This window comes from Schistocerca americana, chromosome 11 (genome assembly GCF_021461395.2).
Source record: "Schistocerca americana isolate TAMUIC-IGC-003095 chromosome 11, iqSchAmer2.1, whole genome shotgun sequence".
NCBI classification, from domain to species: domain Eukaryota; kingdom Metazoa; phylum Arthropoda; class Insecta; order Orthoptera; family Acrididae; genus Schistocerca; species Schistocerca americana.
In genome coordinates, this window is record NC_060129.1 from 14,862,403 (window position 1) to 15,006,581 (window position 144,179).

Consider the following 144,179-nt stretch of genomic DNA (forward strand, 5'->3'; position numbering starts at 1 on the left):
TGCGGTTCCAGCCAAAGTAAAAATTAACTTACTAAAAACCCTGCCCTGTAGGATTTGATAGTGAGACAGGGCTCCTTTGTAGGTCATTTTCTGTTTTTTTTTTTCCTTAATAATGGTGTCCTCTAAGGAACATGTTTTCCGGTACAAAATTGAACAAAACTACACGTACGGAAAAAAGTTGCCATTTCATTTTCTCCGTAGGACTAATAGTTTCCACGTTGAAGGGAATGGAAAATTACAAATTTTTAAAGATATTGTTCCAATGTTATGAAATTAATGTTTTTTGTTAAATCAAGTGGCCTAAGAGCAAATATAAAATGCGTGCACCATATATAAGCACACCAGAGCCGTATTATAGGATAAATTGCAAGCCGGGGGTGTAACAGGATGGATGCAGGGGGAGAGGGAGCGTTGGAGGGTACTAGAGTAAGGGAGGTGGACAGTCTCTGGTCACGACGCACTTCTCTCCTTCGTACGTCTGGAATCTGAAAATATATCAGGCGATTCCAGGTGCTCTCTTTCTACCCCCAGTATCACAAGAAACACTAACAGGCTGCTTCAGAGTTATAGCGACCCTTCCTCAGTGCATCTTTCGAGTCACTGGTGACGTATTGCTCAGGCACGCGTAGACAGATGGAGAGAAAGAGACAGACGGAGGTGGGGGCTACCTTTCACGAATTGTGTTTATACTTCTTCAGTCTACTGACTGGTTTGATGCGGACCGCCACAAATTCCTCTCCTGAGCCAACCTCTTCATCTCAGAGTAGCACCGGCAACCTACGTTATCAATTATTTGCTGGACGTATTCCAGTCTCTGTCTTCCTCTACAGTTTTCACACTCTGAGGCTCCTTCTAGTAACAAGGAAGTCATCCCCTGAAGTCTTAACAGATGTCCTACGATCCTCTCCCTTCTCCTTATGTCTTTTCCACATATTCCTTTCCTGTCCGATTCGGCACAGAATCTCCTCATCCCTTACCTTGTCAGACCACCTAATTTTCAACATTTTCCTGTAGCACCACATCTCAAATACTCCGAGTGTCTTCTCTTCCGGTTTTCCCACAGTCCGTCTCACTACCACACAATGCTGTGCTCCAAACGTACATTCTCAAAATTTCTTCCTCAAATTAACACCTATGTTTGATACTAGTATATTTCTCTTGGCCAGGAATATCCTTTTCACCAGTCAACATCTGCATTGGAAATTACAAGGAAAGCGTTTCTGAAGAAGAGAAATTTGTTAACACCAGGTATAGATATAAGTGCCAGGAAGTCTTTTCCGAAAGTACTTGTAAGGAGTGTAGTTATGATGGAAGTGAAACATGGACGATAAAGAGTTTAGACAAGAAGAGAATAGAAGCTTTCAAAATTTGGTGCTACAGAAGAATGCTGAAGATTAGATGGGTAGATCACGTAACTAATGAGGAGGTATTGAATATAATTGGGGAGAAAGAGGAATTTATGGTATAACTTGACTAGAAGAAGTGGTCGGTTGGTAGGACACGTTCTGAGGCATCAAGGGATCGTCAATTTAGTATTGGAGGAAAGCGTGGTGGGTAATAAACGTAGGAGATCAATACACTAAGCAGATTCAGAAGGATGTAGGTTGCAGTGGTTACTCGGAGCTGAAGAAGCTTGGACAGGATAGAGTAGCATGGAGAGCTGCAACAAACCAGTCTCAGGACTGAAGACCACAACAACAACTGTCTGCTTTTCATGTTGTCGTTGCTCCGTCCCTCCCTGATTATTGCGCTGGCTACGCAGTAGAACTCCTTCACTTCATCTACTTTGTGACAATCAATCCTGGTGATCAGTTTCTCGCTGTTCTCATTTCTGCTACTTCTCATTACTTTCGTCTTTCTTCGATTTACTCTCAATCCATATTTTGTATTCATTAGACTGTTTATTCCGTTCAGCAGATCATGTAATTGTTATTCACTTTCACACAGGATACCAATGTCATCAGCGAATCGTATCATTGATATCTTTTCACCTTGAATTTTAATCCGACTCCTGAACCTTTTTTTTATTTCCGTCATTACTTCTTTGATGCACAGACTGAACATTATGGGCGAATATTACAGTCCTGTCTTAGACCTGTTTAATGTGAATATTTCGTTCTTGGTCGTCCACTGTTATTATTTCCTCTTGCCTCTTGCACATTTTGTATATTACACGTCTCTCCCTATAGTTCATCCCTACTTTTCTCAGAATTTTGAACATCTTGCACCGTTTTGCATCGTTGAAGGTTTTTTCCAGCTCGACAAATCCCTCGAACCTGTCTTGATTTTCCTTTAGTCTTGCTTTCATTGTCAACCGCAACGTCAGAATTGCCTCTCTCGTGCCTTTACCTTTCCTAAAGCCAAACTGAACGTCATTTAACACATCCCCAATTTTCTTTTCATTTCCTCTGTATATTATTCTTGGCGGGAATTTGGGTGCTTAAGCTGTTAAGCTGTTTGTCCTACAATTTTCGCACTTGTCACCTCTTGCAATCTTCGAAATTGTGTGGATGATATGTTTCGCAAAGTCAGATGACATGTCGCCACACTCATACATCTCTACACGAAAGCGAATAGTCGTTTTCTTGCCACATCCCGCAACGATTTTACAAGTTCTGATCGAATATTATCAGTCCCTTCTGCCTTATTTCATGTTCAGTCCTCCAAAACTCTTTGAAATTCTGATAATAATACTGGATCCCCTACCTCTTCTCATTCGGTTCCTGTTTCTTCTTCTATCATATCAGACGAATCTTCCCCCTTATAGAGGCTTTGAATGTACTCTTTCCACCTATCCGCTCTGTCCTTTGCATAACATTTGAACTCCCATTGCACTATATCTTAATGTTACCACCACTTTTTTTAATTGCACTGGCTGCTTTGACTTGATCTACATACATGAATTACCAGTAAACTAAGAACATAATGAAACGTCCCCTTTTTGAAGAATTGTACAGGACTGTGCTTAAACTTACACACAATATTTTTGGCGCAACGCAATCTGACTATCAAAGATCCCTGCAAAAGAATGGCCCTGAGTAACATTAAAGTATACCTTTCAGAAATCACTTACCTAACAAAAATCTTCATTACTCGAACTACTGCAATACAGCGAGCGCCACTACTGCCAGCTAAATAAAAGATTCAAACTACGGAAGGCACTAACTACTGATAGGGATAGTTAGCAAATGAAAGATATTAATAGAGAACAAACAATGTATTTACCTTAATAGTCATAATATATATAGCAGTTCATGACAAATTACAAAACTCCGCCATCTCTCTCCCCACATCCACCACTGCTGGCGGCTCACCTCCAACTGCGCAACGCTACGCGCTGTTCACATCCAGCTGCCCAACACTACAATGGCAGACAACAATGCAAACTAGCCACAGACTGCACACAGCACAGCCAGTGATTTTCATACAGTAAGAAAACCTAAACAGCCTACTTACAAAGCTGCCCAACACTACAATGGCAGACAACAATGCAAACTAGCCACAGACTGCACACAGCACAGCCAGTGATTTTCATACAGTAAGAAAACCTAAACAGCCTACTTACAAAGTTAGACACAATGGAACAAAATCAGAGACAAACACAGCAAAAGCTTCAAAAGTTAGACACCACACTTGAACAAACACGTGAAGATTTAACTACTGAGTTACATAACATTGAATCAAAATGTCAAAAAGTCTGTAATGACGTAAAAACACAAATCTGTGAGCATTTTCAACCTATTTTTTCGCGGCATGAAAATGCATTACAGAATCACGAAGCAGCCATAAAAGAACTGCAAACTATTGTTCATCAAAATCATGAGACCCTGCAAGCTAAAATTGACTCAGTTGCATCTACCGATTCGGTTACGCAACTTGCAAAAACTCAAGAAAACTTAAAGGACACAGTAGATACTCTGAAAATTGGTTCAGAAAGACACATGGAGGAAATTAGTTCATTATCAGAGAAAGTAGTTGAACTTTCGGATCAGCTAAATAATTTATCGACGAAGGTAGATGATAATCTGAATGACACAAAACCGGTAGTCTTTAATGACACAGAAGAGTGCGAACAAATTAGGAAACTGAAACAAAATCTGAATCAAATTAATACGCAACACCAAAGAGAAATCCGGGAAGTACAAGATCAGCTGACACAGGTAATACAAGAATTACGTATTTCAGAGGACACTCGCGCTCCAGTACGGGAAGAGTGACATAGAAATACGGAACAGCCACAAAATAATAACACAGGGCACTTCGGAAATTATGAAAGAAATTGGCAAGGTACACCGAATTTTGAGATGGAACCGCCGAAACGACGTAACAATGACCGACATGCGACTCGCCGACATGACGATTTTTGACTATAAGCTGTTCATTACTACACGTAAATTCAAAACATTTAAGAATTCTGACAACGACATTCATCCACAAGCATGGCTTCATCAATTCTCTCATTGTATTCCTCCCAACTGGTCATTGGAGCACAGGCAAGAATTTATGTGTGGCTACTTAGAGAATGAACCAGCTGTAAGAATGCGGTCGGTCATTCACGATTGTCACAGTGAAGGAGATTTTTATCATGCCTTCCTCTCTGCATATTGGTCTCAAACTATACAAGACCGAGTAAAACATAGCATCATAATGATGAAACGTTTCGAACAATCTGAATTTTCAAGTCATATGAAATATTTTGAAGACATGTTGCATAAGAATCAGTATCTTTCAAACCCATACAGCCCCTCAGAACTCATCCGCATTTGCTTAATCAAACTGCCTGAACATTTACGACATATTATTTTAGCAGGACGTTGCAAAGACGACATTGAAGCTTTTAGGGACTGTTACAAGAATTGTAAATTGACACTGACAATCGCGGAACGCGAAAACAGGAGTACAACAGTTACAGGTCACATCTGTCACAATTCCGAGATGACAGAAATAATAAATGGACACAACAAGGCTATTCTTACAACGTAAATCGAGACCAAAACAGACACCACCCGTATGACAACCGTTGGCAGAGTAGTAATAATTACAGGAAAAGATCACCTCTCCGCGGTAATGACTATCACAGAGACAATCAGAGAAATAGACAATATGGGAACCAAAATAATTATTATCAAGGGAGACTAGAATAACTTTAGACGCAACGGTCCAGCGCGCAGTTACGACTCAGGGAGAAATTCTCCACCACGTGACCGACAAGAAAGAAACTATGGAATCTACCGACATGACGACACACGATATGATCGTAACGACAGACCGAGATTCAAACAGAGCAGAGCCCTCTCGACAAGGCGAATTTGTAGACGTTAGGTCTCCAAATCCCAATAACGACGCGCGCCAACAAAGAGACAATAGCCAATGACTCATACCGCTGGCAGCCACAAAACGTACTTATGAAACTGACGACGCAGCTGCCGTAGCTAGTAATTACGTAAAAATGGAAGACATTAGGGACATCTTACTCCAGGAACACGACGTAAAACTTAACAACATTGCATATCCTGTGATTCACATTACTGTAAATGACGTAAAATTTACGGCAGTACTTGACTTTGGCAGTCCCATTTCAGTAATTAGTGAAACAGCTTTTAGCAAGTGCAACAAATCGAACGATTGGCCCACACTTCCGTTACGTAAGATTAAATTACAAGGTGCAATCTTTGGAAAAAGTGTAGATGTACGCCAACAAACCAATTTAGAATTCTTTTGCCAGAGCCACAGCTTCTCTATGAACTTTCTTATTGTTCCATTATTGTCGACGGAAATTATATTGGGAGTAGACTTTCTGAATGAATACAAAGCAATCTTAAGCTTTCACGATGCTGAAATAAGTTTAGAGAAAGAAGGTAAGTCAATAGCTTTGAAATTTGAAGATTGGCTCTCAAACCATGACGAGGAAATTAATCGGCCTTACCTTCTGTTAGACAACAGTTCGGACTTTTCTACAGAACTAGACACTAACAATCACTCTGCAAGTACTGACAGGGATGGTATCAACGGCGCATTTGACACTAATAAGTTAATTCAGAATAAAATTCAAACAATTGAGAATTGTAATGACACTGATAGGCAGGACCTTTTTGAGATTTTACAAGAACATTCCACAGTTTTTACTCACAAAACAGGAACAATCAAGGGATTTCAATACCAATTTCGTGTTCGTGAGCATACTAAATTTTGTGTTAGACCATACGTAATTCCAGCACATTATAGGGACCGTGTTAGAACAGAAATACAATCTATGCTTGACGAGGGCATTATTGAGCCTGCAGTAAGCTCATACAACAATCCGTTACATGTTGTTGAGAAGAAAAATGGATCGATCAGGCTTGTCTTAGATTCGAGACAAATCAATACTATCATTATTCCTGAAACAGACAGGCCGCAGACGATGGAAGAACTTCTTCAAAATTTTAATGGTGTAAAAGTGTTGTCTTCCATTGATCTCAGATCCAGCTTTTATCAGATCGAACTTCATCCAGAATGTAGAAAATACACAGCTTTCCTTTGTTTCGGCGTTTATCAGTTTCGGAAACTTCCTTTTGGTTTGAACATTTCTTCGGCGGCATTCATTCGCGCGCTAAATTCCATATTACCTGAGTTCTTAAAACGTCACATCACCTTATATGTGGACGATATTCTAATAGCAGAAGCTTCATGGGAACAACATAATCGCATCCTCAACAGTTTGTTACGTATTTTTGCAGAATCTGGAATTACAGTTAACTTGGAAAAGTCTGAATTCGGTAGGTCAAGGGTGAGGTTTTTGGGACATATTATTTCTTCTGAAGGCATTCAGCCGGATCCTGAAAAGTTAGAAGCAATAAGAGCCATTTCAGTTCCATCCACAAAAAAACAAGTCTGCAGTTTTCTAGGTCTCATAAATTTTTACCGTCGTTTTCTGAATATGCAAATTCTAGTTACACCAAAACTTTGTTCTCTCACTGGAAAAAATACTATTTAGAACTGGGACGAACAAGCACAGTTGGAATTCAATTCTTTGAAAGAATCGCTACTTAACGCGCCAATACTAGCTCATCCAGATCTGTCACAAGATTTCTGCCTTAGCACGGATTCTTCTAAAGTCGGTCTTGGTGCCCATTTATTTCAAGAAGCCACAGAAAATGACACTACTGTTCAGAAAACCATTGCTTTTGCTAACCGAGTGCTAACAAAATCTGAAAAAAATTATTCCGTTACTGAATTAGAAGCTTTAGCTATCGTTTGGGCATTTAACAAGTTCCGTTTCTTTCTTTCTGGTAAGCACGTAAAAGTATACAGTGATCATCGTGCATTACAATTTCTTATGTCTTCAAAATTAAATCATGACAGGTTAAAACGTTGGGCATTGTTTCTGCAAGAATTCCGCTTCACAATAGTCTACATTCCCGGCAAGGTGAACATTGTTGCGGACGCACTGTCACGCGCACCGGCTGAGCTTGAGAAAAGTAACACAGAAGGCAACCTCGAGAAAAATTTCAGTATTCTTTACATTCAGAAAGTCGCCTTTGAAAACTTCATCACCACATCTTTAAAGGACATTGCTCATGAACAAGATAAAGATCCGATTTGGAAAGACATCAAGAGCAAATGGCATGAAAAGACACACACACAGATTCGGCATTACTACCTGGTTAGAAACAACATACTCTTCAAACGCTGCACTGTTGATGACAAGCTATGGGTACTTTGCATTCCTGACGATTTTGTTAATAAGCTCATTTGGTACATTCATTTCAGCTACGCGCGTTTTGGTCCACGAAAATGTTATCATATTCTTCGAATATTTTAACAATATGGAAAAGAGAATTCGAAGAGTCTTGTCTATTTGTAAACTTTGTCAAAAGGCGAAACCATCTACTGTCTCACATTGTGCTCCGTTGTTTCCTGTTATTCCTCCTAAATTAAAAGAATTTGCTGCTGTTGATCTTTTGGGACCGCTGGTCAGAACATCTAATGGATTTTCGTACGTTCTAGTCGCTGTTGAACTTACTTCAAAATTTGTTTCTTTCACTCTGTTACGTAAAGCCACTGGACGGTCTGTATCCAACGCCTTTGTTAAAAATTTCTTACGTGAAGTTGGACACGTTAGTAAAGTAATTTCAGATAACGGACCGCAATTCAGATCTGCTGTTTGGTCACGCATGCTTCGGAATCATAAAATCAAACCTGTTTTTATTTCATTGTATTCACCACATTGTAACCCGTCTGAACGGATTATGAAAGAAATCAATAAGCTTTGCAGACTTTATTGTCACAGAAAGCATCAGCATTGGGACAGACATTTACACTTATTTCAAAATGTGCTGAATGAAATGCCTCATGATTCCACTGCTTTACCACCTACTCTTGTACTAAAGAATGAAGAACCACCGAACAGAATCAGAGAGCTCGTACCTTTCCCGAATACATGTAAACTTCGACACAAAGACATAATTGATTTGGCTCTTAAAAATATAAAATCTGCAGCAGACAAAAGGAGAAAACTACACGGTAAAGCAAATGCAATGAAATTATATATTGGTCAGAAAGTTCTCATTAAAGCTCATTCATTGTCACATAAGAAGAAACACTTGAGTCACAAATTCTTTCTGGTTTACAATGGACCTTACAGAATCCGACGTATACCACATGATAATTGCGTTGAAGTTGAAACTCTGCGTACTAGGAAGAGTAAAGGATTGCACCACATTTCACATGTAAAACCGTTTATTGAAAGATAATCTGCTTTTTAACTTAGTCTTTGCCATAAAATTTTTCACTTTACATTACTAGTATGCTTTGTCAGACTTAGAATCTGTTAACATACAACAATGTTTGAAGTTAAATATCCAGTCTAGAACCTAGGGAACATTTTTAAACAGAAATTACGAATACATTGTTATAGTGAGCAGACGACACAGTGCTGTTATTTGTACATTCTTGCTTGTTAGTTGCACGATTACGTAACGACTATAAGGCTCACATACTTAGAACATTTACCAGTACTGCTAATGAGATTCTAATGCAACATTTTGGTTTACTTGAAAATACATTCTGGATTTAAAGTACTTTCAGTGAGATACCAGATGACATAGTGGTTAGTTTATGTGACAGCTACACGATTTTATCACGACGCTACTAATGAGTGACAATTTACAATGTTGCTTTTGCAGTGTTTCTGTTTTATATCTGCACAGTTTTCTGTTTTGTGTTTTCTGTTTTAGTAGTAACTTTTGTGGTATAGCTACAATGAGACAGCCTTTTCTATAGCACAACAATACGTTACATTATAGTACTTTCTTGATTACGGTCAGGTATGTAATAGCTACGATATCTATACGCAAAGATTTTCACTTTCGTTTATGATGAGGTAAGTACATTGACTTCTGCAGAACTTAGCTTTCGGAGGACGATAACTACGACACTTCCACAGAGATTATCTTACAACAAGACGCACAGTTTAGCGCTACAGTACACGTATTTGAGTGATTAATTTTGTACTTAAAACATTTATTTTTTAAAGATATTTGAAGTACAATAATACAAAGATTTTCCGTAATACATTTCATTCCATTGTTGTAATCTGTAACACCTGAGGGTATAATTACATTAATCCTCAGGGGGGTACACGCCTACTTTGTGTACCATGTGTTTGGCAAGCACAAGGAGCCCTAGCTAATATGGTATTTGCTTATATAACTTTACACATCGGTACCATATTTCTCTAACACATAAATTACACAGCTATCTGATCATTTAACTGAGAAACAAACATTTTTTTTACTACATCAGTGCTAAATGTTTACGTAATTGTACCGTTGGATAACTTAACACTTATGAAACTGTATTTTGTCTGTACTTTGTGAAGTGTTCATATTTTTTCAGAACCATTGTGATACTATGAGAGCTTTGAATGATGTATTTGGTATGAGATCATGATTTTTAAAGTACGTTTGAGGTAGATGACACTATTGAAACGAGCAGAGAATTTTTTTTAGGTTTTGACATTATTGCAGAAAGCTACGACGTTTTTGAGATTTGACTGAGGTGTTATGATGTTATTTTTACGACGACGATGTGTATTATGCTGTTGAGGTATTATGATCAATAAGCTGATGCTATATGAGTTATTTGAGTATGCTATGTATCTGTTATCATGAAATATTGAAGAAGTATCGACGAATAAGGTAAGGAATAATGAGTAGTGGTTAGGGACTCTGGTTTGTGGAAGAGGATGTTGGAAACCGAGAATTGTACTTTAAGTGTTCTGAAATGTATGTAAATGCGTGAGTGTATTACAATGCCGACGAAAAATTTTTTGCACACTGTTACATTCATAGGATTTTGTTTCTACACATTTGTAACATAAATTTTCGACCTGTGAAATTTTCATATGAGACTGTCACTGTAGCGGAAACTGGTGTCGTAAATATTTCCGTAAGAAAGTTAAGTGACCACCTGCACGTAATGCGTCTTGGGCACCCAGCTGGGCGACAGTCGCCTGGAAAAAAACCATTAGTGTGTGCCCCTTTCAGAGGTACAGGTGGAGAAAAAAAAAAGGGAGGCCATTATCCTCGCTATTGACGTTCCTTTGTAGAAAGCATCGCAAAAACGACATGGTCGAACTTGAAAACGTATGATTACACTGTGGAGCTCTTAATTTATGATATTTACTGAAATGCCTAATGAAATGACGAGAAATATTTTTATGTCTATACACCTGATTTTCTACTAACTTATGAAATGCCTCATGAGTACTGAATGATACTCTTATGCTTTACTTTGTACATGGTTGCTTATTTCATTATTATCTGGTTTCCAGCTGTGTTGCAGCATTGCTTTTATAAAATAAAATGCAATTGCTAATGTGAACACTTTCTGTCAACAGATCTATTAAATAATAATTTTGTAATCCACATTCTTCGAAAAAGGAGCTCTTGGAATGGAAAGAACAATAAGAAGGGACTAATAACAGTAACTGCATATATCATTTTCTTTTCATGTACTTGGTAATTTCTTTTGTAGAAATAGTTGTGGTGAACCACTTTAATTACATAGACATTAAGATGCGATTATACATTACCTTTATCTGCATTGTTGTCTTTAGGGTACTATTTTTTCTGCTTGATTGTTTGCTGCACATTGCCTTATATTAGTTGTAATATTGCAATTGCTCTGCTAATTTATGCTGCTTGCTTTGGCATTTGTATTTTTTTATCATTGCTGTTTGTGTTAATTTGCTATGTGCTGCTGCATTGCCTCGTACCTTGGTATATATATCTGAGCTCAGTAGATTTAAGTTAGCTTAAGAGAGGTAGACTATATAAGAAACTAACTATGATGAATTGGAAGAAATGCATTTAGAAGCTATAAGAAAATGGTTTGGCCAAAAAAAAAAAAGTATTTTGAAAGAGGATATGAACCAAAAAAGTCGGGTTTCGGGACAACAGGTTTAGGTAGGATTTTCTTGGAAATAAATGATGAGGTAAGATAATGGAAAATAAATAATGAGGTAAGAAATGTGTGAACATATAAATACAGAAAGCATGCTTGGATAGAATTTTTTTGGTGGAAACAAATATTGAAATAAGAGGAAAGATATATGGAATGAAGTTCTGGGTTGGACTGCAGTACCAAATGTTACACTGAAAACAAACCCTGTCCTTTCCTTTTGTGTTATCTCACTATGTGTTTGTGTACCCTTGTGTATTTCTTTTCTTCCTGTCTTTGTGTACTGTTTCATAGAAATTTTTTTCTGTTCTAGTACTAAGCTACATTCACTATGATGAGGAATACTATTATCCTCAAATATAATTTGCATTAATAATATGTTATATACTTTGTAAAGATGTTTAGACATTATTTATTCTGTTCTGTTTCAATGCTTAGGTGTGAAGTTGATATTTCAAAAGTTATTCTGATCTTTTATGTAGGTACTCATAATTCCCGTAACAATGATATATATGTTCAGTTTTATTCTTTTGTAAAGCCTGTATTACTACAAATGTTATCTGTATTGCTATGTTTTTAATGATGTTTTCTGTATCTTTGTAATTGTATTCTTATGTTATAAAATTGTAATTGTCACCAGTTCATCATATTATTAACTTGAAAGTTACATTTCACTGCACACATTTCTGTTGGTCATAGTATATGGACAATATGTGAGAAGTAGGGACTGTTAGTGTTTGCACGTGTGTTAATAATTCAGCAAGGGACTGGATAACAGCATTGCTGGTTCTAAGGACAATTCCAAAAAAACTTTGTGAGAGCACAAGTGGTGGTTATGGACTTGCTATATTATCTGCAAGACTCTTCAATGGTGATTGTGCACCTGCACAGTCACAACAGATGGCTGCTGGCCATCTCTACAAGGACTACAGTGGGTCTGCATCTTTGATGACCCACCAGTACCATTATCTCTACAAGGACTACAGTGGGTCTACATCTTTGATGATCCATCAATACCATTATTTCTACAAGGACTGCAGTGGGTCTGCACCTCTGGTGGCCCACCAATACCGTAATCTCTACCAGGATTACAGTGGGTCTACTCTGTGATGACCTACGTACCAATATTCTTCAAAACTTGGACTGACTCTGCGGTGGGTTTGCTCTGTTGTGGCCCATTACATGTCTGCATGTCAAGAGTCAGCACTGTCTGTTCGTTGGAAGGACAACACTACTTCTTCAAGACTGCATGGAAAACCACTACTTCCGTGTGCATTTTCTTTTACTGCTCAGACTTTGAGAAAAACACTGCTATTTTACTGTGATGAACGATTAGGACTGTCTTTATGGACTGTGAGAAAGTTTAGCTTTTGACCAACATTGTATCAATAAGTGTGTGCAATTGATCACTGGCTGTGCTGTGTGCAGTCAGTGTCTAGTTTGCATTGTTGTCTGCCATTGTAGTGTTGGGCAGCGGCAGCTGGATGTGAACAGCGCGTAGCGTTGCGCAGTTGGAGGTCAGCCGCCAGCAGTGGTGGATGTAGGGAGAGAGATGGCGGAGTTTTGTAATTTGTCATGAACTGCTATATATATTATGACTATTAAGGTAAATACATTGTTTGTTCTCTATCAATATCTTTCATTTGCTAACTATCCCTATCAGTAGTTGGTGCCTTCCGTAGTTTGAATCTTTTATTTACCTGGCAGTAGTGACGCTCGCTGTATTGCAGTAGTTCGAGTAACCAAGATTTTTGTGAGGTAAGCGATTTGTGAAATGCATAGGTTAATGTTAGTCAGGGCCATTCTTTTGTAGGGATTTCTGAAAGTCAGATTGCGTTGCGCTAAACATATTGTGTGTCAGTTTAAGCACAGTCATGTATAATTGTTCAATGGGGACGTTTCAATAAGTAAATCTTTGCACATTGTTCTACACACTGCTACGGCGGCTTGGGTTGCTTGCGGAGTATGTGTGAAAAGAAAAAACAATGATTCTTAGTCACCCTGCAAGGCAGCTGTAGCGTTCGTCCCACGAAGGTGACATTCTCCATCACAAGCGCTGCTCGATTTTCAGTTTACGGACAAACTGTACGTCCGCAGCACTTCCTGTCCAGCTCTCTTATGCCAACAGACAAAGCCAGTCTGCTGGGCTCGTGTTGATGTCCTGAATTTATTTTTGGTCTATTAAGCGGGTTCTTACTCGGGGCCGTCGTTAAGTGAGCTTGTAGATGGAACACGTTCCTATAAACAATGGCTGAGAGGACTAATTTCTCAGCGTGATGTTGTCAGCGAGCAAGGTATTTGATTGGTGACTGTGGCACCTTGCTGCTGCCTATCATTGGGAGCGTATTGTAAAGCCGTGTAATTTGTTAGTGGTGAATTAATAAATGACCGGAAAGTTACAGCCTGTAACTGCGTTACTAGGGAACTGTGTGAATCTCTTTCATCCAGGAACTGCTGGCACTTGCAGAGTGAGCTCACGGACCGCACATCCACAGTGTTTCGTGCTACGTGGGCGTGAAAATGTCTCATGGAATGATACTGATCGTGTTCAGCTCTACAACAGAAGTCGGCTGCAATCGATCGGTTGACCTGGATTGAAATATCTGTAGTTGCACAACACACACGCGACGTACTTCCGGTGGCCGGAGTGGCCGAGCGGTTCTAGGCGCTACAGTGTGGAACCGCGCGACCGCTACGGCCGCAGGTTCGAATCCTGCCTCGGGCCGCGCGGGATTACCCGAGCCGTCTCAGGCGCTGCAGTCATGGACTGTGCGGCTGGTCCCGGCGGAGGTTCGAGTCCTCCCTCCGGCATGAGTGTGTGTCTTTATCCTTAAGATTAGGTTAAGTAGTGTATGAGCTTAGGGACTGATGACCTTAGCAGTTAAGACCCATAAGATTTCACACACATTTGAATTGTTTTTTTTCCTGCCTCGGGCATGGATGTGTGTGATGTCCTTAGGTTTGTTACGTTTACGTAGTTTTAAGTCTAGGGGACTGATGACCTGAAATGTTAAGTCGCAGAAGTGCTCAGAGCCATTTGAACCATTTTGACGTACTTCCACTGTGAAGGGAGCCGGTTTAAGCCTCTTAGCCTGCTGGCATGTTGGGGGAGCATTTGATAGCCCTCACGCTGTGTAAAGTATTGCAGATAATGAAATACGGGGTGACACAGAAAAACGGGAATATTTCCACAATGCAATAAACTAGAAGTGATTAAGGAAAGAAATTTCATTTATAGTAACTGAAACCTTACAACTTTGCCATTTGCGAAACACTGATGGCATTTATCATTTTTTAAAAAAATTACATCCTTTAGATGGCGTCCTCCTATACGAATACATTCGTGAAATCTGCTGTCGATTCTTCACTGACCGCTGCAACATCTCAGCTGCGATACTGTGAATTGCAACCCGAATTCTCTTTTTAACTCATCCAGGGTTCTTGGTCGAGCCGTGTAGTCTTTGCTCTTGAGGCAGCCCCACAAGAAAAAAAATCACAAACGGATAAATCTGGCGGTCTATGGGCCAGGGAATGTTACCGAATGGTGAGGTCACACGTTTTCCAAACAATTCTCGCACATATGCCATTGATTGCGGTGCGGTGTGTGATGTCGCTCCGTCTTGTTGAAACCAGGCTTCTGAAACGTTTGGAAACTTGTTCAGCGCAGGTGTAACGGAAGTTCGTAACATCTGCACGTAACGATCGGCATTGACAGCTATTGTGTTTCCCTGTTCATCTGCGAAAAAATACGGTCCGATAACCCCACGTGATGAAACACCACACCATACTGTCACTTTACTGGCGTATAAAGGGCGCTCACGAATGTCATTAGTGAGCCATGCGTGGCTAGTGTTTGTGCCATCTATTATTTAATATTCTGTTTTGTTTTTACCGTACTAGCAGCTCGTTTTGTTAATTCAGTTACTGGTGTCACTGAGTTTCTGCCTTGCCTTCCCGTGAGCGGCAGCAGCAGCGCTTATCGGTATATGCCCTGCCGTGTTATCTTTGCTGGACTGCTATTACTTCCCGATCGTCGTGTGTTGTGCAGTGAGTTGGAACGCGCTCTGACACTCTGCGTGGTGTCTGTTCGTTCTATGTCGTGTCTCCCTACCACTTTCGCGCAACGACGCTCTGAGCGTGTTTTTTTAGGGAATTGACTAGTTAGAACCTGGGACCTGTTGCTGGTAAGGAGACGCCAGACCACACATGACATGTAGAGTTCAGAAGAGTTCAGTGAGACTAGCGATGATACAACCAAATACTTAATGATTTCAGCGTCAGCTCCACTGCACTCCCTGTAAAAGAATCTTAATACTAACTAAATTTAGTGGAAGGGGTTCAAGGCTTTCCTATTTTTAGTTAGCTGGCAAAATAACGTCGAAAAAGCAGTTGAGTTTACCATTAGAAATTTTATTCTACTCACAAAACATTGTTTATAAATTGCACTATTGATAAAAGGAAATATTTTAATACAGGATGATAAAAACCAACTGCGTTCAACAAAAATGTGAACGAGTATTCCCTGAATGGGTTTCCAAGTTCTGTAATGGATCGAAGGATGACCTATGCCATATCACATCTACAATCTAGATTTAAATTAAGTTTCATAAAAGGGAAAACTATCAAAATGGTCTACAGTGACCCTCAATTATCTTTAATTACTTATTTAACTTATCGCAAATTACAGTGGCTGATGTGGCTTCTCAATAATTATATAACAAAAAAATCATCACGTTTCAGATTTTAAATTCTAATAGCAAATGTGAATACCATGAGCTTTAATTGACGATCGACATTAGTATTATGCAAAAAGGGAGTGTAACAGATCAGACTTCTGCAGTTCTGAGTGAAACCTTATGCGGCATCGCGTGCGTTCATTACCTTGTCGGTGGTTAGGCAGCGTCGGGGGGCGGCGGGCGGCACAGCTCCACACACCTCGCCGTCTCGGAAGTAACCCAGTCCTAACTTCTCCTTACTACAATTTACCGAAGCTGGTTTAAGAAAAAGGTATCTGGCTGTGTTTTCAACTGACCAATTACGGTCTCAATGTTAACCTTAAGCTCTGCCCACAAAAATTCTGTCTGTCCAATGAGAACCGTTATACTTTTCGTGGTGCGGCAATGTTTTCGACGTTTGCAATGTAACAGAGACGCGTATAGTCTCACACTAAAATTTGCAGCTGGTGTGGCCCTTTTAGTGTTATCGTAAGATCTATACTGTTCTTCTGAGGGGCTCTATCTTTTAACATGGGCTGGCGGTCGGCTGGAGACGTGGGTGTCCGTCCCTTATCGTAGGGCCTCCTAGCTTAACACGGTTCTGCTCTCGGCTTCTGTTCTCGTTGCTCCCCTCGGAACTGCGTATGTTTCATGGTGGGAAGGTATGACATGCATTTAGGCGTTCTTGTATTAGTCTGTGGTATTCCATTTGCTCACTCGTTAATCGTATTACTTTGGTCAATTTAATGTCAGGATTTATTCGGAGCTATGTGACATACTGCCGGATTTGCTATCATGTCAGGGCTTTCATGGAAGGTGTTGGATTTGCCTGACACCTTACAGCGCCAGCAGCGGAGTTCGGACCTGGCAGTCGGACAGTTGGGACGCGGCAGGAGTTGGGTCGGGTCGGAGCGGCTGTGAGGTTCGCATAGCCGTGACTCGCCCGGCCGCTGCCGGCACAGACGGCTAGAGCGGAGACGGTCTTGCTTGATCGTCGGTTGTTCGTTTTACCGGACGACGTGTATTTGGCCGCCGATCGCTTATGGGTTGGCGGTGTGTGTCTCAAACCGTGGTTCGTCCTGGTGATTGCACAGTCACTTGCTTTTAGCACTGGTCGCGTTCTTCGCCCAAGTGTTTGTGAAATCGTGTGTAGCTTGTGATGCCGGCTGCCCAGTTATTTCAGTGCTGTCTCGGTGCGGGTGTGCAGCAGGTGGTCGGTTGGCGCAGTCGCGTCGTAGCACCAATGGGGCACGCAGCGCCAGGGAGGCGCGGATAGCCACCACTTACCCGGCGACTGCCGACACACGTGTTTGCGTGGGGACGGCTTTGGTTGACCGTCGGTCAGTCGCCTTGTCGGACGACGTGTATTTGGCCGCCATTCGCTTATGGGTTGGCTGTGATCCGGTCTGGTTGTTGTTCCACAGTCTCTGGTGTTGGCATCTTCTGAGTTTTGGTGCAACTGTGGAGCGGAACTGATCTTGATCATTGGTCTGTTGACGGTCTGTCGGTTGGGTTGCCGTCGGATTGAGAACGGTTGGCCCGACTGCCTGTCTCACCTAAGCGAGCGTTAGTGTTTGAATTACAGGCCGAAACCCGAACACCTGAGTGCCCTTGGGTGTACTGCCCTACTTTTTTAAATTTGTTCTTGTTGTTTGTACTTGTATGGCTTCTAGCCGATGTTTTTTTAAATTATAGTTGTTTTTCTCTTAAGGCTTTCAGGCTAGTTCGAAGAACTGTGTCACCATTAGGCTTTTGGCATTTTAAAGGTTTTAATGTTGTTGAATTTTAAGTCTTGGGCCTTCAGCCTATTTTGAGTTTGAGCTCTTTGCTCTTAAGGCCTTCACTGTTTCACGTCCTTCAATTTAAAAAAAAATTAATGTTATGGAGTTTTATGTGTTAGGCCTTCAGCCGATTTGAATTTAACTTGTTTGCTTCAGCCTAACTAAAGAACGGTTTTAAGGTAAGGCCTGCCTTTTAAATTTATCATCATGCGTGCATTTTAAGTTATTGACCTTCAGCCGTTTTTACATAAAGGTGGCTTTCAGCCTGTAATTAAGTCCATAAGATTAAAGCTGTGTGTTAAAAAAAATTTTTTGGGGGTTCTTGTAATGTTCAAATGTGCGTGAAATCTTATGGGACTTAACTGCTAAGGTCATCAGTCCCTAAGCTTACACACTACTTAACCTAAATTATCCTAAGGACAAACACACACACACCCATGCCCGAGGGAGGACTCGAACCTCCGCCGGGACCAGCCGCACAGTCCACGACTGCAGCGCCTAAGACCGCTCTGCTAATCCCGCGCGGCGCTCTTGTATTGTTTGATCAAATAATAAAGTTGTAAGTTCGAGTGTAAATGACAGGCCCTTATATTGACCCCTTTCCACAATTTATTGTATCTGTCCTGTCCTGCGGGTTCAGTGGGGCGTCTCAACTAGGATTTGTGTTTGCCCAGTAACGGTAGTTCTGTTTATCCGGGTAGTCTGTGGGATGAAAATGTGCCTCATCTGACATCCACAATTTGTTTAGAATTCATCGTCATTGTTTATTTTCGTTATCATTTGTTCACAGTATCGTAATCGTAACCGGTAATCGATGTCCTTCAATTGTTACACTATCTGTAGTTTGTACAGATGAAATTTCTCCCGGGACATTCCAACCACTGCTGCTTCCTTACGAATGCAACGACGTGGGCACCGTAAGACAGCCTCGTGTACAACACCAACGTTCGCTCGACAGCGCACACTTCTTGGTCGTCGTGTTGGTTTCTTGTCGACGGCAAAGTTATTAATACAACATTTTATCGCGTGTTTCGACGGAGCGGCATCATGACGTCCTAAATTACGAAAACGTCGAAACTCCGTCTGTCCGCAACCAAACTGTCATTGTTTTTATAAAACATTTTTATGGCTAACGCACGCTGTTGCCCATTCCACTGATCCACGGTTACTAAAATGGCGGACTGTTTGCTTGCTGTCAGGAACACGCAGTACTACCACCTGTCCATGGCTGCCACTACTCATTTCAAACATTCCTGTTATTCTATGGTGCGCTGTATATATTGGGCTTAATAATACCAACAACTGAAACTGGAATGATCATGTGCAGCCGGCCGGAGTGGCCGAGCGGTTCTAGGCGCTACAGTCTGGAACCGCGCGACCGCTTCGGTCGCAGGTTCGAATCCTGCCTCGGGCATGGATGTGTGTGATGTTCTTAGGTTAGTTAGGTTTAAGTAGATCTAAGTTCTAGGGTACTGATGACCTCAGAAGTTTAGTCTCATAGCGCTCAGAGCCTTTTTTTTTTTTATCATGTAGATAGTGTTTTGGGAAAATCAGAGTAAAGTCTGCGATTTATTGGCTGAACATTTAAGAAATGTATCAGGTTTACTAAAGAGACTGCTTACGCAATACTTCACCGCCTTCTGGAGCACGTCTGTGGAGTGTCGTGTCCGCATCAGGCAGGATCGACGGAGAAAATTGAAAAAGTCCAAACAAAGGCAGCGGGTTTCGTATTATCACGAAATAAGGGACTGAGAGAGCCACGGATAGACTACACAAACTCGCGTGGCAGTCATTAATACAAAGGCGTTTTTCGCTGCAACAGGAGGTTCTCATTAAATTTCAAATACAAACTTTCTCCTCAGAATGCGAAATCAGGGTCACCTTGGATAATGGGGATGAAATCGTCTTCCAAGACCTTCACGTACCGCTCGGTAGTCACGGTGCCACCGAAGAATATCGCATAGATTATTCCATGACTGGACATTGGACACTACACAGTCACCCGTTGAGGGTGAAGAGACTTCTCGATCGCGAAATGCGTATTCTCAGTCCCCCAAATGCACCAATTTTGGTTGTTGATGAGCCCATCCAAATGGATGTGGGCTTCGTCGCTTAACCAAACCATATTAATTCCCATCATGCCCCGCGCCCAACCGCGCAGTTTGAACGTCCTGACGCAAACCGTTCAGAAGTTGTGACGATTTTATTTCATACAGTTCAGTAAGTGTCACCCTGTAAATACGGGCTCAGTGATGATGTTATTTCGTCTACTGACGTAAGAGTACAGGAGAAAAAGTACTGGCGAGGTGTAGTCAGTCTCTAAACTGAAAATCAGTTTCCCCTGCAGCAGTATAGAACATTTACGTCTCTTCTTGCAGTAGTATTACTAGTAACTCTTATTTGTATTCCATGTATTGCGGTAAACAAACACCCTCGCGCGTGTTGAAGCACTACACCGCCAGGGTCGCCGTAACTGGGTAAAACAGCCTGTAGGCGCTCCTTGGAACTTGGCGGGATAGAGAGAGAGAGTGTGTGTGTGTGTGTGTGTGTGTGTGTGTGTGTGTGTGTGTGTGTGGAATCGCATGCTCGGTCTAAGGACAGAAGTGCCGGACCACAAACTAGCGACCTACCTTCCCTCGTACGTGAAACGTCCTCCCAGTCGCGCATATGGGCAACTGTCATGCGTGTAATGGACCGGCGACAATGAACATTTCTGCTGGGCCGTGACTCGAACCCGAATTCCCCACGGCCGCCCTACTTTTAGGAACGATTGCGTGCGTATGCGGAAGAACTTCTGAACAACAGAGGCGCAACAGTACCGTACGTACTTTCCTTCGCACTTCTACCCATCCCCCACCACCCTCACACATCCACACTGTTGCACCCCAGAACACAACTTATCCCTCAGTGCGGCTCTAGTGCACTTAGGAGTGTTATACGCTTTTTGCACTTGTTCTTAACCCACTTCATTTGAGAATCAACACGAAATTTATACCACTGAAACAGTACACTTAAAAATCCACTATTTTTCCATGCCCTTCTACGCGGAAACTATTACTCCTAAACAAGGAACGAATGGGACATTCTTTTTTAGGAAATTTAATACCTTTTCGTTTTGTACTGACAAACATTTTAGCTACAAGGCACGGTTTTCGAGTAATTCCAGAAAAACATAAAAAGTGATCTTTAAACGAGCAGCCACCTCCACGTTCGGCACACCTTCGCTCAGGGTTATTTTTATGTCACTCATAGCATTCCCTTCTACCAGTGTACAAAATTTACGACTCCACGAATTTTTCCCTTAACTGTCCTTCGTTGCCTGAACTAGGGGACAGTGGGGTAAAACCAAGGACACCTGTAATAATTTTAATTCGCATAAATTGTTACCGCTGATCTGTAACTTTCCGGATGGTTTTTAATAAAGAACTGAAAATTTTCAGAATACTAAAGCAATAGGGGAAAAGTCACCAATAAATGGTCCTAAGAAAAAACAAAATCACACGTCATTAAGAAGTCGATGGCGAAATAGCTGTCTCCTCCCTCAGCAGAGGAACAATGTTCATGGGTCCAGCTACCAGAACATGGAACATGGACGCTGGATGGATTCCTCCCCCCCCCCCCCCCCTCTGTCGCTTTTCAGTCTGACTACAGCCCATTACAAAACGTGAATGTTTCGTCTGGGTCTCCTCAACCTGATGAAGTCGAAGAATCTTCTTTCTTTCAATTTTTTGAGCTCCTTTTGTGTTTCTAATGTCCTTTCAACTTCTTCTTCTTCTCGGCTTGGCCATTTTGGTTCTTCCGCAATAAAAGTTTTCGTTTTCAGTTTTGCTTAACCTCCCTCATTCGTGGGTTTTTCTTCAGCTACTAAATCGTTTTCGTGTGTAGCTGAGGGTAGGTGACCTTTTTTGTGCTTTCTACCCTGTAATGCAAGTGTAGGTTTGATAACGAATTAAAAAAAATAGGAGCGCGGGTAAGCTACTATGATCAGCATACTGAACGCATTCTTGTAGCCAAGACAAACACGAAGCCCACACCTACCACAGTAATACAAATTTATATGCAAACTAGCTCTGCAGATGGTGAAGAGATTGAAGAAATGTATGATGCAATAAAAGAAATTATTCAGATAGTGAAGGGAGACGAAAATTTAAGTTATGGGGGACTGGAAATAGATAGTAGCAAAAGGAAGGAAAGGAAAAGTTCAAAATGGTTCAAATGGCTCTAAGCAGTATGGAACTTAACATCTGAGATCATCAGTCCCCTAAACGTAGAACTACTTAAACCTAACTCACCTAAGGACATCACACACAGCCACGCCCAAGGCAAGAGACGAACCCGCGACCGTAGCAGCAGCGCGGTTCCGGACTGAAGCGTATACAACCGCTCGGCCACAGCGGCTGGCAAAGGAAAAGTAGTAGGTGGATACGGAATGAGGTAAGGAATGAAAGAGAAGCCGCCTGGTACAATTTTGCACAGATCATAGCGTAATGTACATAACACTTGGTTTAAGAATAATGAAACAAGGTTGTATACGTGGAAGAGGCCTGGAGATACTGACAGGTTTCAGATAGATTATATAATGGTGAGATAGAGATTTAGGAACCAGGTTTTAAATTGTAAGACATTTCCAGGGGCAGATGTGGACAATGACGACAATTTATTGGTTATGAACTGGAGACTAAAACTGAAGAAACTGCAAAATGGTGGGAATTTAAGAAGATGGGACCTGGTGTTGTAACGGCGACCGGAACAGTCGCTGGGTTGAAGTGACGGAAAACGAACAACAACACAGTAGGAGAGGACGGACACGACCGATGGAGGACAGAACGAACAACAACAAGAACAGAGTCAAGAAAACCTTACTAGGCAACCACGTCCTCTCTTAAACAAAATACAGAACTAAATACGCTGTCTAATGCGAGACGATATGTCCAGATACGTACTCAAGGTTAGACTGGCTGGCTGAGCTTTTTTTTCTTTTTTTTTCATTTCAATTCCCCCCCGAAGGGGGCTGGCTGTCAGCAGCTTAGTACGCTGCTCTACAGCGTACAGACTTTTTTAAAAAACGGAAGAAGAAAGAAACAAGGAAAACAGGCGATAAAACGGTGATTTAAAGTGTAAAATGGAGGAAAAATGCGGAAAGTTAAAAGCAAAAGGGGGGTTGGCAATATTAATAAAATACACAGGGGTCAGACAAGTAACAGAGTAGGCACACAATTAAAAAACATGGCGACAGTCTGGTTTCTGCTCGCAAGAGATAAAAAATCACACCCAGCGACAGTATGATGGCCGTTCGCAACACTTCCCAAAAGACACAACACGGAACACTCACTGTAGAACACTGCACGAAAATGGCGGCACAAAGATGACACTCCCGAGCCATGGCAGATGGTGGGGGGGGGGCGACCTGGAGGAGGGGGAAAAAACAAAGAGGGAGGAGAGGAAAAAACAAAAAGGGGGGGGGGAACCAATAAGGGAGAGGACTCATAAGGGGCGAGAGGGGCAGGGCAGACGCGAGAGGGAATGAGAAGAGAAATGCAAAAGGACTCGGGGAGAGAAGGGGGCAGAGAGAGGGGAGGTGGCGAAAAGAGGATGGAAGGGGGGAGAGGGAGCCCAGGAAAAGGAAGGAGGAAAGGAGGGGGCTGAGGATCGGAGTTCAGAGGAAGGATTAATGGAGGAGAGAGGGCATCATCTGGGAGGGGGAGTTGATGGAAGCCACCTTGGGAAAGGAGATGAAGGGTGTAGAGGTGGAGGGCAGGGAGAGGAGAGGAGCAACGAGGGGGTGAGGGGGATCAAGGTGGCGGGAGGTGTAGAGGATGCGGATATGTTTGAGGAATAGGAGCTGATGGGGGAAAGGGATGAGGTCATAGAGGATCCACGCGGGGGACGGAAGGCGTATACGGAAGGTGAGGCGGAGTGCATGACGCTCGAGGATCTGTAGGGACTTATAGAATTCGGGGAGGGGGGGGGCAGATATCCAGGCGGGACTGGTATAACAGAGGATGGGACGGATGAAGGATTTGTAGGTGTGGAGGATGGTAGAGGGGTGCAACCCCATGTCCGGCCAGAGAGGAGTTTGAGGAGTCGGAGGCGGTTGTGGGCTTTGGATTGGATGGAGCGGAGATGAGAGATCCAGGTGAGGTGACGGTCAATGGTGAGGCCAAGGTAGGTGAGGGTGGGGGTGAGCTGGCTGAGCTAGAGGCCGGCGCTTAAGTACGCTCTCGGGGGCGCCGCTATTGGCCGCTGGGACCACGAGTTCCACTGTGGCGCCCTCACATTAAAAGCAGGCCAGGAGGCGCGCGCCGCCACACCTTACGGTGCAGAGACCTCTATGGGTCTTCGACGTCCATGACGTCTGGCGGGGATTCAAATTCCGCAGGGCGCAGTACCAGACCTGGATAAAGTAAAAGAACCAGAGGTTGTAGAGAGTATTAATATTAATTTTAATAAACAACAGCCCCAGTTGCACCGTTAACAAAGAATCGCGAAGTGTGTACTGGTGTTCCAGTGCATCACTCGTGGCTGCCGCATCCCGGTCGTGAAGTGGGGCCGAGGCAGTTTCAGATAAGTTTTTACATCCTGACGATAATTTATGGATTTGTAGTTTTAGCTTGACGATGTCTACTATGGACAAACGGTAGGTACTGTTATTCCGAAGAAGGTTGAGTTATCCCGACTGAAACCTAGGTAAATTCTAGGTAAACGTGCAACTGAGGCCGTTGATTATTAAAATTAAAATTAATGGCTCTGAGCACTATGGGACTTAACAGCTGTGGTCATCAGTCCCCTAGAACTTAGAACTACTTAAACCTAACTAACCTAAGGACATCACACACATCCATGCCCGAGGCAGGATTCGAACCTGCGACCGTAGCGGTCACGCGGTTCCAAACTGAAGAGCTTAGAACCGCACGACCACACCGGCCGGCTTCAAAATTAATATTTATACAGTTGCTGACAGGGCCGCGAAATGATGAAGATATTTAAGTTGTAGAGAGTATCAGAGAGAGCATTAACGAACGATTGACAAGAACGTGGGGAGGAAATAAGGTAGAAGAAGAATGGGCAGTTTTTAGAGATGAAATACTGAAGGCAGCAGAGGATCAAGTAGGTAAAAAGACGAGGGCTTGTAGGTGTCCTTGGGTAACAGAGGAGATACTGATTTTAATTAATGAAACGAGAAAATATAAAAATGCAGTAAATGAAGCAGGCAAAAAGTAATACAAACGTCTCAAAAATGAGATCGAGAGGAAGTGCAATATGGCTAAGCAGGGATGCTTAGAGGACAAATGTAAGGATGTAGAAGCATGTATCACAAGGGGTAATAAGGATACCGTCTACAGGAAATTTAGAGAGACATTTGGAGACAAGAGTACCTCTTGCATGAATATCAAGAGCTCAAATGGAAAACCAGTTCAAAGCAAAGAAGGGAAAGCGGAAAGGTGTAAGGAGTACAAGGAGAGTCTATACAAGGCCGATGTACTTAACGGCAATATTATGGAAATGGAAGAGGACGTAGATGAAAATGAAATGGGAGATATGATACTGCGTGAAGAGTTTTACAGACCGCTGAAAGACCTAAGTTGAAAAAAGGCTCCGGGAGTAGACAACATCCCATTATAAGATAGCCTTTGGACAGCCAATCACGACAAAACTCTACCATATGGAGAAATAGATGTATGAGACAGGCGAAATATCCTCAGACTTCAAAAGAATATAATAATTCCCATCCCAAAGAAAGCAGGTGTTAACAGGTGTGAAAATTTCCAAACTATCAGCTTAATAAGTCGCGGCTGCAAAATACTGACATGAATTCATTACAGACCAATAGAAATACTGGTAGAAACCGACCTCGGGGAAGATCAGTTCGGATCCCGTAGAAATGTTGGAACACGTGAGGGAATACCGGCCCTACGCCTTATCTTAGAAAATAGATTAAGGAAAGCCAAACTTACGTTTCATTTGTAGACTTAGGGAAACCTTTTGACAATGATGACTGGAATACTCTCTTTCAAATTCTAAAGGTGGCAGGGGTAAAATACAGGGACAGAAAGGTTATTTACAATTTGTATAGAAACCAGATGGCAGTTACAAGAGTCGAGGGACATGAAAGGGAAGCAGTGGTTGGGAAGGGAGTGAGACAGGGCTGTAGCCTGTCCCCGATGTTATTCAATCTGTATATTGAGCAAGCAGTAAAGGAAACAAAAGAAAATTTCGGAGTAGGAATTAAAATCCATGGAGAAGAAATAAAAACTTAGAGGTTCGCCGATGACACTGTAATTCTGTTAGAGACAGCAAAGGACCTGGAAGAGCAGCTGAACGGAATGGACAGTGTCTTGAAAGGAGGATATAAGATGAACATCAACATAAGCAAACGAGGATAATGGAATGTAGGCGAATTAACTCGGGTGATGCTGAGGAAATGAGATAAGGAAATGAGACACTTAAAGTAGTAAACGAGTTTTGCTATTTGGGAAGAAAAATAACTGATGATGGTCGAAGTAGACAGGATATAAAATGTAGACTGGCAATGACAAGGAAAGCGTTTCTGAAGAAGAGAAATCTGTAAATATCGAGTATAGATTTAAGTGTCAGGAAGTCTTTTCTGAAAGTATTGGTATGGAGTGTAATCTTGTATGGAAGTGAAACATGGACGATAAATACTCGTACTTTAGACAGGAAGAGAATAGAAGCTTTCGTAATGTGGTGCTACAGAAGAATGCTGAAGATTAGTTGGGTAGATCATGTAACTAATGAGGAGGTACTGAACAAAATTGAGGAGAAAAGGAATCTGTGACAGAGCTTGACTAGAAGAAGGGATCGGTTGATAGGACACGTTCTGTGGCATCAAGGGGTCACCAATTTAGTACTGGAGGGTAGCGTGCAGGCTAAAAGTCGTAGAGGGAGAGCAGGGGATAAATACTCTAAACAGATTCAGAAGGATGTAGCTGGCAATAGTTACTCGGAGATGAAGAATCTAGCGCAGGAAACAGTAGGATGGAGAACTGCAACAAACGAGTCTATGGACTGAAGACCACAACAACAACACCCTGTCAATCTTTGGAGGAGGCACTAGCAGCTTTGACGGCGCAGAGAATGAAGATGACGTACCAGAAGTTTCAGAAACGGCAACCAGTACGTCCCATGTTTTTTCAGAACACCCGGGAACAGCGACCCAAATATCTTGAAACTTTAAAAAAAATCTAGTATGAAATTGTTGACTTGAACGAAAAATTTTCGCACTCGTCGGTTAAAGACAAAAGCAGAGAAAACTTAAACACTTCCAAAACATCAAAACTGCAATATATTAACATTCTTTAAAGCCCAAAGCAAAACCGGGTTGGCCGAGTTTTGACCCAGCTGGTGCATCTGGTTTTGCCCCACTGTGAAAAACTGAACAGAACACAGCACTGGGGAACTTAACATTCACATGACATGCATCTTACAAACGTTGAAATACACTGTTACGTGCTGGATGGAAGTAGTTACTCACCTATTCCTTATCCGGTAATGTGTCTCCCCAAAACACTGCTCCAAAATGTGCAAATGTGGGAGAAAAGTGCAGCAAAAACATTAAAAATGTGTTGAAGCAAAATGAACTGCCGTCCACTAATTTCTGTAATTCCCCGAGATGGCTTGTTGAGCCGTATCAGACCAATGGCACCACTCGTCACAGAGATCTGGATGGGCCCGGTTTCATAAATTTACAAATTTGGGTATTATCGGCTGTTCTCTGAGTCTGAGTTACTGTTGGCTACAATAAACGGACTGATGTTATACTAGTTTTCAAAGAGCAGGATCATCCGATTTTTTTAAAAAAAATTGAAGTTCTTACAGAAAACAAGCACATTGCTTCATTTTAGACTTGTATTTTTCCGTTTAAAACTTGCCTAAATCGACTCTCTCTACTCTCTATTGCAGTTTGTTTTTAAAAACAGAGATAAAGAGACTGGAGCCGATGGAGTGTATCGACTGTAATGTTCCTTTCTATGGCAATTATCGATATCTCTTTCGATACTTCAAGATTTTTTTCTTACGGTACTGTTGCCGACTAACGTACTGACACTTTTGTTGTGTACCGTGGCGCTGCTTCCCTCACGAACGGATCGCAGATGTGTGGAGGGGATGGCGGTGGGGGAAGGGGCGGGGAAATGTGATGCTGTTTCCACAAGTAACCCCGACCACACATCGTAAACACGCTACCTACACCTAGATGTAGATGTACGAGGATCGATCAGCAAATTAATCTCCACAGGTTTTTTTTTCTCTAAAGATGATGGTTTTTAAGAGTTAGAACGTGGTGACCACGAATTCTTCTCCTGTGCCAACTTTTGCATCTCAGAAAGCACTTGCATCCTACGTCCTCAATTATTTGTTAGACGTATTCAAATCTCTGTCTTCTTCTACAGTTTGTAATGGTACTTGAATTACGTAACCATTACGGCACCTCAACTGAACCTTCCGATACCAGCAATATTCTACTGTATTTCTGTAAAGTAGTTGACATATTTCTGAGACAACATTAAGATTTGATTTCATTAATGTAGAGGTACCTTGATACATCAATATGTTTATGTTGCAATGATATTATTCTTATGTGTACTCTTTCTTTTGTCACTATGATCTTTGACGTACTCTGATTTTTGGGTGCGTAAGCGATTATTAGTTGTTAGAGAGTCGGATCTTGAGAAACTCAAGTCTTGGACGTCATGTTAGAAAGACGCATAACGTAGTCAGCTTATAAAATGTGAACTTTAACAGTGAAGAAGATGTTTTCAAGTATATTTTGTATTGTGAAGTGATGTTTTGTGTGTTACGAGATGTTGCAACAAAAGCAATAAAAAGGAAGTGTAACTTAAATTCGGAGTGCTGATTATTTTTTTATGTCGCCATTGTGCTAACTTTCAAAGGTTTAATCTTCAAGAATGGTTTGTGAAACACATGTATAAAACTTTTGAATATAGCAGAATAAAACCTACGCCTCTTTGCATCCGAGCTTGGAATCATCACCACCTAGATGTACGACGATTGAGCCATGATTTTACAACGAGACCAGCGTGGGAAACACGAAAAGATGAGTGCCTAGTTTATTCTTTATTACATGAAATGGCTTTATTAACTGTGCTCTAATGACACCTGCCACATAATATGACTGTTGTTGCCCGAAAATGCAGTATTTAGCAGCGTGAGCAACACCACAATCATTATTAAATTTTGACCTTCGTTGTGGTAGGGTTGTTAGGAGTTGTTGTCCTCCACAGCTGGTCTATACCATGGTCGTTATTCCCTACTGTTCTATCGCCCCGTCCCTTCTTCTTCTAAGTGTTTTCCATGTGTTCCTTTCCTCGCCTATTCTTCAGAGAACCTCTTCTTTCGTTACCTTTTCAGTTCACCCAATTATCAACATTCCTCTGTAGCACCAGATCTCAAGTGCAACTATTCTCTTGTGTTCCAGTTTCCCCAAAGTCGACGTCTCGCAACCAGGCAATGCTGTGCTCTAGATGTGTATTCTGAGAAATTTCTTCCTCAAATTAAGACGTATGTTTGACAGTAATAGACTTCCGTCGGACGGGAATGCCCTTTTTGCTATTTATGTCCTCCCTGCTCCGTCCGTCACGGGTTATTTTGCTACCGAGGTAACAGAATTCCGTAACTCACCTACCTCGTCAGCACCAATTCTGATTTTAAGTTTCTCGCTGTTCCCATTTCTGCTACCTCTCGTCTTTCTTCGATTTATTCTCGGTGCATATTTTGTACTCATTAGACTGATCATTCCATTCAGCCGATCATGTAATTCTTCTTCACTTTTACTCAGGATAGCAATCTCATCAGCGAATCTTATCACTGATATCCTTTCACTTTGAATTTTAATTCCACTCCTGAACCTTTGTTTTATTTCTGTCATTGCTTCTTCGATGTACAGATTGAACAGTAGGTGCGAAACACTGCATCCCTGTCTGACATCTTTTTCAAACCGAGCATTTAGTTCTTTTGTACATATTGTATATTACCCCTCTTTCCATATTTTTCTCAGAATTTCGAACATCTTGCACCATTTGACAGTGTCGGACCCAGGTCGACCTGTCCTATGAATGTGTCTTCATTTTTCTTCTGTCTTGCTTCCGTTATCAACCTCTATGTGAGAATTGCCTCTCTGATGCCTTTGCCTTTCCCAGAGCCAAACTGACCATCATCTAAAATATCGTCAATTTTTTTTCATCTCTTATGTATGCTATTCTTGCGGGGAACTTTGGATGCATGGACTGTACGGTAAACCTCGCAGTTGTCGGCTCTTCCGATCTTGGGAATTATGTGGACGATGTTTTCCCGAAAGTATGAGAGCGTTTATCCAATCCCACACATTCTACATGCTAACGTGAATATTCGTTTTGTTGGCACTTCCCTAAATGATTCTAAAAATTCAGATGAAATGTTATCTATCCCTTCTGCCTTATATGATTTTGTGTCTGCCAAAGCTCTCCTAAATTCTGATTCTAATGCTGGATCCGCTCTGGCATTTCTTCCCACTCCAATTTCTTCTTCTGTTACGTCATAAGGCAAGTCCTCTACCTCATAGAGGCCTTCAATATACTCTTTCCATCAATCCGCTACTTCTCCCATGTTTAACAGTGGAATTCCCAATTCACTCTTAATGGTACTATCCTTCGTTTTATTTTCACCGGAGGTTGTTTTTATTTTTCTCTGCATTGAGTCAGTTTTCCGGACTTTCGTTCCTTTTGTGATTTCTCCACATTTCCCATGTAGCCATTTCGCCTTAGCTTCCCTGTCGATGCATTTCTTTCGTTCCTGAGCGACTTGCGTTTCAGTATTCCTCAAAGCACAACAGACACGAATGGATGCAGGTGATCAGACAGGATGCTCACGTACGTGTCACCTGTCACAGTCGTATCTAGACGTATCAAGGAGAGGATCCGATACCACTCCAACTGCACACGCCCCACACCTTTACAGAGCCTCCACCAGCTTGAACAGTCTCCTGCTGACATGCAGGGTACATGCATTCATGAGGATGTCTCCACAGCCGTACCCGTCCATCGGATCGATACAATTTGAAACGAGACTCGTCCGACAAGGTAACATGTTTCCAATCATCAACAGTCCAACGGCGGTGTTGAAGGACCCAGGCGAGGCGTGGCGTAAAGCTTTCTGTCGTGCAGTCGTGCGAAAGCTAATATCGATGACGTTTCGTTGAATGGTTCCTACGCTGACACTTATTAATGGTCCAGCACTGAAATCTGCAGAAATTTGTGGAAGGGTTGCAATTCTGTCGAAATTCCCTTCACTCATCGTTGGTCCTGTTCTTCCAGGCTCTTCTAGCGGCCGCAGCGATGTCGGAGATTTGATATTTTACCGGATTCCTGATATTCACGGTACACTCACTCGTGAAATGATCCTACGGGAAAATCGCCACTTCATCGCTACCTGGGAGATGCTGTGTCCCATAGGTCACGCGCCGACTATAACACCACGTTGAAACTCACTTAGATCTTGATAACCTGCCACTGTAGCTGCAGTAACCGATCTAACAACTGCGCCGGACACTTGTTGTCTTATATAGGTGATGCCGACCGCATGTTTACATATGCCTGTATTTGAATACGCATACTTATACCGGTTTCTTTGGTGATTCAGTGTAAACGAGTACTCCTTTGATGTCTCAGAATGTGTCCCATCAACTGATCATTTTGACCAGGCTGTGCCACAAAGTTCTCGTCTCCCCAGTACTGTTCACTACCTCCCCAGTAGTCATGTGATCGACGCATCTAATCCTCTACGTTCTTCTGTACCACCACATTTCAAAAGCTTCTATTCTCTTTTTATGTAAACTGTGTATCGTCGACGTTTCACTTCCAGACATTGCAATTCTCCAGACAAATACCTTCAGAAAAGACTTCCTAACACTTAAATCTATATTCGATGTTAACGAATTTCTCTTCTTCAGAAACGCTTTTCTTGTCATTGCGAGTGTACATTTGATATCCTCTCTACTTTTGTCTACCCAAATAGCAAAACTCATCTACTACTTGAAGTGTCTCGTTCCCTGATGAAATTCCCTTAGCATCACCTTATTTAATTCGACTAAATTACTTTCCCTTGTTCTGTTTTCACTAGTGGTCATCTTATATCCTCTGTTCGAGACACTGTCCATCCCGTTCAACGGCTCTTCCAACTCCCTTGCTGTTCCTCACGGAATTACAATACCATTGGCAAACTTTTTTTTTTCCCTATCTCCCTGAACTTTAAATCCTACTCCAAATTTTCCTTCGGTTGCCTTTAGTGCTCAGACTGCTTCCTTTCCATGTCCTCGAGTTTTACAGCTGCATCCGGTTTCTGCACAAGGTGTAAAGAGCTCCCTGTATTTTAAATCTGCTAGCTCCGGGATTTCAGAAAGAGTATTCCAGTCAACAGACGCGATGGAGCTATCGATGTAGATGTAGGTGGGTCGAAGCCGCGCAGCACCGTGGACGAATAGTGACGGAGGAAGCGCGAGACTTGGCGTTTCCGGACGCCGGTGGCTCCGTCACGTGATTAGGCGCGGCGCGGCGCGAACAGCCGGTGTCCGGCGAGGCCACGCCCCCGCGAGCAACAGGTGTGCTCCTCCGCAGCCTGCCTGCTTTCCTCTCGCTCCGGAAGCGGCCGCTCGGGTTGCGGGGGCGGCGGGGGCGGGGGCTGCGCCGCCTCGCGGGTCCCGTTACGCCCCCGCATTGCACCTGCTGCCGGAACCGAAACGCGAAGGGGGTGGGGGTGGGGGGGAGGGTGCTAGAAGCAGCCGGCGCACTTCCTACTGTGTCTGGGGCTGCATTCCCACGGCACCGACCGCGGCTCCTCTCTGCCAACTCAACGGCAAACCTGGAAACCTCGGTGCGGTAATGAGCACATTGGACAAAGGATTAAGGCCCCTATTAGACGATGCGCCTCAACCGTACACCTATGCACCAGCGCCCCGAGCGTGCGTATCCGTACCTACACTACTGGCCATTAAAATTGCTACACCACGAAAATGACGTGCTACAGAGGCCAAATTTAACCGACAGCAAGAAGATGCAAATGATATGCAAATGATTAGCTTTTCAGATCATTCACACAAGGTTGGCGCCGGTGGCGACACCTACAACGTGCTGACATCAGGAAAGTTTCCAACCGATTTCTCATACACAAACAGCAGTTGACCGGCGCTGCCTGGTGAAACGATGTTGTGATGCCTCGTGTAAGGATCAGAAATGCGTACCACGACGTTTCCAACTTTGATAAAGGTCGGATTGCAGCCTATCGCGATTGCGGTTTATCGTATGGCGACACTGCTGCTCGCGTTGGTCGATATCCAATGACTGTTAGCAGAATATGGAATCGGTGGGTTCAGGAGGGTAATACGGAATGCCGTGCTGGATCCCAACGGCCTCGTATCACTAGCTGTCGAGATGACAGGCATCTTATCCGCATGGATGTAACGGATCGTGCAGTCACGTCTCGATCCCTGAGTCAACAGATGGGAACGTTTGGAAGACAACAACCATCTGCACGAACAGTTCGACGACGTTTTCAGCAGCATGGGCTATCAGCTCGGAGACCCAGGGTGCAGTTACCCTTGACGTTGCATCACGGACAGGAGCGCCTGCTATGGTGTACTCGATGACCAACCTGGGTGCACAAGAGTTTTCAAATGCCCCCATAAATGAAAGTCAAGAGGGTTGAGGTCAGGAGAGCGTGGAGGCCATGGAATTTGTCCGCCTCTACCAATCCATCGGTCACTGAAACTGTTGTTGAGAAGCGTACGAACACTTCGACTAAAATGTGCAGGAGCTCTATCGTGCATGAACCACATTTTGTGTCATACTTGTAAAGGCACATGTTCTAGCAGCACAGGTAGAGTATCCCGTATGAAATCACGATAACGTGCTCCATTGAGCGTCGGTGGAAGAACATGGGGCCCAATCGAGACATCACCAACAATGCCCGCCCGAATGTTCACAGAAAATCTGTGTTGATGACGTGATTGCACAATTGCGTGCGGATTCTCATCAGCCCACACTTCGTCTGCAACAGTTTTCTTGCCGCACGGGCTTAGCCGAGCAATCTCAGGCGCTGCAGTCATGGACTGTGCACCTGGTCCCGGCGGAGCTTCGAGTCCACCCTCGGGCATGGGTGTGTGAGTTTGTCCTTAGGATTAGGTTAAGTAGTGTGTCAGTTTAGGGACTGATGATCTTAGCAGTTAAGTCCCATAAGTTTTCACAAACATTTGAACATTTTTTGAACAGTTTTCTTAGGTTGGTAGCGAAAGTAGAAGTGAGCTTTCTTTACTACCAGAATTCAAACTTGGCGCCGGTTCCTTGGAGGAGGTGGCGGTCGGGTGGATGAGGTTAGTAAAAGCATCCTTTCTTTCCCACAATTCTTTTAGGTTGGTAGTGAAAGCGCAAGTCAACTATCTTCCCACGATTTTCTTAGGTGTGATGCATTATCATGTTGGAAGTTGAACTTTATTTTATTGGGGATTGGGTTAGGTTACTGGAGCTAGGCCAAGTGTACAATCTTACACCACGTGGTGGATGCACTGTATACATGAGTCATGTTCTGACACGAAGGTGGTGCTCTCTGGTGTCACCGGTGTGAAGTAGACTGTGGACCTCGTGGTGGTGGACACGCTGGCTGCAGCCATCTTGAATAACGGTACTTGCGTCATGATCTGACGTTATGGCATCGTCTTCTAGCGGTGGCGCTGTGTACTAAGTCAGTTGGAATCCAAACCTAGTGGTGAATACACTGGGTCTCGCCATATTGGATTATGTCACAGATGAGAGTGCCCTCTGGTGGTGGCGATGTGTACTAAGTCAGTTGGAGCCCTGACCTTGTGGTTAACACACCAGCGTGGAATTGTTTAAATGACGTGTTATGTCTAAGTTCTTTTCCCACGAATCCTTAGGAGGGGGTGGCAGTCTGGTGACTGGGGTTAGTACAAGTGTCTTTTCTTTCGCGCCATTTTCTTAGCTTAGTAAAGATATGGGAATTGAATTTTGTTTACTGCCAAAATTAAAATTTGGTACCGGTTCGTAGGAAGAGGTGGCGGTCGCGTCATAGGTTAGTGAAGGTAGGCCAGGTGACTTATTTCATGCCATTCTCTTTGCTTTGTAGATCATAAGAAGTCAGCCTCATTCTGCCAACGGCCTTGTCAAAGAGGGCGGAGGAGCGGATAGAGGTTCAGGGCACTCTCTTGTCCTAAGGGTGGGAAATTGCCCCTAAACGCGGAAGAATCAGCAATGATCAACGACATGAGGATGCAGAAGGCAATGGAAACCATTGCATTAAAGACACGTAACGTGTATCCACAGGACATGTGGCCTGTAATTCAAGAAGTGTCATGATGATCTCTCCATTGGCAAAAGATTCCGGAATAGTCCCCCATTCCGATCTCCGGGAGGGGACTGCCAAGGGGGAAGTTACCATGAGAAAAAGATTGAATAATCAACGAAAGGATAACGTTCTACGAGCCGGGGCGTGGAATGTCAAAAGCTTGAACGTGGTAGGGAAACTATAAAATCTGAAAAGGGAAATGAAAAGGCTCAATCTAGATATAGTAGGGGTCAGTGAAGTGAAGTGGAAAGAAGACAAGGAGTATTGGGTAATATCAACAGCAGCAGAAAATGGTATAACAGGTGTAGGATTCGTTATGAATGGGAAGGTAGGGCAGAGGGTGTGTTTCTGTGACCAGTTCAGTGACCGGGTTGTTCTAATCAGAATCGACAGCAGACCAACAGCGACAACGATAGTTCAGGTATACATGCCGACGTCGCAAGCTGAAGATGAACAGATAGAGAAAGTGTATGAGGATATTGAAAGGGTAATGCATTTTGTAAAGGGGGACGAAAATCTAATAGTCATGGGCGACTGGAATGCAATTGTAGGGGAAGGAGTAGAAGGAAAGGTTACAGGAGAATATGGGCTTGGGATGAGGAATGAAAGAGGAGAAAGACTAATTGAGTTCTGTAACAAGTTTCAGCTAGTAATAGCGAATACCCTGTTCAAGAATCACAAGAGGAGGAGGTATACTTGGAAAAGGCCGGGAGATACGGGAAGATTTCAGTTAGATTACATCATGGTCAGACAGACATTCCGAAATCAGATACTGGATTGTAAGGCGTACCCAGGAGCAGATATAGACTCAGATCACAATATAATAGTGATGAAGAGTAGGCTGAAGTTCCTGACATTAGTCAGGAAGAATCAATACGCAAAGAAGTGGGATACGGAAGTACTAAGGAATGACGAGATGCGTTTGAAGTTCTCTAACGCTATAGATACAGCAATAAGGAATAGCGCAGTAGGCAGTACAGTTGAAGAGGAATGGACATCTCTAAAAAGGGCCATCACAGAAGCTGGGAAGGGAAACATAGGTACAAAGAAGGTAGCTGAGAAGAAACCATGGGTAACAGAAGAAATACTTCAGCTGATTAATGAAAGGAGGAAGTACAAACATGTTCCGGGAAAATCAGGAATACAGAAATACAAGTCGCTGAGAAATGAAATAAATAGGAAGTGCAGGGAAGCTAAGACGAAATGGCTGCAGGAAAAATGTGAAGACATCGAAAAAGATATGATTGTCGGAAGGACAGACTCAGCATACAGGAAAGTCAAAACAACCTTTGGTGACATTAAAAGCAACGGTGGTAACATTAAGAGTGCAACTGGAATTCCACTGTTAAATGCAGAGGAGAGAGCAGATAGGTGGAAAGAATACATTGAAAGCCTCTATGAGGGTGAAGATTTGTCTGATGTGATAGAAGAAGAAACAGGAGTCAATTTAGAAGAGATAGGGGATCCAGTATTAGAACCGGAATTTAAAAGAGCTTTGGAGGACTTACGGTCAAATAAGGCAGAAGGGATAGATAACATTCCATCAGAATTTCTAAAATCATTGGGGGAAGTGGCAACAAAACGACTATTCACGTAGGTGCGTAGAATATATGAGTCTGGCGACATACCATCTGACTTTCGGAAAAGCATCATCCACACAATTCCGAAGACGGCAAGAGCTGACAAGTGCGATAATTATCGCACAATCAGCTCAACAGCTCATGCAACGAAGCTGCTTACTAGAATCATATACAGAAGAATGGAAAGGAAAATTGAGAATGCGCTAGGTGACGATCAGTTTGGCTTTAGGAAATGTAAAGGGACGAGAGAGGCAATTCTGACGTTACGGCTAATAATGGAAGCAAGGCTAAAGAAAAATCAAGACACTTTCATAGGATTTGTCGACCTGGAAAAAGCGTTCGACAATATAAAATGGTGCAAGCTGTTCGAGATTCTGAAAAAAGTAGGGGTCATATACAATACGAACAACAACCAAGAGGGAATAATAAGAGTGGACGATCAAGAACGAAGTGCTCGTATTAAGAAGGGTGTAAGACAAGGCTGTAGCCTATCGCCCCTACTCTTCAATCTGTACATCGAGGAAGCAATGATGGAACTAAAAGAAAGGTTCAGGAGTGGTATTAAAATACAAGGTGAAAGGATATCAATGATACGATTCGCTAATGACATTGCTGAGTGAAAGTGAAGAAGAATTAAACGATCTGCTGAACGGAATGAACAGTCTAATGAGTACACAGTATGGTTTTAGAGTAAATCGGAGAAGGACGAAGGTAATGTGAAGTAGTAGAAATGAGAACAGCGAGAAACGTAACATCAGGATTGATGGTCACGAAGTCAATGAAGTTAAGGAATTCTGCTATCTAGGCAGTAAAATAACCAATGACGGACGGAGCAAGGAGGACATCAAAAGCAGACTCGCTATGGCAAAAAAGGCATTTCTGGCCAAGAGAAGTCTGCTAATATCAAATACCGGCCTTAATTTGAGGAAGAAATTTCTGAGGATGTACGTCTGCAGTACAGCATTGTATGGTAGTGAAACATGGACTGTGGGAAAACCGGAGCAGAAGAGAATCGAAGCATTTGAGATGTGGTGCTACAGACGAATGTTGAAAATTAGGTGGACTGATAAGGTAAGGAATGAAGAGGTTTTGCTCAGAATCGGAGAGGAAAGGAATTTGTGGAAAACACTGATAAGGAGAAGAGACAGGATAATGGGACATCTGCTAAGACATGAGGGAATGACTTCCATGGTACTAGAGGGAGCTGTAGAGGGCAAAAACTGTAGAGGAAGACAGAGATTGGAATACATCAAGCAAATAATTGAGGACGTCGGTTGCAAGTGCTACTCTCAGATGAAGAGGTTAGCACAGGAAAGGAATTCGTGGCGGGCCGGATCAGACCAGTCGGTAGACTGATGACCAAAAAAGTAGAGATAAGAGTGGTGTGGTGCATTATCCTGTTGGAATTCAAAAATGGCTCTGAGCACTATGGGACTTAACATCTGAGGTCATCAGTCCCCTAGAACTTAGAACTATTTAAACCTAACTAACCTAAGGACATCACACACATCCATTCCCAAGGCAGCATTCGAACCTGCGACCGTAGCGGTCGTGCGGTTCCAGACTGTAGCACCTAGAACCGCTCGGCCACCCCAGCCAGCTATAAAGTAATTCCAACTTGGCGCCAGTCTGTAGGAGGAAGTAGCGGTCGGGTGACTTAGTGGAGATAGCCCAACTGACCTTCTTCCTGCGATTTTCTTGATGCATTATCATATTGGAATTTGAACTTCCTGCCATTTCCTGGGGGAAGTGGAGCTTGGCACTTTCCGGTCAAAATTCAAACTTTCCGCCAAAATCCGCCTTAGCACATACCTTCCAACAACATTCTGGTCCAGCAGTCCAGGGGTTTATGAAAGGAATGTGCTAAGGTCTGATGAGGGTGGATCCAGAAAACAAAGTCGATAGTTGCCAGCCGAAGGTGGAATGAGTATAACATCTTTGAGTAGGAGGATCTGTGATGGTAAAGAGTGCCAGGTGCGTGCAGTAAAAAACTTGGGAGTCGCAGCTAGGTTCCCGGAGGAAGCAGACGTTTGGTGGTGGCTTTAACGTAGGATTCGCGCTACGCATTTTTAGTTTGCACACTGAGCAAACTTTAGCACGTTAATGGGAGAAGCTATATAATGATTTCAAAATGGGTTTTGTTAGATAATGTTCAGAGTTAGGGTTTGTACGTCCAAGGTTTGACGCAGTAAGCGTTTTGTAAAAATTTTTTGTAAGAGTGATTCATGCTACTGAAATGTTGGAAATGGTAGTTTTTGTATATGACTTAAATTTTTAACAATACAGGGTGTTACAAAAAGGTACGGCCAAACTTTCAGGAAACATTCCTCACACACAAAGAAAGAAAATATGTTACGTGGACATGTGTCCGGAAACGCTTACTTTCCATGTTAGAGCTCATTTTATTACTTCTCTTCATATCACATTAATCCTGGAATGGAAACACACAGCAACAGAACGTGCCAGCGTGACTTCAAACACTTTGGTACAGGAAATGTCCAAAATGTCCTCCGTTAGCGAGGATACATGCATCCACCCTCCGTCGCGTGGAATCCCTGATGCGCTGATGCAGCCCTGGAGAATGGCGTATTGTATAACAGCTGTCCACAATACGAGCACGAAGTATCTAGATTTGGCACCGGGGTTGCGTAGACAAGAGTTTTCAAATGCCCCCGTAAATGAAAGTCAAGAGGGTTGAGGTCAGGAGAGCGTGGAGGCCATGGAATTTGTCCGCCTCTACCAATCCATCGGTCACCGAATCTGTTGTTGAGAAGCGTACGAACACTTCGACTAAAATGTGCAGGAGCTCTATCGTGCATGAACCACATATTGTGTCGTAAAGGCACACGTTCTAGCAGCACAGGTAGAGTATCCCGTATGAAATCATGATAACGTGCTCCATTGAGCGTAGGTGGAAGAACATGGGGCCCAATCGAGACATCACCAACAATGCCCGCCCAAACGTTCACAGAAAATCTGTGTTGATGACGTGATTGCACAATTGCGTGCGGATTCTCGTCAGCCCACACATGTTGATTGTGAAAATTTACAATTTGATCACGTCGGAATGAAGCCTCATCCCTAAAGAGAACATTTGCACTGAAATGAGGAATTGACACATTGTTGGATGAACCATTCGCAGAAGTGTACCCGTGGAGGCCAATCAGCTGCTGATAGTGCCCGCACACACTGTACATGGTACGGAAACAACTGGTTCTCCCGTAGCACTCTCCATACAGTGACGTGGTCAACGTTACCTTGCACAGCAACAACTTCTCTGACGCTGACATTAGGGTTATCGTCAACTGCACGAAGAATTGCCTCGTCCATTGCAGGTGTCCTCGTCGTTCTAGGTCTTCCCCAGTCACGAGTCATAGGCTGGAATGTTCCGTGCTCCCTAAGACGCCGATCAGTTGCTTCGAACACTTTCCTTTCGGGACACCTTCGTTCTGGAAATCTGTCTCGATACAAACGTACCGCGCCACGGCTATTGCCCCGTGCTAATCCATACATCAAATGGGCATCTGCCAACTCCGCATTTGTAAACATTGCACTGACTGCAAAACCACGTTCGTGGTGAACACTAACCTGTTGATGCTACGTACTGATGTGCTTGATGCTAGTACTGTAGAGCAATGAGTCGCATGTCAACACAGGCACCGAAGCCAACATTACATTCCTTCAATTGGGCCAACTGGCGGTGAATCGAGGAAGTACAGTACATACTGACGAAACTAAAATGAGCTCTAACATGGAAATTAAGCGTTTCCGGACACATGTCCACATAACATATTTTCTTTATTTGTGTGTGAGGAATGTTTCCTGAAAGTTTCACCGTACCTTTGACAGGGCACGGCCCATATGCTATCCCATCCTTTCCTAATCCGAGCTTGTGCTCCGTCCCTAATGACACTGTTGTCGATTGGGCGTTGAACACTAATCTCTTCCTCCTGCTCCCGCAAACATATATGCTGTCCATGTTTTTAAAAAAGTCAGTAAATCACACAGTGTTACGTTATCATAAAAATCTCCAATTCTAATTCCCTGGCTAAATTAATTACTATGCTTCGATATCTCGGCAAATGCGCTAGTTCGGTACCTTTTGAATTCTTCTGAATGTATTTACAATATATCTCTCGATTAACGAAAAATAATATAAGAAAATTATTATCATTACACAGCACTGCCTAAACACATGTTACTGCATCAGAAGATTCAGCTCAATTTCTTCTCTCTCTCTCTCTCTCTCTCTCTCTCTGACAGCACTCCACTCACAATCAAAGGTTCCACTAACCAAGACCACCTACAATAAATCAGACCTTAAGGCAGATATCGATAGTTGACAATATGGCGGCAATCGTGGGGGAAACAAACCAGCGTGCTTGTGTTTTCATAACGCGTGTGTGTAACATTGTATACGTGACGTTCGAGAGAAGCGAAAGCATTTATTACTAGCTGTTATTTATACTATATGCTGTGAATGTCGTCAAAAGTGCTACGCTAGTATTTATTTTCTATATTCTGTAGTAAGTTCCGCATAATTTAAAGTGTAAACTGTTCTTGCGATGGGTCATAGCTGTTGTGTACCAGGATGTAAATCCAATTACGGCAAAACATACGATACCTCAACATTTAAGTTTCCCAAGGAGACAGCATTGAGGAACAAATGGATTAAACTAATTCATAGAGATAATTTTGAAGTGAACGATAAAACTGTGGTGTGCATTAAGCATTTTGAACCTAAGTTTGTGGTTAGGGAAGACATTTTTCCTGTGGAACATAGTGAACCAATACGTGTGCCCCGAAAAATACCAAGACTAACAAATGATGCAATTCCAACCATATTTCCTAATCAACCTTCTTATCACACAGTGACAGTTCCTAAGCAAAGGAAGAATCCTGAAGATCGTGTTCAACAGCTACTGGAACGTGATGAATGTAGTTTCAGTAAGTGGTGCGAAAATGACAATATACCTGACTTTCAGCATTTTAAAAGCGAAGTGCAGAAAAGGAATGTTTGTCCATTTACAATTTTAGTAAAGGATGACTACGCATGTTTCATTAAATTAAAGGATGATTCAGTCAGTGATGTGCCATTAGCTTCAGTGTGCTTCAAGGTATCAAGTTCCTTGGAAGTAAAAGTGTTTCACAAAAATGTGTGTTTGCCTACAGAAACCTTGAAATGGATACTACAGTCTGGGGAGGAAGAGAACTTGAAATGTGACAAGTGGACGAAATTTGATAATCTGGTGAGTCACCTAAATGGTTTCACAGATAACTCTAGTGGCACCATTGACAAGATTATAATTTTAGTCAATGTTCTCAAACAAGCACTAAAAGCTGGTAGTGATTTTGACGCTGAAATAGCACCTAAAATAGAATTTGTTTTGGATCAATTACAACTAGCAATAACAAAGCAAAGTAGATATTCTCCTGAGCTTTTGATATGGGCAGCATCCATTTGCTTTTCATTTCTTGGTGCCTACCATCACATGAGAAAAACAAATGTATTAACATTACCTCATCCTGTCTATTTAAGGCAGTTTCTATGCAGAATGGGTCCAAATAAACCTTGTATTGGTCCATCACAGGTAGCGTTTTTGAGGGGAAAAAATAAATTTCTTCAGGGAAGTGATAAAGTAATTTCAGTGATGCTAGATGAAGTTTATGTTAATTCAAAATTCTCTTATAAGGCTGGAAAGATACTTGGTGTTGCTGAGAATGATTCAGATACTACAACAGCAGGTACAATGCAGGTTTTCATGGCATCATCTTTACATTCTGATTATAAAGAAGTGATAGCTCCTTTCCTGTAAGAAATGTTACTTCTGATACTCTACTGAAAATGACAATTGATGTATTAAAGTTAATGCATGAGCTGCAGTATGATGTTATATGCCTGGTAACAGATAACCATAGCACTAATAGAAAAATGTATCAGCTTATGTGTGGTGGCACTTTACAGCCGTGTATTACAAATCCAGTAGCTCCATCCAAATTTCTCTTTCTTCTGTTTGACAATGTGCACTTGCTTAAGTGTATCAGAAATAACTGATTGAATGCAAAAAATGAATCCTTCATAATGCCAAATATTGAGGATACATTTGCTTTCATCAATACCTTTCTACACAGTGATGAAGGGAATGCTGCATGTGAATATACTGTCAGTGAAGCAAAGTTTTCAGATTTGAGGAACCTGTTTCATTCTGAGAAAAATAAACTGTTGAAACTTGCCCCAAAGCTAGTGAGAAAGGCAGTATATCCAACTTCTATTGAGAGACAGAATGTTATCCTTGCTCTCAGTGTTTTTGATTCTAAGAATGTGGCAGCACTAGAAATTTTGAAAAGTCAGGGGATTGAGATTTCTGATGGCACTATTCAGTTTTTGAAATTAATCAGTAAATGGTGGACAGTTTCTAATGTACAGCATCCCATGAAGGGAAAATACACATCAGATGATAATTCTAGCCCAATCACTGGACCTACTGACTCCAAACTTGTGTTTCTTGAAAATTTGAAAACATTTCTTGATATCTGGCATGCATTGCCTACTCATGGAAAATTAACCAATGAAACATATACTGCTTTGTCTCACACACTTGCAGCAACAGTTCAGTTATGCAGATACATTTTTAACACTTACAACTGGTCCTATATTCTTACAGCAAAATTACAAACTGATGCTTTGGAAGCAAGATTTGGAGCTTATAGAAGGCTAAGTGGCTGCACATATAATGTTTCAGTTGAGCAAATCTTGGAATCTGAGAGGAAACTGAAAGTAATAAGTCTACTAAAGCTCAGATCTACTAAACATGGTGAATTTACATTAAATGATTTTGCAGCAAAAGTAAATTACAGCATAAAAAACCAAAAGTATGAAAATTTAGATAAATTAGAACCTGCTCTAGAGGAACTAGCAAACATTCCCATGATGGATGAAGAAAGTCTTGGTTTGTATTGCTAGCTACACCAGCAAAACAGTGCTTGAGAAGCTGCAAAAAGGTGGAAAATGTTCAGGCTGTGAAGAAATGTTGCAGGCACAGGATGAAATTTTCTTGCAGTGTGAAACCAAAGAACTCCTTTCCTATTTCAAGCAACTGAATCGTAGGGGATTGAAGTGTCCTTCTTCTATAATGATTTCCTTGTGTCTTAATATATGTAAACTTTTTCAAGTTCTGATTAGCAGCACATATGAACCAGAATTCCTAAAACTTGAAAATCAGAGAGATGCAGTACTTGCCATAGGAACTGAATTGTGTGAAAATGCCATTAGTAATCTCAGTGATGTGTGCAAATGTGGCATTCCTTTAAAGACAATAATCAAGAAAAGTATTAAAGGGCTTTCAAATATTTTTGTTAATAATTACACAAAACTGTTGAATGAAAAGAGTGTTTCAAAGGAAATTGCTTGAACACTAGTCAAACAAAAAAGAGGAACTCATGAAGACATTGCAGCAAAAATAACAAACCGCAAAGTAGCCAAGCTGAGCAGCAAATAAATCCAACAGGTACTCAAAATCAAACACTTCTAACATATTACGTAATGACAGTGACTAGAATTAACTGCATATTGTTTAATACAATTTTGTGCTTTAGTTACACGCTTCATTTATTATTGCTATGTAGCTTCTATTGTGCTAATTATTATTAGTGTCCAAATATGCCATTTACATGTGTTCTGTAGTAGTTTTTTGGATTTTATTTTGAGTTGCATCTCATAATTTTACTTCGTCATAGTTCTTATTACGTAATTTGTAGCTTTAGTGACAACTTTTTATTTGAGTTTGAAGATAGAAAAATACATAACAATACATTTCTTATGCAATTTAGAATCTACTTTCCATTTATGAAGTTTGTAAATTATTCGTATTAGGATAGCGCTGAAATACTTGGCCTAAGACGGCCGCCATCTTGGTTTCTGTGTTGTGGTCTGATGTGTTGTAGCTGGTCTTGCACTAACAGTCTGTCGCAGCGCAACCTCTTTGGCTTAGATGTTGCCCATTGTTATTCATATGCTACTGAAGCTTTACTTTTCCGCATTACATCCAAAATTAAAGCAATAAACTGAAATTTTGCAAGATTGCGGTTTACTTTGCCACAGAACATTATAAACTGGAGATAGTAAAGTAGGAACAATGTAAAAAATACAGAACGCAGACAACTGCATCATACATAATAGTACACAAAAATGTTCTTCATTTTTCTCCTATTTAACGAATTTCTACGCAGTTTCAGACAACTTGATAATGTTATCAGTATGGGGTGTGACTACCTCTGACACCAATATAGGCTTAAAAATGACGGGGCTTGCTGTTAATGATGTCATCAGTCTCATGTTGAGGCAATAAAGTCCGTTCTTCCTGTAGAGCTGCTCACAGTCTCTTTGAAAAAAAAAAAAAAATCGGTAAATCACACAGTGTTACGTCATCATAAGAAATCACCAATTTCTGAATCCCTGGCTAAATTAATTACTTCGCTTCGATGTCTCTATGTCTTGGAGAGTAGTTGGTGGATGCTGACGTGATGTAAGCCGTCTCCTCAGTCCATCCCAAACATGCTCTACGGGATTCACATCGGCAGGGCGAGCAGGCCACGCCATGCGTGCAACGTTTTCAGTTTCCAAGAAAACATCAACAATCCGTGCTCTGTGAGGTAGAACACTACCTTCCGTCGGTACGACGTCTGGGTCCACATCACCTCGCAACAACCGCAAATGAGGCTCCAAGACCTCGTCACGGTACCTGACAGCACTTAAGCCTCGCCGATTATCCTGCAAAATTTCATGAAGAGGAGGTCGAGTGGTCAACATAATCCCTGCCCCTACCATTAGGGATCCTCCTCAATATCAGTCTCTTTCCATAATGTTTGCGCTCTGAAATGGTGTTTCACGTTACCCCCAAACACGAATCCGTCGAGAATCACTCTCCATACCAAATCGGCATTCATGTGTGATAACAACATTGGCCCACTGTTGGATCGCCCAGGTGGCATGTTGACTACTCGAATCTAGACGATCGCTTCTGTGAAGACTCCTGAGAGGTAGACATACAGTAGGTCCCCGACGGTAAGGACCAATCTGTCGAAGCTCCCTGTACACTGTTTGCCTCGATACAACACGTCCAGTGGACGCTGCGAGCTCACACGACAGTTGGCGTGTAGTGCTGGGACGCCAGTGTCGTGCCCTTACTGCCAAATAACGGCCTTCTCTTCTGAAATACGTGGTTGTCCCCGCCTGGTCTTTGGGATACAGTATCGATAAACCCTCAACACATCCGACAAGCAACATAATGATTGACGTTAAGCCATCGGGCCACATCATCTTGCCACTGTTCTGGCTTCCATTCCTCCTCTGGCCCCCCACCGGAGAGAGGCGTCTTCTCAATGCCGTACTGCACAGCCTCTTACCGTGTACACAGCCACTGTCGATGTGGGACTACCCGGCAAACACTGCATCGTTTCATAGGTGCCCTGACGTCATTGTTGGCATAGTCGTCAGTTGACCGGCATGCCATCTTCCGTGCAGAATAAGATAGTACCGTCAACTGGTTGACAGTTTGTATGATTATACCGCGAATTAGATGCAGGACGGGGAAATAGTGGTTTGTTGCTTTCATTTTGGACACAAGTGTATTACCGAAATTATTTATTTTATTTATTTTTTTATTGATTTATTTAACCTGGCAAGATTAGGGCCATCAGGCCCCCTCTTACATCTAACCAGGCAGTCTACTTATTTTTCATTCATATGATTTAGTAGGCATGTTAAACTACATCTAGTACAAAAAGTGAAACAAACAATTAGAAAGGTACACCTGGAAAAATACATACATATAGAGTTTATATTCGTAGATCATAAGTACTGTTATAATTAGACATTATTGAAGAGACGGATTTTAGATAGGAGTGCTGGCAGCAGGGAGTATGAGGGAGACTCATGGTGAAGGGAGGAGAAGAATAGAGAGACATGATGAAATATAATTAAGGAAATATAAAGGAAGAGAAGATTGCGTTGCTAATAGAGATAGATGAAGAGGAAGGCATCTCAGGAGCAAGATGATTTGACAGATGAGAGGACTGGCCTTGTACATTAATTTTGTGGAGAACTTTATGAGGATGATAGTAGGAAATGCTTCAACTTCTTCTTAAAAGCAGAGAGATTGAATTTTGCGCAAGGTAAGGGGCAGTTTGTTCCAGAGGCGGACAGCGGCAACTGAGAACGAGTTTGCAAAAGTTTTTGTTTTGTAAGTGGGCACAGTTAGGATACCAAATTAGAGTGACCTCGTGTTTCGATTATGATGGCATGACAGGTTTTAAATCTCTGAAGCAAGGTACTGGGGTGCTTGCGTGACGAGGAGTCGGTGAAGTAGACACAGAGTGCGGTAGTCACGCAGTTTGTCCGGCCGCAGCTACCCTAGCTGGGAGCATGAAGCACTCACTAACACGATCGTAACGGCGAATGTTGCAGGCGAAACGCACACAGGCATTCGTGGTTAGTTCTGACCGTCGTTTGTTTTCACTACTCGTGTCTTGTTGAATTACATCACAATAGTGGAGGTTCGGCAGAACGATTGCTTGCACGAGCTGGCGTTTCAAGTCCTGTGGAAATATGTTCCGAAACTTTTTGAGAGCATAGAGACAAGCAGACGTCTTTCGGCACACTGCGACTGTATTCTCCACCCAGTTGAGATGCTCATCCAAAGTTACACCCAAGTTCTTCACCGTTTTCTGATATGGTATTGGAGTACCGTCGAGCAGCATAGGAGGTAGCCGTTCGCGGAAATCTGAACTTATTAATAGCCCATCAGAAATTAATAAGATTACTTGCATCTTTTTTGCATTTAGTTTAAGCCCCAGGTTTTTCGCCCATGTCACTACTGAAGACAGATCATCATTCATGTGAGCGATTGCAGTGTTTACATCTTCAAGTCCGACGCTTAGGTAGAGCTGGAGGTCGTCGGCATACAAATGATATTTACAGGAGGATAGAACCGACGAAATATCGTTGACATATAAAGAAAACAAAAGTGGTCCTAAGACTGATCCTTGTGGCACTCCTGAGGAAACATGTTTCCAGAAAGATTTTTCATTTACGCAGACAACACATTGCTGTCTGTCTTTTAAGTAGCTTTCAAACCATCTCATTGCACTATCAGAGAAATTAAGCTGTTGCATTTTTCTGAGCAATATGTCAAAGTTAACAGTCTCAAAAGCTTTGCTGAAGTCCAGTAGCGTCAATATTGTTGCCTTTTGATTGTCGATGGCATATTTCAGGTCATCAGTTACTTTAATTAGAGCAGTGTTTGTGCTGTGATGTTTACGGAAACCGGATTGAAATTTGTCATATAGGCTGAATTCATGCAAGTGTTCAGTGATTTGGTCATGAACGATATATTCAAGTGCTTTGGAAACAGCAGTCAGTATGCTAATTGGTCGGTAATCACTAGACAGTTGCGGGTTTTCGATCTTAGGGATGGGTCGAATTATGCTTCTTACGATTTTCTGTATAAAACAATATCCTTACAACACGAAATAATACTGTTACACGTGACTTGGTAGTGCGGCACTGTCGTCAGGATAAACAGGAAGCGTTTACAGAGAGCCCTGCAGCCGCGAGGCGAAACCGCGTGAGCGGCACGCGCTGGCAGCCCTCAGCCGCACGCGCGCACGCGCTCGCACGCGGCCGCCCCTCTCCCCACGCGCCGCTCACTCAACCGAGTGCGGAGCGAGTGGCACTTGTGCCGCGTGCCTGCCCACGTTCATTAGATTTTTCTTGTTACGTTTTAATGCACAGTGTAGGAAGATTTTGTGAGGCTATCGAGTGGGTTCTATAACGAATCAGATTTGTCGAACGACGCCCCATATGGTTATATAGCGCGAGAAGGGCCTGGCGAGCGGGCGCCTTATCTTACTGGAGCAGAGGGAGAGAGTGGGGATTCGTCAGCCACTCTAGGCACCAAGAAGCGAATCTTTTACTATTCATGTTTTCTGGTTAAATATCAACATACAGCTCCAATTGTGCCGTTCACGTTACTTGCACTGACAACTTGTTAGTAATACACTACTGGCCATTAAAATTGCTACATCACGAAGATGACGTGCTACAACGCGAAATTTAACCGACAGGAAGAAGATGCTATGCCATGCAAATGATTAGCTTTTCAGAGCATTCACACAAGGTTGGCGCCGGTGGCGACACCTAGAACGGGTTTGACATGAGGAAAGTTTCCAACCGATTTCTCATACGCAAACAGCAGTTGACTGGCGTTGCCTGGTGAAACGTTGTTGTGATGCCTCGTGTAAGGAGGAGAAATGCGTACCATCACGTTTCCGACTTTGATAAAGGTCGGATTGTAGCCTATCGCGATTGCGGTTTATAGTATCGCGACATTGCTGCTCGCGTTGGTCGAGCTCCAATGACTGTTGAAACACGTCCCCTTAGAAAAATTAGTGAATTACTGTGCTGGTAAACCTCTTGCATTATTTGATTTTCAAACAGCTGAGCAGAACTCAACGTACTCTGACATTTCGCTCTTTACCTATTCTGATCAACATTACACTGACACACACTAGCGCAACGTAATCCGATTTTCAATAATCCCTACAAAAGAATGGCCCTGACTAACCTTAACCTATACCTTTCACAAATCACTTACCTCACAAAAATCTTCGTTACTCGAACTACTGCAGTACAGCGAGCGCCACTACTGCCAGCTAAATAAAAGGTTCAAACTACTGAAGGCACTAACTACAGATAGGCATAGTTAGCAAATGAAAGATTTTGATAGAGAACAAACAATGTATTTACCTTAATAGTGTTCAAAAGTGATTATATATATATATATATATATATATATATATATATATATATATATATATCTCAGTTCATGACATCCAATCTTACAAATTTACTGTCTCTGTCCATATCATCCGCTCTCAAAACTCCGCCATCTCACTCCCCACATCCACCACTGCTGGCGGCACACCTCCAACTGCACAACGCTACGCGCTGTTAACAGCCAACTGCCCAACACTACAATGGCGAGTATTACAAGAATGCCGACCAGCCAGAGACTGCACACAGCACAGCCAGTGATTTTCATACGTGGCGTTACCAATACAAAAACCTAAACAGCCTACTTACACTGTTAGCAGAATATGGAATCGGTGGGTTCAGGAGGGTATTACGCAACGCCGTGCTGGATCCCAACGGCCTCGCATCACTAGCAGTCGACATGACAGGCGTCTTATCCGCATGGCTGTAACGGATCGTGCAGCCACGTCTCGATCCCTGAGTCAACAGATGGGAACGCTTGCAAGACAACAACCATCTGCACGAACAGTTCGACGACGTTTGCAGGAGCATGGACTATTAGCTTGGAGACCATGGCTGCGGTTACCCTTGACTCTGCATTACACATAGGAGCGCCTGCGATGGTGTACTCGACGACGAACCTGGGTGCACGAATGGCAAAACCTCATTTTTTCATATGAATACAAGTTCTGTTTACAGCATCATGATGGTCGCATCCGTGTTTGGCGACATCGCTGTGAACTCAAATTGGAATCGTGTATTCGTCATCGCCATACTGGCGTATCACCCGGCGTGATGGTTTGGGGTGTCATTGGTTACGCGTCTCGGTCACCTCTTGTTCGCATTGACAGCAATTTGAACAGTGGACGTTACATTTCAGATGTGTTGCGACCCGTGGCTCTGCCCTTCATTCGATCCCTGCGAAACACTACATTTCAGCAGGATAATGCACGACCGCATGTTGCAGGTCCTGTACGGGCCTTTCTGGATACAGAAAATGTTCGACTGCTGCCCTGGCCAGCACATTCTCCATATCTCTCACCAATTGAAAACGTCTGGTTAATGGTGGCCGAGCAACTGGTTCGTTACAATACGCCAGTCATTTCTCTTGATGAACTGTGGTATCGTGTTGAAGCTGCATGGACAGCTGTACCTGTACACGCCATCCAAGCTCTGTTTGACTCAATGCCCAGGCGTATCAAGGCCGTTACTACGGCCAGAGGTGGTTGTTCTGGGTACTAATTTCTCAGGATCTATGCACCCAAATTGCGTGAAAATGTAATCACATGTCAGTTCTAGTATAATACATTTGTCCCATGAATACCCATTTATCATCTGCATTTCTTCTTGGTGTAGCAATTTTAATGGACAGTAGTGTAATTACAGTATCACTCAGTTCTTCAAATTGAAGTTACTGTCAGTTCTGACTGACGGGTAGGGTGGCCAATCACAAGTAATATCCGAGAGAACAGGCGCCAAACTGTTAAGATGTCTCACTACTAGTCTGCGACCAATTTTCGAAGTGGCAATATTCTAACCAGTGTGTGAAGTGTTAACATGCGTATAGACTTAATCGGTTGTAAAAGTTATGTCGGGAAACGTATTTGTGCGTTCTTATGTGGATTCTAGGACTGTGTGAAATATTTTGCGACATTTAATGATTAATCTCGTTAATGATAGGCTGTCTCTAGAAATCATTTTACTAATTTTGCGATGGAACAAATGAAACAAAATTAGTTGACTTCCTCCCATTTTACGATTATCATTATGCAGTGTTTATTGCACAACCGTTAGAATTAGATGCAGAGGGAACTAATTGGGGCTACCTCTACGAGACCCGAGGTAAGTTGACTGCAAGATTATTGGGGGGACGTACTGGACTTTCATGTTATGTAAATCACACGTAGCATCACTGTGCGTCTCTGTGTACGTATTTTGACAGACAACATTTCGAACATCCATTCCCCCGTTTGCTGTGACAGTGTCATAACACGAAGCGCGACGAGCGAGCGGTGTGGCACGGGGCTTGTCACACGTGTGTTGCGACGCTTGCAGAAGACAGAAAATAAGGTACGTGTCGTTACATCTTCCTCGGACGATGAAACTTTCCTGGCGTTAGTCAACTTAATCAACGTTAATCAACAGACGAGTAACATGCATTGTTGGGCACTGCATGTTATTGACGTTGGGGGTGCCTCACTGACGGGAGAATATTGTAATGAATGCCTTGTGAAGCCGCAGTACATTTCTATTGCGGTATCATTTCGGAAAATATAACGCACCTGTTCTCGAGATTTAATTTTAAAGAAACATATTTTGAAAATTTATCTAGTTTTAATTAAAAAAAAAACAACAAGTTTTGAAAAGTTATCAAGTTCTTAACACTAAAATGTCATCCTATAATTATAATGGAATAATGTCTTTTCGTTATGTTTTTAAATTAAATACAGCACTGATGTGGACAATGGCTGCGTCATATTCTCTTTGCCGCGCGGAATTAGCCGAGCGGTTTGAGGCGCTGCAGTCATGGACTGTGCGGCTGCTCCCGGCGGAGGTTCGAGTCCTCCCTCGGGCATGGCTGTGTTTGTTTGTCCTTAGGATAATTTAGGTTAAGTAGTGTGTAAGCTTAGGGACTGATAACCTTAGCAGTTAAGTCCCATAAGATTTCACACACACAGATATTCTCTTTGCCTCCTTTGCAGGCACGCGTGCGAGTGAATAGTTAGGTGTGTACCAGCGGCAACACGAGACAGCTCTGGATAGCGTCGAACCGAACACCAAAATGTATCTCGTATTTACTGAAGACTGAAAAGGGGTCCCGGTTTGCTTCCAGCGCTAAAAACAGTTTAGGTATGTTAGCTACATTTCTTAGCAGCAATATACGCCGTAAAGAGCACCAAACGTAAACTGGCAAGCGACTACATTTTTCACTAAAAACTTTTCAAAATACGCGCGATGCTGTACTTTACTTCAAGTATCACAATAGCTAAGGACAATAATGAAAAGAAAACCAGTTCATTTTCAAGCTGTGATGCGTGACTACACCTTTTTTTTTATAAATAATTTAAAAGCCAAGATCACTTACATATATTGTTTACTGGATAACCGGTATCAACACACTAAAGGTGCCATCGTCGAATCTGAATGCAGCTTAACATTTATAAAACATTTGGATATAACGACACATGAGGCAGACCAGCTGATATAAAATCATTGTCACAAGAAATAAAAAACGACTGCTCTCATGGTCATTTGTTTTCCATCAGATATGTAAAACCGAAGTCACAAGATAAAAAATTATTTGGTACATGACCTCTGCAGCGTGCTTCTGACCGTTGTTAGTCGAGCAGCGGTCATCTACCAAATAGTTTTATCTTGTGACTTCATATCTGATGGAGAAGAGTGACCATCAGAGCAGTTTTTTTTTTATTTCTTGTGACAATGATTTTATATCAGCTGGTCTGCCTCATGCATCGTTATACCGAAATAGTTTATAATGTTAATCTAGATTTAGATCCGAGGATGGCACCTTTAGTGTGTTGAAACCGGTTGTCCTGTATGTGGTGTCACCGCCATACACGACACTTGCTGGGTGGTAGCCTTTAAATCGGCCGCGGTCCGTTAGTATACGTCGGACCCGCGCGTCGCCACTATCAGTGATTGCAGACCGAGCGCCGCCACACAGCAGGTCTAGTCTAGAGAGACTCCCTAACACCCGCACCAGTTGTACAGCCGACTTTGCTAGCGATGGTTCACTGAGAAAATACGCTCTCATTTGCAGAGACGACAGTTTAGCATAGCCTTCAGCGACGTCATTTGCTACGACCTAGCAAGGCGCCATATTCAAGAATAAGAATGAATTCTGAACAAATAATATTGTGAATCATGTATCGTCAAGAGCGACGTTCATCATTAATGGATTAAAGTTAAGTAGCAAACTAATCACGTCCGCTTTCTGAATTCTAATTCCTTGTCATGTTCCAGACCTCACGTCAGTATAGTCCTTCCCTCCTCACGCCAGCCTGCGTGAGCTAAAACGCGTGCATTTCGGCCTCCTCTAGTAACACGGTGTTGGCTCTTCAGCCAACACAACACTGTAAACAGTATTTAAGCCATCTTGGCTTTTGAATTATTTCTACAACAGAGTGATCGCCCCACTACGCACTGTGTCTTCACTACAAGACATATTTTTTTTGCTTTTTCCTTTCTGAATACATTCCTCAAAATCGAATGAGAAAGTCTGTGTAGCGTAGAACACGCATGAATTCCGAGACGGTGGTTTTTATTTCTTTATGCCAACAGTAAAAGCCTTACTGAGATACTAGCTACACAGACGGGTGTAGCTTTGCTTCGCGTACGTAATACAAGCTTCTTAGCAAATGGACGACTTGCAATTTGACTCTCTGTTTATCGTACGATGCGAGTTGCGTGGAGCAACCATCATTCTGTGTCGCGCTGGACCACACGACAGACGTACGTATCGATGTCATGTTCTGTCGTCATCCCAAACTGAACCAGTCAGGTCGCTTCCGTTAGCTTTCAATGCACTCCGCCGGTGCGGATTGCTTCTGCGTATCGTATTGCCTCAGTATGAACCCCGCCTGTGGGAGAAGCATTTACACACAACGACAGAGGCAGATATGGCCCGGCCATACGAAATATTGTGCACACTTGGCGGGCAACACCAGCAACATCCCGACGATACGTCGGCAACCACCTGTATCGGGCAGTTCTGTCTGCAGTACTGCCCGAAGTACGGTAATATTGACCCGTATCGCAGCCAAATTGCAGCAATATTACCGGCAACACTACTGCGACCATACATTGCCGTAAAACATGGGTCGTATAACAGCATCTTGATAGAGGCTAGCGAGATCCAGGGCTGTACATCTCTTGTCGCGTCAGACAAGGAAATATTGGAAACCCTTCGCGGGCCCCCTCCCCCTTCACCCCTTTATATAACTTCAAGCTGAATTTCAACTCGTGGATTTGAACTGGCATTAACACTACGGGTGCAGTAAAAAATCGCGGTGGGTTTTAGCATAGTAAGTCTCACTTTTCTCAGTTAAGTACTGCCTCCCTTGGGGAACCAGTCCGCAACAAGACGGAGACGCCCGAAGTTCTCCTCGGAAGCCTTCGGCCCGCCGCTGAGACAGTTGAATGTCGCCAGCCAGCGAGTGTGGCCTTGCCAAGGTCGCGTGACGTCATAAGCGCCGCAGCTGCACCTCTGTGCTGTATTACGGCATCGCATTGTTCCCGCCCGGCATTCTTCACTGTCAAAGAGTCCACGTGAGTTAACTCAACAGCGGGATGCAAGCGCTTAGCGCAGACTTTTCAAAATAACAACTCTATATGTTGGCCCGTCCGCAAAAATGTAGAATGACAACGTAAGGAAACACATCCTCACGGGGTGTCGCGTGACTGTGGCTTATACATCAGATATAATATATATATTAATAAATGGCCGTATCTTACTTCCCTGTCTCAGAAAAGGCCTTCACTAACTTACCCCCTGGATATTGTTTATACTCACACAATTTTAAAGTCCTTGTCTGAACACCAATCTCCTAAACGCAGTTCTAAAACGAACTCTGATAGTATCACTTTTGAAGAGTGGAAGATATTGGAGCACTATTAAGTAAAAAGTTATTCTGAGCATTTTTGGCACTGGCTATAACAGCGAAATCTAACGATCCCGTCTCAGTCCTATGTGAACACTACTTAAAAAATCGCTTGATACGACTTCACTTATTGTGACTTGTAGTGTAAAACGAAGTGTTTTTAATTACATTTTCGGAGAAATATATCGGCTATAGCGTCCAACATTTCTTTTTTGTTTGTTACGTATTTGGAGAATACTAACAGTAATCTAATGCTTATTTCCAAATGCTTGTTTTCTGCTGCTAGTTGGAATCAAATCAGGGGTTAAGTCGTATGCATCTTCAAATGTAAAATGCGTACGCACATGTTAAATGCAAAAAAGCAATGGTAACTGATTACCCGTAACAGGACAAAATGCGTTACTATATTACATTTTAAAGTTATACCAACTGGTTATAAAACTAAGCTCTGATTGTAGAAAACTAGAAAATGAAATTCTAGTGTGTGTGTTATTTTTTCAAAGTACAGAAGTGGCGTAGTAGTGTATTGGTTACTGATATTTTGTGGTTACGTGCGTTAGATATTCTCAGCGGTATTAGGTACAGCGAATCACATTTGAACAACATTTTTAAGAGAAACATTGGACAAAGTGTGGGCTTTAATGTAATTTACGGAACGTATAGAATACCGCCTTTTCATTCCGCTACTGTGGATTAAGTTTTGTAATACAGTAAGTGTGTCATTAATGACTACTGTACTATATAGCACAGAAAAGTACCGTAAGTCTCAGACGTGCTCAGTATTTTATCTCATTCATTATCCAAGGCTATGTTCGACATTATTGAACAGTTCTCATTCTTGCCACTCCTTCCTTCACTTATCAAAGGTTCTTACATTTTCCTGTGGGATTTTATTGCTCTACATACTGCATAAACATAACAAAAATCTTTCTTCTGTGGCCCTCCAAAAAACACTGTATTGTAAATGCAGCGCGTGTACTATATTCCTCCTACTTTTTGAAGTGTTGTCCCTCCGGTAGCCAAAAATTTACAGATAAGAAATTTGTATAAATAAAAAACAAAGCAAAACCGGGGACGTGCGACTATCGTCTATAAGAACCGTAAACCGTCGGTCCCCTCGACTTCGTTGTAACAAGGATCCGCAGTATTTCCATTTATAGTGTTGCTCCGTTGTAGGCGGACGTGTAACTTTTGCTTCATATATTTTTCATGAGGTCATGCTGGAAAGTAATGCGAATTTTTTGTGTGAATACTTTTAAAGGTTTCTAAATAAAACAAATAAGAAAAAGAAAAAGAAAAAAAAACAGCAAATAAAATTTTTTCCTCATTCAAAATATACTCCAACTCCTCAGAAACCATAATTTTCTGTTTAAAACTGTTTCTTAAAGCTTTCCTCCGAGCTTACAGACTCTAACGAAAAATATTTCGCGGAACTAATATCCCTTATTTCAATAAATAAGTGTGTGATCTACCATGAAAATATAACTCCAACTGAATACGTCCCCACCACAAAGTAACAGACAGTAATAAAATTAATGCTTTAATTCTGATTATACATTCGATCTCCCAATAAAATTCTACACCAAACTCAGACTGGTAATTTAATTAACTGACAAGTCTACGTAGTGGATCATCGGTTAGAGGTGTGGGGAGGGGGCGGGGGAGGGGAGCAGAAAAATTTTAGCATTCCTCGTTAATTTAATCCTGTATTGTAAGATGTTGCCATTTGCCAACAAACCGAAAAATTTACTTGCAGTGTTACGGAAGCCACTCGTACATGTCAGATGTTGCCGTCTGGCTATACAGAGAGTTTGGCTGCATCGAGCAAGACTGTCTTTAGCGTCATAACGTTGGCATACGTAGCTGAAAATCACCAATCGTTGCTGACTGTCGAGTGTTCGTAAACGTACGCGAAGGTAGCTGAAAGAGTGAATTACGTCTGCCACTTAGAACACATCTAGTTAGATTTTCATACTATCTAAAATGATGCCCAACGATAGTACAGATTACAGTTCCGTGTCTGTGTAAGCAAACGATTAACAATTAAGTCAATATATTCCGTTCCATGCCATACGGCAGCAATCCTAAAACAATGAATAAATCAAAATGGGAACAAACCTAAAGTACTGAATAAATCTAAATTAATCATAATTTCTATGTTCAACCTGTTACACAATATTACGGTATGTTGTTAATCTTTACTTCTGGGCCGTCCGATTACAACTGAATGAAACACAATTTTTAGCCACACCCATTTCGCCTTTATTCTTTGCAAGGTAACATCAGTCGCATGGAATATGAACATAGTTTTGTTTATACTATTCCATTTACATCTACACCTACATAGATACTCCGCTAGCCACCGTACGGTGCGTGGCGGAGAGTATCCTGTACACTACTAGTAATTTCCTTTCCTGATCCACTCGCAAATAGTGAGGGGAAAACGACCATCTACACTCCTGGAAATGGAAAAAAGAACACATTGACACCGGTGTGTCAGACCCACCATACTTGCTCCGGACACTGCGAGAGGGCTGTACAAGCAATGATCACACGCACGGCACAGCGGACACACCAGGAACCGCGGTGTTGGCCGTCGAATGGCGCTAGCTGCGCAGCATTTGTGCACCGCCGCCGTCAGTGTCAGCCAGTTTGCCGTGGCATACGGAGCTCCATCGCAGTCTTTAACACTGGTAGTATGCCGCGACAGCGTGGACGTGAACCGTATGTGCAGTTGACGGACTTTGAGCGAGGGCGTATAGTGGGCATGCGGGAGGCCGGGTGGACGTACCGCCGAATTGCTCAACACGTGGGGCGTGAGGTCTCCACAGTACATCGATGTTGTCGCCAGTGGTCGGCGGAAGGTGCACGTGCCCGTCGACCTGGGACCGGACCGCAGCGACGCACGGATGCACGCCAAGACCGTAGGATCCTACGCAGTGCCGTAGGGGACCGCACCGCCACTTCCCAGCAAATTAGGGACACTGTTGCTCCTGGGGTATCGGGGAGGACCATTCGCAACCGTCTCCATGAAGCTGGGCTACGGTCCCGCACACCGTTAGGCCGTCTTCCGCTCACGCCCCAACATCGCGCAGCCTGCCTCCAGTGGTGTCGCGACATGCGTGAATGGAGGGACGAATGGAGACGTGTCGTCTTCAGCGATGAGAGTCGCTTCTGCCTTGGTGCCAATGATGGTCGTATGCGTGTTTGGCGCCGTGCAGGTGAGCGCCACAATCAGGACTGCATACGACCGAGGCACACATGACCAACACCCGGCATCATGGTGTGGGGAGCGATCTCCTACACTGGCCGTACACCACTGGTGATCGTCGAGGGGACACTGAATAGTGCACGGTACATCCAAACCGTCATCGAACCCATCGTTCTACCATTCCTAGACCGGCAAGGGAACTTGCTGTTCCAACAGGACAATGCACGTCCGCATGTATCCCGTGCCACCCAACGTGCTCTAGAAGGTGTAAGTCAACTACCCTGGCCAGCAAGATCTCCGGATCTGTCCCCCATTGAGCGTGTTTGGGACTGGATGAAGCGTCGTCTCACGCGGTCTGCACGTCCAGCACGAACGCTGGTCCAACTGAGGCGCCAGGTGGAAATGGCATGGCAAGCCGTTCCACAGGACTACATCCAGCATCCCTACGATCGTCTCCATGGGAGAATAGCAGCCTGCATTGCTGCGAAAGGTGGATATACACTGTACTAGTGCCGACATTGTGCATGCTCTGTTGCCTATGTCTATGTGCCTGTGGTTCTGTCAGTGTGATCATGTGATGTATCTGACCCCCTTCCTGGGACAATGAATTCACGGTGTTCTTATTTCAATTTCCAGGAGTGTATATGCCTCCGTCTGAGCCCAAAATTGTCGCACCTCATCTTCGTGGTCCTTAAGCGCAGTGTACGCTGGCGCCAGTAGAATCTTTCGGCAGTCAGCTTCGAATGCCGTTTCTCTAAATTTTCTCAGTCGTGTTCCACGAAAAGAACGTCGCCTTCTCTCCAGGGATTCCCATTTGAGCTCTCGAAGCACCTCCGCAACACTTACGTGTTGTTAAAACCTTGCGGTAACAAATGTCGCAGCCCGCCTCTGAATTGCTTCGACTTCTTCCTTCAGTCCAATCTGGTACAGATCCCAAACACTCGAGCGGTACTCAAGAATGGGTCGCAGCAGCGTCGTACACGCGGTCTCCTTACAGAGGAAGAATTCTATCCTAAAATTCTCCCAAGAAACCGAAGTCGACCATTTGCCTTCGCTACCACAGTTCTCAAATGCTCATTCCACATCATATCGCTTTGCAGCGTTACGCCCAGACACTTAAACCCCTTGTTTGTGTCAAGCAGGACACTAGTAACATTGTAGCCGAACATTACAGGTTTGATCTCCCTACCCATTCTCATCAACTTAAATTTTTTCACATTTAGGGCTAGCTGCCATTCTTCACACCTACAGGGGGTTTCGTCTAAACCGTCTTGTGTTTTCCAACAGTCACTCAACTTCGATACCTTTTCGTACACCACGGCATCATCAGCAAACAAACGCATATTGCTGCCCACCGTGTCTGCCAAATCATTTATGTATATAGCGGTCCTGACCATTCCGTTGTCTCTGATGAACACTCGCCATCGAGGACAACATACCGAGTTCTGTTATTTAGGAGGTCTTCGAGCCACTCACATATCTGCGAACTTACTCCATACGCCCCTACCTTCGTTAACAGCCTGAAATGCGGCACCGTGTCAGATGCTTTCCCGAAATCTAAAAATGTGGAATCTGCGTGTTGCCCTCAATTCATGTGAGAAAAGGGCCAGCTGAGGTTCGCACGGACGATGTTTTCTACAACCGTGCTGATTCGTGCACATACGCTTCTCAGTCTCAAGAAACTTTACTATATCCGAACTGAGAATATGTTCAAGGATTCTGCAGCAAACAGGATATTGGTATGTAGTTTTGCGGGTCTGTTGTTTTACCTTCTTTACATGCTGTAGTTGTTGTGGCGTAACAAGACAGCTACGCCACACTGAAGTAGCCGAAAGGCACGCGTAATCTCACGTAGGCTAGATAGAGGTCTGAAACAGGATACGTAATAAATGGTAACAAGAAAAGTACGTAACTGCTTTAATACTTAACTTTTAATCCTTCATGTGAATACAGCATTCCTTGATGATCTTACAATGGTTAATGGCGCCTTGCTACGTCGTAGCCATTGACTTAGCTGAAGGCTATTCTAACTGTCTGTCGGCAAATGAGAGAAAGGCTTCGTCAGTGTAGTCGCTAGCAAAGTCGTCGTACAACTGGGGCGAGTGCTAGTCCGTATCTCGAGACCTGCCTTGTGGTGGCGCTCGGTCTGCGATCACACAGTGGCGACACGCGGGTCCGACATGTACTAAATGGACCGCGGCTGATTTGAAGCTACCACCTAGCAAGTGTGGTGTCTGGCGGTGACACCACATTCCTCCCCCGCAAGTCGGCGAACGGTCGTGTTATAAGGCTTCCGCCCGCCGTGGGGAGGACCCCATGTTGACGTATGCGATGAGGTGGGGAGCCTAACAACAGGCGAGGCTGTGCCACCTGCACCCAGCCATTCGGTCCGAGGGGAGCTAGGAAACGCCTGAAAACCTAGTCCAGGGTGCACGTCAACATGCGGCGTATGCGCCCGTAAAGAGACAGGAGGGGCCGAAGGGTCGACCTCCATTGCGTCGGGGTATCCGACGCGCGAAGACGCCATGTGGTCCGGAGCGGGCAAGAGTACCATGGCGGAGGACAGCTGGTCACGGGATGCGATCGGCGGCGCGTGACCCAGGGAGGCGCTTGGCAGCTGCAGCGAAGCGTCGAATGCGGGCGGCGACAGCGGGAGAACAGGCGGCGGCGGCGGCGGCGGCTGCGGCGGCGCGTCGCCATGGGGCAGAATGGAAGGCATCGTCGGTAACACCTGGGGATGAGGCGAGCCAGTAGATGGGTCCCCAGGGCGCTGACCGGACGGCACCGTCGCTGAAAGCAGACGGGGAGCGGCAGAACCCGTGCGACGACAGAGGCGCAGCTGATTGAGATGCCGACGCACCTCACCAGAGGCCCCCAAAACCAAATACATCGCGCGGCCGAGGCAGCGAAGAATGCGCCCTGTGAGCCAACGCCGTGAACCTCGAAAGTGGCGATAGAATACAACGTCCCCTGGAGCAAAAGCAGAAGTCTGCCGCTGCACAGGAACCTGATGCGGCGGGTGCAGCAAAGACATCAAGGTTCGATGAGGACGACCGTGGAGCAACTCAGCCGGCGAGCGACCATCTCGGGGCTGAGAGCGATACGAGGACAAAAAGAGCAATAACGCGTCCTCCCGAGAATGCGACTCTTTCAACTTCAACATCTGTGACTTGAAAGTCCGGGCCAATCGTTCAGCGGCACCGTTTGACTGAGGCGAAAACGGCGCGGATGTCAGATGTTGAATACCATTGGCCTGGCAGAATGACTGAAATTCTGCGGACATGAATTGTGGGCCATTGTCGGAAACAATAGTCTGCGGAAGACCTTCAATGCAAAAGATAGCAGACAACGCTTGGATGGTGGCAGATGACATCGTGGAAGACATCCGGACAACAAAAGGAAAATTACTGAAGGCATCTACCAGAACCAACCATCGAGCATTCCAGAATGGACCAGCAAAATCGATGTGCAAGCGTTGCCAAGGGGAAGTGGCTTTTGGCCATGCAAAGAGCTGAAAGAGAAGAGGCATTGCGCACATTCAATCACACCTTGTGATCCCAAATCGTGAAATGTTCTTGCGACCTCACCACGCAATGCGTGGGGAACATTGCGCGCTCTGAAAAGTTTCGGTTGCGCGTTGACTTGCCGTTCCAAATGTGCTTCATAGTTCTTAGCACAACCTAAGCCCGGTGCAATAATGTCTGCAAAGTCTTCACACAGACGAGAAACACTGTCTGAAGGCACAGTCTGATTCACTGATAGGACCTGATTTAAAATAGACATGTTAAACAACTGAAATAAATCTAAACCAAACAAGTTCACTGCAGTAGAAGAACAAAGAATGTAAAATGACAAGTTTTGTTTGTCCCTTGTATGTTGCAAGAAGAGTGCACTGTCCTAACACAGGGATCTGCTGTCCTGAATATGTAGTGAGCTTAACAGTTGTGGCACGCAACGGAGGTTTGCCCAGTTGTTTGTACGTGTCGTGATTGAGCAATGAAACTGCAGCTCCGGTATCGAGCTGGAATGGTATGACCTTGCCATTAAAGTCCAAATCTACAAAAAGTTTATTGTCCTGCTGACGACAAGAGCGACTGTCTTGTGCAATTTGAACAGACACTGGTACAGAATCACTTGTTAATTGACGTGATTTCCTGCGACGTCGACGCACACTTTTTGCGGGACGAACACAGTCACTGTTAGAGAAAGTGGCACTGGGCGGAGTGGAATTAACTACACGAATGTCCATGGGTGAAGGTCCACGAGCCTGAGTGTCCTTGGTTCGATTCCGGCACGAAGCAAAGGGCCTGGAATGATTAAGAGTGTCTGATCTGAGCTTTTTCTGGCAAACACTTTGAACATGTCCTTTCTTATGACAGAAAAAGCAAATAGCTTGGCGTGACGGGCAATTGTCACGCGAATGTCTAGTAGCACACCGCGGGCATGATTTCACTGTATTTGTATGCTGGCGCGGCACAACTGGCTTAGAGCGTGGCGGCAGCTGCGCGGACGTGCGCGAGGGCAGTTTACCGGGCCGCGCAGTGCGCCCGGCGGGCCGGTTAATGTTACACACGGCCGGGCCGGCGAAGTTTCAAAAGATTCCTGAGCAAAGTCAAGCGTGTCTTGTCTATCGAATATGTCTAGCGCTTGCTGAAGGGAGGGATTAACTAGTTTCAAAATTTGCTCCCGTATACGAACATCAGAAACGTTCTGTGCAATTGCATCACGTACCATTGTATCTGAATATGGGAGTCCACATTCACACTCAAAAGCACAATCCCTTGTAAGGCCTTGCAATGTTGCAACCCACTCCCTATTAGTCTGACCGGCCGAACGTTTTGTACGAAAGAAAGTATACCTTTTTGCAACGACATTAACTGTTTCCTTGAAATAGGCGTCCAATGCTGACAAAAGTTCTTCGTAGGACAGAGTTGCTACATCGCGTCGGGGAAACAATTTCACTATCACACGGTAGGTGGACACACCGACACAGGATAATAAGTGAGGCTGCCCCTCATTACCTTGAATTTTGTAGGCGGCGAGATGAAATCCAAACTGGCGTCACCACTCAGTCCATGTCTCTTGGGTTGGGTCAAACTTGCGAAACGGCGCCTGCCGCATCGTGTTGCGTGGCACGTTGACCCTGGTCGAGCTGTCGAAGGGCATCCAATAACGCCTGCATCTGCTGATTCTGCAAGCGATAAAATCTGGACAGCACATCGGGAGATTGTGGCGAAGCCATGACACAAGTAAATCAATTAGAAAGAACAAGACCCTTTCCATTGCCTCGTCGACAACTTTTGTGGCGTAACAAGACAGCTACGCCACACTGAAGTAGCCGAAAGGCACGCGTAATCTCACATAGGCTAGATAGAGGTCTGAAACAGGATACGTAATAAATGGTAACAAGAAAAGTACGTAGCTGCTTTAATACTTAACTTTTAATCCTTCATGTGAATACAGCATTCCTTGATGATACAAGTGAGACTCTATCTTAAAATGGTTAATGGCGCCTTGCTAGGTCGTAGCCATTGACTTAGTTGAAGGCTATTCTAACTGTCTCTCGGCAAATGAGAGAAAGGCTTCGTCAGTGTAGTCGCTAGCAAAGTCGTCGTACAACTGGGGCGAGTGCTAGTCCGTATCTCGAGACCTGCCTTGTGGTGGCGCTCGGTCTGCGATCACACAGTGGCGACACGCGGGTCCGACATGTACTAAATGGACCGCGGCCGATTTGAAGCTACCACCTAGCAAGTGTGGTGTCTGGCGGCGACACCACAGTAGTCACCTGCACTGTTAAACAGTTCTGGTGGTTAGCTTTCCTATGATGCAGTAATAATTTAAAATTCTACTTACATATTCCGTCGATGGTGTTCTGCATGTTGTGTTTTTGTCCCATTTTTGACGTTGTTCTTTTTCTTATAATTGCCATTTAGAAATTTATTTTTCAGTTTTCATAGAGAGAGGATGTGTATTTGTTTTCATGTGGCTGCATGTGCAAGTGAAACTATTTTTATCTTATCATTTCTTTTACTGCGTATAGCAGAGTCGGTATTGACGCGTGCTTCCTTATTTATCACATGTTTTCAGCAATGGCTTTCTGGATGTGGAAGTTTTCCTGCATTTGTATAAAGTATTTGTCATAGCTCTTTATTCTGATTATTTTCATATGTTGCTCCATGCTTGTACGATGGTGGGTGTGGCGTTTTAACTGCTCTGCAAATGTGCAGTAATTTGTTTCGTATTTCTAACACCAAATGTGTTGTTTGTACTATGTTTTAAGATTCTTGCATGTCCTGCTTATCTATACTGGGTCACAACTTTGACATTCAAGCTTGTATACTACTGTTCACTGGAATTTGTCGCTCTCGGTTGTTGACTGCCTTAAGTTCGATTTGAGAGGTTGTGCAGTTTCGTGTGCTATTTGGATACCATGCTTCTTTAGTATTATTGCCATCTATGTCTTAATTTATGGCCATAATGTATCATATCATAATTAATACCATAATGTATAATGTGCTTCTTTTCTCTGTGGTGTTGTCATTCTGTATGTGTGTCGAGTGTGTTTGTGAGTTTGCACTTGTGAGTTTTCTTGGATTCTCGAAATGTTGAGTATGTTTGTTTTATATTTGTGTTGTTTTTCCCTTTTGACTGAGTCTCTATACTGCATGTCTATCATTCCCGTTGTTCCCAGCTATTTACATCGAAAGGGTACAGCACCGCCCGACATTGGAAATAGGTACAACATTCTTCGCTGTTCTTGTCAGAACAACATATTTTTTGTAATAATAACTCAGTTTCACTTAATACAGCGAAGCTGGATACCAGTGTAGGAAAGAAGGACAATTTATTTATTTAATTGATCACATGTGTACTCCCACAAAATAAATTCCTACATCCAGTTTGGTGAGATCTGTGAAATGAATAAATGTATGGTCGTCTGCTAACAGCACATAGTGAATGTCCAATATGTGATCATCTTCGAGACGATCCTTTGGTGGAACCAAAGAGATGAAATTTACCGGAGCTTTGAGCGCCTGAAATGTGGCTGACCAATACAGTAGCATGGTCTTCCCCCACTTCGGCGGAGGTGCGAGATGACCTGAAGAACGGCCATGTTTTCAGCACTCTGCCGCTGGATCTTGTGTTGGTAAGACCTGTCTTAGGTGTGCTCCGTAAAGACAAGAGAGTGGAGACATGGTATGCATGTGAAATACTTAAAGAGTAGTTTGGAATAATTATTTCTCTATTTCAGGAACTTTTGAGGGGAGAATTAAATGTCAGGCAGGTAATATTAATGGGATCGTAGTAATCTTCGGAAGTGGGCAACGGTCACAATGAAACCACGTGTAGCAATAAGTTGAAATACTTCCGAGTGCTTAAGTTAAGCTGTATTACTGGCGTGTGTAGTATAAGTTGGAAATATTTAAGAAATGGCATGTGCAGGACTTGAAATTAGAGATGAGTACTGCCACGTGGTGAGTACTGTGTGAGTCTCAATCTGTGTGTCAAAATGGTTCAAATGGCTCTGAGCACTATGGGACTTAGCATCTATGGTCATCAGTCCCCTAGAACGTAGAACTACTTAAACCTAACCAACCTAATGACATCACACAACACCCAGTGTGACCCCGCCGGGAATCGAACCCGGGAATCCGGGCGTGGGAAGCGAGAACGCTACCGCACGACCACGAGCTGCGAACCAATCTGTATATGAGACAAAGGATAAAGTGAAGTACTCCTCCATGGTATCAGTTGAGGACTCGCGTGTGTGATGAATATGTTCTTAATATTACTTTGCGTGTTATGTTTCCATGTGACGCTTGATTCAAACTATAACACTCTGAGAGAGAAGCAAGGTGAGTCAGCCGTCTATCCAGCAACGCCACTTGGGTTGCATTGCACAGGAAGACGTGTATAATCCTCCAGAGTTCATAGTAGGAAAGAAAAGTTACGAAGTGGGGCAGTGTCATGTGAAACTGGGATGAATACTAATTGAAGTGGGGAAGCTGAAAGTGATGTGACTATAACGTTGTGACTACTCCTTGTGTTGTATTCCATGTTGCCAGTGTGGTGTATTCCATGTAATTTAAGTATGTGTGGTTTGCATGAGAGAGTAGCAAGATAGGTACAGAGGCAGTGGGTTATGCATGTTCCTTTCGTACCGCTCGGTCTGGAGGAAATTTTCGATGATGGGTGTGAGAGTCGAAGTGTGAGATATAGCAAAAGATCCACCATCCTATCCAGAAAGTGCACTGTAGTGTTAGATAATTACGAGACCATAAGATAGAGAATCACCAATGTGAAGCCATGCCCTCTGGGCCGAGTTTCTCATGTGTAATTGTTGTAGAAAATGTAATGGTGTGTTTAGGTTTATCGGAATAAAAAAGATAGTGAAAAGAAAAAGATTGGTGGCCTTTTCCTTCGAATACTATGTTGCCATGACACCCAGAATTTATAATGTGTGCGCCACTCATATTCAGTGCGATGGCCACGTGTTGATCAAAGCCGTTGGGTAAGAAAGAAAATGCGGTATTGCCAGTGCGTAGTGAACAGTCAGAGTTCTGTAAATTACTAATAGTCAGATGTGCGTTATCCGTTTCCGTTGCGTAATATTCAAACAGGAGAATAATTTGTAACTTAATTGTGAGTACTAGAGTTCATGTTACTCGATAAATAAGATTGAGCCCACTCGCTTGGCAGACCACTCATCTGGCAGGTCTGACTGCTTGATGTCACAGTATGAGCAAGGCGTGTGGGTGCCTCTCAACATGATTGGACTCATTTTTTTCATACTTTCTCTTGATTAGTAGAATCGTCTTTAATCTGTACGTCTTAGTGCCACAAGCTTCTGGTCGTGAAGATGACTAGATGTGAAACGTATTATTGCGTCTGTGGTCATCGGTGTTCTGAAAATGTTAAATGTGTGTTTGCCACTGTCCGTTGTTATTGTTATGTCAGGAAAATTTATTTGATCTTTTTATTTTTCAAGTATGAATTTTATGTTCTGATGTGCTTCGTTTATTGCAGAGTGAAGTTCATCTATTTTTTTCATTTGGCACATCTATCAGACAAATACTGCCATCCACGAAAGTCTAGCAATATATGATTTTAAATCTTTTATCAGTGATTTTCGTTTCAAATATCTGATTTTCTAAATGACTGATAAAAATGTTGGCTAATATTTCTGACATTGGGGATACCGTGTGTAGTCCATTACCTTACAGAAAATATTTATTCTCAAAAATGAAAGTAGTTTTGATCCGTTATCAATCTGAGCATATTTGTTATCTCTGTTATCGCTTTTGTAGTGAGGTCACTGTAGGATATGAGATTTTGTTATATGATTTATATTCTTTCTGTGATAGGTATGGAGACGTACATGTTTTCCGAAATCAGTGATACTATTTCTCCTGTGTTTATCACATATCTGTTGTTCCTTGTTTTATAGTGCTTGTGATTAGCTTTTGGAGTGTGTGGGGATGTGTTATGTTGGGGCTTTCCTAAAGTTAACAACGGATCTCATTAGTGTATGGTTTTTATGTATCTTTGATTGGGTGCAGATTGTCGCTGCTTGTGGGTTCTTCTGTGTTATGTAGCATTTCTCTTTATCGATGAATGCATGTATAATGTTTTTCAGTGTTCGTTTCAGGTTTACCTGAAATCACATAGTTTGGTCCGATATAAGTTATCGCATAGTGTCGGCATTTATGTATTCTTTGGTTCTAGAGATGTATTGTTCTGTGTCCACAAGTACTGTTACATTTCCATTGTCTGCTCTTGTTATTACAGTGTTATTGTTTATTAAATTTTGTTTCAAGTTTTCACGGTGGCTATTATTGTGTGGTTGTTCTTAATTTCCTTCTCCCAATTCTATTCAGTACCTAGTCATTAGTTACGTGATCTACCCATCTAAACTTCTGGATTCTTCTGTAGCACCACATTTCAGAAGCTTCAATTCTGATTTTATGTAAACTGTTTATCGTCCATGTTTCACTTCATGCATGACTACACTACATAAAAACACTTTCAGAAAACACTTCCTGACTCTTAAATCGATACTCGATATTCACTAATTTCTCTTCATCAGAAACGTTTTTCTTGCCATTGGAAGTCTACATTTTATATCCTCTCAACTACGACCACCAAATAACAACACTCATCTACTACTTTAAGTGTCTCGTTTCCTAATCTATTTACCTCGGTATCACCTGATTTAATTCAACTTCATTGCATTTGTCTTGTTTTGGTTTTGTTGATGCTCGGCTTATATCGTCCTTTCAAGACACTGTCCATTCCGTTCAACTGCTCTTCCAAGTCTTTTGCTATCCCTAATACAATTACAATGTCATTGGCAAACTTCAAAGTATTTATTTCTTCTCCATGGATCTTAATTCCTACTCGAAATTTTTCTTTGTTTTCCCGTACTGCTTGTTTAATATACAGTTTAAATAACATCGGGGTTAGCCTAGAAGCCTGTCTCACTCCCTTCTAAACCACTCCTTCCCTTTCATGCCTCTCGACTCTTATAACTGCCATCTGGTTTCTGTACAAACTGTAAATAGGTATTCGCTCTCTTTATCTTACCCCTCCACCTTTAGAATTTGAAAGAATTCCAGTCAACATTGTCAAAAGATTTCTCTACGTAGGTTTGCCTTTCCTTAATCTACCTTCTATGTGAAGTCGTAGGGTCAGTATTGCCTCGCGTGTTCCATCATTTCTACGGGATCCAAGCTGATCTTCCCTAAGGTCGGCTTCTACCAGTTTTTCCATCCTCCTGCAAAAAATTCGTATTAGTATTTTGTATTTTTGCGTTATAAAACAGATAGTTCGGTAATTTTCACATCTATCAGCACCTGCTTTCTTTGGAATTGTAATTATTATATTCTTCTTGAGCTCTGAGGTTGTTTCCTCTGTCTCGTTGTTCTTGCTTACCAGATTGAAGAGTTTGGTCGTGGCTGGCTCTCCCAAGGCAAGCAGTAATTGTAACAGAATGTTGTCTACCCCTAGGGCGTTGTTTCTACTATAACACCACGTATAAACACACTTAAATCTTGATAACCTGCCATTGCAGCAGCAGTAACCGAAATAATAACTGCGACAGACACCTGTTGCCTTATATAGTCGTTGCCGACCGCAGCGCCGTGTTCTGCCTGTTTGCATATCTATTTGAATACGCATGCGCATACCAATTTATGTGGCGCATCAGATATATGTGAAAATTATGCGCTTTAAATATGACGAGGCATACCTGTTTTATACGTAGGTTGGAATTTAAATAGTGGCAACTATTTATTCACAACCGATACAAAAGAGTTACATGTTTGCACCTTTTATTGTCCTTGAGAGTAGTCACCAGCGTTGTGTAGAATGTGTTGCCAGCGATGTGGAAGGCTTAGCATACCGTTAGCAGAGCCTGTTGTGTTGATGTTGCGAATGAAGCGGTCCACTACCTGCCGAATATATGCAACAGTTCTGAAGCAAATGCCACGAAGTGGTTCCTTCATCTCCTGAATCAAATCAAAGTCACAAGGACTTAAGTCCGGGGAGTATGGTGGGTGGTACAGTACATCCCAGTCCCATCGACCGAACAGAGCAGCCGCAGCTTGCGCTGTATGCGCCCGCGCACTGTCGTGCAAAATGATGCGTGGGTTGCGTAGGAAGTGTCGCCGCTTCTTTGGCAAAGCTGGTCTGATGCTCCAAAAACGAACAGAAATACTGTGCATTGACGGTCAGCCATGGAGAAACACTGCTCTGTTCGGTCGATGGGACTGGGATGTACTGTACCGTCCACCATACTCCGCGGATTTAAGTCCTTGTGACTTTGATTTGATTCCGAAAATGAAGGAACCACTTCGTGCCATTCGCTTCAGAACTGTTCGCACTATCAAAAGAACAGGCTCTGCTAACGGTGTACTACGCCTTCCACATCGCTGGCAACGGGTTCTACACAACGCTGGTGACTACTCTCAAGGACAATAACAGGTGCAAACATGTAACTCTTTTGTATCGGTTGTGAATAAATAGTTGCCACTATTTAAGTTCCAACCCACAGTGGCATCGTCAAATGCTGAACGCAAAATCAGCGCCAGCATCGTCATAGGTACATAAATTACAGTTTATACAAGAGCTGCGCGACCGCTACGGTCGCAGGTTCGAATCCTGCCTCGGGCATGGATGTGTGTGATGTCCTTAGGTTAGTTAGGTTTAAGTAGTTCTAAGTTCTAGGGGACTTATGACCACAGATGTTGAGTCCCATAGTGCTCAGAGCCATTTTTGAACCATACAAGAGCTGTGGTTCAAAACAACCGGACGTACAGAGCAAGCTCGCCAGATGTCTCTACTGTAGCTGTACACATATTCTTCAAAGATAATTGTACGATGTAAAAAGAGGAAAACAATTAATAAAATCTGTAGTGCAAAAAAGAGGAAAACAATCAATAAAATCTGTAGTGGACATATAAGCTGTAAAAGTCATTACAGTAATATAATGCAATAAAATAAAACACGACAAAAGCTACATTCTTAAGAAGGAAAAAGTTAAATGACGTAAATTCTGATACGCTCAAGTGGTAGCGTTCTCGCTTCCTGCGCAAGGGCTCCCGGGTTCGATACCCGGCGGGGTCAGGCATTTTCCCTGCCTCGAGATGACTGGGTGTTGTTGCGTCGTCTTCATCACCATCATTCACCCTCATTACGGTCGGAGGGAGGCAATGGAAAACCACCTCCGCTAGCACCTTGCCTAGTCGGCGGTGAGGGTCTCCCGCATCGAGCCCTACGCTCCTCGGAGTATGGGACCTCACCATCAATGGAGTGGGTGGAGGGGAGGAGGGGGGATGACTGCTTAAGCGGTTCTGTGTGCACTTTAATCAACCTGATCTCGTCTTTATGGTTGCTACAGTAGCATTTTCTAGCGCCCATGATCAAGGGGTAGCTTATTTGGCTGGTAAACAAAACGTCCTCGATCCCAGGTTCGAACCTAGCTACCGCTTAAGTTTTGAATAAAAATCGTCAGCAGTGGCAGTCGATGACTTCTGGCATAAGAAGTCACCCAGTGGCCTTGCGAATGTGGGGGGAGGGGCAGACAGAGCTTCAGGGCACTCTCTTGCCCTTGGGCTGGAAAACTGCCCCTAAAAGGGAGAAGAATCAGCAGTGGTCAACGGCACACGGATCCAGATGGCCATGGAAACCACTGCATTAGAGATACGTAATGTGTAGCCATAGGGCATGTGACATGTAATTCAACAAGTTCATGAAGTTCTCTCCATTGCCAAAAGATTCCGGACGAGTCCCCCATCTCTGGAAGGGGATTGCCAAGAGGGAGATGACCACAAGAAAAATATCCAATGAAGAATGAGAGAGTGGTGTTCTATGACTCGGGACGTGAAATGTCAGAAGTTTGAACGTGGCAGGGAAGCTAGAAAATCTGAAAAGATGCTTAATTAGATACAGTGGGGACCAGTGTAGTCAAACGGAAAGAACACAAAGATTTTTGGTCAGACAAGTGTAGGGTAATATCAACAGCAGCAGAAAATGGTATAACCTACGAAGGATTTGTTAGGAATACGAGGATAGGGCAGAGAGCGAGTTACTGTGAATAGTCATCAGAATCAACAGCAAACCAACACAGACAACAGCAGTTCAGGTATATATGCAGATGTCGCGAGGAGAAGGTGAAAAGACAGAGAAAACATACGATGATACTGAATGGATATTTCAGTACTTACAGAGAGATGAAAATCTGGTAGTCATGAGGGACTGGGACGCAGTTCCAGGGGAGGAAATACAAGAAAATCTTACAGGGGAATATGTGCTTCCTAGAAGGAACCAGAGAGCAGAAACACTATTTGAGTTCTTCAGTAAATGTCAGTTAGTAATAGCGTAGTATTCAGTTTAGTTAAACAGGAATTTACATTTCTAAGAAGGGCAATCGTAGGAGTCAGAAAGAGAACCACGGGCAGATAGAAGGTAACTGCGAAGAAACCATGGGTAACAGAAGGAATACTTCAGCTGACCGGCCGGCCGGGGTGGCCGAGTGGTTCTAGGCGCTACAGTCTGGAACCGTGCGACCACTACGGTCGCAGGTTCGAATCCTGCCTCGGGCATGGATGTGTGTGATGTCCTTAGGTTAGTTAGGTTTAAGTAGTTCTAAGTTCTAGGGGACTGATGACCTCAGAAGTTAAGTCCCATAGTGCTCAGAGCCATTTGAACCCTTTCAACTTCGGCTGATCAACAATAGATGGAAACACAAAAATGTTCAGGGAAATTCTGGCATACGGAAACACAGGTCACTTAAGAACGAAATAAACAGTAACTGCAGGGAAGCTGAAGTGACATGGCTTCATGAAAAATGTGAGGAAATTGAAAAAGATGAGACTGCCGGCAGGACTGACTCAGCATGTACAAAAGTCGAAACAACCTTCGGTGAAACTAAAAGCAAGAGCGGCAATATTAAGAGTGCAATGGGAATACAACTGTTAAATGCAGAGAAGAGGCCGGATAGATGCAAAAAGTACATTGGAGGCCTCTGTGAGGACGAACACCTGTCTGATGACGTGATAGAAGTGGAAGCAGGAGTCGATATGGCAGAGATAGGGGATCCAGTATCAGAAAAATAATTTAAAAGAGCTTTGGAAGACTTAACATCAAAGAAGGCGATAGAGGTAGATGACATTAAACAGACTTTTTAAGTAATTGGGGGAAAATGGCAAAAAACCGAATATTCACGTCGGTGTTAGAATGTATGTGCCTGGCGACACACCATCAAATTTTCAGAAAAACATTATCCACTCAATTCCGAAGGTAGCAACAGCCGACAACTTCAAGAATTGTCGCACAATCAGTTTAACAGCTCGTGCGTCAAAGTTGGTGGCAAGAATAATATACAGAAGAATGGAAATGAAAATTGTGAATGTGTTAGTCGACGGTCAGATGGGCTTTAGGAAAGGTAAAGGCAGCAGAGAGGCATTTCTCACGTTGAGGCTGATAATGGAAGCAAGACTGAAGAAAAGTGAAGACCCGTTCAGAAGCAAATGCACGTGCAGAAGGTTTGTCGACCTGGAAGAACCGTTCGACAGTTTAATGCATTGCAAGAAGTTTTAAATTCTAAGAAAAATAGAGTTAAGCTGTCGGGAAAGACTGGTAATGTACAATTTGTACAAAAACGAAGAGCGAACAATAAGAGTGGAAAACCAACAACGAAGTACTCAGTTTAAAAAGGGTGTAGGTCATGGATTGGGTTGGGATGATTTGGGGGGAAGAGGTCACCGGGGTTATCGGATTAGGGAAGGAAGTCAGCAGTGCCCTGTCAAAGGACCCATCCCGGCATTTGCCTGAAGCGATTTAGGGCAATGACGGAAAACCGAAATCAGGATGCTCGGACGCGGGATTGAACCGTCGTCCTCCCGAATGCAAGTCCAATGTGTGAACCACTGTGCCACCTCGCTCGGTGGTGTAGGACATGGAGGTAGCCTTTCGGACCTATTTCACAATCTGCAAGTCGAAGAAGCAATGATGGAAATAAAAGTGAGATTTAAGACTGGGATTAAAATTCAGGGTGAAAGGATATCAATGATCAGATTCGTGGACGCCGCTTCTATCCTCTCTGAAAGCGTAGAAGAATTGCAAGATATGTTGAATGGAATTGTGTAATGAGTACAGAATATGGAGTGAGAGTAAATCGAAGAATGGCGAAAGCAGTAAAAAGTATCAGAAAAGAGAGCAGCGAGAAACTAAACATCAGGATTGGTGATAACGAAGTAGATGAAGTTAAGAAATTCTGCTACCTAAGCAACAAAATAACCCATGACAGATGGAACAAGGATTACATAAAAAGCAGACTAGCATTGGTGAAAAGGACATTCCTGGCCAAGAGAAGTCTACAAGTATCAAACGTAGGCCTTAATATGAGGAAGAAATTTCTGAGGATGTACGTCTGGAGCACAGCATCGCAAGTAGTGAAATATGGACTGTGAGAAATCCAGAACAGAAGAGAATCGGAGCGTTTGAGATGTGGTGCTACAGAAGAATGTTGAAAATTAGGTGGACTGATAACTAACGAATGAGGAAGTTCTTCAGAGAATCTGTGAGGAAAGAAACATATGGAAAACACAGACAAGAAGAAGAAGCACGATAGGACATCTACTAAGACATCAGGGACTGACTTCCATGGTACTAGAGGGAAAAAAACTGTAGATGAAGACAGAGATTGGAATATATTCAGTAAATGAGGATATAGGATGGAGCTTGTACTCTGAGATTAAAAGATTGGCACACGAGAGTAATTTGTGGTGGGCCACATCAAAGTATACAGAAGACTTTCTTTCTCTTTCTGAGCATTAATCCCAACTTTGTGGAGTCTGCTGTTATGGTTAACTGGAATTGGCGTGTTAATTTTTAAGGGATGGCCCGATGCCCTTTCTGTCGCCACCCCGTACCCCCTGGGACAGAATTTGTGTACCCCAACTGTCTGCGTATAGTGTAATCCATGGAATAGTGCGAGTGTGTTCAGATGTCTGCGAGCCGTGTAACTGAGGCAGAACATGGAGACCAGCCCGGTATTCACCTAACAGGATGTGGAAAACTGCCTAAAAACCACATGCAGGCTGGACGGCACTCCAGCCCTCGTCGTTAGTCCGCTGGACGGATTCGATCCGGGCTGGCGCGCCTACCCGAGTCGAGGAAGCAGCGCTACCGTGGCGGGTCAAAGTGTACAGAAGACTGACGGCTCAAAAAAAAAAAAAAAAAAGCAGTGTGATAGGTTGAAAGGGGTTCATAGTATATTCCTAGAGCCATTATCTAAAGGTGGTTCTTTGTAAGGAGGCTTTGTCACGATAGCTTGCGTCTATTGTTAAGCGTCTCTCAGGTCGGTTTCTTGAGCATCTCCATGCCACTTCAGCATGGGTCAGGCAATCCTCTGACCATTCATGTTGTCCTACTCTGTAGATGTCCAACATCCTCTTCTAGACATATTTGTGAGGGTGCCACACAACTAAACACTATTTTAGACCAGATTGCATGAATGATGCACAAATAGTTTCCTCTCCAAACAGACTGGATTTCCCCACTACGCACTTGAGCGAAGCAGGCTCTGAGCACTTCTTACTAACAGTAGTATTGAGCAAAGCTTTTGGAGTGTCCCCTAGGGTGCTAAATAAAAATGTGCAGTATCTGGTCTGGTTAGATATCTTGGACGATTGCGGCTCTTCTACTGTGAGAAAATGCTCTACTCAGGTATGGGAAAGCTGAATGCAGCAGCCACCGAAAGGAAAATGTTGTTTTTGTCTGAGGTCGTTTCACGGATGAGCGCGTGAAATACATCTGCGTAAACGGCATACGTTCTGTAACAGTTGCATTATCATTCAAATCCTTCTTTTGGTTGGTTGGTTGCTTTGGGGGAGAGGGCCAAACAGCGACGTTAACTGTCCCATCGGATTAGGGAAAGATGAGGAAGGAAATCTGCTGTACCTTTTCAAAGGGACTATCCCAGCATTTCCAGGTAGGCTGGGCAATGTGGCCAGACACATCTAAAATGAATAATAAGAATCATATGAAATGCAATCAGATTTTCTAAGGCTGACGTTTGTTTGTCTCATCCTAAACTGTTTCACCCAACCCTTGCACATCGTGTTCTCCTCTTTTCTCCAGTGGCTGTGGTACTATGGTAGATCATTCCTCTCAGCAAGCTGAAATGCCAAGGGGCGTAATTCAGTAGCTAATATGCCGTAATATCTTCATTCCACGTAAAAAATACCTTTAAACGATTCTTCCTCTTGGTTGAATACACACCTGATTTCCTAGAACCTTCTTGTCTTCTGTAGCTTCACGACTTTTTTTTTTAACAACTCTTCTTTTAAGTGTTTCTTGAAACACTGAACAGTTGGGCTGCTGTAGCAAACGGTATCTCCTCTATCCTTCCAGCACCCAGTGCCTTTTGCATGGCTTGCGAATCCCATGATTGTTGCAGCGTTTAGTTACAGTGTCACTCAGGATAACTTCAGCCAATCTAAAAAAAAAAAAAGGATTTTTCCAATATCTAATGCTCTGGGCAAATATAGATTGCACCAGAAGAAAATCAGGTGTTAATAAGAAGTGAGAGCAGTGTTAGCTCAGTACTGCAGGTTTCTCTTGAAATACCAAGATATTTGAATCGACCGGTCACAGTTCAACTTAAACGACTTTCGCCAGAAGCTCTGTTCACATCCAAAGCGATTAAAGAATAATCACAGGCCTAAGAACTTGTAGCAAGTTGGGAACTCAACTGAAATACTAACAAGAAACCACAGAGGTAATAAAACTGTCATTTTTAGTACAAAATAATGAAAGTAGGTGGAGCAGCAGACATTTGAACTAAAAGTGGCAAGTGGTACAATTGTACCCTGACTGGTAAAAAGTGACCCCGATTGACTGTAATTGGGGAACATAGCTTTTCACCAAGTTGTTAGTTGATGAAATACTCTTGTCTTATTATCACTTCCACTGACGTGATACAAAAGGTAAATCGCAGTAAGAAATTTACGTTGCGGCAAAGTGACTAATTGGCCACAAAGTACTTCAGTGCAGAGATATCCTCACGAGATACTGGCAGACAAAAGCAAAGAAGTGTTTTTGAATTATTTCAAATGTTCGTCACTATGCCGTAGCACTCCCCATGACAATTACAGGAAGTGCCCTCTTCACCTGGTTTGGCCACTATAGCCGGCCGGTGTGGCCGAGCGGTTCTAGGCGGTTCAGTCCGCTACGGTCGCAAGTTCGAATCCTGCCTCGGGCATGGGTGTCTGTGATGTCCTTACGTTAGTTAGGTTTAAGTAGTTCTAAGTTCTAGGCGACTGGCGACCTCAGAAGTTAAGTCCCATTGTGCTCAGAGCCATTTTTTTTGTTTTTTTTTTTTTTTTTTTTTTTGCCACTATAGCTGTGCTTACCATATTTGTATGAACTGACCCAATCCAATAGCTATAACTCACTGATACAGTAATTAAAGGGCACTACTTGTTTTCGTGTTGTAAAGTGTGCTATTTTTCACTTGTAAACATTTAAGGGAGCCGGAAAATACACTCCTGGAAATTGAAATAAGAACACCGTGAATTCATTGTCCCAGGAAGGGGAAACTTTATTGACACATTCCTGGGGTCAGATACATCACATGATCACACTGACAGAACCACAGGCACATAGACACAGGCAACAGAGCATGCACAATGTCGGCACTAGTACAGTGTATATCCACCTTTCGCAGCAATGCAGGCTGCTATTCTCCCATGGAGACGATCGTAGAGATGCTGGATGTAGTCCTGTGGAACGGCTTGCCATGCCATTTCCACCTGCCGCCTCAGTTGGACCAGCGTTCGTGCTGGACGTGCAGACCGCGTGAGACGACGCTACATCCAGTCCCAAACATGCTCAATGGGGGACAGATCCGGAGATCTTGCTGGCCAGGGTAGTTGACTTACACCTTCTAGAGCACGTTGGGTGGCACGGGATACATGCGGACGTGCATTGTCCTGTTGGAACAGCAAGTTCACTTGCCGGTCTAGGAATGGTAGAACGATGGGTTCGATGACGGTTTGGATGTACCGTGCACTATTCAGTGTCCCCTCGACGATCACCAGTGGTGTACGGCCAGTGTAGGAGATCGCTCCCCACACCATGATGCCGGGTGTTGGCCCTGTGTGCCTCGGTCGTATGCAGTCCTGATTGTGGCGCTCACCTGCACGGCGCCAAACACGCATACGACCATCATTGGCACCAAGGCAGAAGCGACTCTCATCGCTGAAGACGACACGTCTCCATTCGTCCCTCCATTCACGCCTGTCGCGACACCACTGGAGGTGGGCTGCACGATGTTGGGGCGTGAGCGGAAGACGGCCTAACGGTGTGCGGGACCGTAGCCCAGCTTCATGGAGACGGTTGCGAATGGTCCTCGCCGATACCCCAGGAGCAACAGTGTCCCTAATTTGCTGGGAAGTGGCGGTGCGGTCCCCTACGGCACTGCGTAGGATCCTACGGTCTTGGCGTGCATCCGTGCGTCGCTGCGGTCCGGTCCCAGGTCGACGGGCACGTGCACCTTCCGCTGACCACTGGCGACAACATCGATGTACTGTGGAGACCTCACGCCCCACGTGTTGAGCAATTCGGCGGTACGTCCACCCGGCCTCCCGCATGCCCACTATACGCTCTCGCTCAAAGTCCGTCAACTGCACATACGGTTCACGTCCACGCTGTCGCGGCATGCTACCAGTGTTGAAGACTGCGATGGAGCTCCGAGCTCCGTATGCCACGGCAAACTGGCTGACACTGACGGCGGCGGTGCACAAATGCTGCGCAGCTAGCGCCATTCGATGGCCAACACCGCGGTTCCTGGTGTGTCCGCTGTGCCGTGCGTGTGATCATTGCTTGTACAGCCCTCTCGCAGTGTCCGGAGCAAGTATGGTGGGTCTGACACACCGGTGTCAATGTGTTCTTTTTTCCATTTCCAGGAGTGTATTTGCACCTCGCTGACAACTCACCAAGATCTGACTGAATATCTGGGTAGCTTTTCCAAGACAGTACCTCATTACAGGTAACTGCGTCATGTGCTAAAAGTGAGCAGCAAGCACACCCAAAGTCACTTCTGTCGATCGTTCTCCATCCGAGACGCCATGGTACCCGGGTGGTCCCTGCCCAGTAATCCTCAGTCTACCCGCAACCTTCACTCGATACTCGCTACGATCGCACTGAGTTTTCGGAAGTGAAGAAGTAGGGCACCTACGTGACTGCCTCGATGGTGATGGTGATGATGTTTGGTTTGTGGGGCGCTCAACTGCGCGGTCATCTTTACACACTGCAATCTAGCCACTTTCACGAACGATAATGAAATGATGAGGACAACACAAACACCCAGTCCCTGGGCAGAGAAAATCCCCAACCCAGCCGGGAATCGAACGCGGGACCCCGTGATCCAGAGGCAGCAACGCTAGCCACTAGGCCCCGAGCTGCGGACTGACTACTCAGTTTGTATATTTTGCTTATTTTTTTCATATTTCCACACAACTTCTTCCTGTTTTCTCGATTGCTCTGTGTTCAGTTTTCAAGGCCTATCCACTGTGCCAACTTATAACTAAATCTGAGAGGGGTGCGATGGGGAGATTCCCTTGTTAGGCTTCCTGGAGCCTTCGGTACCACCTCAGTAGATGCACTGTGTGTGGTGCTCGGGATATGGCCCATAGATATCACGATCAGATACAGAGCTGCAAGGTACTGCTTAAAGATGGGCAGACTAGATAAGGCACACACAATAACTGGTGTGCCCATAGAGACGATACATGGCAAGGTGATTGGGATGTAAGTGGTAAGGGACATAGACTGCACGACTTTCTCCCTGACATAAGGGAGCGGTTGAGAATGAGACGTGTCGATCCCAGCCGCGGTATGGTGCATTTGTTAACCGGACACGGACCTTATCCCACGCACTTAAACCGCGTGAGTCTGAGGCAGACACCTACATGCACATATGGGGAAGAAGGTTCTCCAGAACACACTGTCTTTTCCTGCGGGCAATACGCGAACAATAGACATACACTACACTTAGACTAATATATATATATATATATATATATATATATATATATAGAGAGAGAGAGAGAGAGAGAGAGAGAGAGAGAGAGAGAGACGAAGAACAATGGGCACAATTAAACGTAATGACGAACAGAATTTCAAAAACAACACACGAAGAGTACACCACGCGGACACGACATAACAGACGTGCCTATGTGGAGCGTAACAGCAATCTCCAGAGGATGGACAGCGATACCCACAGTGACAGCGAAAATAGTGACAATGAGGAGGAACAGGAGGGGGAAGACGAGATGTGACAGTTAACAAGCATAAGGTGCTGGCGATCTAGCCAAGAAATCACCAAATGCTGTACACGGATGTGCACGTAAAGTTAATACATAGAATTAGTAATAAATAGGTTTAGCAATACTATTTCTCTACTGATAACAATTTCTGTGTGTGTGTGTGTGTGTGTGTGTGTGTGTGTGTGTGTGTGAGCCGGCCGGAGTGGCCGAGCGGTTCAGTCTGGTACCGCGCAATTGCTATGGTCGCAGGTTCGAATCCTGCCTCGGGCATGGATGTGTGTTATGTCCTTAGGTAAGTTAGGTTGAAGTAGTACTAAGTTCTAGGCGACTGATGACCTCAGATGTTAAGTCCCATAGTGCTCAGAGCCATTTTAACCTTTTTTTTCTGTCTGTGTGTGAGCAGCGGTCAAAACAGCTCGAAGAAACCATTGTCGGATATTCACCGTCAGTCACAATCGGTGATAGTACTAAAATAATCTCTCCTCTATCCTATCATCTTTTTATATTCTTCTTAAAAAAAAAACAACAAAATTATATTTATATTTCAACCTTAAATTATTGTTATTTTGAAAAGTGTTATTCTTTTTAAACGTTGTAGTCAAAAGAAAAGAAAACTTCAAAAAGATGAAAAACAATAACTGTAATATGTAAGACCTGTTTTAAAACATCGGTCTATAATTTGGCAATAAATAAATAGATAAATAAAAGAATTCCAAGTTTTTTGTCGTTCTGTTCGATATGCCTCATTACATTTTAGCTGGGAATATGTTCTCAGACCGTACAACAAGTGGCTGTTGAAGATACTGAACGGTCCTTTTATGGATCGCTTGTGATGTCGATCTTGCAGACGGGTGTGAACTGTGCTCTTCGCGAAAGACTGTGCACGATTTCTCCGTTGAGCGATGTACAGTATGTCATGGCTAACTGATCAGTCGATGTCGAACTGTTTGCACAGTTAAGTAGACTACTAGGCAGTGCTAGAGCTGCTGTGTAGAGAGTACGTGCTTTGGGACACAGCTGGAGTACACACCGACGCTACGTGTACAGGAGTGACTGCACATGGGCGTACGACGTATCACGGTGGAGCGTGACATACCTATGAAACGGCCCGTTACATTATCTCACGAGACACGGCTACGAACTACGTGTTTCGATGACGTCAGTCGGCAGGCAAGGCGCCGGTGCGATAGGACCGCGACGAGGCGGAGGTGCACGAAGCGCGCTTCGGAAACTCTCGGCCCGCTGCCGTGACAATTGAAGCGTCTCTAGCCGAGGCGGCCTTGTCAAGGTCTGGTGACGTCACGAGCTGCACCTGCGTCGCTGCCGCCGCATTGTCCCCAACCCAGGGCAGCGAACACGTGCGGCTCAACTCGGCGTTCGACGCGAGCGTCTGGTGCGGACTCCACAGACGCCAGTGAGTTTGTACACGACAGGGCACTTTACCGACTCGTTCCAGAAACGCGCTCGCGGAAATGCGATTTTTCAGGGGGTTTATATCTCGCTTTCTACTGACCACGGAGATACAAGATCGTTTTGGCTAGCCTTCGGCACAGCGACCATTTACATACCTACCGCAAGAACAGGCTTTCTCTAGGTATCCCAGAGTACAGTGTCAATATTTAAACATTGCACGCTTCCCCGATCCCACGCGAATCGAGCAAGATGATTAGACCTTTTGCATCAGGTGTGGTCTAGGGTGAACATAAGGCGGTTTATAAAAGCACCACTTCTTCAAGGGCGGTTCCTGGGATACTCCTCAAAAATCATGATTTTGGGTACAAAAAGTTCTGAAGATGATGTTCTCGTGGAGCCTTGAAACTTTTTTGATATTATTCATTATCAGTTACCGACAATCAGACGTTCAAAACTACCGTACAATGCGCTTAAAGTATGCACGTAATAGCCAGTGTGAGACGCAAATGTAGTTTTAACGGACGCAGTGAACACATGGCAGAGGTTTTAGGGTCATCGCAAGGTTTCTGACGTCACCAAACTGTGCTTTTAGTCGTCATTGTCTCACCAATTATATTTCATGACGGATTGTCTCTGTGTAACGCACAATGCACGTCTATACGGATATGCCCAAAGTGGTACTACAGTGACGAGTCTGAAAATAACTTAAAATGACTGCCAAAAATCATATAAGACTGGTGAGACTGTAAAGTCAGCAAAGTGTTTCTAATAACATTTTTTCTATTTTAAGATACAAATCATAAGTTGGGCATTTTCAACGAACGTTGAAAGTAGCCACAAAAAATTGTGAAGCAAACAATTTTGTGTTAACCTTATATTATGCGCACTTGTTTATTGTTTATATGTGTCAGTGTTTATAAATGTATCAAAGCGTCAAAATATATGAGGAAAAGTACCGTCACAGTTGTATCTTGAGAGTGTCTTTTCTGTCTCACACGACTGGTTTCGGCGGCACCTAACAGCCATCCTCAGACCCCACCACTGCCGAAAGAGAATTAGATTTCCTTGTCGCATTTACTGTTGAGTCCTTGTTACCAGTACTCGTGGGCTAGCTTTCCTCAGCAGTCTCACCGCGACACCGTCTTGTCTCCATTTGCAACACGGTGCAGCTATTCTCAAGATACAGCTGTGGCGCTACTTTTTCTCATTTATATCATCAGCTGAACTTCCTCGACCATGCAATAGAATGGTAATACTTAAAGTGTTAAAACTTTACTGACCTGTATCATTCGATTTATATGAGCACCACCAGCGGAAAATTGGTCCTTTCGAAGCACTAAGAAGGTGAACATGTTCCTCTTTAAAAGACTGACGGAAAAACGGGGAACCAATTACCACAATCGTCAGTCCACCTTCCTCGCCAAGAATTTAGCCGTGCGGCCGTATTCGTGCTCTTTTAATGGAGATGTTCTAAATCCTTTTAGCATTCTTTCATTTTAGTTGAACCTTCATATTTAGCATTTCCCTCTCACCACCACCGTCTGTACAACGTCCCTCTCCTGCTGTCTCCTTCTCCGACTCATTATATCCCCCTCCCACTGTCTCCTCTCTCACACTCACCTTTTGTCTTTCTTACCACTTGCCACTGTCTCCAACATACCTCGGCAACTCAAAACTTCTGGGAATCAACCTATTTTCCCCTATACCCACGTGTTTAAAATTTCGACCGAAACTGCGCCCTCCCATATAGCGATTGTGGATCGTCGAGACCCCACAACACTATGTATTGTCTCTACTCATCGCGTTTTTATTCCCATTGTCTCCTATCTCTTTTGCTCTCACAGGCACTGTCTCTTCCCCACATCACTGGCTCTCTGCTACTACATTTCATCACAAAAAAGCACGAAGCTGTTCGCATGTTTATCCCACGGTCATCTCATGCAGCAGCTATTGTGCATCAGGACTATTGGTTTTTCTGTCTTAAGTTTACTGCAATTCTTCTTCTTTTCCTGTTACTTTTTCCTGTTTCTCTACTGGCTGCCACTGCTATATCGGTATTTGTCCAATGTTAGTGACAGTTGGTGGCCGCTTGCCATTTCCTAAAGCCACCAAACGTCCCGGTAGTAAATCTGCATACATCATCTGATGGCACCAACTGTAAATCTTTGTTCAAATGTGGCAATGATTTCTATGTGTTTGTGTAATGTGTACCTAAGGTGAGAAGTGGTGCCAGCCCGGTATTAATCTAGATGGATGTGGGAAACCGACTAAAAAACACTTCCAGCTCACCGGCGGTAGTCGTTAATCTGCAAGGCGGATTCGACCTGGAGCTAAATCAACTCCCTATGTCCCCGGAATCGGCGCGTTTGTGCACTTTTCTTTCGTTATAGGCGCTACCCCCCCCCCCCCCCCCCCCCCCCCCGTGGGTTTGAGGGACAGAGTGGGCAGGGGTCGGAACTCAAGGCCAGACCATGCTGTCCCCGCGGCCCTAACCACCGAGATTGAGTTTGGGAATGAAGGAAGGGTAAATACAGGGAACTGAAATTTTTTTTATTTTCGTTTCTTAAATTTGTGTGTGTATTTATTCAGCTATTTTTATTTGTTTTATTTTTGTTTTACGGTGAAAAGCAAATCGAGTCCAGTAAGAAAGGAAAAGAGTAAGAAATAAACAAAGAACGCCTTTCCAGGGGGGTGAGGAATGCTGCTGTGCTCAGCGATCCCTGCCGCATCGCGCATCCGGCACTGTACCTGTCGGCCCGTCTTCACAGAAAGGTTTATCACTTCTCCACGCTGTGGTTCTGCACGTTCCGAAGCTTCAGTTCGTGGACGTGTGTAGTCTCCCACGTGGGAGGCTAAAGCCGCATGGATGGCCGCGGAAAGCACTGTCTAGATGATTGTAATAGAACTGTTGATACTTAGGATTGTGAACAATTTTGACATGCCTCTCTTGCAAGTAACGCCAGAAGTCCAAGTCGTCATTGGTAACGTTCAAAAAAGGTAACGAACCTTGTGTCCTCTGATCCATGTGATAGCATTGGCTTTCGTATCTGAGTAATAGGAATTGTCTGGGAAAATGAGGGTCTATATGTGCCGGAGAAAGTAGGCCAGGGTTTGTTGAACCGGGAGCCAGATGCCACCCACATCTGCAGAGCAAAGATAACGTGCATCCGTGTCCGGCATTCCGCAGGTGGTGCAACTGGCTGAATCTGCCATGTTGATCCAATCAATTCTCGATTGTTTCACCTGTTTGCAATTGGCTGTTACGTATCACATGAACTGAACATCAGTGCTCGGGATTAGCCGAGCGGTCTATTGGCGCTGCAGTCATGGACTGTGCGGCTGGTCCCGGCGGAGGTTCGAGTCCTCCCTCGGGCATGGGTGTGAGTGTTTATCCTTAGGATAATTTAGGTTTTTTTTTGTCATCTGTCTGCTGACTGGTTTGATGCGGCGCGCCACGAATTCCTTTCCTGTGCTAACCTCTTCATCTCAGAGTAGCACTTGCAACCTACGTCCTCAATTATTTGCTTGACGTATTCCAATCTCTGTCTTCCTCTACAGTTTTTGCCCTCTACAGCTCCCTCTAGTACCATGGAAGTCATTCCCTCATGTCTTAGCAGATGTCCTATCATCCTGTCCCTTCTCCTTATCAGTGTTTTCCACATATTGCTTTCCTCTCCGATTCTGTGTAGAACCTCCTCATTCCTTACCTTATCAGTCCACCTAATTTTCAACATTCGTCTATAGCACCACATCTCAAATGCTTCGATTCTCTTCTGTTCCGGTTTTCCCACAGTCCATGTTTCACTACCATACATTGCTGTACTCCAGAGGTACATCCTCAGAAATTTCTTCCTCAAATTAAGGCCGGTATTTGATATTAGTAGACTTCTCTTGGCCAGAAATGCCTTTTTTGCCATAGCGAGTCTGCTTTTGATGTCCTCCTTGCTCCGTCCGTCATTGGTTACTTTACTGCTAGGTAGCAGAATTCCTTCACTTCATTGACTTCGTGACCATCAATCCTGATAAGTTTCTCGCTGTTCTCATTTCTACCACTTCTCATTACCTTCGTCTTTAGGTTAAGTAGTGTGTAAGCTTAGGGTTCAAATGGCTCTGAGCACTATGGGACTTAACTTCTGAGGTCATCACTCCCGTAGAACTTAGAACTACTTAAACCTAACTAACCTACAGACATCACCCACATCCATGCCCGAGGCAGGATTCGAACCTGCGACCGTAGCGGTGGCGCGGTTCCAGACTGTAGCGCCAGAACCGCTCAGCCATAAGCTTAGGGACTGATGACCTAAGCAGTTAAGTCACATAACATTTCACACACTTTTTTTTTAACATCAGTGTCCATCTGGACCATCCTTATCGCTTTGCACACGACCTTGCATCGAATGTGTGGGTGTTTTGACCCTAAGCCAGTCGGGTGTCGATCCCTTTAGACGACTCGATAAATGTCCCGCGCTGTTATATGACTCATTACTGAGACAGTGAGGTGAACATAGCTAAATTCGACGTAAAACTGGTTTGGATGGTACGAAGAGGGAGTGACGTTTCGTCTCATGAACGGGGGTGCGAGAAAAGATGGCTGAAATGAGTCTAGGAGCAGCCCATCAGGCGTTGTGGGCAAGTCCCCCAGAGCTTTAGTTGTGTTCAGGAAGAGAGCTGCTGCCTTGTCGTGTTCATGAACGCGCTCGCGTCCCCCTCGGTTAGGGGGGAGGGCGAGGGATGCGTAATTGTCCTCGAATAGCATGCCACTGATGGTGAAAGATCCGAAGGCTGTTAAAAAACGTCGTGCTGGCATAGCTAAGATCTGACATGAGAAGCTGAGTAGGTGTTGACAAAATATGTTCGGTGAATGACGTCCATGACTCGCAACCCTTGGTCGATGATGAGAGCCGCGACGTGTCGCAGAAGGCACTGATATTTAAGGGTCGCTCTGCGACATACGTCCCATTGTCAGAATGGGGCGACATACCCCGCATGGAGTCCTGCATCTACTTTCATAGCGACCGGCTTTTCGATATTAAAGACCCTACCATAAGCTACATCGTAAGTCTACAGGGTCGTCCATTCATAGTGACCGGACCAAATATCTCACGAAATAAGCGTCAAACGAAAAAACTACAAAGAACGAAACTCGTCTAGCTTGAAGGGGGAAACCAGATGGCGCTATGGTTGGCCCGCTAGATGGCGCTGCCATAGATCAAACGGATATCAACTGCGTTTTTTGAAAAAGGAACCCGCATTTTTATTACATATTTGTGTAATACGTAAAGAAATATGAATGTTTTAGTTGGACCACTTTTTTCGCTTTGTGATGGATGGCGCTGCATTAGTCACAAACGTATAAGTACGTGATATCACGTAACATTCCTCCAGTACGGACGGTATTTGCCTCGTGATACATTACCTGCGTTAAAATGGACCGTTTACCAATTGCGGAAAAGGTCGATATCGTTTTCATGAATAGCTATTGCGATCAAAATGCCCAGCGGGCGTGTGCTACGTATCCTGCTCGGTATCCTGGACGACATCATCCAAGTGTCCGAACCATTCGCCGGATAGTTACGTTATTTAAGGAAACAGGAAGTGTTCAGCCACATGTGAAACGCCAACCACAACATCCAACAAATAATGATGCCCAAGTAAGTGTTTTAGCTGCTGTCGCGGCTAATCCGCACATCAGTAGCTGACAAATTGCGCAAGAATCGGGAATCTCAAAAACGTCGGTGTTGAGAATGCTACATCAACATCGACTGTACCCGCACCATATTTCTATGCACCAGGAATTGCATGGTGACGACTTTGAACGTCGTGTACAGTTCTGCCACTGGGCACAAGAGAAATTACGGGACAATGACAGATTTTTTGCACGCGTTCTATTTAGCGACGAAGCGTCATTCACCAACAGCGGTAACGTAAACCGGCGTAATATGCACTATTGGGCAACGGAAAATCCACGATGGCTCCGACAAGTGGAACATCAGTGACCTTGGTGGGTTAATGTATAGTGCGGCAGTATGGGAGGACGGATAATTGGCCTCCAATTTATCGATGGCAATCTAAATGGTGCATGCGGATTTCCTACGTAATGTTGTACCGATGTTACCACTAGGTGTTTGACTGCATGACAGAATGACGATGTACTTCCAACATGATGAATGTCCGGCACATAGCTCGTATGCGGTTGAAGCGGTATTGAATACCATATTTCATGACAGGTGGATTGGTCGTCGCACGTTCACCGCATCTGCCGTCCCCGGATTTCTTTCTGTGGGGAAAGTTGAAGGATATTTGCTATCGTGATCCACCGACAACGCCTGACAACATGCGTCAGCGCATTGTCAATGCATGTGCGAACATTACGGAAGGCGAACTACTCGCTGTTGGAGGAATGTCGTTACACGTATTGCCAAATGCACTGAGGTTGACGGACATCATTTTGGGCATTTATTGCATTAATGTGGTATTTACAGGTAAGCACGCTGTAACAGCATGCGTTGTCAGAAATGGTAAGTTCACAAAGGTATATGTATCACATTGAAACAACCGAAATAAAATGTTCAAACGTACCTACATTCTGTATTTTAATTTAAAAAACCTACCTGTTACCTACTGTTCGTCTAAAATTGTGAGCCATTTGTTTGTGACTATTACAGTGCCATCTGTCACAAAGCAAAAAAAGTGGTGCAGCTAAAATATTCATCTTTCTTTACGTACTACAAGAATATGTAATAAAAAATGGGGGTTCCTATCTAAAAAAGCGCAGTTGATATCCTTTTGACCTATGGCAGCGCCATCTAGCGGGCCAACCATAGCGCCACCTGGTTTCCTCCTTCAAGCTAGACAAGTTTCGTTCTTTGTAGTTTTTTTGTTTGAGGCTTATTTTGTGAGATATTTGGCCCAGTCACGATCAATGGACCACCCTGTATGTCCAGTTGAGTGTATTAGAGTCATCGTCCCCATTTCAGAACACAGCCACCAGAACATCGGTGTACGCTGGACACTGAAATGTAACTCCATGGAACACCAAGTTCGTAATCTTTTGTAAAGGGCGCATTACAGAGGTTCGAGTGCCAGTGCATACAGGACTGTCGATAACGGGCATTCCTGCAGTGCCAAATGTGAGATGGGAATAGTGTGCATGATGTGGCTGTTGATCAGGAGTTTGGGGGTCGCCGTTCGAAGGAGGCGTATGGCCATAGTAATGAAGGGCTGTACCCAATGTTCAGAAGAGTATGCATCAAGTAAGTATAGTCGACCCGGCCGAAAGCCTGGCTAAAGTCCATGGATGCCAGAGCCCCTGATAATCAGTCAGTCTACACCAGGGCTATCACATCACGATATCTACACAAAACAGCCTGGATACTATTTTGTCCTCCTGATGACACTTGGACATGTTAAATGATGCTAGACTGTGATGGAGTCGTGCTGCCAAGAGGTGGCTGAATATTTTCGTGTAGTAATTGAGAAGTGTTAAGGGACAATAATCGTGAATCCGTGCTCTCCCTTTCGGCTTCAGGATAGGGACGATCGTCCCTACACCGAAGTTAGCGGGAATTGATGTCTCTGGGGACAGCACGCCTGACAGATGTATCGCCAATACGATGCGAGTAAATACTGGAATGTTCGATAGAACCCCAAAGGGAGTTTGTCCAGCCTCGGTGATCTATGTGTCTCGCCTTTACTGATGGCGTCAAGCTCCATCTTCTCAGTAACATCCATCATCAAGGAGTGAGCCATGGTGGGAGTTAACATACCATAGATCTGCTGTGTGGCCTCCATCACCATCAGATGGTCTGGCCCCGTTTACTGTGGTCTCTGGAGGGGGGGGGGGGGGGGTGCATTGAAATGTAATCACGTAAGACGTTGTAATAGAAGTCGAGTGACCACTAGGTCCAATCGGTGGCGCCACGACTATATGCAATCGTAGTACACCAGGTGATAGGTTTGGTGCAAGCAATCCACCACTTCTGTGTTCTGGGATATGCTCCTATGCAGTGGATGAATCAGTGCCAGGCATCTACAATGGCGAGATTGCAGTCGGCGGAAGTCAGATGAGCATTGTTAAGCTTTCAGGGGCTTCAGCTTTGCCACACCTACTGGTGGCAGAGGCTGACAGCTCTTGTGTACGGAATATGGTCCACAGAGACAGTTGGCCAGCGATCTGCATCTTGCAACACGCCTGTAAGCATATCAGTGACATACACAAATCAAAAAATGTTTTGCATCATCCCAGTTCCCAGATCTCCTGAACATTGACTGTGGATACTGTATCACAGACACAGTCCCTTTGACTGTTTAGAGATGTCAGTAAAGCTGCCCAAAGATGTAAACAACCATGCATATGCAGCGCCTATTGGACGGAGGGGACACGGCAGCCAATCAGTTCCAGTCATCCCACCAGGAAGGAGGTACACAGCTCGTGTCGTCTGTAGTTCAACCGTGCATCCGTGGAAGCCCGAGAAGATTTCATCAGCAGTATACAGCAGGAAAGCCTACATTCACAAGCTGCATGATGTGCAACTTCACTCCTGACATCCATGGCGAGGTCCATCTTGGTAACCACCACACCGTGCAGCGCGGTACAGATGGCCCCAACAACATGACGAATGGACCACTCAGGACTGGCATCGTGTTCTCTTCAGCGATGAGTGTCGCATTTGCCTTCAACCAGACAATCATCGGAGACGTGTTTGGAGGCAATCCGGTCGGGCTGAACGACTTGGACACATTGTCCAGCGACTGCAGCAAGGTGGAGGTTCCCTGCTGTTTCTAGGTGGCATTATGTGGGGCCAACGTACACCACTGGCTGTACGATACGTGAATGGCATCTTCCGAATGGTAGTGCAACCATATTGGCAGCCGGCCGGTGTGGCCGTGCGGTTAAAGGCGCTTCAGTCTGGAACCGCGTGACCGCTACGGTCGCAGGTTCGAATCCTGCCTCGGGCATGGATGTGTGTGATGTCCTTAGGTTAGTTAGGTTTAATTAGTTCTAAGTTCTAGGCGACTGATGACCTCAGAAGTTAAGTCGCATAGTGCTCAGAGCCATTTGAACCATTTGAACCATATTGGCATTCGACTTCATGGACGACAAATCGCGCCCCCATTGTGCACATCTTGTGAATGACTTCCTTCAGGATAACGACTTCGCTCGACTATGGTGTTCTCCTGACATGAACCCTGTCGACAATGCCTGGGATGGATTGAAAAGGGCTGTTATTGGACGATGTGACCCACCAACCACTCTGAGGGTTCTGAGGCGAATGGTTGTTGAGGAGTGGGATAATCTGGACCATCAGTGCCTTGATGAACCCGTGGATAGTATGCCACGACGAATACAGGCAGGCATCAATGCAAGAGGGCGTGCTACTGATGTTTATGTTGATCTCTATTCCAATTTTCTGTACAGGTTCCAGAACGTTCGGAACTAAGGTGATGCCGGCCGGAGTGGCCGAGCGGTTCTAGGCGCTACAATCTGGAACCGCGCGACCGATACTGTCGCAGGTTCGAATCCTGCTTCAGACATGGGTGTGTGTGATGTCCTTAGGTTAGTTAGGCTTAAGTAGTTCTAAGTTCCAGGGGACTGATGACCTCAGACGTAAAGTCCCATAGTGCTCAGAGCATATTTGAACCATTTGAGCTGAGGTGATGCAAGACATGTTTTGTTTGTATATCCTGTCTATGCGGCTGGATGAATGGTTCATGTAATGGGTGAACCTGGGAGGATCTCCTGTTAGGTGGTCCACAAGTACGTCCCAAGTACGCACCTGTCTGAGGTGCCAAACGAGAGCCCCTAGGTCAGCACACAGAGAGTATCGTCGGAGCTGGTCCTCTGGCGCTAGGACACAATTAAAATAGCTGTTAAGAACGACCTCAGCATGTCTGCCTTGAAAAAGAGAAGCAACTTCCTCTGTAAGAAATTGCGTGAAGTCTCAGCAGCGTGATGAACGAGATGGAGCACACACTTTGTTAAGTCGCATTCCTCCGGTGATGGGGATGTAGAACTCACCATCATTCCGCAGTCCCTTGGTGGGGGCTATGTCAACACTGGTGCCAGTGGGTCAATTATGGGACATAAATCTATTATAACCATATACGTCAGTGAAGTCTCCTATGCTGGCCTCTAGGAGGAACGCTAAAATGACGTCAGGTACATTTAACTTGTCCTGTAACACCTGTAACTTGGTACATGTACATATGTTGTGGACATTGATAGTCGCTATTTTATATAGACGAATTCCATTACCTCTGTGAAAGGTCGCTGTCAGCTAGTAGGATGTGAAGGCGTCGCATGAGGTGTGTGCAACCACTGCTTCCTACTATTGCAGTAGTTGTCCCTGTGTAGCTATCGACAGCCTGGCCCACGAGGTACAGGCAGGCAATGGTTGTGCAGAAATATCATCTGTGATGGTTTACTGCAGAGCCAGAGTCGACTCTAGCAGGGGGTCAGCTGCAAATCAGTTTGTAGGGTGGAGACGTGGCTAGCAGTATTGTGTCCAGGCACACAGAGAATTATGTAGCCCCAGCTCACGCATTGGTCTGGGCGGCAGCATGACGTCCGTCGTCCACAGGTTGATGTTCAGAAGAGACTGTCATCAGAGGGTGTCCGACGTCACTTCTTATGGTTCCAAGGCGCAGTTGCTTATGGACTCAGGATGCAGATGCAGATGGTGGGTTGCCATCGCATCTCCGTCTGAAAGGAAAGCAGAGGTCAGCACAATCTTTGCATCAAAATGTGGAGCCACCAAAGACAGATGTTGAATACCGTCCGGCTGTCACTCTGTTTCCGGCACATCGTTCAAATCTGTCTCTGGTGCATTGTCAGGACGTGATGTCTCACTAGAGACAGCCTGTCCTCCGTCAGGTGAAGTTGCTGGACTCACTGCCCAGAGTAATTGAGGGTCAGGGCCGCAGCTGCATGATCCTGCGACTGGTCGCCCAGTGGGGGTTGCATGAGGCACCGTTACCTAACGTGGTCTTCCTGGCCACATCTGGAACACACGTGTGGCTGTATGCCATGCGTTATTATTTCTAGGTGGTCACCAATGTTGATATGTGTTTATATAGCTCAACCTTAACAATCCTGAGTCCATTAAGGACCGGATATGTTGTGAACATATTCCATTTCTCGGGTATGTTGTCAAGCACTTTCCCATATGGTTGTAAGGCAGCAATGACAATGTGAGGTGGCACTTCAAAGGGTTAATGACTAGCAGAGAGCATAATCGGAGGCCCATGTGATCGACGGCGACCACTGCCATGTTTCTATCGGTCTGTTTGAACTTGAGGCTGCTGGCATCTCTGGACACTGTTATGACAGGCAGTGTCGCTGGTCATTTTGACATATATGACGCTACTGCTGATAGAAAGGTAGAAGGCTATTACGTCCATGGGATCGAGGTCAACTTCATTGCGAAGGAAGCACTCAGTTCAAACGCCGTGGGTCATGCGTAGTCTGACTGAAAACCGAACTCGATCTTGGATTTCGAGACACGTCAGCCATAGCGAATCTATCAACGATTGTAGCACTATGTGGCGGTAAAGATATAAACAGACTGTGTGCACTTGTGTACACAGCAGATGGGACGCAAGCAAGACGTCCTCGCCGCTACCCTGCCGATGGCGCGCTGTATGCTGTCTGGGCAGGTTTTAAACATACTGCGGTTAAAGGCTGTTTTCCACCAGACACGTTTCTCTTCTATTTGTAAAGCATCTGCTGTGGTCATACTGAAAAAACGGTCCACATAATGTGTTTTTACATTTTGGTATTTAAAGATGTAGAATGTAATTTGAAAAATATATTACTGCCTTGAGCTGCTGGTAAAATTCTTTAATTACACAACCAGTTTGAGCCATCTGACCATCATCAGTTCACAAAAGAATTCACAGCACCATGTTATGCGAAATATAAAATCATTATCGTCATGTGATAAAACCACACATTATACACTGTTACCATATCGCAATATAAATTACATCATCGATTTATGAAAGCTGTATAGGTAGTATACTTCTTCATAAGTACGCCACTTATCAAGTTTCATAGACTGGTTCAAAATGACTCTGAGCACTATGGGACTCAACAACTGAGGTCATCAGTCCCCTAGACTTAGAACTACTTAAACCTAACTAACCTAAGGACATCACACACATCCTCGTAGACTGGCAATGTAATTTACACTATATGTTAACAGTTTATAAAAATTGTGATCATATACGAGTGAACGACGGAATACAAAATTGTGCTTATGTTTCTGAAATAAAGGGGTAGTGCGACGTCCAGATCATATAAGAGTAAACACAGGTCACAGAAAACTGTAAGTAATTACTTATTTACAAAAAAAAAAAAAAAAAAATAAATAAATAAAATAAAATATAAAATAAAAAAAGCGACGTGAACTGCTTGATAATCTAAAATTAACAAAACCCTATCGTTGTAAATCTCGCTGAAGATGTCTTAGAGCAAGAAAGAAGCGAAACGCGCTTGGGAAAATTGAGCTGTAGCAAGAAAAGGCGGTTTTATTTAAAAAAAAAAAAAAACTATTCTGTGTTTGCTATGGAAGATGGCCACGCAAACAAAGTTGTGAGTACACGACCTATCACAGCTTTTTTGATCGACGACCTAATTTATATTACAATATGGTAACAGTGTGTAATGCATTGTTTTATCACCTGATAATGATTTTATATTTCCCATAGCATGGTCCTGTGAACACTTTTATGAGCTGGATGGTGGTTAGACGACTGAAACTGGTTGTGGAAATAAAGAATTTTACCAGCAGATCAAGGTTGTAATATGACATTTTTCAAATGTATAGGAGCTGTGGGGCACAACCTCGTGAAAGTAGAATTTAACTGCTGTGTGGTTATCTTTTGTGTATGTATTGTTGAAACGACTGCTTTTTCATTCATTCATTTTTCGTAGTTTTCGTCTTTTATAAATCTGCTTTTTCCTACATGGCTACCGCGTTTTTTTACTTAATATCACATTCGCAAAACTTCGCAACAGGAATAGTGTTGTGGTAGAGCACTTTCCCGCGAAAGGCAAAGGTCCCGAGTTCGAGTCTCGGTCCGGCACATAGTTTTAATGTGCCAGGAAGTTTCATATCAGCACACACTCCGCTGTAGAGTGAAAATTTCATTCTAGAAACATCCCCCCAGGCTGTGGCTCAGCCATGTCTCCGCAATATCCTTTGTTTCAGGAGTGCTAGTTCTGCAAGGTTCGCAGGAGAGCTTCTGTAAAGTTTGGAAGGTAGGAGACGAGGTACTGGCAGAAGTAAAGCTGTGAGTACCGCGCATGAGTCGTGCTTGGGTGGCTCAGTGGTAGAGCACTTGCCCGCGAAAGGCAAAGGTCCCGAGTTCGAGGCTCGGTCCGGCACACAGTTTTAATCTCCCAGGAAGTTTCATATCAGCGCACACTCCGCTGTAGAGTGAAAATCTCATTCTAGGAATAGTGCTGTAGTTTATTCATCTCAATTGAATATCTAACACACCTTTTCTACAGATACAAACACGCAGACACAAGGTGCGTACACACACACACACACAAAACCAAACAAAATGGCTTTCGCAGGTTGACAGTACTCACAGCCAGTTGAAAAGCGAATGGATAAACAGAAACAGAGTGCTAAGAGCGCAACACTTGAAACCGCTATTACTCTTGTGAAGTTTTACGAAAGTGAGGTGAAATAAAGAAAACTCAATGCAGCGTAAGTAAAAGCATGTTCAAACAAGACAACGAAGTGCGAAAAGTGAATACGCAACAAAGTTATGTCGATCTTAATCTTCGCTAACAACAAAGGAAAAAGCTGTTGACTTCACAATACATAAAAGTTGTCAAAAAGCATAGAGAATTTTATGAAAACGTGCACGGTATGGGAATACTGCTTTTAAGTAGAAACACCAAAATGTTCCATCGTGATGTTCTTTGACGGAGATAAAGAGTTAATTGTTCAAATGAAGATATATTTTTAGCAGCCGCTCCAGTTTGCTTAAGAGACGCTGACCTGTGGGCGCTGCATATAGGACACACACTAGTAGGTGAGTAAGGACAGTTCACGGATAACAAAGGACGCCGCCCGATCTCTATGACATCACTGATCACGTCATCGTAGAGTAAGAGGGTTTCTATACACCCCTCTCCCCTCTGTGACGAACGCGAAGTTAATATTTTGGAGGGAAATTCAGAATGTTGATAGAAAATTCAAGAAATAGCCCAACTGCACTAGTGTGTTTCATATGGGAGTAGAGCTATGGGGTCCTGCCCACTCGTCGCTTATAGGATGCCTGAAGGATGCTGCGTTCTCGAAAAGCTACTCAAAAGTTCAAGCAAATAAGATTAATAGTTTTTATTTCAATGAAGCAGATTGACAATACTTAACTTGCTATTTATAAGATCATGTCGCAAGCGATGGGGGACATGGAAACAGCCAGTGTCTTTCTCTGTATACTATGACCATACCGTATCGCAGTGCCGGACTACTACTGTGCCGGTCCATCACTGTGCTGGCAGGGACGGTGCTCGTATTCTCTGCTCGTAGAGGCCGCTGCTGTCGTGGTGACGTCATAGCCAGCCGGCTATCGGCTGACGTCGTCTCACAGACTTCCCTGCTCTTGCGTTCTCCATCGCCGTGGCGGCGCTTTTTGTTTCGCCGGAACAAGGGCTGCAGTCGTGAGAACAAATTGGTGGAAATTCAACGTCGTGCTCTGTCATGCTGACTTAAAATATGAGCACCAGCCTAACTACGACGTCAGGATCGAAGACGTCTCACCTACAGTGCAATATAGCGACAGGGATAAGCAGCACATCTCCATGCTGTCAGGTTATTTATACAACTCTGTGCAATTGTGGTATACTGGTCCAGATCTGGAATACTGGCTCTGGTTCTATGACGTCACAAACCTGCACAGACATGTTGAGCTAGATATAACATGGGGAATTCCAGCCCACAGTTCAAGTATTGAAACACGTCCTATGAAGTCATATTTCACTTTCCAGAATATTGGCCCTACGATGTGTGACACAAAGGGTGTCTGTGGCAAGTCCCCCCCCTGTAACATGTTTCGCCTGCCTAGTATTCACTCAGAGATGTACGGTTACTGCTTCCCCTAACTCTATGTATGATTCTTTCCACTCCATATCTGTAACACCACAGTGGGAGCGAAAGACTTTCGCTCGGAGATGTGTGGCTAGTTATAGAATCCCTGCATACTGCTCCTGCTAACTCCAATATTCCTCTAACTCACTCTGGGTCGCGGCAGTGACGGTTCTGCGCACACAGACGACTCACTCACACACACTTTTGATTCAGCTACCTTATACAAGTGGAAGACAGCACTGCAGCCACACCAATTCTAAGTTTATTTTCACATTTACTATAATTAAAACAACTGCAGAGAGTAGGACAGTAACAACCATCATTGTTTAAAGTCATGTGTTGGCAGAAGAGCCAACACCGTGTTACAACTGGAGGCCGAAATGCACGCGTTTTAGCTCACGCAGGCTGGCGTGAGGAAGGAATGACTATACTGACGTGAGGTCTGGAACATGACAAGGAATTAGAATTCAGAAAGCGGACATAATTAGTTCGATACTTAACTTCAATTAATTAATGATAAACGTCGCTCTTGACGGTATATGATTCACAATATTATCTGTTCACAATACATTCTCATACATAGCAACTGAATATGGCGCCTTGCTAGGTCGTAGCAAATGACGTAGCTGAAGGCTATGCCAACTGTCGCCTCTGCAAATGAGAACGTAAGTAGACAGTGAACCATCGCTAGCAAAGTCGGCTGTACAACTGGGGCGAGTGCTAGGAAGTCTCTATAGACCTGCCGTGTGGCGGTGCTCGGTCTGCAATCACTGATAGTGGCGACACGCGGGTCCGGCGTATACTAACGGACCGCGGCCGATTAAAGGGCTACCACCTAGGAAGTGTGGTGTCTGGCGGTGACATCACATAATGAAACATACGTCAGGTCAGGGATAAGTCGCGTTTACTCAGTCGCAAGTACATGATCGAAAAGTCTGTCTATAGCCGCCAAGAGCTGTATCAGCGTAAACCACTACCGACGTCAAATGACTAACTGTGCCACATAACACATGAGAGCTCTGAGGTAAAATGACAAGAAACGAGAGAACACCTGTACATTAACTCAAATGAAAGGTAAGGGGTAACAGCAGTGTGAAGGAGAGGAATGAGGGGACTAAGAAGCGATGGAGAGTTTCTCCAGCCAAGTCCTACCAGTAGAGAATTGTGCTGGAATGCTTCCTATTCATGAGCACTGGAAAATTGTCCCAGCCAAGTATACTGAATATGGAATGTGTCGGGATGAATACTTTTGAGGAACACTAGAGAGTCGCTCAAGCCAAGGCGACTGAATACGGAATGTATCGGGATGATTATTATGAGGAGCTCTGCAGAGTTAACCCAACCAAGTCTACTCAGTACGGAGTTTTGCTGGGATGGTTCCTATTCATGAGCACTGGAAAATTGTCCCAGCCAAGTATACTCAATATGGAATGTGTCAGGATGAATACTATTGAGGAACACTAGAGAGTCGCTCAAGCCAAGGCGACTGAATACGGAATGTATCGGGATGATTATTATGAGGAGCTCTGCAGAGTTAACCCAACCAAGTCTACTCAGTACGGAGTTTTGCTGGGATGGTTCCTATTCATGAGCACTGGAAAATTGTCCCAGGCTAGTATACTGAATATGGAATGTGTCGGGTTGAATACTATTGAGGAACACTAGAGAGTCGCTCAAGCCAAGGCGACTGAATACGGAATGTATCGGGATGATTATTATGAGGAGTTCTGCAGAGTTAACCCAGACAAGTCTACTCAGTACGGAGTTTTGCTGGGATGGTTCCTATTCATGAGCACTGGAAAATTGTCCCAGCCAAATGTACTCAGTAGGGAATGTGTAGCGATGATTACTGTTGAGGAGTACCGGACAATTGCTCCTGCCAACTCTACTCAGTAGGGAATGAGCCAAGATGTTTACTACTGAAAAGCACTGGAGATCTGCTCCAGCCAATTATTCTCCATAGGAGAGGTGAGGGAATGCTGGGACTGAGAAGCACTGGATAATTTCCTCAGCCAAGTCTGCTGAGTGAGGAATGTGTCAGCATGGTTACGACTGGGAAGCACTAGAGAATCGCTATAGGCAAGTGACCTCAGTAGGGAACGAGAGTAGAATGCTGGGATTGAGAAGCAGTGGAATAGCTTTCCCAGCCAAGGAATTTGCCACGATAGTTGGCATTGGGAAGCATCAGACAATCGCTACAGCCAAGTCCAATCAGTATGGAATGAGAGAGGTTTGCTGGGACTCAGTAGCACTGGAGAGTGGCCCGAGCCAAGTCTATTCAGTAGGCAGTGTGCTGGGGTGGTTACTACTGAGAAGCACTGGAGAGTTGTTTCGGCACCGGAGAGTTGCCACAGCCAAGTCTACTCAGCAGGGAACGAGGTAGGACTGTTGGGGCAGCTAGTGAGTAGCACCAATAGCCCATAACCCACATCTGCATACTTCCTGGATGGAAAATGAAAATCAAGAGTTACGCTTTCGTCCCTCTGATGATGAACGGCTGTGAGCTTTCTCTCAAGCCAAGAGAAGAAAAATCGGGTACTATGCTTGTAAATAGCATCACCTAAATGTGAAGGCAGCAGCGGTAGTAACGTAGGTAATTACCTCACAGCCATCGAACACACACACGGTACTTATATGTAACATCGATATTCGAGCATGAAACAGGCTTATCCTCATCGACGTCTGGAACAGGACGTCTGCGTTGAGAAGTAAATATGGAGGCCCCACAGGATAAAGATGTAGAATGAAAGTAAACTTTGTTTTATTTCGTAAGCTGTAAGAGTTTCCACGTAACAAGATTCGGAGGCACGCCTTCATATATAAATAATTAAGAGAGGATGGTTAGAAACTTCATGAGGCTCCGAGCAGACGAGGTGGTTCTCCGCAAGAAGGTAGCAACAACGTCACAAGACTGTGGCGAAACTGGCTGTTGTGTGATGTCCTTAGGTTAGGTTAGGTTTAAGTAGTTCTAAGTTCTAGGGGACTGATGACCGTAGATGTTAAGTCCCATAGTGCTCAGAGCCATTTTAACCATTTGAACTGTGGCGAACAGCTGAAAGACTTCCAGGAGATCGGCGCTGGTTTAGGGAGTGGCAGCTGACGCTGGACGTAAATAAACGTAACGTGTTGCGCACACGTAGGAGAGGGGGTACCACGGCTGTGTGGCCACACTTTAGCCGACGAATCTCTGGAAACCGTGAGTAGCGTAAAATTCCTGTGTGTAACCGTCCGGAGTGGCCTCAAGAGGAATGACCACGTTGAGCCGTGGTAAAAATTTCTGTTTTGCAGAGCGCGCCATAGCGCGTAGTGTGAAGCAGTCGCCCTCCGTTTCTGGCGGTGGCGCCGCTGAGGCAGTCGCAGCTTTGGTGTCTCCCTCTGGTGGGAAAGGGCAGAGGTTGCCCGTTCACGTGCATTTAAGGGGCGCTACGAGCTCGCTAGGAGGCGAGTTGGTCAGTTGGTCAGCCTGGTCAGTGTGGGGTCTGTCGTCTGTCTGTCGTCCGGAGTGCTAGCATGTGTTAGGCCGCCAGTCTGCTAGAGTTTGTTCAGGCAATGGTCATTGCCGGTTGGATCGATGGGCTGTGTAACGCCACTTCCTCGGACGAGAAATAAAAAAAAAAAAAAAAAATAATTTGCTCCCCCCAAGTCCCAAATTCACAGAAAAGTGAATAAGCGAACGAAGTTCCATTTATCACTTTTATTAGGACGATAACAAGTAATTAAATCAGCAATCTATGACTTGACAATTTAGCAATCTGCGAAAGAAAGATTAAATTTCAGTAAAATTAAAATCAAAATCATAATAAATCGCAAAATTTGCATAAATTAACATTTGCAAAGTAGAACCAACGATCCCAAAGAATAGTGAGTAATGACTAAGTATAATTCAGTGCATTCTCACTACGTTACGAGAGTTAGCCGAAGCAGGTCATATATTTGAATGCTCGTACGTGAAGGCGCGCTTAGGTTGTTTTTGAGATTGAATAATTGCGATCTATTATGACGCAGTAATACGGTCTTCTGACTTCAAATATCACGGCATTAGAATTCGGAGGACTTTTACCTGCTAGAAAGAAGTGAACTTTTAACTAGATAATTGAACTTAACATTACTTAGACAGTGATTTAGGCAACGAACACTGATAGACAATTTTCATTCATAATAGCCAGTGGTTTATGGAACTTCAGTGATAGGTCCGAATCATATAATTTAAATCCCTCCAACACCTGGGAAAGTTTTCTTCTCAATGCTCGGTTAGGAAGTGACTGATATTGTGCAATAAAACACCCTCTCGTGCCAAGTCGTGCATTTGTGATTTAAAATTCTATCAAATTATTGACATGAAACTCCCAAGTAATAATTACGTGCAGAGATAATATTTGACTATAGCGCTCGGCGCTTGTGTAGAATCTTTGACTCAAATAACAAGCCCACTGTTAACGATTTCTTAGATACTTGGAATTACGACCAGCTTGTAGGGAATTTGTTGTGGATGTGACTGTATTGGTTTTATCATTAATATTTCATCATTAGTCAGTTGAACATCGATTACGAACGATTAATTACGATTCTTGGTGAAGTAAATATCTCACGCACGTCGACATTTCGATTCAGCACTGTTATTTTGTGTAACGTCGTCTTAGTAACTTGATAAGGATCTCAACACTCTACCGACTGTCGCCAAGTTTTAGCCGAGGCCAAGTACAAATCAAACCAAATCATCAAGAAGAAGAGGAGTTATAGTTGGTCGGTGGCGCACTGACAAGGGAACCTCCCCATCGCACCCCACTCAGATTTAATTACAAGTTGGCACAGTGGATAGGCCTTGAAAAACTGAACACAGATCAATCAAGAAAACAGGAAGAAGTTGTGTGGAACTATGAAAAAAATAAGCAAAATATACAAACTGAGTAGTCCATGCGCAACATAGGCAGCATCAAGGGCACTGCAAGCTGTAGAGCGCCGTGGTCCCGTGGTTAGCGTGAGCATCTGCGAAACGAAAGGTCTTTGGTTCAAGCTTCCCTCGAGTGAAAAATTTTTTATTTTCAGACTATTATCAAAGTTAAGGCACTCAAACATAATCAACTTCGCTCTCCAAAATTCCAGGACATGTTCCGATTTGCTTGGACACATGCAGGATTTGACGGTCTACACACGGTAAAATTTGAAAACGTTAGAAATATATGTTTTGACAGAGCACAGGGAAACCTAAATCGGCAAGCTAGAATAATTTTTTTACCCATTCGCCAAGTGTACAGGTTAGGTGGGTCGACAACATATTCCTGTCAGGTGACGCACATGCCGTCACCAGTGTCGTATAGAATATATCAGACGTGTTGTCCTGTGGAGGAATCGGTTGGCGTATGACCTTGCGAGCAAATGTTTTCGGTGCCCACTGGAGAGGCACGTCCTTTCGTCTGCTAATCGCACGGTTTTGCGGTGCGGTGGCAAAACACAGACACTAAACTTATTACAGTGAACAGAGACGTCAATGAACGAACGGACGGATCATAAATTTGCGAGAATATAGAAAGTAAAATTTTCACCCGATGGAAGATTCGAACCAAGGACCTCTTCCTCCAGAGCTGCTCACGCTAACCACGGGACCACGGCGTTACTGACCTGATAATATCCTTAATGGTGCTTATGTTGCGCATGGACTACTCAGTTTGTATATTTTGCTTATTTTTTCCGTAGTTCCACACAACTTCTTCCTGTTTTCTCGATTGATCTGTGTTCAGTTTTTCAAGGCCTATCCACTGTGCCAACTTATAACTAAACCTGAGGGGGGTGCGATGGGGAGGTTCCCTTGTGAGACACGAGACGACTTGTCCGCCTGGACCGTCGGCGCACGTGAGGTCGCCACGTGAGTCCAGTGGGCGGCGCCGTATAGCGAGGGGTAGTGGCTTCGCGGCCGACACGAGAGCAGCAGGAGTCAAACCACGACATGGGTTTGGCCGGTGCGAGCTGCGACGCCGTGAGTCGGGAGATCGGCGCGCCTTCCTGCGTCCGTTGGAGCCGTTGGCAGCGGACGGTTCGGGAGAGCGTTTTGGGAGTGGTGCGCCAGGTCTTCACCAGACATGGCAGTTTATTGGAATTTAAGCGATTGGTGATATGTTGTTTCATTTCACTTGCTAATTTATACTTGTGTTCTTGGTCAGTCTCTCGTCCCCAGCTTGCTCGTCTGTCTTTCGTCCGCATTTGTTAGGCAGTTAGTGTCTGTCTGTCGGTCTGCCGTACGTTAATAGCTCCCTCTGTCATGTTTGTCGGATTCGGTGTATTAACGAATTTATAGAATTAAGGTGTATGGGCCGAATTCCTGAAATATGTTTTTATCTTGCCAATCATCTTGCGAGGCGGTATATGCATAATGTAGAGCATGTTGTACGTTTTATGTAAGTCTAAATTTCATGGGTTTTATTTAAATAGTCGTTTTTATAAAGTTGCCACCATTGCAGCGTAAGAGTCCTTTTAAAAAACAAATTGCACTTTCGGTGGCAAATAATTTGTTAGTGTCAGTGTTTGTACCATGTCCATCCCTCTTACGGGGTGCATAGTTAATGTGTTTGTGTGAGTTGTTAAAATTTTTAGTTTAAAGTAATGTGGTGTGTTGCAGATTTTCACCAATGTACTCTTTCGGAGGTTGTGAGCGGCCATGACTACGGCCGTGTTGAAAGGGAGCGGCAAGCTTCTCAGCTGTCAATATTAGTCTTTCTGCCTCTAAATAAAATTGTGACTTGATATTTGGAGCCGGCCGGAGTGGCTGAGCGGTTGTAGGCGCTTCAGTCCGGAACGGCGCTGCTGCTGCGGTCGCAGGTTGAAATCCTGCCTCGGGCATGGATGTGTGTGATGTCCTTAGGTTAGTTAGGTTTAAGTGGTACTAAGTCTAGGGGACTGATGACCTCAGATGTTCAGTCCCGTAGTGCTTAGAGCCATTTGAACCTTTTTTTTTTTTTTTTGAACTGTCGCTGCTTGCGGCATATTTTCTCTGCTTATTTCTGTTGCCGTTTTTTCTCAGCAGACATCATGTTATCTGCAACTGTGCTAGCGGCTGTTGGTAAACAAATGCTGAAAGGTGGACTTCGTATTTCAGCGTTATACACTCGGGATTGCGGTAGTGTGGAATGCAGTTACGGTGTGTACAGGAAAAGGTGTTTACTTACGGAAAGGCAAATGGCAACAGGCGGCGGGCAGCGAGGTTGTATCAGGAAATCTATCCCCGCCTACAACAGCCACAGCATTCGATGTCTGCGACAGTGTTTCGCCGTTTGTCTGAGACGGGGTCACTTCAGGAAGCAGGAAATCGTGAACGACGTACCCTAAATGTTTCGACACCGGCCTTGGAGGAAAATGCGATTAACGCTGAGGAAGGCGACCGCCGTGTCAGTCCCACGCAGCTGGCCCGCCAGACCAGGGTAAGCCAGACGTCCGTGTGCAACGTTCTCCTGCCTTATCCCTTACACTGAGTGCGGAGCTACTACCGACAGACCTTCGACATCGGGAGCTTTGTCACTGGTTTCTTCACCAGGCAACCAAAATTCCGGGACTTATGTGATCCATCCTATTCAGAGATTAGACCAATTATACTCAGAGTGGTATCTTCAGCTTTCATAACAGACATCTGTGGGGTAGTTAGCAGAAGACCCATGGTATGGTGACAGCGAATCGCGCCGGCCTCGGTGGCCTGGCGGTTCTAGGCGCTTCAGTCAGGAACCGCGCTGCTGCTACGGTCGCAGATTCCACTCCTGCCTTGAACATGCATGTGTGTGATGTACTCAGGTCACGTAGGTTTAAGTAGTTCTAAGTTCTAGGGGACTGGTGACCTCAGGTGTTAAGTTCCATAGTGCTCGGAGCCATTTGAACCATTTTTTGGCAGCGAATCATCAGCATCAGTGCAGCCGGAATGTGTGGGTCGGGTTGTGGGTACGACCGTAATTTGTGTCTGTGGTGTGCGTACTGTAAGACCTTCGGTACACACACCGTCAGATTATTTGACTTGTCGCTCTAACGAAGTAGGCGAGTGTCAACAATATGTCTCGTGGTCTTATCGTGGCGTGTTTATCTTCTGCCGTTAGGTCAGACGATAGAAATGCCACTTGCACGCTTAGAGTAGCAGATTGACGGTGACCAACTTTAAGCAGAACTTGATTATATATGACGGTAGTATCTGTTCCCGAAAGAACAGTTACTGTGGATGACCATGCAGCTTTGCTAGAAATGAAATGATAATTAAATAGACACCCTAGCTGCAAACAGGCGTTGATGTACTTCATTGGGGACGTGTTGAAAATGTGTGCCCCGACCGGGACTCGAACCCGGGATCTCCTGCTTACATGGCAGACGCTCTATCCATCTGAGCCACCGCGGGCACAGAGGATAGTGCGTCTGCAGGGACTTATCCCTTGCACGCTCCCCGTGAGATCCACACTCCCAACATGTCCACACCACTACATTCGTAGTGCGCCTAATAGATGCTTGCCCGTCATACTCATTACTCGTGGTAGGTTAATCTAGCAAGTCCCGTACGAGTTCGGACATAGCGTGTGCGTTCGCACAAGAAGGTCAATGGCCGGGAAGCCATATTTTAACTATATTTGCAGCTAGGGTGTCTATTTAATTATCATTTCATTTCTAGCAAAGCTGCATGGTCATCCACGGTAACTGTTCTTTCGGGAACAGATACTACCGTCATATATAGTTAAAATATGGCTTCCCGGCCATTGACCTTCTTGTGCGAACGCACACGCTATGTCCGAACTCGTACGGGACTTGGTAGATTAACCTACCACGAGTAATGAGTATGATGGGCAAGCATCTATTAGGCGCACTACGAATGTAGTGGTGTGGACATGTTGGGAGTGTGGATCTCACGGGGAGTGTGCAAGGGATAAGTCCCTGCAGACGCACTATCCTCTGTGCCCGCGGTGGCTCAGATGTAAGCAGGAGATCCCGGGTTCGAGTCCTGGTCGGGGCACACATTTTCAACACGTCCCCAATGAAGTACATCAACGCCTGTTTGCAGCTAGGGTGTCTATTTAATTATCATTTCAGAACTTGATTACTTTTCACACACATTTATTAAAATAATAAAAAGCAAAGATAGTACGTAACTTGATTCTGGATGCTGCTTACAATTGACAATCTGAAGTTCCCTTGGTCTTGGTACGTTAATCTTATTCTCACATATCTCTGATACTTGGCAAAGTGTCTATTCATTTGTCTTCATGGCTATGTACAGGAATATGACAATCTTATTAGGTGCAGACTGAAACTTGACTACAGACTAATGGAGACTGACTAATCGGAGGTCTGTACACTCGTTATAATACGTCGCGCGTTCAGGTATCACTGCGCGAGTGTGATGTGCGAGGAGAAAAGGTTCTACGTTAGCAGCAATCTCATTGGCTGCGTTACATATTAATACGCGGATCGGCGGAAGCAGAATTTGGTCCGTATCTAAGGCAGTGCCATCTCGTAGTGCGGAGACGGACGATCACTGCGCCTGCGCTGTTGTGCTTAGCGGGGCGCGCTCTAGTGGGAAAGTTGTGTACGCGCTGACTACGCAGAACTATGTACACAACAGGGACCAATCTTCCTTCGCTTAACAGGCTGGAACTATCGCCGTTCCTTCAGGGTGACTTTGGTTCCCCTTGTGGAAGAAGTACCATTGATGATTCGAAGGGTTACGTGGCTGCTACGTGATGGTGCTCCAGCCCACTTCGCCGTTAACGTCCGGACGCATCTCAATCGTGTCTTCCCTGGTCGATGGATCCGACAAGGGGTTCCAGTTGCATGGCCTGCTCGTGCGATTTCTGACTATGGAGCCATCTCAAAAGTATGGAGTATCAGAACCCATTGCAGATGTGGAGACACTGCCTTTGGCACTGTTCGGATGCAGCCTGGCCGATGTGAACGTGTGAGACAGAACATGCAGCGGCGCCTACACGCATCCGCTGAGACACACGAAAACCATTTTCAGCACATTTTGTAACTGTGGCTGCATGGGTACAGCGCATATTAGCCCTCAGTAACAATGTATGGTTGAATAAACCGTCTCTAACATGGAAACCACGCATTTCCGGACGTAAGTTCATTACACATTTTTTGTTCCGTATCATCTCATCAATCAACCCCTACATTTTGTACACAATGGGAAAAATCACCCTCTATATTAAGTTATGCATTAATAACCATGTTATACAACTAAAAAATTTTGAACGTGAAAAATCTGACGAAAGAGATACAGTCTCCCCTATTGCAGTCTCTCCTCCCGTACAGATTTTGCCCTCTACAGCTCCACTATGGCCGTGGAACTTATTCCTTGATGTCTTAAGCATGCCCCATCGTCCCGTCCCTTCTCCTTGTCAGTGTTCTCCGTATTTCCCTTTCTTCGCCGCTTCTGCGGAGAACCTGCTCATTGCTCATCAGTCGACATAATTTCCAACACCCGTCCACAGCACAACATCTCAAAGGTTCCGAGTCTCTTCAGTCCAAGCTTCACTGCAACACAACGTTGAGCTCCTCAGAAATTTTCTCGTCTTCGTTCTGCATACGTCTCCGTGAAATGCCGACTACGTCGCAGTCAGAGAAATTAGAGATCGTCGGAGGTTTACCAGCAGTCAGTTTCGCCACGCGCCACTCGCCAGTAGATGAGTTTGTAGGACGCAAAGTTTCCTCCTCCACACACAGTAGGGTGTCCTGCGGGGAATACGTGTCTCTGCAGAGAAAATACAGAAAGGCAAAAGATATACTTTGTCAGTTACAAATGCTTTAGAACCCATGACCGTGTATTCAGTATAAATAAGAAAAACTGCAAACTGCCACTTTTTTGGATTACTTGTCTATTCAGTTAACAGGTTTCTTCAACCTCTGCAGGCTCGTGTTCAGATTTCTGCACACGGAAGTGCTGTATTACTGGCTCTGTGACACCAAGATACAGGTGACCTCTTAGATTTTCTTGGTTTGATTGGTTCATAGCACACAATTAATGAAAATATACATGCGGATTAGTCCGGCAGTCTTTCAGAACCTCCCTACTGAGCAAGCTCGACTCCGACCAGGACGGGACTGCACTGATCAAGTCGTATCTCTAACACCATTTATTGAAGCAGCGTAACAAATGAAGTAGCATATGACACAGTTTGGACGTATGGAGTGGTTTATAAATTATTGCTGCTTTTCCCATGCAAAAGGATAGCAAAACTAATTGACACATTTACTGTAACTACAGAAAAAGACACTGGCTGCACGAAAGCATTGAATAATCGCTTGCCACAGGCACCCGTGTTTCTTCCTCTCTTATTTAATTTGTATACGGGGTGGTCCATTGATCATGACCGCGCCAAATATCTCACTAAATAAGTGTCAAACGAAATAACTACAAAGAACGAACCTCGTCTAGCTTGAAGGGGGAAACCAGATGGCGCTAGATGGCGTTGCCATAGGTCAAATGGATATCAACTGCGTTTTTTAAAAATAGGAACCCACATTTTTATTACATATTCGTGTACTACGTAAAGAAATATGAATGTTTTAGTTGGACCACTGTTTTCGCTTTGTGATAGATGGTGCTGTAATAGTCACAAACATATGGCTCACAATTTTAGACGAAGACTTGGTAACAAGTAGGTTTTTTAAATTAAAATACAGAATGTAGGTACGTTTGAACATTTTATTTCGGTTGTTCCAAAGTGTTACATGTACCTTTGTCAACTTATCATTTCTGAGAACGCATGCTGTTACAGCGTGATTACCTGTAAATATCACATTAATGCAATAAACGCTCAAAATGATGACCGTCAACCTCAGTGCATTTGGCAATACGTGTAACGACATTCCTGTCAACAGCGAGTAGTTCGCCTTCCGTAATGTTCGCACCCCCATTGACAATGCGCTGACGCATGTTGTCAGGCGTTGTCGGTGGATCACAATAGCAAATATCCTTCAGCTTTACCCACAGAAAGAAATCCGGGGACGTCAGATCCGGTGAACGTGCAGTCCATGGTATGGTGCTTCGACGACCAATCCACCTGTCACGAAATATGCTATTCAATACCGCTTCAACCGCACGCGAGCTATGTGCCGGACATCCATGGTGTTGGATGTGCATCCCCATTCTGTCACGCAGTGAAACATCTTGTACTAACATCGGTAGAACATTATGTAGGAAATCAACATACATTGCACTATTTAGATTGCCATCGATAAAGTGGGGGCCAATTATCCTTCCTCCCATAATGAACCACCATACATTAACCCGCCAAGGTCGCTGATGTTCCACTTGTCGCAGCCATCGCCAACAGTGCATATGATGCCGGTTTACGTTACCGCTGTCGGTGAATGACGCTAAGTAGAACGCGTGCAAAAAATCTGTCATCGTCCCGTAATTTCTCTTGTGCCCAGTGGAGGAACTGTACACGACGTTCAAAGTCGTCGCCATGCAATTCCTGGTGCATAGAAATATGGTACGGGTGCAAGTGATGTTGATGTAGCATTCTCAACACCGACGCTTTTGAGATTCCCGATTCTCGCGCAATTTGTCTGCTACTGATGTGCGGATTAGCCGCGACAGCAGCTGAAACACTTACTTGGGCATCATCATTTGTTGCAGGTCGTGGTTGACGTTTCACATGTGGCTGAACACTTCCTGTTTCCTTAAATAACATAACTATCCGGCGAACGGTCCGGACACTTGGATGATGTCGTCCAGGATACCGAGCAGCATACATAGCACACGCCCGTTGGGCATTTTGATCACAATAGCCATACATCAACACGATATCGACCTTCTCCGCAATCGGTAAATGGTCCATTTTAACATGGGTAATGAATGTATCTCGAAGCAAATACCGTCCGCACTGGCGGAATGTTACGTGATACCGCGTAGTCATACGTTTGTGACTATTACAGCGAGCGCCATCTACCACAAAGCGAAAAAAGTGGTCCAACTGAAACATTCATATTTCTTTAAGTACTACACGAATATTTAATAAAAAATAGGGGTTCCTATTTTAAAAGACGCAGTTGATATCCGTTTGACCTATGGCAGCGCCATCTAGCGGGCCAACCACAGCGCCATCTGGTTTCCTCCTTCAAGCTAGATGAGTTTCGTTCTTTGTAGTTTTTTCGTTTGATGTTTATTTCGTGATATACTCGTCCCGGTCACTATCAATGGACCACGCTGTATACCTGATATCCCTCCAACACAGTCTAGAAAGTTTGTGTGTGCAGAGGACTGGGCAATAGCTACACAAAACTTTTGAAGGGACTAAAGAAGTCATAACTTCCGATCTTAAGCCACTGTTTCCGAAAATGTTGGTTACAATCAAACTCAAATGAAATATAATTTTCATGGTTTCATCTGTCCAACAGATTGAGACCCATGAAGGCAACAAACTTGATCATAATATGCGTGCAAAATACCTTGGTGTCACCTTAGATGGGAGACTTTGTTTTAAGGAGCACTTGATGCGAACATCTGCTGAGCTCAAACCCAGAAACAGCACGCACCATCAACTGTGCGGCTCTGGTTGGGGATCGTCAGCAGACGCTCTCCGGCCACGAGCACTCGGTTTGGCGCACTCAGCACCAGAGTTCTGTGCGCTGCGCCTGTCCGGCTTCACAGTCACGCATAAAAGAGATACACAGAGTGATCAAAAGTATCCGGCCAGTTGGCTGAAAGTGACTCACAGGTTCGTGGCGCACTCCATTGGTAATAGTGGAATTCATTTGGTGTTGGTCCACCCTTTGTCTTGATGACAGCTTCCACTCTCGCAGGCATACGTTCAACCAGGTGCTGGAAGGTTTCTCGGGGAACGGCAGCCCATTCCCCACGGAGTGCTGCACTGGGGGGAGGTAGGGATGTCGTTCGGTGAGGGCTGGCACGAAGTCGGCGTTCGAAAACATCTCAAAAGGTGTTCTTTAGGCTTCAGGTCAGGACTCTGTGCAGGCAGTCCATTACAGGGATGTTACTGTCGTGTAACCACTCCGCCACAGGCCGTGCATTACGAACAAGTGCTCGATCATGTTGAAAGATGCAATCCCCATCCCCCAATTGCTCTTGAACGGTTGGATGCAAGAAGGTGCTTAAAATATGGATGTAGGCGTGTGCTGTGATAGTGCCACGCAAAGCAACAACGGGTGCAAACCATCTCCATGAAAAACACGAGCATCGACTGAACTCGTCTGACAGTGTCCATCCACCGCTCTGGAGTCTCAAGATGACTCTATGAAAGAGTCGAAACCGGTCATTCACTCCAATAAAAAAATTGTGATCAAGACTGTTTTAGATTTTAATTTTAAAAAACACGACCACACCATAACACCACCACCTCATAATTTTACTGTTGGCACTACACACGCTGGCAGATGATGTACACCGACGGTTCGCCATACCCACACCCTGCCATTGGATCGCCACATTATGTACCGTGATTCGTCTCTCGACACAACGTTTTTTCACTGTTCAGTGGTTCAGTATTTACACTCTTTACACCAAGCGAGGCATAGTTTGGTATTTGTCGGCTTACGAGCAGCCGCTGGAACATGAAATCCAAAGTTCTGTCACCTCCCGCCTAACTGCCATAGTACTTGCAGTGGATCCTGATGCAGTTTGGAATTCCTGTGTGATGGTCTGGATAGATGTCTGCCTATTACTCATTACGGCCTTCTTCAACTGTCGGCGGTCTCTGTCAATCAACAGACGAGGTCCCTTCATGTTTCCAGTTCACTATCACATCGGAAACAGTGGACCTATGGATGTTTATGAGTGTGTAAATGTCGCTACAGACGAATGACACAAGTGGCACCCAATCACCTGACCACTTTCGAAGTCCGCGAGTTCTGCGGGGAGCCCCATTCTCCTGTCTCACGTTGTTTAATGACTACTGAGGTCGCTGATATGGAGTCCCTGGCAGTACGTGGCAGCACAAAGCACCTAATACGAAAAACATATGTTTTTGGGGGTGTTCGGATACTTTTGATCACATATTGTAGACGTACAGTTTCACATTTTTAGTGGGTCAATAATCACTACTCCCATGTACTGGCTACCTATAACGAGCGTCCGCAGCTCATGGTCTCGCGGTAGCGTCCTCGCTTCCCGAGCACGGGGTCCCGGGATCGATTCCGACGGGGTCAGGGATTTTCACCTGCCTCCAGATGACTGGGTGATTTTGTGGTCCTCATCATTTCATCATCAGTCATGCAAGTGGAATGTTGGACTGAGAAACGGTCGGGAATTTGTACGGGCGCTGATCACCGCGCAGTTGAACGCCCCGCAATCCGAACGATCATCACCATCGTCACCTATAAAGAGCCACACTCCACCTCCTGATATGAGACGGAAGAGCGCGCTACTGCGTGAATACCAGAAGATCGCTAATAACACCGACCTTCCAATAGTGGACGGCGTATCCCCTGCGGAGCGAAAAAGACTGAGGTCAAGACACCCCACTCTCATCACAGCCACAACCCTCATGTAAACTGAATTCAACACCATCGATGAATGGAAGCGTTGCTGACCACAAAACTGCTCCGCGCAATGCCTGAGGCAGTCGTGCACGCAGAGGAAACACCCTGGACATGACCAACCTCGGGCTGTCTGGACTGCGTTGAACCGCAACCGAACGGGCCGTCGACGATGTGCAGACACTCTCTACAAGTGGGGCGAGTCTCTATTGTTTTGTGTGACTGTGGTGCGGAGCGGCAGACAGCTGCTCGTGTTGTGTCGACATGTCCGGCAGGTGCCTACAAGGGTCCTTTCAAAGATTTCCTCACTGCGACGAATGATGCTATAAAATACATAAAAGACCTTCATATCCATATCTAGCTGTTGTCACCTGTGTTGTTTTATACTGGAGAGTTGTGCTTAAATGTTAACGTGTAAGACTTCTGGATTCTTTGTGTAAGTATTGTCATGCGGTAAGTAAATAAATATAGTTAAAAAAGATTCCATTGTGTTTGACTATTGACCATTATGACAACAGCTTTATAAACATTGTCACGTCAAATCAGCCAGCATCCAGCATGTTCTGTACAACTGCCGCATATCAGAAAGAGATTCGCTCAAACATATGACATATGTCGCTCTGAGACAATTATCTGTATTGTTCTGCATGTTACAGAATCTGTGTGTGGGCCAATACTTTGATTTGAAGTAGTATCAAAATGAATGTTGTAAGATAGTGTACCTATGATTGCCGAAAAAAATGGTTCAAATGGCTCTGAACACTATGGGGCTTAAAAACTGAGGTCATCAGTCCCCCAGAACTTAGAACTACACAACTGGCCGTAAAAAATGCTACACCAAGAAGAACTGCAGATGATACACGGGTATTCTATAGACAAATATATTATACTACAACTGACATGTGATTACATTTTCACGCAATTTGGGTGCATAGATCTTGAGAAATCTGTACCCAGAACAACCACCTCTGGCCGTAATAACGGCCTTCATACGCCTGGGCATTGAGTCAAACACAGCTTGGATGGCGGGTACAGGCACAGCTGCCCATGCAGCTTCAGCACGATACCACAGTTCATCAACAGTAGTGACTGCCGTATTGTGACGAGCCAGTTGCTCGGCCACCATTGACCAGACGTTTTCAGTTCCTGAGAGATCTGAAGAATGTGCTGGCCGGGGCAGTAGTTGAACATTTTCTGTATCCAGAAAGGCCCCTACAGGACCTGCAACATGCGGTCGTGCATTATCATGCTGAAATGTAGGGTTTCGCAGGGATCCAATGAAAGGTAGAGCCACGGGTGTTAACACATCTGAAACGTACACGTCCACTGTTCAAAGTCTCGTCAATGCGAACAAGAGGTGACCGAAACGTGTAACCAGTGGCACCCCATACCATCACGCCGGGTGATACGCCAGTATGGCAATGACGAATACACATTTCCAATGTGCGTTCACCGCGATGTCGCCAAACACGGATGCGACCATCATGATGCTGTAAACAGAACCTGGATTCATCCGAAAAAATGAGGTTTTGCCATTCGTGCACCCAGGTTCGTCGTCGAGCACACCATCGCAGGCGCTCCTGTCTGTGATGCAGCGTCTAACCGCAGCCACGGTCTCCGAGCTGGTAGTCCGTGCTGCTGCAGACGTCGTCGAACTGTTCATGCAGATGATTGTCGTCTTGCAAATGTCCCCATCTGTTGACTCAAGGATCGAGACGGGGCTACACGATCCGTTACAGCCGTGCGGATAAGATGCCTGGCATCTCGACTGCTAGTGATACGAGGCCGTTGGGATCCAGCACGGCGTTCCGCATTACCCTCCTGAACCCACCGATTCCATATTCTGCTAACAGTCATTGGATCTCGACCGACGCGGGCAGCAGTGTCGCGATACGATAAACCGCAATCGCGATAGGTTGCAATCCGACCTTTATCAAAGTCGGAAACACGAGGCATCACAACAACGTTTCACCAGGCAACCCCGGTCAACTGCTGTTTGTGTATGAGAAATCGCTTGGAAACTTTCCTGATGCAGCACGTTGTAGGTGTCGCCACCGGCGCCAACCTTGTGTGAATGCTCTGAAAAGCTAATCATTTGCATATCACAGCATCTTCTTCCTGTCGGTTAAATTTCACGTCATCTTCGTGGCGTAGCAATTTTAATGGCCAGTAGTGTACTTAAACCTAGCTAACCTAAGGACATCACACACATCCGCAGGATTCGAACCTGCGGCCGCAGCAGCAGCGCGATTTCGATCTCAAGCACCTGGAATCGCTCGTCCACTGCCGCCGGCTCTGGTTGCCGACTTATGGATTATAACTCATGAGCCACATTAAATTCAAGTCCTGTAGAAAGCGTGAAGAACCACATTTCGCACCTCGGATCCCTGCGAGACGTGGAGGAAGAGCGCCAGTGAGGTTGTGGAAGATAGTGGCAGGGATGTGGAGCGACGCCGACTCCACTGCAGTGGACAGCTGCTCTAGGGTTCTCGGTTGAGGGTGCGTAGAGCGAAGAGCCACAGAATCTCGACTGGGTTTAATTCTGGGGACCTGGTGGACGGAGGCGTGCGGTAAACTCGTACTGGCGCTCCCAGAACCACGCACGTACACTGCACGTAGATGTCAAACAAAGACTGCATGTAGCGGCGGACGTGGTCCCCAGGGCTAGATGTGTTCTTGTCGTGGTCCATCGCGCCTACCACAACGACGAGATTACGCAGAAAACGCTTCGAAAACATCCTGCACACAAAAATGCTCCCTCCTTTTGGACGTTTCGCACCGTACACGCCAACGGCTACCTGTCCGATGATGGAGCATAAAACGGCCTACGTCTGAAAACCCGACCTGTCGCTACTCAGTGGGCGTGCAGTTGCACTGGTTGCATGCAAATCCCACCCTTCGTCGCTGATGAGAAGCATTGAACGTGGGTGCGTGACCCAGTCGCTGCTGCAAAGCCCCACACGCAGCAGCAGTCACAGAACACCCATTGAGGAGATGCTGCTAGCAGCTCCGTGGTTCATTCGGGAGGTCTATTCCGCCGTGCACATCCCCGCACCGATTCTTAACCCTATGGTGCACCATACCTGTGCTGCTGCTGGTTTTGTGAACCACCATTTTGCCGCGTGCACAGTGCAAGGTTCACGCGGCTCCCCCCCCCCCCCCCCCCCGCCGCTCCCCCCCCTCCCCCCCCCCCCCCCCCCCGCACCGAACACCCCGTCGGAGGTGGTCCCATAGCAACTTTTTTTGTTGATGTGTGTGAAATTTTATGGAACAACTGCTAAGGTCATCAGTCCCTAAACTTACACAGTACTTAACCTACATTATCCTAAGGACAATCACACACAGCCATGATCGATGGAGGAATCGAACATCCGCCGGGACCACCCGCACAGTCCATAGCAACTTACCACGAACGTGCACAGTTTACTTTCATGTACGGCACTTCAGAAATGCTTTCCCCTTGGCCTGAAAGCCAATGGCCATGCTGTTTAGGACGCCAGAGTGGTTGTTGCACGTTGACGTCGGACATAGGCAGTGGTGACATTAATGCGACTGGACTGCATATTTAATGCACATTGCCTCATCGTGATATCTCATATTTTTGAGTGAATGTAACATCCAACAGTTACCTTAGCATTTACTCGATGCTGGTAGACATATCATGGCAAACTGTATGTAGTGAGTGGTTGTAATTAAACTACAGCCACTCACATAGCTCCACTGTGCGCTGTAATCGTCGTATGCCAGCGACACTTGGTAAATATTCTAAAGCATTACTGTGGAACCAATTTACACTGGAAAAAATATTAGTGCGAGTTTTCGTCAGCAGGTGCAGATGTAGCGTTGCATAAGGAGGAAAGACATACGGTTACTATACGAATAGTTGAAATGGCTCTGAACACTATGGGACTTAACTTCTGAGGTCATCAGTCCCCTAGAACTTAGAACTACTTAAACGTGACTAACCTAAGGATATCACACACATTCATGCCCGAGGCACGATTCGAACCTGCGTCCGTAGCGGTCGTGCAGTTCCAGACTGTAGCGCCTAGAACCGCTCGGCCACCCCGGCCGGCATACTATACGAATGCTTGGTCTCTGTTCTTTCTTACATGTGCGAGAGAACAGACACCCTGTGTTCATATAATTGATTCACCTAGATGGGCATGGAGCCATCTCCTTCGGTGTGGATGCACAAGTACATTCGACCACCTGCCTGGATCTCAGAGCAGGGAGCATGCAGGAGATAGATAGGGTGGTGCTCCGTGGGATTAACGGAGCTGTGTCCCGGATGGCCAAGTGGTTAACACACCTGCCTACTAAGCAGAAGATCCCGGGTTCGAGGCCTGTTCCCATACACATTTTCAGTCGTCGCCGCTGATTTCGAGTAATGTGGAGACGCACATAAAATAATTAATCACTTCCCTTTCCTTTCGATTCTGCCCGCTTCCCCCGCTCCCCGCCACCCTAACACTTTCTGTTTACATATAACCTATGGGTATGTTTCCATATGCATTGCAGAAGTTATAGGACAAACAAGTGAGAAAGACATACTGTTGATTTTATTGCTGACTGCAGCTGACACAGTTTGTTCTTTATGAGCACCAGACACGTCGACGAGATAACGTAGAGCGCCATATTTCCAAGTGGTGGCCAAAAATTAAACTAATTTTCTTTTCCGGTGTAAATCGGTTTCGCATTAATGTACTTGAATATCTGTCAAGATTCGCTGCCGTACGAGATTGCAATCCAAACTGTACCTCTGCGAATAGCGCTGCACTTTAATTAAAACTGGCTGCTACCCGTGCTTGTACTCACGTACAAGGAGCTATTTTTCATGATAACTAATGCTGGATAAGTGTGTCACTGCAGGTGCAACACGTCCACTGCCATCAGTATCCGCCTGATCACGTGAGCACTGACCCCCCCCCACTCCCCCCCACTCCCCCCCACTCCCCCCCACTCATCAACAACTACCAAACGCAAAACAATGCGGCGATACGCGCAGAAGCACGCATCTGTGCATTCTGCTGCTACAGTACCTACATATTGGGCAATGTGTACATCTTGCAGCAAATTTATAGTTTTTAATATAGGTCAGCAAGATGTATGAGACAGGCGAGATACCCTCAGACATCAAGAAGAATATAATAATTCCAATCCCAAAGAAAGCAGGTGTTGACAGATGTGAAAATTACCGAACTATCAGTTTAATAAGTCACAGCTGCAAAATACTAACACCAATTCTTTACAGACGAATGGAAAGACTGGTACAAACCGACCTCGGGGAAGAATAGTTTGGGTTCTGTACAAATATTGGAAAACGTGAGGCAATACTCACCTTACGACGTATCTTAGAAGAAAGATTAAGGCAATCCTACTTTACTAGCATTTGTAGACTTAGAGAAAGATTTTAACAATGTTGACTCGAATACTCTCTTTCAAATTCTAAAGGAGGCAGAGGTAAAATACAGGGAGCGAAAGGCTATTTACAATTTGTACAGAAACCAGATGGCGGTTATAAGAGTCGAGGGGCACGAAAGGGAAGCAGTGGGTGGGAAGGGCGTGAGACAGGGTTGTAGCCTCTCCCCAATGTTATTCAATCTGTATACTGCGCAAGCAGTAACGGGAACAAAAGAAAAGTTCGGAGTGGGTATTAAAATCCATGGAAAAGAAATAAAAACTTTGAGGTTCGCCGATGACATTGTAATTCTGTCAGAGACAGCAAAGGACTTGGAAGAGCTGTTGAACGGAATGAACAGTGTCTTGAAAGGAGGATATAAGATGAACATCAACAAAAGCAAAACTAGGATAATGGAATGTAGTCGAATTAAGTCGGGTGATGCTGAGGGAATTAGATTAGGAAATGAGACACTTAAAGTAGTAAAGGAGTTTTGCTATTTGGGGAGCAAAGTAACTGATGATGGTCGAAGTAGAGAGGATACAAAATGTAGACTGACAATGGCAAGGAAAGCGTTTCTGAAGAAGAGAAATTTGTTAACATCGATTATAGATATGTCAGGAAGTCTTTTCTGAAAGTATGTGTCTGGAGTGTAGCCATGTATGGAAGGGAAACATGGACGATAAATAGTTTGGACATGAAGAGAATAGAAGCTTTCGAAACGTGGTGCTACAGAAGAATGCTGAAGATTGGATGGGCAGATCACATAATTAATGAGGAGGTGTTGAATAGGATTGGGGAGAGGAGACGTTTGTGGCACAACTTGACCAGAAGAAGGGATCGGTTGGTAGGTGATGTTCTGAGCCATCAAGGGATCACAAATTTAGCATTGGAGGGCAGCGTGGAGAGTAAAAATCGTAGAGGGAGACCAAGAGATGAATACACTAAGCAGATTCAGAAGGATGTAGGTTGCAGTAAGTACTGGGAGATGAAGAAGCTTGCACAGGTTAGAGTAGCATGGAGAGCTGCATCAAACCAGCCTCAGGACTGAAGACCACAACAACAACAACAACAATATGGGTTATCTCCAGTAATGTAGAAAGAGATATTGCATTCCCACTTGACCTACACTGATGACCCAAAGAAACTGGTACACCTGCCTAATATCGAGTAACTCAATAATGTTCTCGTCTGGTGAGTTCGGTGGCCAGCGGAAGTGTTTAGACTCAGAAGAGTGCTCCTGTAGCCACTCTGTACCAATTTCGGAAGTGTGGAGTGTCGCATAGTCCTGCTGGAATTGGCCAAGTGCGTCGGAATCCGCAATGGATATGAATGGATGGTGGTGATCAGAGAGGACAGGATTTTTACGTACGTATCACCTATAACAGTCGCATCCAGACGTATCAGGGGTTCCATATCACTCCGACTGCGCACCACCCACACCATTACAGAGCCGGTACTAGCTTCAACAGTCCCGTGATGGCATGCAGAGGACGTCCTTGAATTCATGAGGTTCTCTGCATACCAGTACACGTCCATCGACTCAATATGAAACGAGACTCGTCCGACCGGGCAATGTGTTTCCAGTCATCAACAAATGTCGGCGTTGACGGGCCCATGCTAGGCGTAAAGCTTTGTGTTCTTCGGCTCCGAAAGCCCATATCGACGATGTTGAATGGTTCGTACGCTGACACTTGTAGATGGAGCAGCTTTGAAATCTGCAGCAGTTTACGGAAGGGTTCCACTTCTGTTACGCTGAACGATTCTCTTCAGTCATTGTTGGTCCCGTTCATGCAGGATCTTGATCCGGCCGCAGCGATGTCGGAGATTTGTTGGTCTGTCGGATTCCTCATATTCACGGTACATTCGTGAAATGGTCGTATGGGAAAATATCTATTTCGTTGCTATCCCGGAGATGCTGTGTTCCAACGCTCGTGCGCCAGCTATAACACCATGTTGAAACTCGTACGTCCTGACAGCCTGGCGTTGGAGCAGCAGTAACCGACCTGACGACTGCGCCGGACACTTGTCTCGTATAGGCAGCGCCGTATTCTGCCTGTTTACATCTGTCTGTGACCGAATATGCGTGCCGAGACCCGTTTCTTTGGCTCTTCTTTGTGTTTGGAGTGAAATTTTTTTGTTTCCTTTTCTTTTTTTTTCTTTTTCTTTTTTTCTTTTTTAATCGAAATCGATTCGGCGGTTTAGCCGTGAAAACATAAGTCGTAGTTGCTTCGGCGTTGACTATATTGGCATGGAATCGTAGTGAATGGTGAGCAACCTCTAGACAGTTGAAGCTGACACCACCAGAATTCGTATTACACTACCGGCCATTAAAATTGCTACACGAAGAAGAAATGCAGATGATAAACGGGTATTCATTCGACAAATATATTATAGTAGAACTGACATGTGATTACATTTTCACGCAATTTGGATGCATACATCCTCAGAAATCAGTACCCAGAACAACCACCTCTGGCCGTAATAACGGCCTTGATACGCCTGGGCATTGAGTCAAACAGAGCTTGGATGGTGTGTACTGGTACAGCTGCCCGTGCAGCTTCAACACGATACCACAGTTCATCAAGAGTAGTGACAGGACTATTGTCACGAAACCGTTGCTCGGCCTCCATTGACCAGACGTTTTCAATTGCTGAGAGATCTGGAGAATGTGCTGGCCAGGGCAGCAGTCGAACATTTTCTGTGTCCACAAATGCCCGTACAGGACCTGCACCATGCGGTCGTGCATTATCCTGCTGAAATGTAGGGTTTCGCAGGGATCGAATGAAGTGTAGATCCACGGGTCGTAACATATCTGAAATGTAACGTCGACTGTTAAAAGTGACGTCAATGCGAACAAGAGGTGACCGAGACGTGTAACCAATGGCACCCCATACCATCACGCCGGGTGATACGCCAGTATGGCGATGGCGAATACACGCTTCCAATGTGCGTTCACCGCGATGTCGGCAACAAGGATGCGATGATGATGATGCTGTAAACAGAACCTGGATTCATGCGAAAAAATTACGATCTGCCATTCTTGCAGCTAGGTTCGTCGTCGAGTAAACTATCGCAGGCGCTCCTATGCGTGATGCAGCGTCAAAGGTAAGCGCAACCACGGTCTCCGAGCTGATAGTCCGTGCTGCTGCAAACGTCGTCGAACTGTTCGTGCAGATGGTTGTTGTCTTGCAAACGTCCCCATCCGTTGCCTCAGGGATCGAGACGTGGCTGCACGATCCGTTACAGCCATGCGTATAAGATGGCTGTCATCTCGACTGCTAGTGATACGAGGCCGTTGGGATCCAGCACGGCGTTCCTTATTAGACTCCCGAACCCACCGACTCCATGTTCTGCTAACACTCATTGGATCTCGACCAACGCGAGCAGCAATGTCGCAATACGATAAACCGCAATCGCCATAGGCTACAATCCGACCTTTATCAAAGTCGGAAACATGATGGTACGCATTTCTCCTCCTTTCGCGGGGCACCACAACAACGGTTCACCAGGCAACGCTGGTCAACTGCTGTTTGTGCATGAGAAATCGCTTGGAAACTTTCCCGACCTGAGTATGTTGTAGGTGTCGCCACGGGCGCCAACCTTGTGTGAATGCTCTGAAAGGCTAATCATTTGTGTATCACAGCATCTTCTTCCTGTTGGTTAAATTTCGCGTCTGTAGCACGTCATCTTCGTGGTGTAGCAATTTTAATGGCCAGTAGTGTACGATAGAATTCGCAGTTTCAAGAGTGATGGCATCTATACACGAAATTTTATCTATCTTCTTGCCAGAAAGCGACTATCCAACATCAGGCTACCAAAACGAATACGTAACTCTTATCTGCCCCACATGGAGCTGAGCCCGGAATGGTTGGAAAACGAGACTGCGCAACACATTTAAAGGATTACTTTTGGGAAACGCGCTGGTTGCCTCCCATTGGCTCAAAGCCGCCTACGAGCTTCCTCTGCGGTGGCGCCAAAGCGTGGTGCGCTGCGACCTGGCCGGCGCTTCACACCCTCCCGTGGCACCGAGCGAGGCGGCGCGGGGCTCAGCAAGCCGGGATGGCGTTCGGAAGGACGGCGGTTCAAACCCGCGTCCCGCCATCCCGATTTGGGGTTGCCGTGATTTCCCTAAATCGCCCCAGGCAAATGCCGGGATGGCTCCATTGACAGGGCACGGCCGGCTTCCCTCCCCGTCCTTCCCTAATGCGATGGGTCCGACGGCCTCGCTGTCTGGTGTCCTTCCCCAAGCCAACCAACTGGCAGCGTGACGCGACATGCGGGAAAAAAGGCCACAGCTCAGAAGTTAATGGCCGGCCGCGGTGGTCTAGCGGTTCTAGGCGCTTCAGTCCGGAACCGCGCGACTGCTACGATCGCAGGTTCGAATCCTGCCTCGGGCATGGATGTGTGTGATGTCCTTAGGTTAGTTAGGTTTAAGTAGTTCTAAGTTCTAGGGGACTGATGACCTCCGAAGTTAAGTCCCATAGTGCTCAGAGCCATTTGAACCATTTTTGATTGGGCAGGTCAGTCCAGAAGCTCGATGTTATTCTCTAGGACGCCAAGTTTATGTACGGACAGATGTATGACAGGTTGCGTTATTGTGCTGGAATTTACCGACGTTCATGTTTGAGTCGCCAAAAACGTTTGCAAAACAGGGCAGTAATGCAGATTCTAGGAAGCCTGAGTCCTTTGTGGAATCCTTGCGGCCATCACATGCGATCATTTCTCCTCCTGCAGCGCTCACGCAGGCCCAGATCGAGGCGCCCACTCCACCGCGTTTTACGGTCGTCACCACACACCCCGTGCTCTCGTATTAGTCGCCCTTCCAGCGACTGATGTAGGTCACACCCGGTGCCCCAAAAACCTGAAATATGAACAAATTATATCATGGGTTAATAAATTAAAACATTTTGTTTTCAATCTAGGCAACGGCCTTGCCGCAATGGCTACCGTGACATCACCGGAGTTAAGCGCTGTCGGGCGTGGTCGGCACTTGGATGGGTGACCATCTAGACCGCCATGCTCTGTTGCCATTTTTCGGGGTGCACTCAGCCTCGTGATGCCAGTTGAGGAGCTACTCGACCGAATAGTAGCGGCTCTGGTCAAGAGTACCATCATAACGGCCGCGAGAGCGGTGTGCTGACCCTCTGAGGATGACACGGCGGTCGGATGGTCCCGATGGGCCACTTGTGGCCTGCAGAAGGAGTGTGTGATTTTTTTTTTTCCCCATCGACATGAGTACGTGTTGTTAGCGCATCGAGTTGAGGAAGCTAGCTGAATGTTTGCTTTGTCAGACCAGAAATCTCGTTCGTTGACCGTTTGGTGTAGTAGAACCCACCAATACCGTGCCTATCTATTTTTGTCAGAGAGGCCTGCTTCTTCCTGTCCCTACAGCCTTTTAGGCCAGCTTCTTCAAGTCGTCTAAGAGTGGAGCGAGCAGATATTGATTTCTTAATGCTTTCAAACGTCTCAGCAAGAGACCTAAAGAGATTTTTTACCTATTTTTTTCCGGCTCCCTCGCTATCATTCGCTCCTCGCGGCCTGTTGTGATCCGCTGGCGCCCGGTTCAGGACGTATTAACACGGTCATAACGAATCGCTGAGTAGCATATTGTACAAATCGGCGTGAACATTTCATAGTTTTCGAGGTCTCCACCTGCGATTTCCCTCGCTGATGCAGAGGTTTTATCTGAGCTCTTGGTTGTAAACTAAGTTAGTTTCTTTCCAGAATGAGATTTTCACTCTGCAGCGGAGTGTGCGCTGATATGAAACTTGCTGGCAGATTAAAACTGTGTGCTGGACCGAGATTCGAAGGCAAAGGTCCCGAGTTCGAGTCTCGGTCCGGCACACAGTTTTAATCTGCCAGGAAGTTTCATATTAGCGCACACTCCGCTGCAGAGTGGAAATCTCATTCTGGAAACATCCCCCAGGCTGTGGCTAAGCCACGTCTCCGCAATAATATTATATCAGGAGTGCTAGTTCTGCAAGGTTCGCAGAAGAGCTTCTGTAAAGTTTGGAAGGTAGGAGACGAGGTACTGGCATAAGTTCGGTCCTCTTGGGCACAATGCAGCGCTATCACCGATGTCACAGATCTCAACAGCAAAACAGCTCTAGATTAGTGGCGTGTGTCCACAACGAGCGAATGCAGCAAACTGGTTAGTGCGCAGAAAAACATTCGAATGGCAAATTTTATTACGCCAGATATTCTATTGGTGGCTTTAAAGTCGATCATTATTTTTGGCCTTTTGCAATGGCGACATACTAGTTTTTAAACCAAAGGGTTTATTCACTGTCATGTGTATCGGACACGTACAAAATGTGTAGACTGCTCAGTACTTTTGGCCAAGTGTGTACAAAGGCAAAAATTACGAAAGAAGTAGCGCTGCACACACGAATGGACGTGACGGGCAGTGCGGCCTGAGGCGGCAGGGACCGAGCCTCTCCGTGCAGCGCCGGTGCGAGCAGGCAGATAGGAAACGCAGCCAGCCGCCGCTTTCCCAGGGTTTCCCGCCGCCGGCGGCAGACATCTGGCGCCTGTGACGTCACCACTCCCTCCCGCCCCTTCGGTATCCCCCCTCCATAGCGCCACAGAGCCATTGCCGGCACTCATCTCGTTACGGCGGGCATGAAACCCGATACCTGTGTGAGCCAGGATGTGCGTGCGTGCGTGCGTGCGTATGCCGCTCATATGCGTGCGCAGAGACACGCATCGGAACCTGGCGCAGCCTCCGACGTCCCCGGCCGGCTGTTATAGCGGGACCACCTCCGGGTGCGACAAAAGCACACTGCTCCTCCGTTCTTCGCAGTACCGCCGATCCAGCGTTGCGACACTCGCTAAATACAGTCTGTAACCCTACCACTACCATTGTACGCAACTGGCCATGAAAACTGCTACACCAAGAACAGATTCAGATGATAAACGGGTATTCATTCGACAAATATATTATACTAGAACTGACATGTGATTACATTTTCATGCATTTTGGGTGCATAGATCCTGAGAAATCAGTACCCAGAACAACCACCTCTGGCCGTAATAACGGCCTTGATACGCCTGGGCATTGAGTCAAACAGAGCTTGGGTGGCGCGAACAGGTACAGCTGCCCATGCAGCTTCATCATGATACCACAGTTCATCAAGAGTACTGATTGGCGTATTGTGACGAGCCAGTTGCTCGGCCGCCAATGACCAGACTTTTTCAGTTGCTGAGAGATCTTCAGAATGTGCTGGCCAGGGCAGCAGTCGAACATTTTCTGTATCCAGAAAGGCCCCTACAGGACCTGCAACATGCGGTCGTGCATTATCCTGCTGAAATGTAGGGTTTCGCAGGGATCGAATGAAGGGTAGTGCCGCGGGTCGTAACACATCTGAAATGTAACGTCCGCTGTTCAAAGTGCCGTCAATGCGAACAAGAGGTGACCGAGACGTGTAACCAGTGACACCCCATACATCACGCCGCGTGATACGCCAGTATGGCGATGACAAATACACTCTTTCAATGTGCGTTCACCGTGATGTCGCCAGACACGGATGCGACCATCATGATTCTGCAAACAGAACCTGGATTCATCCGAAAAAATGATGTTTTGCCATTCGTGCAGCCAGGTTCATCGTCGAGTACACCATCGCAAGCGTTCCTGTGTGTGATGCAGCGTCAAGGGTAACCACAGCCACGGTCTCCGAGCTGATAGTCCGTGCCACTTTAAACGTCGTCGAACTGTTGGTGCAGACGGTTGTTGTCTTGCTAAACGTCCCCACCTGTTGACTCAGGGTTCGAGACGTGGCTGCACGATCCGTTACAGCCGTGCGTATAAGATGCCTGTCATGTCGACTGCTGGTGATACGACGCCGTTGGGATCCAGCACGGCGTTCCGTATTACCCTGCTGAACCCACCGATTCCATATTCTCCTAATAGTCATGGGACCTCGACCAACGCGAGCAGCAATGTCGCGATACGATAAACCGCAATCGGGATAGGCTACAATCCGACGTTTATCAAAGTCGGAAACGTGATGGTACGCATTTCTCCTCCTTACACGAGGCATCACAACGACGTTTCACGAGTCAACGCCGGTCAACTGCTGTTTGTGTGTGAGAAATCGGTTGGAAACTTTCCTCATGTCAGCACGTTGTAGGTGGCTTCCCGGCGCCAACCTTTTGTGAATTCTCTGAAAGCTAATCATTTACATATCACAGCATCTTTTTCCTGTCGGTTACATTTCGCATTTGTAGCACGTCGTCTTCGTGGTGTAGCAATTTTAATGGCCAGTAGTATAATTTAGTGTGCTTTTACCTAAATGACAAAAAACCCTGTCTCTATGTTTACTAAAATTTGGTTTAGTTTCCAAATAAAGTACACTATGGGAGGATAGTCCTGTTTATATCAAAAGCTGATCAATGGCGTTACCCTTTCTACAGGATTTGTCCGTGTGCTGTGTCTAATGGACAAGTAAATCAGACTAGTTACTTCTTTTCCTTAGATCCTACCCAGCTGTTAGATAGAAATAGAAATGCAATATGAATAGTATTATATTGAAGCTAACAGATCTCAGTTCCAAGTTCATTTAGTGGTTCAGAACATGAGCTAATGGTCACTAGCCTATCCACGCAATGAAACGGTGAAGTATTGGAAAAGCAGAAGTGTGTGATCTGGCTACTTTCTTGCTATTGTTTGAGTTGCTTCTGCATTTAATATTCTTCCGCGTAAACAATGTTGCGTTACACACCTATACATTACGATTTTAAAAGAAAAAGGAAACTAAGAAAAAATTTGACCACGGGAGACCTTTAGAAATGCACTTTTCATAATTCACAAACTTAAATACTAAAATTCTTAGATACTAAAGTACACACATTTTATACTGAACATTTCACTTCAAGAAAATCTCATTCTTACTGGAATTTTCTTTCAAAAGCTATTGTTCTTTGACAAAATCTGTATAGTCATTTAACAGATTCTAGTAACTTGGCTTCACTCTGATTGAATTTTTCGGAACCAAACTTTTGGTGTAACATTTTGCAGTAGTTAAGAAAACACAAAAACAATTTAAATGGTGCCTCTTTATATCAACTTGGCACTTCATAAGTCTGTAAAACAGGATACTCGGATTAATCAAACACCAGGAAGGAACCCTATGTAGGTGTATGATTAGGATGAAATAACAGGGTGAACCAGTTTCTTTAAAGTTCAACAATGATTATTAAAACACATTTTAAGTTAATGGTTCATGCTGTACAGAAGTAAAACTACAAAGAAATCTTTTATGGTGACTGTAAGCTCGGGTGTGGCAAAGAATTACGACGGCTATACTACCCACAGTGTGGCCTACTATTATCTTACTGTATGAGCCCAATTTCTCTTCTTGGCGTCGTTCAATTTTACATACAGTAGCCCAACAACTCGCAGGTATGCCGTAAGCCGTTTGCAGTCTTCGTCCGAAGTAATTTTGTGAAAGTTTGCAGGCAAGGGTGTTGCCTCAGTCACTGCTGGCTACACACTGTGTGACTTTCTTCCTGCGCTTGCTCCAGGTAGCGCGCCAATCCGCCCTTGCCACCTTTTCCATTCTCCAGGTTTCAGACAAAAGCACACTGGCTTTTACATTACACCCATTTCTTACATTGTTCCTTTGCGTGACCATTTCTTACAATTTTCAAATTTACATCAACGTGAGTAGTTTATACACACATATATTTTTAAGTATAAATGTCATCAGAAAATTATTTAACGTAATAGACAAATTACATAGTACGTTACATACATTACTCACATACAATGATAAGAACTTCAGTCTCTTGTGTAGTACACTTTACTTCACATATACAAAAAATATAGTACAGTATCAATATGCGAAAATTTTAAAGCAAAAAATCATAAAAATTTAAATGAACGATAAACAAATAATGTTATAAGTCGCCTTATGAATGCTCGGCAACTGGATGATTCTCTCGACCACCAGCACCAGCTCTAGGTACACAAAAAAATTCAGAAGAAACTTTAGTCCGCTTCAATGTACACTTGCCCAATCAGTAACTGCCGGAGCATTCGCAAACGGGGGTGCCAGAAAATGAAACACTCCTCAAAAAAATTAAAAAATAAAAGCGTAGGTGTATCTGTTGAATTAAGCGTACATCGGTAGGAGAGGCTGATGACAAATGGAGAAACTCGGATCCGCCGAGACAGAAACCGAAACTGCATGCGATGTTGTCTGATCAAGATTCAGTTGGCAAAAAATCATGACAGGATCCTTCTGTCTACTGCCAGACTCACTTCAAGGTGTAACCAAAAACATTCAGACGAAATCTGTTCGGAAAATATACCTTTTGAAAAAAGCAGATAAAAATTCATTCGCCTCCTTCGTGACAGACAATCTCCACTCTTTCCATATTAGCAATGTAAGAGCAGACCAGATGTGGCTTGAATTCAAAGAAATAGTATCGGCAGCAACTGAGATATTTATACTAAATAAATTAACAAACGACGGAGCTGATCCTCCTTGACACGCAAAACGGGTCAGAAAACTGTTGCAGAAACAACGAAAAAGAAAATACGAAATTTATTTAAACAGACGCAAAATCTCCAAGACTGGCGCTCTTCTACAGTAGCTCGACATTCAGCGCGAACTTCAATGTGAGATACTTATAACAGATTCCACAACGAAATTTTATCTCCAGACCTGGCAGAAAATCAACTGAGATATTGGTCGTAAGTGGAGTATGCTAGAAGGAAGACACAGTAAGCGCCTTCTCTGCGCGATATCAGTGCGGAGACTATCAAAGACAGTGATGCCAAAGCAGAGTTACTAAACACAGCCTTCCGACATGCCTTCACAAGAGATGTCGAAGTAAATACACCACTGGCCTTTAAAACTGCTACACCAAGATGAAATGCAGATGTTAAACGGGCATTCATTCAACAAATATATTATACTAGAACTGACATGTGATTACATTTTCACGCAATTTGGGTAAATAAATCCTGAGAAATCAGTACCCAGAACAACCACCTCTGGCCGTAATAACGGCCTTGATACGCCTGGGCATTGAGTCAAACAGAGCTTCGATGGCGTGTACAGGTACAGCTGCCCATGCAGCTTCAACACGATACCACAGCTCAGCAAGAGTAGTGACTGGCGTATTGTGACTAGCCAGTTGCTCGGCCACCATTGACCAGACGTTTTCAATTGGTGAGAGATCTGGAGAATGAGCTGGCCAGGGCAGCAGTCGAACATTTTCTGTATCCAGAAAGGCCCGTACAGGACCTGCAACATGCGGTCGTGCATTATCCTGCTGAAATGTACGGTTTCGCAGGGATCGAATGAAGGATAGAGCCACGGGTCGTAACACATCTGAAATATAACGTCCACTGTGCCGTCGATGCGAACAAGAGGTGACCGAGACGTGTAACCAATGGCACCACATACCATCATACCGGGTGATACGACAGTATGGCGATGACGAATACACGCCTGCTATTGGCTTTCACCGCGATGTCGCCAAACACGGATGCGACCGTCATGGTGCTCCAAACAGAACCTGGATTCATCCGTAAAAATGACGTTTTGCCATTCGTGCACCCAGGTTTGTCGTCGAGTACACCATCGCAGGCGCTCCTGTCTGTGATGCAGAGTCAAGGGTAACCACAGCCACGGTCTCCGAGCTGATAGTCCGTGCTGCTGCGAACGTCGTCGAACTATTCGTGCAGACGGTTGTTGTCTTCCAAGCGTCCCCATCTGTTGACTCAGGGAGCGAGACGTGGCTGCACGATCCGTTACAGCCATGCGGATAAGATGCCTGTCATCTCGACTGCTAGTGATATGAGGCCATTGGGATCCAGCACGGCGTTCCGTATTACTCTCCTGAACTCACCGACTCCATATTCTGCCAACAGTCATTGGATCTCGACCAACGCCAGTAGCAATGTCGCGATACGCTAAACCGCAATCGCGATAGACTACAATCCGACCTCTATCAAAGTCGGAAACGTGGTGGTACGCATTTATCCTCCTTACACGAGGCATCACAACAACGCTTCAGCAGGCAACGCCGGTCAACTGCTGTTTGTGTATGAGAAATCGGTTGGAAACTTTCCTCATGTCAGCACGTTGTAGGTGTCGCCACCGGCGCCAGCCTTGTGTGAAAGCTCTGAAAAGCTAATCATTTGGATATCGCAGAATCTTCTTTGTTAAATTTCGAGTCTGTAGCACGTTATCTTAGTGGTGTGGCAATTTTAATGGTCAGTAGTGTAAATACCTAGGAATTACAATTGCGAAAAACTTAAATTGGAACGAACGCATGGAAAATGTTGTGGAGCAGGCTAACCAAAGAGTGTGTTTTATTGGCAGGACACTTAGAAAATGTAACAAAGCTACTACAGAGACTGCCTACACTACGCTTGTCCGTTCTGTTTTAGAATACTGCTGCGCGGTGTGCTTACCGGATAGGATTGACGGAGTACATCTAAAAAGTTCAAAGATGAGCAGCACGTTTTGTATAATTGCGAAATAGGGGAGAGAGTGTCACTGAAATGATACAGGATTTGGGATGGCTATCAGCAAAACAAAGGCGTTTATCGTTGCGACGGAATCTTCTCACGAAATTCCAATGCCCAACTTTCTCCTCCGAATGCGAAAATATTTTGTTGACGTCGACCTACATAACGAGGAACGATCACCACGATAAAATAAGGGAAATCAGAGCTCGTACTGAAAGATATAGGTGTTCGTTCTTTCCGCGCGCTGTACGAGATTGGAATAATAGAGAATTGTGGTGGTTCGATGAACCCTCTGCCAGGCACTTGAATGTGATTTGCAGAGTATCCACGCAGATGTAGACGTAGAAGCCTCAGTTTGCTGCTACCTACGTTTCCCAATCGGACTGTTATCCTGGGAGACGTTCGGCGCATACGGCAATCAGTCGGTGAGAAATTACACTTTAACTGGAGGACGGGCCTTCCGAGAGATTGCTAAATGCCTTCTCTGATAACTAACTGCAACAGGAACTTCGGTAGCCGAGTCGCGATGGAAATATATTACATCTAACGGCAACAAACAGACCTGTCTCCCGTAAGGTTGTCCACACTGAAACTGGTGTCAATGACCACAAGGCAGTTGTACCAAAAATGCTTACTAGAGAGTAAAGCGTAGCCAAACAGGTTAGTTAGTTAGTTAGATGTGCAACAAGTCAGTTTACAGGATTAGTACTAACATTAATGAACATATTATTACTTTTAGTCCTGCTCATGCAACTGCGCTTAACTTTTTTAAGAAATCTAGATAAAATGCAAGTAATGTAATATCATGTAGAGGATCTCAAAACATCTTCCCCTGGGCAGGAGCATGTGGAATAACTATGGCTCATGTTCAAAGTAATAGTTGTCCACGCACGGGATAGAGATTCATCTAGTGGAACAGTATGTGGTCGGAATGACACTCTGTGGTGTACAGTCACTGTAAAGAAACTTGTAACAACACAGACCTCTACACAATGTGTGTAAAACTAAACATAAGGCTGCAGATAGAGAAATGTTGAATGAAACGCGGTTGCCTCTCAGGAGGACAGTGCGCGAAGCCTTCAACAGGTCCGTGCGAGAATTCTCGAAACACCTCGCACAATACCCAAACAAATTCTGATCATACGTAAAGGCGGTCAGCGGTGCCAAACTCATTGTCCAGACACTCGTGGACGAGACAGAGGCTGAAATGGAGGGTAGCAAAGCAGAAGCAAAAATGCTCCTTTTCAAAGGAAAATTCAGCAGTATTGCGCCAGTTTCCATCTCTGAGTGGTACAGGTATTACCGTAAGTACCGTTGAGAAACCGGTGATATGGCTCCAGTTTAAAAAGGCTCCAGGGTAGGACTGTTGATAAAACATGGATATGTCGAAAAGTTCCCAAAAACTAGCGATATATATGTCGGCGACACAATTTTCCTCGCTGTCGTATGTATCGATATCAAAACGGGACTATCGAGTACCGATATTTTTTTTATATTATATTATCATTTTCGCAATTTTTGATAAATATTTAATACTACTCTTGTGGAACTGTAATAGAGCATAACTTCCCTTTTGCTGTGCGAAGGAGTTTCACTACTTCCTGAGCTTTCATCACGTCCTGTCTATCTCTTTGACTGTGTGGAGCAGGTATGTTGTAGGTGTTGTCGTTTTCAGTCCTGTGGGATCCTGCCCACTCCTCTAATGTAGCGTGCCTAGGAAGTTGTTTCCTCTGATAGCTAGACAACATTCGAGTAAATCTTATTACTGTTCATTACAGTAAATTAAATTGACAATACTTAACTTTACCTTTTCACAAAGACGTGTCACAAGCAATTTGCAACATGCAAATAATAAATGTCTTTCGATATACGCATGCAAGCAATTAATATAGATCACAAGTCACGGCTGAATCGTTTGGGACACGCCTCGTCTTCCAGTGCGACTCTTCCAGTTCGGCCGAGGCTGGATGGAGCGGCGTAGAGGACGATCCTGTCTTGGAGTCGCCCTAGTCAGCCTACTATTGGCTGAAGTCGTCTCACAGCCTTCTTTCTGTGACGTTCCAGGCCGACGTGCCGGCGCTTGATGTTACGCCGGAACACTCTGAAGACTGGTTCGATGCAGCTCTCCATGCTACCCTGTCCTGTGCAAGCTCCTTCATCTCCCAGTGCCTACTGCAGCCTACATCCTCCTGCATCTGCTTAGTGTATTCATCTCTAGGTCTCCCACTACGATTTTTACCCTCCACGCTGCCCTCCAATACTAAACTCGTGATCCCTTGATGCCTCAGAACATGTCCTACCAACCGATCCCTTCTTCTGGTCAGGTTGCGCCACAAATTCCTCCTCTCCCCAATTCAATACCTCCGCATTATCAACGTGATCCACCCATCTAATCTTCAGCATTCTTCTGTAGCACCACATTCCGAAAGCTTCTATTCTCTTATCGTCCATGTTTCACTTCTGTACATGGCTACACTCAGTGCTAATACTTTCACAAAAGACTTGCGACACTTAAACCTTCGGAAACACTTTTCTCGCCATTGTCAGTCTACATTTCGTATGCACTCTACACCGACCATCCTCAGTTATATTGCTCCCCAAATAGCAAGCCTCATATACTACTTTATGTGTCTCATTTCCTAATCTACACTACTGGCCGTTAAAATTGCTACACCACGAAAATGACGTGCTACTGACGCGAAATATAACCGACAAGAAGATGCTGTGATATGCAAATGATTAGCTTTTCAGAGCATTCACATAAGGTTGGCGCCGGTGGCGACACCTACAAAGTTTCCAACCGACTTCTCGTACACAAACAGCAGTTGACCGGCGTTGCCTGGCGAAACGTTGTTCTGATGCCTCGTGTAAGGACGAAAAATCCGTAGCATCACGTTTCCGACTTTGATAAAGGTCAGATTGTAGCCTATCGCGATTGCGGTTTATCGTATCGCGACATTGCTGCTCGCGTTGGTCGAGATCCAATGACTGTTAGCAGAAAATGGTATCGGTGAGTTCAGGAGGGTAATACGGAACGCCGTGCCGGATCCCAACGGCCTCGTATCACTAGCAGTAGAAATAGGCAATCTAATCCGCATGGCTGTAACGGATCGTGCAGCCACGTCTCGATCCCTGAGTGAACAGATGGGGACGTTTGCAAGACAACAATCATCTGCACGATGCAGCAGGATGGACTATCAGCTCGGAGACCGGGCTGCGGTTTCCCTTGACGCTACATGACAGACAGGAGCGCCTGCGATGGTGTACTCAACGACGAACATGTGTACATGAATGGCAAAACGTCATTTTTTCGAATGAATCCAGGTTATACTCACAGCATCGTGATGATCGCATCCGTGTTTGGCGACATCGCGGTGAAGGCACGTTGGAAGCGCGTATTCGTCATCGCCATACTGGCTTATCACCTGGCGTGATGTTATGGGGCGCTATTGGTTACACGTCTCGGTCACCTATTGTTCGCATTGACGGCAATTTAAACAGTGGACGTTACGTTTCAGATGTGTTACGACCCGTGGCTCTACCCTTCATTCGATCACTGCGAAACCCTACATTTCAGCAGGATAATGCACGACCGCATGTTGCACGTCCTGTACGGGCCTTTCTGGATACAGAAAATGTTCGACTGCTGCCCTGGCCAGCACATTCTCCATATCGGTCACCAATTGAAAAGTCTAGTCAATGGTGGACGAGCAACTGGCTCGTCACAATACGCCAGTCACTACTATTGATGAACTGTGGTATCGTGTTGAAGCTGCATGGGCAGCTGTACCTGTACACGTCATCGAAGCTCTGTTTGACTCAATGCCCAGGCGTATCAGGCCGTTATTAAGGCCAGAGGTGGTTGTTCTGGATACTGATTTCTCAGGATCTATGCACCCAAATTGCGTGAAAATGTATTCAAATGGTTCAAATGGCTCTGAGCACTATGGGACTTAACTGCCGAGGTCATCAGTCCCCTAGAACGTAGAACTACTTAAACCTAACTAAGCTAAGGACACATACATCCATGCCCGAGGCAGGACTCGAACCTCAGCCGGTAGCGGTCTCGCGGTTCCAGACTGTAGCGCTTAGAAAATGTAATCACATCTCTGTTCTAGTATAATATATTTGTCCAATGAATATCCGTTTATCATCTGCATATCTTCTTGGTGTAGCAATTTAAGTTCTAGTATAATATATCTGTCCAATGAATACCCGTTTATCATCTGCTTTTCTTCATGGTGTAGCAATTTTAATGGCCAGTAGTGTAATTCCCTGAGCATCACCTGATTTAATTCGACCATATTCCCTTGTCTCGTTTTGCTTTTGCTGGTTTCATTTTATACCCTCCATTCAAGACACTCTCCATCCAGCTCAACTGCTCTGCCAAGTCCTTTGTTGTCCCTGACAGAATTACAATGTCATCGGCAAAACCTCAGGTTTTTTATTGCTGCTCCGTTTATTTTAATTCCTACTCCAAACTTTATTATGGTTACCGTTACTGCTGGTTCAGTGCACAGATTGAATAACATCTGGGATAGGCTACAACCCTGTCTCACTCCCTTCTCAACCACTGTTCCCCTTCATGCCCCTCGACTCTTAAATCTGCCATCTGGTTTCTGTACGAATTTTAAATAGCCTTTTTCCCCATGCCACCTTCAGAACCTGAAAGAGAGTATTCCAGTCAACATCGTCAAAACCACTCTAAGTCTATAATTGCTATAGATGTAGGTTTGCCTTCCGTTAACGTAACTTCTAAGATAAGCCGTAGGATCAGTAATACCTCGCGTGTTCCAACATTTCTACTGAATCCAAACTATGCTTCCCCGAGGTGGGCTTCTACCAGTTTTCCATTCTTCTGTAAGGAATTCGCGTTAGTGCGAGTATTTTGCAACCGCGACTTATGAAACCGGTAGTTCGGTAATTTTCATACCTGCTTTCTTTGGGATGGTAATTATTATATTCTTCTTGAAGTCTGAAGGTATTTCGCCTGTCTCATACATATTACGCACCAGATGGAAGAGTTTTGTCGTGGCTGTCTCTCCCATGCCTATCAGTAGTTCTAACGGAATGTTATCCACACCTGGATCCTTGTTTCGACTCAGGTCTTCCAGTGCTCTGTCAAACTCTTCAAGCGGTATCGTATCTCCCATCTCATCTTCATCTACATCTTCTTCCATTTCCGTAATACCGCTCTGAAGTACCTCTCCCTTGTACAATTCCTCCACATACGCCTTGCACCTTTCGGCTTTCCCTTCCTTGCTTAGGACTGGTTTTCCATCTGAGTTTCTGATATTCATAGAGATAGTTCTCTTTACTCCAAAGGTCTCTTTAATTATTCCGTAGGCGGCATCTATCTTACACTTAGAGATACATGCTTCTACATCCTTACATTTGTCCTCTAGCCATTCCCGCTTAGCCGTTTTGCACCTTGTGGTGATCTCATTTTTGAGACGTCTGTATTCCTTCACCTGCTTCATTTACTGCATTTCTATATTTTCTCCTTTCATCAATTAAACTCAATATTTTTGTGTTACCCAAGGATTTATAGTGGCCCTCGTCTTTTTACCTACTTGATCCTCTGCTGCCTTTACTATTTCATCTCTCAAAGCTACGTATTCTTCTTTCCCCCGTTCTTGTCAATCGTCCCCTAATTCTCCCTCAGAAACTCCTTACTACATCTAGTACTTTCATTTTGTCCATGCTCCATCTCCTTAAATTCGTACCTGTTTACAATTTCTCACTTTTAATCTACAGTTCATAACCTATACATTGTGGTCGGAGCACACATCTTCCCCTGGAAATGCCTTACAATTTAAAACCTAGTTCCTAAATCTCTGACTTACCATTATATAATCTATCTGAAACTTTGTGTAGCCGGCCAGGGTGGCCGAGCGGTTGTAGCCGCTTCAGTCTGGAACCTCGCGACCGCTACGGTCGCAGGTTCGAATCCTGCCTCGGGCATGGGTGTGTGTGAGATGTCCTTAGGTTAGTTAGGTTTAAGTAGTTCTAAGTTCTAGGGGACTGATGACCTCAGCAGTTAAGTCGCATAGCGCTCAGAGCCATTTGAACCATTTTTTGAATCGTTGTGCTGGCTCCAGACCTTCTTTCATGGTTCTTAAACCAACTGTTAGCTTTGATTAAGTTAAGCTCTGTGCAAAATTGCACCAGGCGGCTTCCTCTTTCATTCCTTACCCTCAGTCTATAAACACCTACTACTGTACTTTTTCTTCTCTTCCTTTTCGTACTATGGAATTCCAGTCCCCCACGACTACTAAATTTTCATGTGCCTTAACTATTTGAATATTTTTTTTTTATGTCATCATGCGTTTCTTCAATCTCTTCACGTCTGCGGAGCTAGTTGGCATATAAACTTGTGCTACTGCGGTAGGCATGGGCTTCGTGTATGTCTTGACTACAGTAATGTTTACACTATACTGTTCGTAGTAGGTTATTCGCGTTCCTATTTTTTTTATTCATTATTAAACCTTCTGCTGCATTACCCCTATTGGATTTTGTGTTTACAACCCTGTATTCATCTGACCACAAGTCTATTCCTCCTGCGACTGAGCTTCATTAATTCCCACTGTGTGTAACTTTAACCTATTGTTGTGGCGTAGCAAGACTGCCACGCCACGGAAGTAGCCGAAAGGCACGCGTTTAGTTTACGCAGGCAAGAGATAGGTCTGTAACAGGATACGTAATGAATGCTATAAAGAAAAGTACGTAGCTTCTGGAATACTTAACTTTAATCTATCCTTGTGGTACTTCTGGAGATTGTGGCGATACAAGTGAGACTCTTTAGATACATGCAATGCTACTAATGGCGCCTTGCTAGGTCGTAGCCATGGACTTAGCTGAAGGCTATTCTAACTATCTGCTCTGCAAAGGAGCGAGGCTTCGTCCATGTAGTCGCTAGCAATGTCGTCCGTACAACTGGGGCGAGTGCTAGTCCGTCTCTCGAGACCTGCCTTGTGGCGGCGCTCGGTCTGCAATCACTGATAGTGGCGACACGCGGGTCCGACATGTACTAATGGACCGCGGCCGATTTAAAGCTACCACCTAGCAAGTGTGGTGTCTGGCGGTGACACCACACCTATGCATATCCTTTTTTAAATTTTCTGACTCGTCTGCCCGATTAACGTGTAAGTAGGCTGTTTATGTTTTCTCTATGTAAGTAGGCTGTTTATGTTTTCTCTATGTAAGTAGGCTGTTTATGTTTTCTCTATGTAAGTAGGCTGTTTATGTTTTCTCTTTGTAAGTAGGCTGTTTATGTTTTCTCTATGTAAGTAGGCTGTTTATGTTTTCTCTATGTAAGTAGGCTGTTTATGTTTTCTTATTGGCAAAGTTACGTAGCGCTCAATATGAAAATCACTGGCTGTGCTGTGTGCAGTCTGTGGCTAGTTTGCATTGTTGTCTGCCATTGTAGAGGGGCAGCTGGATGTTAACAGCGCGTAGCGTTGCGCAGTTGGAGGTGAGCCGCCAGCAGTGGTGGATGTGGGGAGAGAGATGGCTGAGATTTGTAATTTGTCATGAACTGCTATATTTATATATGATGATATCAAGGTAAATACATTGTTTGTTCTCTATTAATATCTTTCATTTGCTAACTATCCCTATCAGTAGTTAGTGCCTTCCATAGTTTGAATTTTTTATTTAGCTGGCAGTAGTGGCGCTTGCTGTATTGCAGTAGTGGGAGAAACGAAGATTATTGTGAGGTAAGTGATTTAGTGATTTGTGAAAGGTATAGTTTAATGTTAGTCAGGGCCATTCTTTTGTAGAGATTTTTGAAAGTCAGATTGCGTTGCGCTAACAAAATATTGTGTGTCAGGTTAAGCACAGTCTTGTAGAATTGTTCAAAGGGGACGTTTCATATGTCGACCCTTAGCCGAGGATACCTCACTGGAATCTTCTGATTTTTCTTGTAGTTTGTGTAATTGGTGATCTTCTGATTTTTCTTGTAGTTTGTGTAATTAGTGTAGATTTTGTTTATTGCTAGCGCGTAATTATAGAGAGAATTTCCTTTGTAGTTGCAGTCTTTCATTGTTGTATAGTAAAACAGTTGTGGCATGCATGTAGATTTGCACTAAGTATTTCGCAGCTGCGCTTGCAATTAACTAGATATTATTTTCAGTGCTATGTTAATGTGTTCTCTTATTTTTGATCTTCAAATTGTGCTTTTCTGTGTTATCGTGTGAAATATTGTGTCAATTATGGCGTGTGAAAAACGTAACACTAGGCTCCAAACTAAACTGAGAAATAATAGTGATGACGAGCGTAGCTTATCAGCGCCGCCGAGTAATGAATTTACTAATGTTCGAAGTAGTAATTTGGTAACTGTGCACAGGGAAATGGAGCGGGCGTCAAACAATGGCGTGGACAGTGAAACAATGAGTGAAGAGGGAAGCATTATCGATCGATCGGTCGGCAATAGCTCGCCTCAGGAAGCCGAAATGACACGACACGATCTCGCAAATACTGTAGATTCAGGTTTTGGATCCTCACCGTTTTCTCAAATGAGTCAAGACACATTTTCCGCTTGTCAAAATGTGAATGTTGCCGGTGCAACTTCACTGCCGAAAAGCACTGAGGAACATGTTTCAGACACCAGTGCATTGTTATTACAGTTAATGCAACAAATGGGACAAAAGCTTGAAAAGTTAGACACAATGGAACAAAATCTTCAAAAGTTAGACACAATGGAACAACACCAGAGACAAACACAGCAACAGTTAGACGCAATGGGACAAAATCTTCAAAAGTTAGACACTACACTTGAACAAACACGTGAAGATTTAACCACTGAGCTACATCACATTGAATCGAAATGTCAAAAAGTCTGTAATGACGTAAAAACACAAATTTGTGAGCATTTTCAACCTATTTTTTCGCGGCATGAAAATGCATTACAGAATCACGAAGCAGCCATAAAAGAACTGCAAACTATTGTTCATGAAAATCATGAGACCTTGCAAGCTAAATTTGACTCAGTTGCATCTACCGATTCGGTTACGCAACTTACAAAAACTCAGGAAAACTTAAAGGACACAGTAGAAAGACACATGGAGGAAATTAGTTCATTATCAGAGAAAGTAGTTGAACTTTCGGATCAGCTAAATAATTTATCTACGAAGGTAGATGATAATCTGAATGACACAAAACCGGTAGTCTTTAATAACACAGAAGAGAGCGAACAAATTAGGAAACTGAAACAAAATCTGAATCAAATTGATACGCAACACCAAAGAGAAATCCGGGAAGTACAAGATCAGCTAACACAGGTAATACAAGAATTACGTATTTCAGAGGATACTCGCGCCCCAATACGGGAAGAGGGACACAGAAATACGGAACAGCCACAAAATAATAACACAGGGCATTTCGGTAATTATGAAAGAAATTGGCAAGGTGCACCGAATTTTGAGATGGAACGGCCGACACGACCTAACAATGACCGATATGCGACTCGACGACATGATGATTTTGACTATAAGCTGTTCATTACTACACGTAAATTCAAAACGTTTAAGAATTCTGGCAACGACATTCATCCACAAGCATGGCTCCATCAATTCTCTCATTGTTTTCCTCCCAACTGGTCGTTAGAACACAGATTAGAATTTATGTGTGGCTACTTAGAGAATGAACCAGCTGTAAGAATGCGATCGGTCATTCACGATTGCCACAGTGAAGGAGAATTTTACCATGCCTTCCTCTCAGCATATTGGTCTCAAGCCACACAAGACCGCGTAAAACATGGTATCATAATGATGAAACATTTCTAACAATCTGAATTCTCCAGTCTTGTGAAATATTTTGAAGACATGTTGCACAAGAACCAGTACCTGTCAAACCCATACAGCCCCTCAGAACTCATCCGCATTTGCTTAATCAAACTGCCTGAACATTTACGACATATTATTTTGGCAGGACGTTGCAAAGACGACATTGAAGCTTTTCAGGGACTGTTACAAGAACTGGAAAGTGACACTGACAATCGCAGAACGAAGGAACACAACAATTACAGATCACATCAGTCGCAATTCCGCGATGAAAGAAATAATAACTGGACGCGACAAGGCTATTCTTACAACGCAAATCGTGACCAAAATAGACACCACCCGTACGACAACCGTTGGCAGAGTAATAATAGTTACAGAGAAAGATCGCATTTCCGTAGTAATGAGTATCACAGAGACAATCAGAGAAACAGACAATATGGGAACCAAAACAATTATTATCAAGGGAGGCAGAATAACTTCAGACGCAACAGTTCGGCGCACAGTTACGATTCAGGGAGAAACTCTCCACCACGTGACGGACAAGGAAGAAACTACGGAATCTACCGACATGACGACAGACGATGTGATCGTAACGACAGACCTGAATTGCATCAGAACTGGCAGGACTTAAACAGGGCAGGGCCCTCTCGTCACGGTGAATTTGTAGAAGTTAGGTCTCCTAATCCCAATAACGACGCGCGCCAACAAAGGGACAGACAATGACTCGCACAGCAGGCAGCCGCGTGCGCCGGCTGGCTCAGAGAAAAATAACATTGACGCTAACCTTGAGCAAGATTCCAGTATTCTTTACGGACGAATACCGCATGATAATTGCATTCAAGTTGAAATTCTGCGTACTAGGAAGAGTAAAGGTTTACACCATATTTCACATGTAAAACCGTTTATTGAAAGATAATCTGCTTTTTAAATTTGTCTTTGCCATAAAACGTTTCACTTCACGTTACTAGTATGCTTTAGAAACTGTTACCATGCAACAATGTTTAAAGTTAAATATCCAGTCAAGAACCAAGACAACTTATTCAACCAGAAATTACGAATGCATTGTTATAATGAACAGACGACACAGTGTTGTTAGTTGTACATTCTTGCCGGTTAGTTGCACGATTACGTAACGACTATCAGGCTTACATACTTAGGACACATACTGGTACTGCTAATGAGATTTTAATGCAACATTTTGGTTTACTTGAAAATACATTCTGGGTTTAAAGTGCTTTCTGAGAGATACCAGATGACACAGAGGTTAGTTTATGTGACAGCTACACGATTTTTATCACGACGCTACTAATGAGTGACAATTTACAATGTTGCTTTTGCAGTGTTTCTGTTTTATATCTGCACAGTTTTCTGTTTTATTCTGGAAAGTAAAACAGGTTTTAGTAGTTACTTTTGTGGTATAGCTACAATGAGACTGCCTTTTCCGTAGCACAACAATACGTTATAGCACAGTACTTTCCTCATCATGGCAGTAAGCGTAATAACTAAGACATTTATACGCAAAGCATTTCACTTTTGTTTATCATGAGGTAAGTACATTGACTTCTGCAGAACTTAGCTTTCGGAGGACGATAAGTACGACACTTCCACAGAATTATCTTACAGCAAGATGCACATTTAGCGCTACAGGACACGCATTTCAGTGATTAATTTTGTACTTAAAACATTTATTTTTAAAGATTTTTGAATTACAAAGAAAGTATTCCGTGATACATTTCATTCCATTGCTGTAATATGTAACACCTGAGATTATAATTACATTAATCCTCAGGGGGGTACATGCTTACTTTGTGTACCATGTTTGTGGCAACCACAAGGAACCCTAGCTAATATGGTATTTGCTTATACAACTTTACACATCGGTACCTTATTTCTCTAACACACAAATTACACAGCTATCTGATCATTTAACTGAGAGAGACGAACATTTATTTTACTATATCAGTGACAGATGTTTACACAATTACACAGTTGGATAACTTCACACTTATGAAATTGTATTTTGTCTGTACTTTGTGAAATGCTCATATTTTTTCGGAACCATTGTGATTCTATGAGAGCTTTGAATGATGTATTTGGTATGGATTCATGATTTTTAAAGTACGTTTGAGGCAGATGACACTTTTGACATGAGCAGAGAATTTTTTAATTCTTGGAGGAAGCTACGACGATTTTGAGATTTGACTGAGGTGTTATGATGTTATTTTTTTACGACGACGATGTGTATTATGCTGCTGAGGTATGTTTATGATTAATAAGCTGGTGCTATATGAGGAATTTGGTTATGCTATGTATTTATTATGATGAAATATTGAAGTGTCGTCGCAAGGTTGACGTGTCGACGAATATAAATATGTGTAATAAGGTAAGGAGTAATGAATAGTGATTAGGGACTCTGACTTATGGAAAAGGATGTTGGAAACCAAGAATCGTACTTTAGAATTATGAAATGTGTGTACATGTGTGAATCATGTGTGAATGTATCACAATGCCACTGAAAATTTTTTTGGACACTGTTATATTCATAGGATTTTGTTTCTACACATTTGCAAAGTAAATTCTTGACCTGTGAAATATTTTTATATGAGACTGCCACGGTAGCAGAAACTGCTGTCGTAAATATTTCCGTACGAAAGTTAAGTGACCAACTGCACGTAATGCGTCGTGGGCACCCAGCTGTGTCAGACGCCTGGAGAAAAAGCCATTAGCGAGTGCCTCGTCAGAAGCACAGGTAGAAAAAAAAGAAAGGGAAGGCCATTGTCCGTGCTACTGACATCTCCTTGTTGAAAGCATACTATGGAGCTCGTAATTTATGATATTTACTGAAATGCCTAATGAAACGATGAGAAACATTTCACAGCTATTGCCTTGCTAGTTAAGAAAAATGCCATATGGCTTGCTTTATGTATTTATTTACACATTTTGTTTAATATCAAGTTTCTAGCTGCACTGCAGCATTGGTTAAAATAAAATTTTATAGATATACTAATATAAATACTTTCTGTCAACAGATCTATTAAATAATTATTTTATGATCCACATTCTTTAAAAAAGGAGCACTTGGAAAGGAAAGAACAATAAGAAGGAACTAGTAACTGCATTCATAATTTTCTTTTCAAGTAATTGGTAACTTTTTGGTAGAATAACTTCTTGTGGTGCACCACTTTAATTACATAGACATTAAGATGTGATTATACATTTCCCTTATCTGCATTGTTGTCTTTACTGTAATATTTTTTCTGCTTGCGCTATGTCATGTTTAGGTATAAGTTGCTGCTGTTTGCCAGGCATAGTGTTATTGAATTTGACTTTTGCTCATTTATGCTGCTAGCTTTGCCAATTTGCATTTTTTGCATTGCTGTTTGTGTTAATTGTTTTATGTGCTGCTGCATTGCCTCGTCCCTTAGTTTAGCATCTGAGCTCAGTAGATTTAAGTTAGCTTAAGAGGGGGTAGCCTCTAAGAGAATGAGTTGCGATGAATTGGAAGAAATGCATTGAGAAAACCGGTTTAGGTAGGATTTTCTTGGAAATAAATGTTGAGGTAAGAAATGTGTGAACATATAAATACAGAAAGCATGCTTAGATAGAATTTTTTTGATGGAAACAAAGGATGAAATAAGAGGAAAGATATATGAAGTTTTGGGTTGGACTGCAGTACCAAATGTTACACTGAAAACGAACCCTGTCCTTTCCTTTTGTGTTATCCCAGTACGTGTTTGTGTACCCTTGTGTATTTGTTTTCTTCCTGTCTCTGTGTAGTTTCATAGAATTTTTTTCTCTTTTAATATTACGCTACATTCACTATGATGAGGAATACTGTTATCCTCAAATATAATTGGCATTAATAATATGTTATTTACTTTGTAAAGATGTTAGACATTATTCATTCTGTTTAAATGCTCATGTGTGAAGTTGATGTTTCAATAATTATTCTGATCTTCTATGTATGTACTCATGTCATAATTCCTGTAACACTGACGTATATGTCTATTTCTATTCTTTTGTAAAGCCCCTATTACTACAAATGTTATCTATATTGTTATGTTCTTTAATGATGTATTTTGTACCTTTGTAATTGTATTTTCATGTTGTAAATTTATAAAATTGTAATTGACACCAGTTCATCTTATTATTAACTT

The 144,179-nt window shown here is 44.2% G+C and overlaps 1 non-coding gene across 1 annotated transcript; it reads right to left on the bottom strand.

Annotated features, from left to right (window-relative positions):
• Positions 1–105,175: 105,175 nt before the first annotated feature.
• On the bottom strand, positions 105,176–105,250 carry Trnat-ugu. The gene has a single exon. It is a non-coding gene; the product is annotated as a tRNA-Thr (tRNA).
• Positions 105,251–144,179: the final 38,929 nt, after the last annotated feature.